Below are 144179 nucleotides of genomic sequence, written 5' to 3' on the forward strand. Positions count from 1 at the left end.
AGGGAGATCCCACATTCCTCTAGTTCTTTCCCCTCGGAAGGGGACCCTCAGCAAGGTGCCCTTGGACCTAGGCACATTGACCAGTTCATTGTAACGTCAAGTTGTCCATTCATACATTTCCAAAAGATGTAAATGTTCCAGTACAATGCAGAATTCCAGGGAAAGATGGAATTTTTTATGGAAAATGCAGCAAATTATTAAAATACGCAAGGAAAGGGGCACTGCTGGGTCATACTTTACACTTTCAAATATACTGCTTATTTCTGTTTCTTAAATCTTGATCTTCCAGTTTCAGTAGAATATATTGTGCTTGCTCCTGAGTTGCTCTGATAGCTAGGCTACAATTAAATATTATTGAAGCTTCCTTTGAAACGCCTTAAACCCCTTACAGACATCAGCCATATATGTATGGCGTGAGCACACCCCATACTCTGCAGATAATGGTTGTGGGTGACAGACAAGAACTGCCCATAACAACTGTGGGCAGCGTGAAGTGCTGCCACAATTGTTAACCTGCTAAACTGACCGCTGCACCTGTGGCGTGATCCTGGGTCTCCCATGGGTTGAGATGATAGTCGAGGATCTGATGAAGACGTCAGTGATTGTCAATAAGGAGCTCCCTTGAAATCCAGCCTGTGGTCAGGCTTCAAATGAGACCGTAATTTCCAACTATAATCATCAACACAATATGCTGCATATAGCACAAGCGATCAGACGATCCCAGGTTCAAGTCCACTTAGGGGACTAACATGAAAAAAAAACCCCACAAGAAGCACACTAAAATTATTGCCTAAACCTGTGTAAATGCAGTAATATACACAGATTGCAGACTACCGCATTTACAATACATAGACATTTAAAAAAGGTTTAGGCAAGAAAAGTTTTTGTGCAAGTCCTTCTTTAAAAGGTAAAAATTGGCTCAGTCATTAAGCGTTTAATATATTAAAATGATCATAGACAACATAGCTTTGTGGACCATAACAAGCAATCAGTACATATGTTTCCACTACAATTTAGAAATTGAACTCCAATTGGCCCCCCCTCCCCTCCCAAGTTTTTGTTTATCTTCTACGTGAATGGAAAATCCTTGGCTTAACAAAAAAAAAAAAAAATCAAGACCAAAGTCAAAATTTGAAAACTTTATTACATAGATCATTCCATATAAAACATCTATAGTTACCTGAAAGAGGATTTACAAAAAAAAAGCATTGTACAGCAATGAAAAAGCAACAGTATTTAAATGGCCCTAAGTTGATAAATATATACATCTTCCACCTAAAATGCACCACTGGAAAAGCTGCTATCACTTCACTGCAATTTTATTTAATACATCACTCAGTGATAAAACTGAAGATAGGATTCCTTTTTGAAATCACTATTTTAATGAGGTTCTTCACTGTTCTCCAGAGACAAAATGTAACACCAAACCTTGATATTCTGGAGGTCCGAGAATTCATAATATATTTGATCAATGGTCTCCAAAAATCCACAATATGTTCACTCCGGATAAGCCAAGATTGACTCTCCTACAAAAGAACAAAATTAAAATAGGTGACTACACAGTATTAGATCCACATAGTAGATACAAGGACATAACATTCGATTTATGGCCAATCTTGATGGTACATAGGGCATTAGGGGATATGAATGCATCACATCATATAAAAGTTCTCCATACCAAAGTTATATTTTTGTCCCCCTCTTGGCAACCTATACAATTTAAAGACAAATAATAGAACTCACAACTATAGAAGATCCCAGGAGTGTTCCCCCCTGTCTGCATTAGCAGTGTGCCTATATGTGCCAATAGGTCCCCTGAAGATTCACAGAATGATGAAACACGTTGGGATACAAAGGGAAAGTACAGGGCCTTTATTGTAAGAGTTAGATGTGGACTGCACTTGTTAGGGCGGAAATACTGGGGTTCAGGTTATTCATGCAAGCCTTTACAGGGTCTTTAACCCCTTTACCCCCCAAGGGTGGTTTGCACGTTAATGACCGGGCAAATTTTTACAATTCTGACCACTGTCCGGTTATGAGGTTATAACTCTGGAACGCTTCAACGGATCCTGATGATTCTGACATTGTTTTCTTGTGACATTGTACTTCATGATAGTGGTAAAATTTCTTTGATATTACTTGCGTTTGTTTGTGAAAAAAACAGAAATTTGGTGAAAATTTTGTAATTTTCCAACTTGAATTTTTATGACCTTAAATCACAGAGATACAGTATGTCACACAAAATACTTAATAAGTAACATTTCCCACGTCTACTTTACATCAGAACAATTTTGGAACAAAATTTTTTTTTCTTAGTGAGTTATAAGGGTTAAAGGGAACCTGTCACCCCCCTCAGGCGTTTGTAACTAAGGTTATGTGCACACTTTGCGGGGTCCTCTGCGGGTTCTCCCGCAGCGGATTTGATAAATCTGCAGGGCAAAACCGCTGCGGTTATCCCTGCAGATTTATCGCGGTTTGTTTTGCGGTTTCCGCTGCGGGTTTACTCCTATACTATTGATGCTGCATATGCAGCAATATGCAGCATCAATAGTAATGTTAAAAATAATTTAAAAAAATGGTTATACTCACCCTCTGACGTCCCGATCTCCTCGGCGCTGCACGCGGCGGTCCGGTTCCAAAGATGCTGTGCGAGAAGGACCTTCGTGACGTCACGGTCATGTGACCGCGACGTCATCGCAGGCCCTGCTCGAACAGCAACCCTGAGACCGGACGGCCGCGTGCAGCGCCGAGAGGTGAGTATATCATTATTTTATTTTAATTCTTTTTTTTTTTTTTTACACAAATATGGTTCCCAGGGCCTGGAGGAGAGTCTCCTCTCCTCCACCCCGGGTACCATCCACACATGATCCGCTTACTTCCCGCATCGTGGGCACAGCCCCATGCGGGAGGTAAGCGGATCAACGCATTCCTATGTGTGCAGAATCGCTGCGATTCTGCACAAAAGAAGTGACATGCTGCGGAATGTAAACCGCTGCGTTTCTGCACGGTTTTTCCTGCAGCATGTGCACAGCGGATTGCGGTTTCCATAGGTTTACATGTAATTGTAAACGCAATGGAAACTGCTGCGGACCCGCAGCTGCAGAAACGCTGCGGTTCCGCGATAAAAACCGCAACGTGTGCACATAGAGTTAGGCTAACGGAAATAAATATTTTTTTTATTTCATTATTTTTTCCTATCTAAAGGGGTGATAAAGAATCATGTTCTCTGGGGTCTCGGCTACCCCCAGCAGCCGAGATGCTGGAGAAAATCGGACTCTGGGGGCTCTATACACTTTTTCCACAGCGCCGATAGCTGTGGTAAGTACCCCTAACTACCGCTGTTAAAGGGCGTATCAGCGGTCGTTAAGGTGAGTATGTAAATGAGCTGTTAAGATCTATGTCCCATATACTGTAAACATCTCCAAGAGAATCTTCCTCCAGAGCTTATTTTAGAAGAAAGAGGTGTTACCAATGTGAGTCATGTAATAACTGACATTCCATGCTGCTGATCTACATGTCTCACACTGGTAACGCCTTTCATTTAAAATAAACCCTACTGCATTACAGTATCTTCTGAGCCGCTGCTTCCATCTATGTGTTACAGAGAAACAAGAGCAGGAATCTATCTTGCTCTGTGCACTGTGTATGAGGCCTCTTTCACATGTCAGTGTCTCAGGTACATGTGGTGAGTTTTCACACATGCCAGAATGAGCATTAAAATGAATGAGTCTGCGCATATGCCAGTGTGTTTCCACGGACCATGTGTCCGTGGAGAAAACACACTGACATGTCTTTTTTTTAAATCAGCAGCCAGGGCTACAAAACGTCCAGCACACTGATGACACATGGATGACATCCGTGTGTCATCAGTGTGACACGTAGCGGTGCCTGGGAAAAAGCAATACAGTTCGTGTATTCAGCACCCGATGGGTATATCGCATGTAAAATACATAATTAAAAAAAAAAAACGGTGTGGGCTCCCACTTAATGTTCATAACCAACAGAGGGAAAGTCAACTGCTGGGAAATGATGTTAATTATCTGAGAAAGGGGACAATATTGCAAAAGGTTCCCAGGATATTAATAGCTCACAGGTGAACTGAATTTCGCTCCCTCCTTATTCAGCTATTCCCACGCTCAGTTCAGTGAAAGCCAGCCGATGAACTGCGCTAACCATCAGGTTGTTACCAGTGACTAGAGATGAGTGAATTTGTTCAGCTCCCTCCTTATTTGGCAAGCTATAGCGCTTACCGAATAAGCTGCAGAGGAAACCCAGCCACCTGGATCGCTCCTGCTTATCAGCTGTCCGGCGACGGAGCCCAACAAACAGGCTTTCCATGCATGTGTTGTGACAGTGAAACAGCCGTGACACATGCAGCTGCGGCATCGGACAGCTGATCAGCAGGAGCAATCCAGGTTAGTCAGGTTCCCTCGGCAGCTTATTTGGTAAGCGCTATAGCTTGCTGAATAAGGAGGGAGCCGAACAAATTCACTCATCTCTAGTCATCGGTAACAACCTGATGGCTACCGCAGTTCATCGGCTGGCTTATACTGAACTGAGCGTGGGAACAGCTGGTAGTGACTGGCGGTAACCTCTATTATGTTACCACTCGTCACTGAAGCTGCTCCCTAAACTCAGCGTCTCATGGATTCATGGCTGAGCAGTCGCATCATATCATTGCTTAGCCATTCAATCCAGATGTATCAGAGCTGCAGTTCTTCATGGGACAAACGGATTGTCGTCAGACATGTGAGAAATATGTTTTATTATTTTAATTTTTACAATAATAATTGGGAAAAAGAGGGTGAGGTGTATTTCAAATAAAGGAGTCTGTCTTTCTTTAAAGAACTTTATTCTTGCTGTGTATTTTTTACAAAATAACTATAGGGTTAGTAATGGTAATGTCTTATAGACACCTCTCCATTACTAACCGCTGAGTTGATGTTAGCGGCCACAACAGCTGACATCAACCCTAACCCCATTACCCCACTTGCCACCGCACCAATGACAAGTGGGAAGGGCGAGGCCAGCAACAGATTTTATGGATCTTATGGATGCGCCATTTCTGCAGAGGCTGAGGGCTGATGTTCTTAGCCTGGGAAGAGGCCCAATATACATGGCTATTAATATCAGCCCACAGCTGTCTATTTAGCCTTTGCTGGTTAGAATTTATAGGGGGACCCTACGTCATTTTATTTCTGTGGTTCCCCTGTAAACTAACCAGTATAGGTTAAGCAAACAGCTGTGAGCGATTAATAGCCTGAGAACCTTTTGGGATATTGTCCCCTTTCCCAAATTAACATCAGCCCCCAGTGGTCAGCTTTCCCTCTGCTGGTTATGAAAATTACACGGGAGCCCACACCATTTTTTTTTTTTATTATTTATTCTACACACAATATACACAGTGGGTGCTGAATACAACGTGCATCAATGTCACCTGCTCGCACTGATCTCATGGAGACCGGGCGACAATGATCCCGAGCTACCTTCAGCACCTAAGAGCAGCACGGGTCACACTAATGCAGCACACTGCCGCCACACGTATCTAACAGACGGGCACGGATAGCTCCGGTACTGGTTTTTGCAGGACGTGTGAAAGGGGCCCGAGAGACAACATAGCAGCAAGTTTCCATCCACTATGTCACAGACAACTGAAAACTAGACAGAGCATGAAGAGGAGAAAGCTAGTAAATCATGCAGGATGTATGTCATATCTTCCAGCAATAGTATTATACCTCAACGACCTGTGACGTATATTTACTAGTGATGATCTTTCCCCCCTAATCAGACGCAGCACAGCCGTCACTCTGGGCCTGTGCGAGCCGGGCGCCGCCTCCTCTTGCTTCATTAGCATTCCCGGCGCCTGCGCTGTAAGTATTTTTTTCCTGGGCATGCGCAGTTGCGCTGCCCTTTTAACTTACAGAGCAGGCACGCTAATGAAGCAAGAGGAGGTGGCGCCCGGCGCGCACAGGCCCAGAGTGACGGCTATGAGGCGTCTGATTAGGGGGGAAAGACGAGCCCCCGGGACGATTTCACAGTATGAGGGGGCACATTTTATAAGCTTTTATTTCAGTGTGTGCAGGGAGCATAACTAAAAGAGCCACCTTGTCAGAATGCAGCATTAGTGCTGCACAAGGTGGCTCTTTTAGTTACAAATGCCTGAGGGGGGTGACAGGTTCCTTTTAAAAGCGGACCAGCAATTTCTCGTTTTTACAACACCATTTTTTTTAGGGACCACATCACATTTGAAGTTACTTTGAGGGGTTTATATGATAGAAAATACCCAAGTGTGACACCATTCTAAAAACTGCACATCTCAAGGTGCTCGAAACCACATTCAAGAAGTTTATTAAGCCTTCAGGTGTTTGAAATGTTAAAAAATGAACATTTAACTTTTTTTCACAAAAATTTACTTCAGCTCCAATTTGTTTTATTTTACCAAGGGTAACAGGAGAAATTGGACCCCAAAAGCTGTAAAATTTGTCCTGAGTACGCGGATACCCGATATGTGGGGGTAAACCACTGTTTGGGCGCATGGCAGAGCTCGGAAGGGAAGGAGCGCCATTTGACTTTTCAATGCACAATTGACTGGAATTGAGATGGGACGCCATGTTGCGTTTGGAGAGCCCCTGATGTGCCTAAACATTGAAACCCCCCACAAGTGACACCATTTTGGAAAGTAGACCCCCTAAGGAACTTATCTAGATGTGTGGTGAGCACTTTGACCCACCAAGTGCTTCACAGAAGTTGATAATGTAGAGCCGTAAAAATAAAAAATCATTTTTTCACAAAAATGATATTTTCGCCCCCAATTTTTTATTTTCTCAAGGGTAACAGAAGAAACTGGACCCCAAAAGTTGTTGTGCAATTTGTCTTGAGTACGCCGATACCCCATATGTGGGGGTAAACCACTGTTTGGGCACATGGCAGAGCTCGGAAGGGAAGGAGCGCAGTTTGACTTTTCAGTTCAAAATTTACTGGAATTGAGATAGGACATCATGTTGCGTTTGGAGAGCCACTGATGTGCCTAAATATTGGAACACCCCAAAAGTGACACCATTTTGGAAAGAACACCCCCTAAGGAACTTATCTAAATGTGTTGTGAACTTTGAACCCCAAGTGTTTCACTACAGTTTATAACGCAGAGCCGTGAAAATAAATAAAAAAAAATTTCCACAAAAATTATTTTTTAGCCTCCAGTTTTCTATTTTCCCAAGGGTAACAAGAGAAATTGGACCCCAAAAGTTGTTGTCCAATTTGTCCTGAGTACGCTGATACCCCATATGTGGGAGGAACCCCTGTTTGGGCGCACGGGAGATCTTGTAAGGAAAGGAGCGCCGTTTGGAATGCAGACTTAGATGGATTGGTCTGCAGGCGTCACGTTGCATTTGCAGAGCCCCTGATGTACCTAAACAGTAGAAACCCCCCACAAGTGACCCCATATTGGAAACTAGACCCAAGGAACGTATCTAGATGTGTTGTGAGAACTTTGAACCCCGAAGTGTTTCACTACAGTTTATAACACAGAGCCGTGAAAATAAAAAATCATTTTTTAGATTGTGAGCCCTCGCGGGCAGGGTCCTCTCTCCTCCTGGACCAGTTGTGACTTGTATTGTTCAAGATTATTGTACCTGTTTTTATTATGTATACCCCTCCTCACATGTACAGTGCCATGGAATAAATGGCGCTATAATAATAAATAATAATAATCTTGTTTCCCACATAAATGATATTTTAGCCCCCAAATTTTTATTTTTCCAAAGGTAACAGTTGTTGTCCAATTTGTCCCGAGTACGCCGATACCCCATATGTTGGGGTAAACCCCTGGTTGGGCGCATGGGAGAGCTCGGAAGGGAAGGAGCACTGTTTTACTTTTTCAACGCAGAATTGGCTGGAATTGAGATCGGACGCCATGTCGCGTTTGGAGAACCCCTGATATGGCTAAACAGTGGAAACCCCCCAATTCTAACTGAAACCCTAACCCAAACACACCCCTAACCCTAATCCCAACCATAACCCTAACCACACCTTTAACCCTAATCCCAACCGTAAATGTAATCCAAACCCTAACTGTAGCCCCAACCCTAACGGGAAAATGGAAATAAATATTTTTTAAAATTTTATTCTTTTTCCCTAACTAAGGGGGTGATGAAGGGGGGTTTGATTTACTTTTATAGCGGGTTTTTTAGCGGATTTTTATGATTGACAGCCATCACACACTAAAAGACGCTTTTTATTGCAAAAAATAGTTTTTGCGTCTCCACATTTTGAGAGCTATAATTTTTCCATATTTTGGTCCACAGAGTCATGTGAGTTCTTGTGTTTTGCGGGACGAGTTGACGTTTTTATTGTTACCATTTTCGGGCACGTGACATTTTTTGATCGCTTTTTATTCCGATTTTTGTGCAATGGAACGAACAAAAACCAGCTATTCATGAATTTCTTTTGGGGGGGCGCTTATACCGTTCCACGTTTGGTAAAATTGATAAAGCAGTTTTATTCTTTGGGTCAGTATGATTACAGCAATACCTCATTTATATCTTTTATGTTTTGGCGCTTTTATATGATAAAGACTATTTTATATAAAAAAAATTACTATTTTTGCATCGCTTTATTCTGAGGACAAACTTTTTTATTTTTTCGTTGATGACGCTGTATTTTTTTGCGGGACAAGATGACGTTTTCAGCGGTGCCATGGTTATTTAGATCCGTCTTTTTGATCGCGTGTTATTCCACTTTTTGTTTGGCGGTATGATAAAGCATTGTTTTTTGCCTCTTTTACGGTGTTCACTGAAGGGGTTAACTAGTGGGACAGCTTTATAGGTCGGGTCGTTACAGACGCGACAATACTAAATATGTGTACTTTTATTTTTTTTTATTTAGATAAAGAAATGTATTTATTGGAACCATTTTTTTATTTATTTTTTTACACATGTAAATATTTTATTTACTTTTTTACATTGCCACAGGGAGGGGGACATCACAGTATAGTGACAGATCACTGATCTGACACTTTGCAATGCACTGTGTCAGATCAGCGATCTGACAGGCACTGCAGGGAGGCTTCCTGGCGCCTGCTCTGAGCAGGAGGAGGAGGTAGGAGACCCTCGGAGCAACGCAATCACATCACGTTGCTCCGAGGGTCTCAGGGAATCATGCAGGGAGCCCCCTCCCTGCGCAATGCTTCTTTATGCCGCCGGAACGCTGCGATCATCTTTGATTGCAGTGTTCCGGGGGTTAATGTGCCAGGAGCGGTCTGTGACCGCTCCTGGCACATAGTACTGGATGTCAGGTGCGATAGTCAGCTGACACCTGGCCGCGCTCCCCCCGTGAGCGTAGCTGATCGCGTTAGACGTACTATCCCATCGGTGGTCATACGGGCCCATACCCCCTCGACGGGATAGTACGTCTAATGTCAAAGGAGTTCAATTATAGAATCACTGCACACATAATATGGAGAGGTTTTTTTTGCTTTAGGTGAATGTTTTTATTATTTAAACGGTAAAGTGTATAGCGACAGCTGACGTTTCGGCCAGAACATGGCCTTTATCACATAGTCGCCTTTTTCCTTTATTTCAGTGGTGGATCACAGATTGGGTAAAATCACTGCTTATGCAAAGAAAAGGGTAGTGCAATGTCCCGTTTAGCTACAGCTGGCTGTTCAATGTGTGCATTGGTTTCCCAGGAAATTCATGTCCTGGTGTTATGTCCAAGAGTCATTGGTGACGCAATGTAGAATGCAGGCACAGCGGCACCAAATCTGCATCTGCGGTCACTGGCAGCTCACCTGTGTTATTGATGCATTTTTTACATGCATTTTTCTGCATGATTTTTGATGACTTTTTTCATTGCATGAGTTTTTTTGTCACTTGAAATAAAGCCAATAGAAAGTTGGCTTCTGGGAAGGAAAAATAAAGTGATTTCCTATATGCAGACATATTGGGGTATGTTCCCACGGTCAGTAAATGCTGCGGGTTGGACACTGCATACATCAGCAGCGTCCACATGTTACAGCATAGTGGATGGGATTTCAAGAAATCTCACGCCCACTATGCGTGCACAGATGCCCGCGGCTCACCTGCAGAGACGGACATGTGGCACGTCTTTCCAGACTGCAGCATGTCAATAATTTATGTAGTGGAGACGCTCAGTCTCCGCTGCGTAAATTACCCATTCTCTATCATTAGATGTGGTAAAACCACATTATCCTCCTAATTACATGCATTTTAAGTGCGGGAACGCAGCTTAGTACGCATGTGTACTAATTTAAATAATGGTGAATCTTGTGAGACAGCTAGAAGTACATGACACAGGAAGTGGAGGAAAGCACGCAGGCCCCCCTTTCTGACATTGGACGTACTGTTCCGTCCATGTGACCTGGGAGTTCATTCCCATGGACAGAATAGTACGTCAGGTGCGATCAGCCACGTTCCTGGGGGGAGCGCCGCCGATAACGGCCAGGTGTTAGCTGATTCTCACAGCTGACACCCGGCACTATGTGCCAGGAGCGGCCATGGACCGCTCCTGACACGTTAACCCCCGGAACACTGCAATCAAACAAGGTCGCAGCATTCCGGTGGCATAGGGAAGCATCGTGCAGGGAGAGGGCTCCCTGCATGCTTCCCTGAGACCCTCAGAACAATGCGATGTGATTGTGTTGTTCCAAGGGCCTCCTCCCTGCAGGCCCCCGGATCCAAGATGGCCGCAGAGTCCTTCCAGGTCCTGCAGGGAGGTGGCTTCTCAGTGCCTGCTGAGAGCAGGCACCGGCAAGCCTCCTTCACTGCCTGTCAGATCGCTGATCTGATACAGTGCTGTGCAAAGTGTCAGATCAGTGAGTGATCTGATTTTATACAGTGATGTCCCACCTTGGGAGAATGTAAAAAAGTAAAAAAAAACTTAAAAAAAAAAAAACTATTAACATGTGTAAAATTTATTTTTTTTTAATTCCTAAATAAAGAAAAAAAAAATATTGTTCCAATAAATAAATTTCTTTATGTAAAAAAAAAATATAAAAGTACACATATTTAGTATCGGCGCCTCTAACGTCCCGACCTATAAAACTGTCCCACCAGTTAACCCCTTTAGTGAATACCGTAAAAAATATAAATAAAAAACGAGGCAAAAAACAATGCTTTATCATCATACAGCCAAACAAAAAGTGGAATAACACGCGATCAAAAAGACGGATATAAATAAACATGGTATCGCTGAAAACGTCATCTTGTCCCACAAAAAAAGAGCTGCCATACAGCGTCATCAGCGAAAAAATAAAAAGTTATAACTCTCTGAATAAAGCGATGCAAAAACTTTTTTTTATATATATATATATAAAAGTTTTTATTGTATAAAAGCACCAAACATTAAAAAATGATATAAATGAGGTATCGCTGTAATCGTACTGACCCGAATAATAAAACTGCCTTAATTTTACCACACGCGGAATGGCATAAACGCCCCACCCAAAAGAAATTCATGAATTGCTGGTTTTTGTTCATTCTGCCTCCCAAAAATCGTAATAAAAAGCGATCAAAAAGTGTCATGTGCCCAAAAATGGTACCAATAAAAACGTCAACTTGTCCTGCAAAATCAAGACCTCACATGACATCGTGGGCCAAAATATGGAAAAATTATAGCTCTCAAAATGTGGGTGATGCAAAAACTATTTTTTGCAATAAAAAGCAAAAAACCACCCATGTGGGTTAATAAATAATTTTTTTTTTAAATGGCGTGGTGTCCCCCTATATTTGCTAACCAGCCAGATTAACCCCTTTCTGCCAGCTGAAGGAATAGTACGATCAGATCCCCTGCTTTAAGGTGGGCTCCGGCGGCGAGCCCACCTTAAAGCCGCGACATATCAGCTGTTTTGTACAGCTGACTGACATGTGCGCGCAATGAGCGCAAGCGGAATTGCGATCCACCCGCGCCCATTAACTAGTTAAAAGCCGCAGTCAAGCGCTGACAGCGGCATTTAACTAGCGCTCCCGGCCGTGCGGCCGGAAGTGCTCGCACCGCTGACCCCCGTCACATGATCGGGGGTCAGCGGTGCATTGCCATAACAACCAGAGGTCTCCTTGAGACCTCTATGGTTGTTGATGGCCGATTGCTTCGAGCGCCACCCATTGGTCGGCGCTCAAAGTACACCTGGATTTCTGCTACATAGAGGTGATCTGTGCTTCACCTCTGTGTAGCAGAGCCGATCGAGTTGTGCATGCTTCTAGCCTCCTATGGAGGCTATTGAAGCATGCCAAAAAAAAAAAAAAAGTGGTTAAAAATATAAAAAAAATAAAAAATATATAAACGTTCAAATCACCCCCCTTTCGCCCCAATCAAAATAAAACAATTGAAAAAAAAAAATTAAACATACACATATTTGGTATCGCCATGTTCAGAATCGCCCGATCTATCAATAAAAACAAAGGATTAACCTGACCGCTAAAAGGCGTAGCGAGAAAAAAAATCGAAACGCCAAAATTACGTTTTTTTGGTCGCCGCGACATTGCATTAAAATGCAATAATGGGCGACCAAAATAATGTATCTACACCAAAATGGTATCATTAAAAACGCCAGCTCGGCATGCAAAAAATAAGCCCTCACCCGACCCCAGATCATGAAAATTGGAGACGCTACGGGTATTGGAAAATCGCGCAATTGTTTTTTTTTAGCAAACTTTGGAATTTTTTTTCACCACGTAGATAAAAAATAACCTACACATGTTAGGTGTCTAAGAACTCGTAATGACCTGGAGAATCATAATGGCAGGTTAGTTTTAGCATTTGGTGAACCTAGCAAAAAAGCCAAACAAAAAACAAGTGTGAGATTGCACTTTTTTTGCAATTTCATCACACTTGGAATTTTTTTCCCGTTTTCTGTTACACGGCATGGTAAAACCAATGGTATCGTTCAAAAGTACATCTCATCCCGCAAAAAATAAGCCCTCACATGGCCATATTGACGGAAAAATGAAAAAGGTTATGGCTCTGGGAAGGAGGGGAGCGAAAAACGAAAACGAAAAAAAAAAAAAAACACGGAAAAAGCTCCGGGGGTGAAGGGGTTAAAGCAGACTACTGGGACTGGTATTTCAGGCTGGCAAGGATCCAATACCCATGAACCATACCAGCCTGATAATACCAGGCCACAGCAGTCTACTTACCTTGGATGGTTAGAAAAAATAGTGGGATCCCCTCGAAAAAAAAATAGCGTTTGAGTCCCCCCTTTATTTGTTAACCAGCCAAGGAAAAAGCAGACAGCTGCGGCCCGGTATGCTCAGGCCCTCAGACTAAATAGCAGCCTGCAGCTGCCCCACAATTGGCACATCCAAAGATGCACCAATTGTGGCACTTTACCCGGCTTTTTCCACTTGCCCTGTAGCGGTGGCAAGCGGGGTAATATTTGTAAAAAAAAAGTAAAATAAAAAAGCAACAATATACCATACCTGTCCGCCGACAAGATAATCCATAATGTCCCACGACGAGTCCAGCTCTGCTACATCTGGATGCCTTTGCCTGAACGGTGGCATTATGCAACCATCCAGCCTGACATCCAGACCCAGCAGAGCTTGTAGATGCCCACCTGAGATAACTGTCTCCGACGGTCACCTGCACTGCAGTTCTCACAATCAGCTGACCGTGAGAACTTGGCAAGTGACCGGAGATAACCCCATGCCCGACGGTCTCGTGCACGGCAGTTCTCGCGGTCAGCTGAGCTCATTGCGAGAACTACAGTGGATGCGAAGTTCCGGCTGTGGCACAAGGTAAGGCATTATTTACGGTAAATTAGTTCACATGCATAGTAAGTGGTGTTCCCACTCTTAATACGCATGTGACTATAAAGATAATGCGATTTTACCGCATGTAATGATAGTGAATGGGTAATTTACACTGCAGAGACTGAGCGCGCAACATAAATAGACATGCTGCGGTCTGGAAAGACGAGCTGCATGTCCGTTTACGCAGGGATGCCGCGGGCGTCTCTGAACGAATAGTGGAAATGGGATTTCTTAAATTCCCATCCACTATGCTGTAACATCTGGAAGCTGCGGGTTTGACGCTGCGGATGTACGCAGCGTCCAACCTGCAGCGTTTAATAACCGTGGGAACATACCCTTCTAGCTAAACGTTTATCTTTGATCACTGAAACGTCTTGCTCTCAAAATATTTATCAGGAACTAATTTTTGTGATTGTATCTACTATGTGGTTTAATTAGGATACAATCCAGTCATTTTGTAGTTAGGACTGTAATTTGTTGTATGTACTATACATACATTGGAGTCTATACACTATTTCATATAGACACCTTTGTGCTTAGCCAACAACAAATAGGTTAAGAGTGAGTTTTAATTATTGCACTAGAGCCTCAACTTCCCTTTAAGGGTAGCGCTAATTTTATGGTTATTCATGGTTATTCATTAAAAGTTATATTTTATTATTTTTCTCTATTGCCGTTACCCGGCTGCTGCGGCTAACCCCTGTGGCCGCTGTTAAAGGGAACCTGTCACACACCCCCCCCCAGGGTGAGGTGCATCTGTGTTAGGGGGAAAAAGACCTGCCCCCAGGTCTAATTCGAGGTATGAGGGCCAGATTACAAAAGCGATTATTGCAGCGTTGGCAGGGACAAGAACTAAAAGAGCCACCTTGACAGAATGCAGCATTACTGCTGCACAAGGTGGCTCTTTTAGTTAAAAACAACTGGGGGATGACAGGTTCCCTTTAAAGAGAAATGAATATTCACTGTTCCCCACACCCATAATCCCTCCCACCTCCATGCACTGAAGCCTGCATCGAGAGATGGGAGGGACTACGGGCATAGGGAGCAGTGAGTATTAATTCTCTTTAGAAAAGGACACGTGATCGTCCAGCCGATGCAGGAAGCCAGCAGCTGCGGCTAACAGGGTGCTTACTATTACGAAGATGAATTCATTGCTCCACACACCCAAAGTCCCAGGCGTGGGGAACAACAAGTATTCTGGCAGCTGTCCTCTGCTTGTAAGCAGCGCATGATGTCCTTGCTATGCGCTGCTTACAAGCATAAAATTAACTGATGTCATCAGAACAGGACCCAGCAAGGGAGCGGAGGGAAGGTAAGTAGAATGGTTTTTTTTTTCCATGTTTTTCTGATGGGGGCCATGCGTACCAGGATGGGGACGAAGGGGGGCCATGCGTACCAGGATGGGGACGAAGGGGGGCCATGCGTACCAGGATGGGGACGAAGGGGGGCCATGCGTACCAGGATGGGGACGAAGGGGGGCCATGCGTACCAGGATGGGGACGAAGGGGGGCCATGCGTACCAGGATGGGGACGAAGGGGGGCCATGCGTACCAGGATGGGGACAAAGGGGGGCCATGCGTACCAGGATGGGGACAAAGGGGGGCCATGCTTACCAGGATGGGGACGAAGGGGGGCCATGCTTACCAGGATGGGGACGAAGGGGGGCCATGCGTACCAGGATGGGGACGAGGGGGAAATGCGTACCAGGATGGCGGCAATTAGTACAGAATTGGGGGAAATTACCCCTTTAGCAAAGTCAGCAGCAGATCCCCACTCCCATACCAGTGCATCATGACTACATTTTTTGCTTCTATTTTTTTCTTTTCCATTCTCCTCCTCTAGATGCATTCTTATGGTCCCCAAAAAAATGGTATAATATAGATATATATATGTGTCTGAAGTATGTATGTACGTGTGTGTGTGTGTGTGTGTGTGTGTGTATGTATATGTATATATATGTGTGTGTGTGTGTGTGTGTGTGTGTGTGTGTGTGTGTGTGTGTGTGTGTGTGTGTGTGTGTGTATGTATGTATGTATGTATGTATGTATGTATGTATATATATATATATATATATATATATATATATATATATATATATATATATATATATATATATATATATATATATAGCGACCTTATGTATAGGTATTGTGTGACTAGGAACAGCTGTCCTGAAGGCTGCAGGTTCGCACCGGGGTGTTAACATGTATTTTCCTGGGACAAGTAGAATTCTGTCTCCAATCTCACCAGGGGGTCCTGCTGGAAGCCAAGAAGAAAGGTAACATTTGTCACCTCCTAGCTCTTGGAAGAGAGATGTAAATTACGGCCTGATAGTATCTCTGTAAGAGCTGTTACACAAAACATCTCAAGAGAAAATAATATATTCATTGGGGTGGCGCGGCCGTGGTCCAATCAAAAACCAAGCAATTATGATATTAACCTGAGGGGCTGGTCTAGAAACCTGACCTCCAGACCAAAGCTATAAATTAGATCTGTATACAGAGAAACATGTTCACATAATGGGGGCGGCCGAGCTGGTGTGATCCAATCTACATTCATCCTACCCTCAGGGAGCAGAGAGAAAACTACCAGTTAGAGGATTTCTGTAAGTTTTCTCCTGTTTTTTTATACTGTTTTGCATAAGTTGTATGTCTTTTTATTATCATATTTTTATAACATTTTCTTACTGTAAACACTGAACCTTTTTGTATTAAAGTATAAAACTTTAACAAGTTGAACCTTGAGGAGTGACATCACATCCATGTCACCAGACTCCGCCTATAATTACTGCAGTGCAGTAATGTCAGCTAGTTGTACACTAGGTTTTTGTCAAATTTCAGTAGCTGCTCCCCCTAGTGTTCAAAAGTGGAAATGCCAAACTTTTTAAAATGATTTTTCATATTTTACTAAATTATAAACAAATGATAATATTTTTTTAAGAAAATGTAAACATTAATTCTTTACATTTTTCAATTGCTGGAATTTTTTTTTGCACCTTCCCTTTAAGTAAACTCTGCTCCCTAAAAATCACATGGAGCACTTGCTCTCTTTCTGAGCCCTGCCGCATGTCCAAACAGAAGTGTATGACCATATATAGAGTCTTGCTGTATCTGAGAGGAATAGTATGGGTATTACAGGGTACGATTCACTTTAGCCAAGGTAGAGATTAAACAAGTTGGTCTAAATCTAATTATTATATCAAATGTAATTTTTCATTTTCTCACATCCTAATGGTAAAAAAATTGGTAATACTTATATTTGCCTAAAATTGAAGCATAAATAAGCCTGCGAAAGAAAAATGCGTTCACTAGTCCATCCATTTGCAATGGATCTGGAAGAAATCAAATATCTTACTAAGACAAGAAATAGTGCATTTTTTTTTTCTTGGACAAAAAAGTAAGTTTGCAACTGGATCATGGTTTTTTTTTTTAAACAATTAAGTCTATGGAAAACACATCCGTTAGGCAGATGGCTATTTTTCTCAGATCCTTTTTTCTTTTGCTTACTGGTTCGATTTCAAATGGATGATTACTGGACATGTGAACTTACCCTGAGGGTGAGTTCAGATGTCCAAATATCACTATCCGAGTATGGACCAGGATTTCTTGACCTGAACTAAAGAGCCTCTTATGCAAATAATGAAGTTACTGAATTGGTGTCAGGACACCTGCAACTGGTCCAGAAATCACAATAATTATTATCAAAGAACATCTGGAAAAAGGGAAGACTAAAGAGTATAATCTGTGCATGCAATAATTTACTTATGGGAAAAATTAAGTGACTGACTTTCAGAATATTGTATCCACCAAAAGTAGTAGTAAATTCAGGGATTAGCATTTGAAAAAACAAAATTCAAAATTACACTTACCCAAGCATTCCAGATTCTTTAGTCTTTATGATGTACAGAAACATTAGCAACGTATGGAACAAATTGTTTCTCCCCTAGAAATATACAAAATCACAATACTATATTGAAATGTAAGCAAAAAAATAAATAAAAAAAATTATACATACACATATTGTGTGTATATAATATATATATATATATATATATATATATATATATATATATATATATATATATATACATACACATGCACACACACACACATTATATATATATATATATATATATATATATATATATATATATATATATATATATATATATATATATATATATATATATATATATATATATATACACATACACACACAGTGGGGCAAAAAAGTATTTAGTCAGTCAGCAATAGTGCAGGTTCCACCACTTAAAAAGATGAGAGGCGTCTGTAATTTACATCATAGGTAGACCTCAACTATGGGAGACAAACTGAGAAAAAAAAATCCAGAAAATCACATTGTCTGTTTTTTTTATCATTTTATTTGCATATTATGGTGGAAAATAAGTATTTGGTCAGAAACAAAATTTCATCTCAATACTTTGTAATATATCCTTTGTTGGCAATGACAGAGGTCAAACGTTTTCTGTAAGTCTTCACAAGGTTGCTACACACTGTTGTTGGTATGTTGGCCCATTCCTCCATGCAGATCTCCTCTAGAGCAGTGATGTTTTTGGCTTTTCACTTGGCAACACGGACTTTCAACTCCCTCCAAAGGTTTTCTATAGGGTTGAGATCTGGAGACTGGCTAGGCCACTCCAGGACCTTGAAATGCTTCTTACGAAGCCACTCCTTCGTTGCCCTGGCGGTGTGCTTTGGATCATTGTCATGTTGAAAGACCCAGCCACGTTTCATCTTCAATTCCCTTGCTGATGGAAGGAGGTTTGCACTCAAAATCTCACGATACATGGCCCCATTCATTCTTTCATGTACCCGGATCAGTCGTCCTGGCCCCTTTGCAGAGAAACAGCCCCAAAGCATGATGTTTCCACCACCATGCTTTACAGTAGGTATGGTGTTTGATGGATGCAACTCAGTATTCTTTTTCCTCCAAACACGACAAGTTGTGTTTCTAACAAACAGTTCCAGTTTGGTTTCATCAGACCATAGGACATTCTCCCAAAACTCCTCTGGATCATCCAAATGCTCTCTAGCAAACTTCAGACGGGCCCGGACATGTACTGGCTTAAGCAGTGGGACACGTCTGGCACTGCAGGATCTGAGTCCATGGTGGCGTAGTGTGTTACTTATGGTAGGCCTTGTTACATTGGTCCCAGCTCTCTGCAATTCATTCACTAGGTCCCCCCGCGTGGTTCTGGGATTTTTGCTCACCGTTCTTGTGATCATTCTGACCCCACGGGGTGGGATTTTGCGTGGAGCCCCAGATCGAGGGAGATTATCAGTGGTCTTGAATGTCTTCCATTTTCTAATTATTGCTCCCACTGTTGATTTCTTCACTCCAAGCTGGTTGGCTATTGCAGATTCAGTCTTCCCAGCCTGGTGCAGGCCTACAATTTTGTTTCTGGTGTCCTTTGACAGCTCTTTGGTCTTCACCATAGTGGAGTTTGGAGTCAGACTGTTTGAGGGTGTGCACAGGTGTCTTTTTATACTGATAACAAGTTTAAACAGGTGCCATTACTACAGGTAATGAGTGGAGGAAAGAGGAGACTCTTAAAGAAGAAGTTACAGGTCTGTGAGAGCCAGAAATCTTGATTGTTTGTTTCTGACCAAATACTTATTTTCCACCATAATATGCAAATAAAATGATAAAAAAACAGACAATGTGATTTTCTGGATTTTTTTTTCTCAGTTTGTCTCCCATAGTTGAGGTCTACCTATGATGTAAATTACAGACGCCTCTCATCTTTTTAAGTGGTGGAACTTGCACTATTGCTGAATGACTAAATACTTTTTTGCCCCAATATTATATATATATATATATATATATATATATATATATATATATATATATATATATATAAAATATATATATATATATATATATATATATATATAGATAGATAGATAGATAGATAGATATACACATACATACATACACACACAGGTACGGACTGGGGCTGAAATTCTGCCCTGGCATTTGAAATCACATAGGCCCATGTTGTTCCCGTCCCCATGAACCAGATGGGATTTATTACTAATATTACCCTGGATGGAGGAAAGGAAGATTTTCTACAAGACCAATATTTCTAATGATACTGATGTAGCCTGCTGGGGTAAGTGACGGAGTCAGCAACTTTGTGCTCCATCACAACTCAACAGTATGGGTATCTTGAGAACACCGATTCTGTAAACAACATAGCAGACAAGGCAGCCCATGACCAGAGAGGCCCTTCTGGCATTTGCCTGAATTGCCAGTCCGGCCCTGCACACACACATACAAACTACTGTTCAAAACTTTAGGGTCACCTAGACAATTTTGTGTTTTCCATGAAAACTCATACTTTTATTAATCAAATGAGTTGCCAAATGAATTTAAAATCTAGGCCAGACATTGACAAGGTTCGAAAAAATTTTTTTATTTGAAATAATTTTCTCCTTAAAACTTTGCTTTCGTCAAGGAATGCTCCCTTTGCAGCAATTACAGCATTGCAGACCTTTGGCATTCTAGCAGTTAATTTGCTGAGGTAATCTGGAGAAATTTCACCACATGCTTCCAGAAGCCTCTCCCACAAGTTGGTTTGGCTTGATGGGCACTTTTTCATACCATATGGTCAAGCTGCTCCCACAACAGCTCAATGGGGTTGAGATCTGGTGACTGCGCTGGCCACTCCATTACAGACAGACCAGCTGCCTGCTTCTTCCCTAAATAGTTCTTGCATAATTTGGAGGTGTGCTTTGGGTCATTGTTCTGTTTTAGGATGACATTGGCTCCAATCAAGCGCTGTCCACAGGGTATGGCATGGCATTGCAAAATGGAGTGATAGCTTTCCTTATTCAAAATCCCTTTTAACTTGTACAACTCTCCCACTTTACCAGCACCAAAATAACCCGAGACCATCACATTACCTCCACCATGCTTGACAGATGGCGTCAGACACTCTTCCAGCATCTTTTCAGTTGTTCTGCATCTCACAAATGTTCTTCTGTGTGATCCAAACACCTCAAACTTGGATTCATCGGTCCATACCACTTTTTTCCAATCTTCCTCTGTCCAATGTCTGTGTTCTTTTGCCCATATTAATCTTTTCCTTTTATTAGCCAGTCTCAGATATGGCTTTTTCTTTGCCACTCTGCCCTGAAGGCCAGCATCCCGGGGTCGCCTCTTCACTGAAGACGTTGACACTGGCGTTTTCCGTGTACTATTTAATGAAGCTGCCAGTTGAGGACCTGTGAGGCATCGATTTCTCAAACTACAGACTCTAATGTACTTGTCTTGTTGCTCAGTTGTGCAGCGGGACCTCCCACTTCTCTTTCTACATTGGTTAGAGCCTGTTTGTGCTCACCTCTGAAGGGAGTAGTACACACCGCTGTAGGAAATCTTCAGTTTCTTTGCAATTTCTTGCATGGAATAGCCTTCATTTCTAAGAATAAGAATAGACTGTCGAGTTTTCTTTTTTTCTTCTGGCCATTTTGAGAGTTTAATAGAACCAACAATTGCAATGCTCCAGATTCTCAACTAGCTCAAAGGAAGGTCAGGTTTATATGTTCTCTAATCAGCCAAACTGTTTTCAGCTGTGCTAACATACTTGCACAAGGGTTTTCAAGGGTATTCTAACCATCCATTAGTCTTCTTACACAGTTAACAAACACAAAGTACTATAAGAACACTGGAGTGATGGTTGTTGGAAATGGGCCTTTATACACCTATGAAGATATTGCATTACAAACCACTTGTCACTTCCGTCTGTCTGTCTTTCTTTCTTTCTGTCACGGATATTCATTGGTCACGGCCTCTGTCTGTCATGGAATCCAAGTCGCTGATTGGTCGTGGCAAGTCCGGAAGAAAATGGCCGCTCCTCACTCCCCGCACTCAGTGCCCGGCGCCCGCATACTCCCCTCCGGTCACCACTCACACAGGGTTAATGCCGGCGGTAACGGAGAACGTTATGCCGCGAGTAACGCACTCCGAAACCGCTATTAACCCTGTGTGTCCCCAATTTTTTACTATTGAGGCTGCCTATGCGGCATCAATAGTTAAAAAAATTTAATGTTAAAAATAATAAAAAAACAAAAAACCTGCTATACTCACACTCTGTAGTCCGCCGAGACGCTCGCGCCGGCCGCCATCTTCCGTTCCTGGTGATGCATTGAGAAATTACCCAGAAATTGGGCTGCGCAACGTACTACGTGGGCTGCGCAACGTACTACGTGGGCTGCGCAACGTACTACGTGGGCTGCGCAACGTACTACGTGGGCTGCGCAACGTACTACGTGGGCTGCGCAACGTACTACGTGGGCTGCGCAACGTACTACGTGGGCTGCGCAACGTACTACGTGGGCTGCGCAACGTACTACGTGGGCTGCGCAACGTACTACGTGGGCTGCGCAACGTACTACGTGGGCTGCGCAACGTACTACGTGGGCTGCGCAACGTACTACGTGGGCTGCGCAACGTACTACGTGGGCTGCGCAACGTACTACGTGGGCTGCGCAACGTACTACGTGGGCTGCGCAACGTACTACGTGGGCTGCGCAACGTACTACGTGGGCTGCGCAACGTACTACGTGGGCTGCGCAACGTACTACGTGGGCTGCGCAACGTACTACGTGGGCTGCGCAACGTACTACGTGGGCTGCGCAACGTACTACGTGGGCTGCGCAACGTACTACGTGGGCTGCGCAACGTACTACGTGGGCTGCGCAACGTACTACGTGGGCTGCGCAACGTACTACGTGGGCTGCGCAACGTACTACGTGGGCTGCGCAACGTACTACGTGGGCTGCGCAACGTACTACGTGGGCTGCGCAACGTACTACGTGGGCTGCGCAACGTACTACGTGGGCTGCGCAACGTACTACGTGGGCTGCGCAACGTACTACGTGGGCTGCGCAACGTACTACGTGGGCTGCGCAACGTACTACGTGGGCTGCGCAACGTACTACGTGGGCTGCGCAACGTACTACGTGGGCTGCGCAACGTACTACGTGGGCTGCGCAACGTACTACGTGGGCTGCGCAACGTACTACGTGGGCTGCGCAACGTACTACGTGGGCTGCGCAACGTACTACGTGGGCTGCGCAACGTACTACGTGGGCTGCGCAACGTACTACGTGGGCTGCGCAACGTACTACGTGGGCTGCGCAACGTACTACGTGGGCTGCGCAACGTACTACGTGGGCTGCGCAACGTACTACGTGGGCTGCGCAACGTACTACGTGGGCTGCGCAACGTACTACGTGGGCTGCGCAACGTACTACGTGGGCTGCGCAACGTACTACGTGGGCTGCGCAACGTACTACGTGGGCTGCGCAACGTACTACGTGGGCTGCGCAACGTACTACGTGGGCTGCGCAACGTACTACGTGGGCTGCGCAACGTACTACGTGGGCTGCGCAACGTACTACGTGGGCTGCGCTATACACTACGCATACATATTCTAGAATACCCGATGCGTTAGAATCGGGCCACCATCTAACATACATTATATATATATATATATACACACACACATACGATATTATATATATAGAAATATAGAGAGCGCGAGCGAGAGAGAGATATAGAGAAATAGATATATATATACACAAACAAAAATATCAATGATGCAGAATATATTATATATAAAATGGAGTATCAGTCTAAGCATTATTGTGGCTACAAAAAGGCACTTGGACGCCAACAAAAAGCCATCACCTCGTGTACTAAACTCTGCAATCACTTTAGAATTGCAGAATCAAATTATGCATAAGCTAGCCAACATGGAGCTCCAAAATGTAGCAGTAATCTACGGCTGCACTTATGTAACGTATGTTAGCTATAAAGTGGTATATAATAAAGATGAGACTACTTTAAACATTTATTTTTTCAAAGATGATCCAATGTCTGATTGAAAGTATAAAAATGTAAAAGACACTTTCTTTTATCAGAAATCACTTTTGAGGTTAGGGTTTTTTTGTTTTTTTTTTTAAACTTTTTAGCGTGAACAAGCTATGTATTGCATCACACAGCAGAATATCCTATATCACCAACGGCATTCCATGGGTGAAATTTGCGAATCAATGACATCATAGGAAACTTTTCCTTTGACACGTCATGCCACCGGAATGGCCAAAAGTGATGCGCACATGGCGTGAATGCCACTACGCATGCACCATTCTAGGCCTTATTTTCAATCACTTGTGGGGCGTCATATCAGGCACACCACTCCCCAAGAAAGCCCTACGAAATGCGTTTTGGGATTGTGTAGGTTACACCGAGACATTCCAAGTCATGGGCAAGCTCCTCTTTATTTACATTTGCTCGGTGTTTGCTACTTGTTAATTCTATTAGTGCCGATACAACTTGGCAAACTTATGATTTGCTTTGCATTTGCATACAATTATGCGACTAGGATGCTTCTGTATGGTTATCTTGTTTTGTGACACAAGTTGCTACCCTCTATACAATGATCCTAAGTGTACCCTATAGCCTAAAGGTACCTTCACACTAAACGACTTTGCAACGATAACGATAGCGATCCGTGACGTTGCAGCGTCCTGGATAGCGATATCGTTGTGTTTGACACGCAGCAGCGATCTGGATCCCGCTGTGATATGGCTGGTCGTTGCTGAAAGTCCAGAACTTTATTTGGTCGTCAGATCGGCGTGTATCGTCGTGTTTGACAGCAAAAGCAACGATGCCAGCAATGTTTTACAATGGTAACCAGGGTAAATATCGGGTTACTAAGCGCAGGGCCGCGCTTAGTAACCCGATATTTACCCTGGTTACCATTGTAAAAGTAAAAGAAAAAACACTACATACTCACCCTCTGATGTCTGTCACGTCCCCCGGCGTCCGCGCTGCTGCTCAGAGCTTCCTGCACTGAATGTGTCAGTGCCGGCCGTAAAGCAAAGCACAGCGGTGACGTCACCACTGTGCTTTAGGGCCGGCGCTTACACAGTGCAGGGAAGCTGAAGGCGAGGGACGCGACAGACACGGCAATGTAAGTATGTAGTGTTTGTTTTTTTTTACATTTACACTGGTAACCAGGGTAAACATCAGGTTACTAAGCGCGGCACTGCGCTTAGTAACCCGATGTTTACCCTGGTTACCCGGGGACTTCGGCATCGTTGTCGATATCGCTGCAGCGTCGCTTAATGTGACGGTACCTTAAGTCACACTAAACGACTTACCAACGATCACGACCTGGCCGTGATCGTTGGTAAGTCATTGTGTGGTCGCTGGGGAGCTGTCACACAGACAGCTCTCTCCAGCGACCAACGATCAGGGGAACGTCTTCGGCATCGTTGAAACTGTCTTCAACGATGCCGAAGTCCCCCTGCAGCACCCGGGTAACCAGGGTAAACGTCGGGTTACTAAGTGCAGGGCCGCGCTTAGTAACCCGATATTTACCCTGGTTACCATTGTAAAAGTAAAAAAAAAAACAAAAAAAAACACTACTTACTCACATTCTAATGTCTGTCACGTCCCCCGCCGGCGTCCACAGGGTTAAAACTGCTTTCGGCAAGAGCGCTGCTAATGCACGCGCTGCTGCCGAGAGCTTCCCTGCACTGAATGTGTCAGCGCCGGCAGTAACAGAGGTGACATCACCGCTGTGCTCTGCTTTACGGCCGGTGCTGACACAGTCAGTGCAGGGAAGTTCTCGGCAGCAGCGCGTGCATTAGCAGCGCTCCTGCCGAAAGCAGTTTTAACCCTGTGGATGTCGGGGGACGTGACAGACTTCAGAATGAGTATGTACTGTTTTGTTTTTTGTTTTTAACTTTTACAATGGTAACCAGGGTAAATATCGGGTTACTAAGCGCGGCCCTGCGCTTAGTAACCCGATATTTACCCTGGTTACAAGTGAACACATCGCTGGATCGGCGTCATCCAGCGATGACAGCGGGTGATCAGCGACCAAAAAATGGTCCTGATCATTCCCAAACGACCAACGATCTCCCAGCAGGAGCCTGATCGTTGGTCGCTGTCGTTAGCGGGATCGTTGCTACATCACCAAAAGCGTGACGTTGCAACGATATCGTTAACGATATCGTTATGTGTGACTCAGCCTTATGTCTCTGTGCTTTCACCATTCTGATGATAAACGTTTATTGTAATTTGCTTCAACAACGTTAAAAAAAAAATAAATTGTTAAGTTACATTTTTTAAGTACAAGGATGTGGGACTGTCTTTTTGCAGTAATGAAACAGTCTTGGAATTTTTTCTTATTTTATTGAGTATTAATTTCTAGGAGGCCCATGGCCTCTTATCTGTTGGATGTTACATTTTTTGTTCGGATGATTGTATCAATTTTTTTTTTTTTTATAAATCTGGCATTAAAAAGATGTCTAGACTTTGTTTTGTAGGATTTGATAAAAATGGTACCTTTGGCAAGTTGTACATGTGCTTTTGGTAGACAAGCTCATAGTGGGGAGGATTGATGTTGCTCTGGTGGATACAAAAGACATTTTCATTTGCTGTATCTAGGAAGAGAAAAAATAAAAACCAATAGAGAAATTACAATTAAATTGAATTAAAATTACATGAAAATTTCTCCCACGTACAATAGTATCTGTCACTTAAGCTATTAACATCTGTTCCATAACTTCCCCTGAAGGTTCAATGTTAATATACTGTATATTGCACTATGTATAGTATTCCTGAACTATCTAGAAACTTCCTTGCTCTATGGATTGTCAAAACCATCTAATTCCCTATGCCATCCTGTCATGGTGGTAGGGACCAGGAACTACACGTGGAATTACAAAAAGATCTTTTATGGCAAAAAACAGGGATTTTTGTGTACTCTCTGTAAAATCTTTTTCTCCGAGCCACTCATTGGGGAACACAGGACCGTTGTGTATGCTGTTGCCACTAGGAGGCTGACACTAGATTAACACAAAGAAAGTTAGCTCCTTCCCTGCAGTATACACCCCCCGACTGGCTCCTAGAGAACCAGTTCAGTGCAAAAGCAGTAGGAGAACATTAACAACATAAGAGTACAACATGCCAAACTAATGAAAAACACCAGCCATTAGGCTAGAAGGGTGGGTGCTGTGTTCCCCAATGAGTGGCTCGGAGAAAAGGATTTTACGGTGAGTACACAAAAATCGCTGTTTCTCCTTCGACTCATTGAGGGACACAGGACCGTGGGACGTCCCAAAGCAGTCCTTGGCTGGGATAACAGAAAACATCAGGCTTCAAGTAACAACTGCCTAGATATGCGCTACTGCAGCCTGCAGAATTCTTCTGCCCAGCCCCGCATCAGCCGAAGCTTGAGTATGAACATTATAGTGCTTCGAGAAAGTACCGTATTTTTCACTTTATAAGACACTCTGGATTAAAAGACGCACCAAAAATTTTCAGGAGAAAAATAGGAAAAAAAATACTTTTTTTTTTTTGTTAAATAAAATGGTGGTGCTCTTTATAATCCATGCTTCGTATTGCTTACCGGGGGTAGTGGCTGCGGTGAAGGCAGGAGTGGAACGTTGCTGCAGGACGCAGGCTGGGATGAAGGGGTGTGCCACGCTCTGTGCCGTGCAGAGTGAGGGCTCTGCCGTTCTATCCATGCTTTCCTGTGTGTGCGGTGGATTTCTTCCAGGAAAATGCCTGTCGGGAGGCGGCGCATGCGCAGATGGAGATCTCGGCACTGAAATCTCGTTAAACAGAAGGCTGCTGAGTTCTGCTGGTAAATCGGACCCTGGGAGAGCACATCTGGACGATGCGGCAGTAGCCAGGGTACATCGGCGACAAGGCTCACCAACTCTGCGAACCACGCCTGACGTGGCCAATCCGGAGCGACCAGGATCACTGGAACCCCTTCTGCCTTGATCTTTCTGATGTCACTCGGAAGCAGCAGAAGCGAGGGAAAATGTACGAAGATGGAACTGTCACCACGAAAGAACCAGAGCATCCACTCCCATGGCACTTGGATCTCGCGACCGAGTTACGAACCTGGAGAGTTTGGCGTTCAGTCTGGACGCCATCAGATCCATATACGGGGTCCCCCAACGAAGACAGAGCTCTTGGAAAACATCCGGATGAAGTTCCCATTCCCCCGAGGCGAGACCCTGGTGGCTGAGGAAGTCTGCCACCCAGTTTTCCACACCTGGTATGTGCACTGCTGATATCACCGAGTGGTTCCTCTCTGCCCATCGAAGAATGCGAGATACCTCGCACATGGCCGACCCTGCTGCGGGTATCCCCTTGATGGTTGATGTATGCCACAGCCGTGGCTTTGTCCGATTGAGTTCAGATGGGGTGACCCGCCAGGAGATAATGAAACTGCAGTAGCGCAAGCCATATCGCTCGGATTTCTAAGACATTGATTGGAAGCTTCGATTACTGAGATGACTAGCGGCCCTGAGCGGTGTGGTGACGAAAAGCTGCTCCCCAGAAGACTAGCATCGGTAGTCACCACTAGCTATTGAACTGAGAGGAAGGACTTTCCCTGGTTGAGGGAAGAACTCAATGTCCACCATCTGAGAGTCTGACTGCCCCGCAGGGATAGGCGGCACCGGCAGTCGAGGGAGAATGGGTTCCTGTCTCAAGCCGCTGGAAGAGAATGTTGTAGGGGTCGGAGGTGCATCTGTGCGAAAGGAACCGCTTCCATTGCTGCCACCATTTTGCCCAGTACCCTCATCGCAAAGCGGATGGAATGAGGGTATGACTGAGAAACTGCGCGGGCTCCTTGCTGAAGGGCAAGGGCCTTGTCTAGAGGGAGAATCACCAACCCTCGGGAGGAGTCCAGAGTCATGCCTAGAAAGGATATCTGCTGGGCTGGAACGGGGGAAGACTTGGCTAAGTTTATCAACCAACCCAGACGAGAGAGTATCGCAAGTGATATGAACGGACTCTGCGCAGTCGTGGAAAGACAGACCTTTGACTAGGCGGTCGTCCAGATAGGGCAGGACGATCACGCCCCGAGAGTGCAAGATGGACATGATGGCCGCCATGACCTTTGTGAACACCCTGGGAATGGTAGCAAGGGCGTATGGCAAAGCCGTGAATTGAAAATGCTGTTCGCGAATGGCGAAACACAGAAACTTTTTTTTTTTTTTTTTGGGGGGGGGGGGGGAAATCGGGATGTGCAGGTAAGCATTTCGAAAATCGATGGATGCTAGAAACGCCCCTTTTTGCATTGAGGTAATGACCGAATGCAGAGACTCCATGCGGAAATAACGGACCTTGACAAACCTGTTTAGACGTTTGAGGTCTACACTGTGTTCAAAATTATTATGCACAAAGAGTTTAGGAGTGATAAGGTTAGAATTTTTTTGTTTGTCATTTAAACTCATTGATGGTGATGTGTGTCATGGCTCTTTATATCACTGAAAGCAATTAAGAAGGCTGTTCCACATTATTAAGCAGCCTACATTTTTTGCCAAAATGGGAAAGAAAAATGATGTGTCGGCTGCTGAGAAGCAACACATTGTGGAGTATTTAGGTCAAGGCATGACTACAATCAACATTGCCAAGACACTTCATCGTGATCATCGCACAATCAAGATGTAGCGGATTCCCAGCACACACGTGTGCGTGCTGATAAGGAAAAATTGAGGACTCTTTCCAACAGGCAATTGCATAAGGTTAAAAGAGCAGCTGCAAAAATGCCTTGTTATAGCAGCAGACAAGTTTTTGAAGCTGCTGGTGCCTCCAACGTCCCCAGGACAACAAGATGCAGGGTCCTTCAGAGGTTTGCAGCTGTGCGTAAGCCATCCCGTCGACCACCTCTATCCACTGCACACAAGCAGAAATGGCTCCAGTGGGCCAAACGATACATGAAGACTGACTTCCAAACTGTTTTGTTCACCGATGAGTGCCGTGCAACGCTCGATGGTCCAGATGGATGGAGTGGAGGATGGCTGGTTGATGGACACCCCATGAAAACACGGCTAAGGCGCCAACAAGGAGGAGGTGGAGTAATGTTTTGGGCTGGAATCATGGGGAGAGAGATTGACGGCCCCTTTATGATCCCTGAAGGGGTAAGGATGAACTCCATAATCTATGTGGAGTTTCTAAAACAACACTTCCTGCCATGGTTCAAAGAGGAAGAACTGTGCTTTCCGCAGCAAGATCATTTTCATGCATGATAATGCACCGTCTCATGCTGCAAAAAACACATCTGCATCTCTGGCTGCTATGGGCATAAAAGAGGACAAACTTATGGTGTGGCCACCATCTTCCCCTGACCTCAACCCCACTGAGAACCTCTGGAGCATCATCAAAAGGAGTGTCTATGATGGCGGGAGGCAGTTCACATCTAAGCAACAGCTCTGAGAGGGTATTCTGTCCACATGCAAAACAATTGAAGCAGAAACCATGCAAAAACTGACAAATTCAATGGACGAGAGAGTTCAGAAGCTTCTTTCGAACAATGGGGTCCTATGTGCAAATGTAACATCACCTAGAATAAAGTTTTCACTTGAAAACTGTTTGATTTCATTTTCTTATAAGCTGATAATGCTTATAACTTCACAACTGACCATTTTTTTGTTCAAAATAATAAAAAAAAAAAGGTTGAAAACTCTGCTGTGCATAATAATTTGGAACATGCATTTTGAGTGTTTATTTATTTTTTTTTTTTAAAAGATACTGTTTTCATAGGCAGTTTGTACCAAAACATTGCAATTATACTAGAATAGTAGATGACTGGAAAATAACAATGACTGCAATTCAGATAGGTAATATAGAAAATATGAGGAAATATTATTTGCATAATAATTTGGAACACATTGTAGTATGGGTCTCACTTTTCCATCCTTTTTGGGACAACAAATAGTTTGGAGAAGAAACCCTCGAACCTTTAGTTTTCCGGAACCGGGGCAATGACGCCATCGTGGCGCAAAGTCTATGGCTCGGGAAAGAGCTTTTGCCCTTGATGCTGGAAGTCGGGAAGGAAAGAAATGAGCCAGGGGACGCGAAGAAAAATCGATTTTGTATCCGGAAGACACCAGGTCTCTGACCCATTCGTCGTGAACGACAGAGCCAGACCTGCTGGTGTCGACCGGATAACCCCACGAGTCATTGGGCGGAAAATCTCTGGAACCTAGATCCCTTAGATCTAGACTGTTTGGGCCGGTTATTCCATTGCTGATTGGACCTATAGGATGCCTGAGGTCCTCTGTTCGTGCGAGGAGAGCGTCCTGATCCTGAAGAGGTAGTTGTAGTGGACCAACCCGGGTTGGCGCAAAAGGATCGGAAACGGTTTTGTTGTTGACGCCGAAAAGGACGCCTAAGCCTCTGCTGGGGAAGAAATTTGCCCTTTCCTCCCGTAGCATCTGAGATAAGCTGATCCAGCTTTTCTCCAAACAAACCCACACTCTGGTAAGGAAGAGATGTCAGACACTTTTTTGATGCAGAATCCGCTTTCCATTCTCTGAACCATAAAGACCTTCTGATCGTGACAGCAGTTGCCGCTGATAGAGCAGCACAGTTAGGCGCATCCAAAGAAGCGTGTACCAGGTAATCTCCTGACTGAGAAATCTGACTAGCCAACTGTGCTGCCTCCGGAGGAAGATTACTGCTCTGAATGGAATTAGCCCAGGTCTCCGACCAGGAAACCATTGCTTTAGCTACCTACGCTGCAGCAAAGGAATCATATAGAGCCGCACACCTGAGACCTCAAAGACAGATCGAGACAAATTCTCTATCTGGCGGTCTGTGGGATTTTTAATAGATGATCCGTTCGGCAGGGATAGAAGGGTTTTGGATGCCAGGTGAGAGACTGGCGGGTCTACTACAGGGAATTCGGCCCAATCTTCTCTCAGATCGACTGAGAAAGGGTACTTCGCCTCAAGGTGTTTCTGTCATGTAAAACGCTTATCCGGTCGCTCCCTGTGCTGATCAACTATATCCCGAAAATCCAGATGAATGGCGAATGTCCTATGAGGGCGCTTAGCCTTTTTGAAGCACACAGCGTGATCCAGCAGGGAGCTGGAGTCTTCGTCAACCTTCAGAGTCTGGTTGACGGCCACAATCAGGGAATCAACCGTTCACTGAAAATCTGGTGAATCCGGATCTAAGAAGACGTCCGATTCACACTCAGAACCGAGTTCGTTACCAACATCTGGAGAGGGAGAACGAGAAACGGAGCTCACGGACGCCAGGGCACGTGATTGTACAGGAGACGTACTAAGGATCAGTTTCCTAGACGCTTGTATATTTCTAGATTGTGTGAGGCCCCTGCTAGCCGACTGTTCCCGTGTAGGGGAGGATCCCTCTGCATCAGACGTGCGAACGCCACGATCCCCAGAAGGTACACTGAAGGATTCAAGCGCTTTGGCCAGAGAAGTCATTGATTGCAACAGAGACGAGACCCACTCAGGGGGACTAAGAACACTGGGCTCAGTGTCAGCAGGGGGCTCCTGAGTGCATTTGGGGTCACAGGCTTTGCAGAGCGGCGAGCTCTGAGCTTTTGGAAACGCAAACTGGCAGGAGTTACATGAAGTGAAAAAGACTAAGAGTCTTATGGGACTTTTTAGGTGCCTGAGGCTGGGACATGATGTACTCCTATGTGCCCCCTTAAGGGTTTCCACGGAGGATAGCATGCTGAAAGGGAGAGAGAGAGAGATAGAGCTATTAGCAGCGCTCCTTACCCAGGTCCTGTGTCCCAGCCACGAGTATCACACTCCGCGTCGCTATCCAACCAAGCAGTAGGCTTCCTGAGCAACCGGAGGCCCTGTCAGCGTGCGACAGGGTGTAGGAAGATGGCCGCCGAGATTACATGGGCGCCTCTCTTTCACAACAAGAAGCACCGAAAAAGAAAAAGTGGGCAGAGCCGCCAGATCGCATCATAGCGGGGGGCGGAGCGGGGCCGGAGCTTCGGCTTGTACAAGGACAAAGCCGGGGACTAAATTTTTACTTAGGCCCGAAAAATGGAAACCCCCCCCCCCACCAGGAAAAGGGAAAAGTCTGCTGCCCGAGTGCCTGGACTGTTCAGAGCCCCCTCTGTTCAGCGCTTACACGCTGGTGATTTTTGGACAGTGCAGGGATAAAGGGGTAAAAACCCTTAATCCACTCTCCCTTTGATAGTGAGATAGAGTAATTGTCTGCCTCCTTGCTTCATCCGCTCAACAGTGGTGGAGCAGTGGGGGCTGCACGGACGCAAAAATGGAGGGTGCCTCTGTGCATCCAAGGGGTTCAATCCCCCTGGGTGGACAGGGCTGATTGTCCGGCATTAGGCCTGGCTGCAGAAGAGGATACATGAAGGCGACACTCCATGTGCTCGTCTGTTGATGGTGTGGGGAGATCAGTGCCCTTTAAAGGGACCTGTCGCCCCTAAAAATCAGCCCAGGCTTGGCATCCCACGTCACAGGAGAGGATACATGGAGGCGACACTCCATATGCTCGCCTGTTGTTGGTTCAGGGAGATCGGACCCTTGAAAGGATCCGTCGCCCCTTCAGCCAGGTAAAAAATGTTAAGAATTAAAAATTAAATTAACAAAGATATTGGTCCAAAACCGGACTCGTGTGCCTCCTACGGACACTAAGCATGAACTGGTTCTCTTGGAGCCAGCAGGAGGTTGTATTCTGCAGGGGAGGAGCTTTCTTTGTATTACTTAGTGTCAGCCTCCCAGTGGCAACAGCATACACCCACGGTTCTGTGTCCCTCAATGAGGCAAAGAAGAAAATAAAATATGGTAAGTACAGATGAAAATGTGATAATCTAAAAACACATGTATGCATGAATTATGAGGGAGCTAAGAAACAGGTCTCGTTTTACAATTACATACCAGGTTTATCAGGAGTCTGAACAAAGTGTTGAGAGGTGAAGGTTTTGCCATCGGGATACTTGGGATGAGGAGGCAGTCGAGAGTCAAGGTATGTACAGAACACATGCATAAGTATCTTTAAAAAATAAGAAGTGGAAAAAAGATTTACTAGACTTTACCATGAAGATAACAATTGTTTTCATATTGTCAAATGAGTAGTACACATGAGATTCTTTTTTTTTTTTTTTTTTTAATTATTTTTCCCCACATGCAAATCTGTATGAAAAATAAAATTAGAGAAGTCTTACAAGGAGTCTATGGAAGACAAGGTCTGAAGTAGAGGTTGTGTGAAAGGGAGGAAAACACTATTTTGTATCCGGGACATGACCTCTGAGGCGTTGTCAACTGCAGAGGGTCAAGTGTCCTGGAAGAGGAGATGGCTCAGCCAACCAGGGAGAGTTGAACTGGTCACACTGAATAACATTTGCTGGAACTCGTTTTCATGATCTCGTGTATGCCAGGAAGAAGCCAGCTTGAAAAAAGTTCTCTTTGTAAGGTACGAGTGTCAGCCTCCTTTTGACTGCAGGATATACCATGGTCTCCTGTATTCCCAAATGGAGCGCCTGAGAAGAACCACTTTTGTATTTTTTTTTATAAAAGGGTTAACCCTTTAAGCCCAGGAGCTTTTTTCGGTTTTGCATTTTCGTTTTTTGCTCCCCTCCTTCCCAGAGCCATAACTTTTGTATTTATCTGTCAATATGGCCATGTGAGGGCTTATTTTTTGCGGGACAAGCTGCACTTTTGAACGACACCATTGGTTTTACAATGTAATGTACTAGAAAACGGGAAAAAAATTCCAAGTGCGGTGAAATTGCAAAAAAAAGTGCAATCCCACACTTGTTTTCTGTTTGACTCATTAAACGCTAAAACTGACCAGCCAATATGATTCTCCAGGTCATTACAAGGTCATAGACACCAAACATGTCTAGGTTCTTTATTTTATTTTATTTTTTTTTATCTAAGTGGTGAAAAAAATTCCAAACTTTATAAAAAAAAAAATAAAAAAAAAATAGGGATTTTTGTGTACTCACCGTAAAATCCTTTTCTCCGAGCCATTCATTGGAGGACACAGACCTTGGGTGTTATGCTGCAGCCACCAGGAGGCTGACACTAAGTAATACAAGCAAAGTTAGCTCCTTCCCTGCAGTATACACCATCCTGCTGGCTCTCAGAGAACCAGTTAAGTGCAAAAGCAGTAGGAGATCAATAACAGAGTATAACATGTCAAATTATAGAACAAGCACAAGCTAATAACAGGGTGGGAGCTGTGTTCCCCAATGAATGGCTCAGAGAAAAGGATTTTACGGTGAGTACACAAAAATCCCTATTTCTCCTTCGCCTCATTGGGGGACACAGACCATGGGACGTCCCAAAGCAGTCCCTGGGTGGGGACAACATTAGATCAGGCCTTGTGTAACCACTACCTAAAAGTGAACTAACGCGGCCTGCAGAGTCCGCCTGTCCAGAATCATCTGCAGAAGTCTGGGTGTGAAAATTATAGTGCTTCAAGAATGCATGCGGACTGGACGAACCCGCAACCATCCCTGGAGAGCAGATCTGGACGATCCGACAACCGCCAGAAAAAGACGGCGACGAATTGTACTCCGCAAACAACGTCTGACGTGGTCAGACCGGATCGCACAGGAGCACTGGGACTCCTTCTGTTCCTAAGACTCTCGGAAGTAGCAAAAGAGGGGAAACGGAAGAACCAGTGTATGCACCGTGATAGCTTTTGGATCTCGAGACTGAGCTATAAACTCGAGTACTTTAGCATCAAGTCCGGACGCCATCCAGTGAAGGCAGATCTGTTGGCAGACTTCCGGATGAAGTACGCTCTAACCGGAGGCGAGACTCTGGTGGCTAAGGGAGTCTGCCGCCCAGTTTTCTTGCACCACCGAGATCACCAAATGATTGATCTGCCCATCGGAGAATGTGAGCGACCTCGTCCATGGCCGCTCGGCTGCGGGTACCCTTCTGATGTTTGATGTACGCTGTGGCACTATCTGAATGAATTCGGATAGGGTGACCCTGCCAGAAGACAGTGGAACTGCTGTAGGACTAGCCTTATCACTTGGATCTCCGGAAGCATTGATCAGGAGGTCCCTGAGTTGACCAGTGGCTTTGAGCAGTATGATGAAGTCTCCCCAGCCCAGCAGGCTGGAATCGATAGTCACTACTAACCCTTAAACCGGAAGAAAGGATCTCCCCTGGTTGAGGGAGGAGTTCAGAGTCCCCCATCTGAAAACCTGTGTGATCCGCAGAGATAAGCGGAACGAAGGGGACTGCTTCCATTTCCGCCACCATTTTTCCCAGAACCCTCATAGCCAATCGGATGGAATGAGGGAACGAGAGAAAAAGAACGCAAGCTCTCTGTTGGAGGGCCATGGCCTAGTATCACGAATCATCTGGAGGTGTCCAGGATCATCCGCAAAGGGAATGTGCTGGGCTGGAAATGGGGAAGACTTGGTTAAGTTTATCAGCCAGCCCAGGCAACAAAGGTGTCGCAAGTAATAAAGACGGACTCAGCACAGTCCAGGAAGGACGGTCCCTTCATTACAGAGTCATCCAGATAGGGCAGGATGACCACGTCCCCAGAGTGAAAGATGGACACGACAGCGACCATGACCCTTGAGAATCACTCAGAGCGGTAAGAAGGCCTAAAGGCAAAGCTATTCCTGAATGGCTAAGTGCCGGAATTGTTGACGAGGAGAAGAAAAAAAAAAAAAAAGAGTCAGAATGTGGATGTAAGCAGCCCGAAAATCGATGGATGCCAGAAACTCCACCGTTTTCCACTGAGGTAACGACCAAATGGAGGGACTCCATCCGAAAATGGCGGGCCTCGACAAACTTGTTTAAAGTTTGAGGTCCAGGATAGGTCTTACTTTTCCCGTCCTTTCATTTGGAACCTAGATCCCTGAGATACAGCCTGTCTAGGAAAACTCTTCCACTGCTGGTTGAGTCTGTAAAAAACTTGTGAGCCTTGTTGCAGCATGGGGAACGCGCTGATCGAAGTAGAAGTGGGCCAGCCTGGCTTGGTTCCAACTTCTCACTGAATAACCGACCACTCTTGTAAGAGAGTGATGTCCAAGATTTTTAGACACAGAGTCCGCTTTCTATCTTCTGAGCCACAATGCCCTTCTAAATGTAATGGCATTTGCCGCTAACAGACACTAGCCGCGTCCAAAGAGGCGTGGACCACAATCTCCCCTCGAGAGATTTGATTGGCCAGCTGACTTCCTCCAGGAGGTTACTGTTCTGAATCAAAGTAGTTAAGGTCTCTGATCGGGAGCCCATTGCTTTAGCAACCCATGTGGCGGCCAAGGAAGGGTAGAGCGTTTACCTGGAGAAACTGCATTGTGGTAAAATGCGCAGCTGTATCCAGCAGGTCAGGATAAACCATCTCTTGCTGTCACTGCAGTCTTTGGACGGTGTAGCTTGAAGTGATGAAGCCTCGATCCACCGTCCCTTAAAACAGGGAAGTGGAGAGGGACCGCCCGCCTCCTTGCATCATTCGCTAAATAGTGGTGATGCAGTGGGGGCTGCTCGAACGCCAAAAAGGGCCTGCACATCCTGGAGTTCCAGTCCTGGGGGACAGGACTGGAAGTCCGGCATTAGGCCTGGCTGTACGAGAGGAGGATACATGGAGGCGACACTCCATGTGCTCGTCTGTTGTGGTGTGGGGAGATCGGTGCCCTTAAGGGACAAGTCGCCTCTAAAAATCAGCCCAGGCCTGGCATCCTATGTAGTGCATCGCTTATCTGGACTCCTCTGTCTGGGTGACTGGCAAACGCAGATCCGGGAAACCTCCGAATCATACTCACAACAATGTTCGCTACACACTTCCGGTGACAGGGAGAGAGAGCGAGAAGCAGTGCTTGCAGATGCCAAGGCACCTGATAGTTCGGTAGGCGTACCATGGATCCGTTTTCTAGTCACCTGAATGTTTCTAGAATGCATGCGGCCCCTGTAAGCCGACATCCCCCTGGTAGGAGAGGATCCATCTACCTCAGTCATGATGTGAAGGAACAAATTAAGAAAGATTCTCCATTTTGTGCTTTTCGACTCCATTTTGCTGTTTTGATATCAATTTTGTTACTAGGCTAAAGTTCACAGCTGTTATGAGACCTTGATTGTTTCAACCTGGACAGGACATGAGACTGAGGGTGTATTGCTCTACGAGACTGACGTACAGACTGTTCCTGCATTCTTATAGGTTAAAAACTGTGAGCGTGTTCTTATGCTGATTGGTTGAAGTATAATTTCTATGATTATGAAAAGTGATACACAATAAACGAGGGCCAGAGATCTGCTCGATCCCCCCAAACAGAGACACACGTCTCCGTCTGGTCAATTTCAGTTGCCGGCAACGCCCTATTAATCAATTTAAAAATCACTAGGTCAACCGTGAAGGGTCACTTTAGATCCTCCCTCAACAGCTTGGCGCCTGAACATGGGGCCCCAAACAGGAACTCCTCTGCCCCCCGGAGGACAAAAAGACAAAGGACCTCGGACTGGACACAGGCACTGGAAAATTGGGACTGATCATGCCCCACAACAACCACGGTAAGTTGGCAGTTATACTGTCCAGACTGACCGTTTGGTGTGGTTTTCCTGTGCTTGTGCCGCAAAGAGGATCTGAGGTTTGTCCCTGATGGTGGGGTGATTTTTGGGTGGAATCATATAGAGGTGTAGTTCCATTGGGAGCCCAGTGCTTGAACCGTACCTCATAAGGGACAGACACCCCGGATTGACCAGTCATGTAACTCTCTTTATAGTCAAAATATCCTGAAATCCTGATCACCGTTAGAATCAGGCGCGGTGAGGTGATCGAAGATGGGTAGGATGCGTAACTCAGGAATATAGATATATATATGTATGTATATGTCCAGGGGTATCCGGAGGGAAAGTCTAAGACGCCCTCCTCCTTTCACTGAGTACCGCGTTTTTGGGTTGTCCCAGTGGGGGACAGAGAGACCCAGTGGAACAAACTATACAGCCGCTCTAGTATTGTGCACGACTAAAGTAAGCTCTAAAGTTAGCTCTAAAGGAGAATCAGTTTCCGTGGAAGAAAAAGAAGACTTTGAATTTGTGTGATGATCTGATACTGTTAGCCCAAAGACGGGGGAAAAAAATCTGTCAGTGCAGGAAAAATATTCTCTATCATGGGTTTTTCTAAGGTGGTTTGGCACATGAATTGTGTGATGAAGGTTTTGTAGAAATTAATTAAGTCTGAGAACTGCTGTATTCTGTTTGTGTGAAATTTCTAAAATACCTGATGGGAGGGGTGAATCAAACAGCTGCGCGATTGCTTTCTCCTTTCTGTGTTGAGGAATGCTGTGAATTCTTATCTCCGCTCAAGTCTCGGATGGGAGGGGGCACATAGCTGCGTTCAAGTTTCTCTGTATTTTCTGTCCTTGGTGTAGTACGCGTTGGGAGATCTGTGTTTTGTTTAAAGCAACAGTATTGTATTGCAGTAGAAAGAAATATTGTAAGTTGAAGTTGCAAGTTGAAAGTGAAATATGGTGCCTCGTTTTAGAAGGAAACTTGTAAGTGATTGTTTGTTATCAGTGTGATTGAAAGATTGGTAAAAGATTCACCTGCTTCAAGTAGAATGGTTGATATATAGCTAATTGAGGATTAACAGAGGAAGTGAATTCTGATTGTTTTTGTTATGTTGAAAAAGGAAAGTTGTCTATTACTATGACAAAAAACGATGTTTTGTGGTGCAAGAAGGAACTGAGAAAGTGACTGACATTAATGTGTCGGGAAAGCAAACAATTAAAAATTTGGTCCTTTAAAAGGGTAACATTTTATTGAACAAATTTTTAAAAGACATAAAAAGCAGAACAATTCACAGAAAGGGAAGCTGCTGAAATCCAGACCCCAAGTAAACAATTATAATGACAACAGTATCAAAAAAAATACCTAAACAATGCCCATATCAAAAGATGGATAACAGTCTAGTAAAAATAACATCAGTAGGAAAAGGTAATTCCAATAAGTGTTATCTAATCATGCTCTAGTATTATTTATGATAAATTAATAAACATATATAGGGATATAAAGAAAAAATAGGATATAGAAAGGAACATCATATCCAGGTTGTAATTAATATATCAAAAATGTTGTTTTTAGTATATCACTGTATCCATGTTGTGATATAGACACTGATACAAATGGCAGTATGCTGTTTTTAATGTCCCAATAATAGCAACTAGCCTAAATAAATATCCTAATGGTTTATAGGCAAGTTCATGATATAATATCTATGTCACTGGCGGGTATAGATGGGATGAAAAATCCTAACATTCAATGTACATATCTCACTAGTGGAGCAAAAAATATATATTTGACAAAGGAAAAAAGGGAAGGTACCCAATTTCCACCGCCCTATATGCATACCACAATGAACTTGCCCATAGAAGGTAAATATGGTGCTATTGCAAATAAGATATCAAATAAAGGAAGGTATATACCTATATTTCGGGACTTTGTAGATCTGGATCCAAAGAGCAGCGTCCCCTCACCCCGACGCGCGTTTCGCCGCCAGCTTCTTCACGCCCCCGGAAGAAGCTGGCGGCAAAACGCGCGTCGGGGTGAGGGGACGCTGCTCTTTGGATCCAGATCTACAAAGTCCCGAAATATAGGTATATACCTTCCTTTATTTGATATCTTATTTGCAATAGCACCATATTTACTTTCTACGGGCAAGTTCATTGTGGTATGCATATAGGGCGGTGGAAATTGGGTACCTTCCCTTTTTTCCTTTGTCAAATATATATTTTTTGCTCCACTAGTGAGATATGTACATTGAATGTTAGGATTTTTCATCCCATCTATACCCGCCAGTGACATAGATATTATATCATGAACTTGCCTATAAACCATTAGGATATTTAATTTAGGCTAGTTGCTTTTATTGGGACATTAAAAACAGCATACTGCCATTTGTATCAGTGTCTATATCACAACATGGATACAGTGATATACTAAAAACAACATTTTTGATATATTAATTACAACCTGGATATGATGTTCCTTTCTATATCCTATTTTTTCTTTATATCCCTATATATGTTTATTAATTTATCATAAATAATTCTAGAGCATGATTAGATAACACTTATTGGAATTACCTTTTCCTACTGATGTTATTTTTACTAGACTGTTATCCATCTTTTGATATGGGCATTGTTTAGGTATTTTTTTGATACTGTTGTCATTATAATTGTTTACTTGGGGTCTGGATTTCAGCAGCTTCCCTTTCTGTGAATTGTTCTGCTTTTTATGTCTTTTAAAGATTTGTTCAATAAAATGTTACCCTTTTTTTCGACCTTTATTGGATCGAAATGGTTGTATGAGTTTAATAGGTTGAAGTGCCTTTATACTTAATATGGTGGACCTTTTGATGTAAATTAAAAATTTGGGACAGGGGGTCTCCCTGCTAGATAATGTGGTCCCTCCCCAGGAAATTAAGCCTCTCCTCCCGACTGTAAGCCCTATGCCCCTTAACTCCAAGACACCAATATATCCTGGACTGCCATGAAGTTCTGTGGGCGTCTTATGGTAGTATTTAAAGATCTGGGATTCTCATTGTAAAATAAAGCCCATTCACACCTTTTTGTGGCAGCTTTAATGTCCGGCCTCAAACCTGAATTGAAAGAGGCAATAATGTCAGTCAGACCCGATATTGAGACTTCCATTCTGGATGATGCATTAAAAGTAGTACAAAGTTTTTAGAAGAATTTAACCCGCTCTGCATCAACAGGGAAATTAACCCCTTCACCCCCGGGGCTTTTTCCGTTTTTTCGTTTTCGGTCCCCTCCTTCCCAGAGCCATAACTTTTTATTTTTCCGTCGATATGGCCATGTGAGGGCTTATTTTTAGCGGGACGAGATGTACTTTTGAATGATACCATTGGTTTTACCATGCCGTGTAACAGAAAACGGGAAAAAAATTCCAAGTGTGATGAAATTGCAAAAAAAGTGCAATCTCACTTGTTTTTTGTTTGGCTTTTTTGCTAGGTTCACCAAATGCTAAAACTAACCTGCCATTATGATTCTCCAGGTCATTACGAGTTCATAGACACCGCAACAGCCATGGCTGGTAACATGGCACCAGTCATGTGAAGACCGTACCACTCGAGCTTATAGCTCGGGAAAGCACCTCTGACGCTGAACATTAACAAAATTTATCTAGGGGGGAATGTGAAGGAACAAACTAAGAAAGATTCTTTATTTTGTGCTTTTCGACTCCACTTTGCGGTTTTGATATAAATTTTGTTACTAAAGTTCACAGCTGTTATGAGACCTTGATTGTTTCAACCTGGACAGGACATGAGACTGAGGGTGTATTGTTCTACGAGATTTGACCTACAGACTGTTCCTGCATTCTTATAGGTTAAGAACTGTGAGCGTGTTCTTATGCTGATTGGTTGAAGTATAATTTCTATGATTATGAAAAGTGATACACAAAAGGGGGCCAGAGATCTGCTCGATCCCCCCAAAAAGAGACATCTCCGTCTGGTCATTTTCAGTTGCCAGCAGCGCCCTGTTAATTAATTTGAAAATCACTGTGTCAACTGTGAAGGGTCACTTTAGATCCTCCCTCAACAATGGGAGCTGCGATCCACGGAGGGATTCAATCCCTTTGGAGAAGCCATGGAGTGTGACAGTGACAAAGCCCACTTAGGGGGACTAGGTACACTGGACTCTTGACAGTGGGGGACTCCTGAGCATATTTAGTGTCGCAGGCTCTGCAGAGGCGAGATCTGCGATTTGGGAAACCCAGACTAGCAGGATATACATGCGGTAAAACAAAAAGGACTGATGCCTAAGGAAACCTTCTATCAGCCCTTTTACAGGGCTTCTTACAGAAATGGTAGAGAAATACTTCCGTGGAGAGGGGGGATTGCGGTTCCTTACCATGAGCCGATGATGTTCCAGATCCTGCCCTGTGGTCCGGGTCCTGATGCCGGTTAGCGCTGGTCTCAGGGCTCAAAATCAGGATCCATAAACAAGGCCACTTCCGGATGCACGTGTCTGGAAGCGGAAGGAGAGGGGCAGGAAGATGGCCCCCGAGAACACAACAGGTGCTTCTCGACCTGAACGAGAAGCGCCAGGATCGTAGGAGGGGCCGCCGGAACGCATCATCGCATGGGCGGCGCATCCAGGTTGCGGCCTACACCCGGACGCAAGCTGGAACAAAATTTTTCCAGGGCCGGAACAGAAAGATGGGTGACCACGAGGGCCTCAACATGAAAAAGATCCCGAGGGTTGCGACACGTTGCAGGAGCCCCCCCGTATCCTGAACTCAGTGCCGGACCTGGAAGGAAGGCAGAGCCGGCACTCTGAGGGTTGCGATGAGGATCGTGCAGTAACCCTCCATCCACCATCCCCTTTTAGAGGGGAGGTGGAGAGGGACCGTCCAGATCCTTGCAGCACCGCTGTTCAATCAGTGGCGGTGCATAGGGAGCAGCACAGACGCCATAGGGGCCTCTGTGAATCCTAAGGGTTCATTCTCCTAGGATGGATGGAACAGGAGGCTGTGACCGGCTGTAGCCTGGCTCACAAGGGGGTACATGGATGCGACACGTCATGTTCCCATCTGTTGCTGGTGCAGGGAGATCGGCGCCCTGAAGGGAACAGTCAACCCTAGGATAGCTCAGGCATGGCATCCCACGTCGCAGGAGAGGATACGGGGAGGCGACACTCGAATTCTCTCCTATTGTTGGTAGGGGGAGATCAGCCCCTTGAAAGGGTCCGTCGCCCCAGTCTTCCTCGTGAAAAGGTTTAAAAAGTAAAAAATTGAAAAATAAAATAAAGTATGGTCTGAATAGCAGATCCCAGTGTGCCTCCTACGGACACTAAGAATGAACCGGTTCTCAGAGCCAGCAGGAGGGTGTATACTGCAGGGGAGGAGCTAACTTTCTTTGCATTACTTAGCGTCAGCAGCATACACCAACGGTCTGTGTCCCCCCAATGAGATGAAAAACGTAATTCTGAGGTTCTGACTTTTTTTTCTAACTATGTCGTTTAGCGATCAGGTTAATCCTTTTTTTTTTATTTATAGATCAGGCAATTCTGAGCGCGGCAATACCAAATATGTGTAGGTTTGATTTTTTTTTGTTTGTTTTCTCTCGAATGGGGTGAAAGGGGGGTGATTTTAACTTTCATGTTTATTTTTTTTTTAGTTTTTTTCATATATTTAAAAACTTTTTTTTTCTTTATTTTGGCATGCTTCAATAGCCTCCATGGGAGGCCAGAAGCTGCCACAACCCGATCGCCTCTGCTACAGAGAGGCGATAGCCCCTATGTAGTAGAATTACAGCATTGCAATGAGCGCCAACCACAGGGTGATGCTCATAGCAATCTGGCATCAACAACCAGAGGTCTCAAGGAGACCTCTGGTTGTAATGCCGACGCACCGATGACCCCCAATCATGTGACAGGGGTAACCTGGTGCGAGCATTTCCGGCCGAATGCGCTTGTTAAATGCTGCTGTCAGAGTTTGACAGCGGCATTTAACTAGATAATAGGAGTGGGCGGATCACGATTCCACCTGCGCCTATTGCGGGCATATGTCAGCTGTTCAAAACAGCTGACATGTCCCGGCTTTGATAAAGGCTCACCGCCGGAGACCACATCAAAGCGGGGGTTCAGCCATCGGACATACTATTACGTCCACTGGCAGAAAGGGGTTAAAGAGGTACCCATCAAATATTTTATCCTCTTAACCCCTTTCTGCCAGCTGACGGAATAGTACGTCAGCTGGCAGATCCCCTGCTTTGAGGTGGGCTCCGGCGGTGAGCCCACCTCAAAGTTGCGACATGTCAGCTGTTTTGTACAGCTGACATGTGCGCGCTATGAGCGCGAGCGGAATCGCGATCCGCCCGCGCCCATTAACTAGTTAAATGCCGCCGTCAAGCGCTGACAGTGGCATTTAACTAGCGCTCCCGGCCGCGCGGCCGGAAGTGCTCGCACTGCTGACCCCCGTCACATGATCGGGGGTCAGCGGTGCATTGCCATAACAACCAGAGGTCTCCTTGAGACCTCTATGGTTGTTGATGGCCGATTGCTTTGAGCGCCACCCTGTGGTCAAAGTACACCAGGATTTCTGCTACATAGAGGTGATCTGTACTTCACCTCTATGTAGCAGAGCCGATCGAGTTGTGCATGCTTCTAGCCTCCTATGGAGGCTATTGAAGCATGCCAAAATGTAAAAAAAAAGTGTTTAAAAATATATAAAAAAAAAAAATATATAACAGTTTAAATCACCCCCCTTTCGCCCCAATCAAAATAAAACAATAAAAAAAAAAAAAAATCAAACATACACATATTTGGTATTGCCGCGTTCAGAATCACCCGATCTATCAATAAAAACAAAGGATTAACCTGACAGCTAAAAGGCGTAGCAAGAAAAAAAATCAAAACGCCAAAATTACGTTTTTTTGGTCGCCGCGACATTGCATTAAAATGCAATAACAGGCGATCAAAAGAACGTATCTACACCAAAATGATGTCATTAAAAACGCCAGCTTGGCACGCAAAAAATAAGCCCTCACCTGACCCCAGATCACGAAAATTGGAGACACTACGGGTATCGGAAAATCGCGCAATTTTTTATTTTTGTTTTTAAAACTTTGGAATTTTTTTCCACCACTTAGATAAAAAATAACCCAGTCATGTTAGCTGTCTATGAACTCGTAATGACCTGGAGAATCATAATGGCAGGCTAGTTTTAGCATTTGGTGAACCTAGCCAAAAAGCCAAACAAAAAACCAGCGTGAGATTGCACTTTTTTTGCAATTTCATCACACTTGGAATTTTTTTCCCGTTTTCTGTTACACGGCATGGTAAAACCAATGGTATCGTTCAAAAGTACATCTCGTCCTGCAAAAAATAAGCCCTCACATGGCCATATTGACGGAAAAATAAAAAAGTTATGACTCTGGGAAGGAGGGGAGCGAAAAACGAAAATGAAAAAACGGAAAAAGCTTCGGGGGTGAAGGGGTTAATATATTGCAGTCATCATATTATATAGCACTGTGAACTTACAAATGCTCAATTTGCCTTTCTACCCAGCTAATTCTCTTTCCTCTGCTCTATGTAAAAACAGGAAATCTCTTGTCCCTACATTTATCATCTCCCTCTTCAAATCCTGACCCAGCTGCTCCGCTCCTCCGCCTACCAGGGACTTTTGCAGTGACTTATCACTCAAAGGGAAAATTAATCTCCTGTTTCTACATAGAGCTTAGAAGGATTCAGCTAGTTAGTTGTTAATCACGTGATCTCAGACCCAATAGAAAACAAAAAAATTAGCTGGGTAGAAAGGCAAAATGATCAATTGTAAGTACACAACGCCGTATAATCTTATGACTAATATATTAACCCCTTCATGACCCAGCCTATTTTGGCCTTAATGACCTTGCCATTTTTTGCAATTCTGACCAGTGTCCCTTTATGAGGTAATAACTCAGGAACGCTTCAACGGATCCTTGCGGTTCTGAGATTGTTTTTTCGTGACATATTGGGCTTCATGTTAGTGGTAAATTTAGGTCGATAATTTCTGAGTTTATTTGTGAAAAAAATGGAAATTTGGCGAAAAATTTGAAAATTTTGCAATTTTCACATTTTGAATTTTTATTCTGTTAAACCAGAGTTATGTGACACAAAATAGTTAATAAATAACATTTCCCACATGTCTACTTTACATCAGCACAATTTTGGAAACAAATTTTTTTTTTGCTAGGAAGTTATAAGGGTTAAAATTTGACCAGTGATTTCTCATTTTTACAACAAAATTTACAAAACCATTTTTTTTAGGGACCACCTCACATTTGAAGTCAGTTTGAGGGTTCTATATGGCTGAAAATACCCAAAAGTGACACCATTCTAAAAACTGCACCCCTCAAGGTGCTCAAAACCACATTCAAGAAGTTTATTAACCCTTCAGGTGTTTCACAGCAGCAGAAGCAACATGGAGGGGAAAAATTAACATTTAACTTTTTAGTCACAAAAATGATCTTTTCGCAACAATTTTTTTATTTTCCCAAGGGTAAAAGGAGAAACTGGACCACGAATGTTGTTGTCCAATTTGTCCTGAGTACGCTGATACCTCATATGTGGGGGTAAACCACTGTTTGGGCGCACGGCAGGGCTCGGAAGGGAAGGAGCGCCATTTGACTTTTTGAATGAAAAATTGGCTCCAATCTTTAGCGGACACCATGTCGCGTTTGGAGAGCCCCCGTGTGCCTAAACATTGGAGCTCCCCCACAAGTGACCCCATTTTGGAAACTAGACCCCCCAAGGAACTTATCTAGATGCATAGTGAGCACTTTAAACCCTCAGGTGCTTCACAAATTGAGCCGTAAAAATGAAAAAGTACTTTTTTTTCACACAAAATTTCGTTTAGCCTCAATTTTTTCATTTTCACATGGGCAACAGGATAAAATGGATCCTAAAATTTGTTGGGCAATTTCTCCTGAGTACGCCGATACCTCATATGTGGGGGTAAACCACTGTTTGGGTGCACGGCAAGGCTCGGAAGGGAAGGCGCGCCATTTGACTTTTTGAATGGAAAATTAGCTCCAATCGTTAGTGGACACCATGTCGCGTTTGGAGAGCCCCTGTGTGCCTAAACATTGGAGCTCCCCTACAATTGACCCCATTTTGGAAACTAGACCCCCCAAGAAACTAATCTAGACGCATAGTGAGCACTTAAAACCCCCAGGTGCTTCACAGAAGTTTATAACGCAGAGCCATGAAAATAAAAAAATTATTTTTCTTTCCTCAAAAATGATTTTTAGCCCGGAGTTTTTTATTTTCCCAAGGATAATAGGAGAAATTGGACCCCAAATGTTGTTGTCCAGTTTGTCCTGAGTACGATGATACCCCATATGTGGGGGTAAACCACTGTTTGGGCGCACGGCAGGGCTCGGAAGGGAAGGCACGCCATTTGGCTTTTTGAATGGAAAATTAGCTTCAATCATTAGCAGACACCATGTCGCGTTTGGAGAGCCCCTGTGTGCCTAAACATTGGAGCTCCCGCACAAGTGACCCCATTTTGGAAACTAGACCTCCCAAGGAACTAATCTAGATGTGTGGTGAGCACTTTGAACCCCCAAGTGCTTCACAGAAGTTTATAACGCAGAGCCATGAAAATAAAAAATTATTTTTCTTTCCTCAAAAATGATTTTTTAACCCACAATTTTTATTTTCCCAAGGGTAACAGGAGAAATTGGACCCCAAAAGTTGTTGTGCAGTTTCTCCTGAGTACGCTGATACCCCATATGTGGGGGTAAACCACTGTTTGGGCACATGCCGGGGCTCGGAAGGGAAGTAGTGACGATTTGGAATGCAGACTTTGATGGAATGGTCTGCGGGAATCATGTTACGTTTGCAGAGCCCCTGATGTGCCTAAACAGTAGAAACCCCCCACAAGTGACCCCATTTTGGAAACTAGACCCCCCAAGGAACTTATCTAGATGTGTGGTGAGCACGTTCAACCCCCAAGTGCTTCACAGAAGTTTACAACGCAGAGCCGTGAAAATAAAAAAAATCATTTTTCTTTCCTCAAAAAAGATGTTTTAGCAAGCAATTGTTTATTTTCACAAGGGTAACAGGATAAATTGGACCCCAATATTTGTTGCCCAGTTTGCTGTGAGTACGCTGATACCTCATATGTGGGGGTAAACCACTGTTTGGGCGCACGTCAGGGCTCGGAAGGGAAGTAGTGACATTTGAAATGCAGACTTTGATGGAATGGTCTGCGGGCATCACGTTGCATTTGCAGAGCCCCTGATGTGCCTAAACAGTAGAAACCCCCCCTAAGTGACCCCATATTGGAAACTAGACCCCCCAAAGAACTTATCTAGATGTGTGGTGAGCACGTTCAACCCCCAAGTGCTTCACAGAAGTTTACAACGCAGAGCCGTGAAAATTAAAAATCATTTTTCTGTCCTCAAAAAAGATGTTTTAGCAAGCAATTTTTTTTTCACAAGGGTAGCAGGAGAAATTGGACCCCAATATTTGTTGCCCAGTTTGTTGTGAGTATGCTGGTACCCCATATGTGGGGGTAAACCACTGTTTGGGCGCACGTCAGGGCTTGGAAGGGAAGTAGTGACATTTGAAATGCAGACTTTGATGGAATGGTCTGCGGGCGTCACGTTGCATTTGCAGAGCCCCTGATGTGCCTAAACAGTAGAAACACCCCATAAGTGACCCCATTTTGGAAACTAGACCCCAAAAGGATCTTATCTAGATGTGTGGTGAGCACTTTCAACCCCCAAGTGCTTCACATAAGTTTATAACGTAGAGCCATGAAAATAAAAAATAATTGTTCTTTCCTCAAAAATTATGTTCTAGCAAGTAATTTTTTATTTTTGCAAGGGTAACAGGAGAAATTGGACCCCAATAGTTGTTGCCCAGTTTGTCCTGAGTACGCTGGTATCCCATATGTGGGGGTAAACCACTGTTTGGGCGCACGTCGGGGCTTGGAAGGGAGGGCGCACCATTTGACTTTTTGAACGCAAGATTGGCTGGAATCAATGGTGGCGCCATGTTGCGTTTAGAGACCCCTGATGTGCCTAAACAGTGGAAACCCCTCAATTCTAACTTCAACACTAACCCCAACACACCCCTAACCCTAATCCCAACTGTAGCCATAACCCTAATCACAACCCTAACCCCAACACACCCCTAACCACAACCCTAACCCCAACACACCCGTAACCCTAAATCCAACCCTAACCCTAATCCTAACCCTAATCCCAACCCTACCCACAACTGTAACCCCAACACAACCCTAACCCTATCCTTAACCCTAACCACAAGCCTAATCTTAACCCTATTTCCAACCCTAGCCCTAATTCCAACCCTAAGGGTACCGTCTCACATAACGATTTACCAACGATCACGACCAGCGATACGACCTGGCCGTGATCGTTGGAAAGTCGTTGTGTGGTCGCTGGGGAGCTGTCACACAGACCGCTCTCCAGCGACCAACGATGCCAAGGTCCCGGGTAACCAGGGTAAACATCGGGTTACTAAGCGCAGGGCCGCGCTTAGTAACCCGATGTTTACCGTGGTTACCAGCGTAAAAGTAAAAAAAAAAAAAACCGTACATACTCACATTTCGGTGTCCTTCAGGTCCCTTGCCGTCTGCTTCCCGCTCTGACTGAGTGCCGCCGTACAGTGAGAGCAGAGCGCAGCGGTGATGTCACTGCTGTGCTGTGCTCTCACTTTCCGGCCAGCAGACAGTCAGAGCGGGAAGCAGACGGCAAGGGACCTGAAGGACACCGAAATGTGAGTATGTACGGTTTTTTTTTTTTTTACTTTTACGCTGGTAACCACGGTAAACATCGGGTTACTAAGCGCGGCCCTGCGCTTAGTAACCCGATGTTTACCCTGGTTACAAGCGAACGCATCGCTGGATCGCTGTCACAACGATCCAGCGATGACAGCAGGAGATCCAGCGACGAAAGAAAGTTCCAAACGATCTGCTACGACGTACGATTCTCAGCAGGGTCCCTGATCGCTGCTGCGTGTCAGACACAGCGAAATCGTATGGATATCGCTGGAACGTCACAGATCGTACCGTCGTAGCGATCAAAGTGCCACTGTGAGACGGTACCCTAACTCTAATTCCAACCCTAACCCTAAGGCTATGTGCCCACGTTGCGGATTCGTGTGAGATTTTTCCGCACGATTTTTTAAAAATCTGCAGGTAAAAGGCACTGCGTTTTACCTGCAGATTTACAGCAGATTTCCAGTGTTTTTTTGTGCGGATTTCACCTGCGGATTCCTATTGAGGAACAGGTGTAAAACGCTGCGGAATCCGCACAAAAAATTGACATGCTGCAGAAAATAAAACGCAGCGTTTCTGCACGGAATTTTCCGCACCATGGGCACAGTGGATTTGGTTTTCCATAGGTGTACATGGTACTGTAAACCTGATGGAAAACTGCAACGAATTCGCAGCGGCCAATCCGCTGCGGATCCGCAGCCAAATCCGCTGCGGATCCGCGGCCAAATCCGCTGCGGATCCGCGGCCAAATCCGCTGCGGATCCGCGGCCAAATCCGCTGCGGATCCGCGGCCAATCCGCTGCGGATCCGCGGCCAATCCGCTGCGGATCCGCGGCCAATCCGCTGCGGATCCGCGGCCAATCCGCTGCGGATCCGCAGCCAAATCCGCACATGCCATAACCCTAACCCTACCCCTACCCGTAACCCTACCCCTACCCGTAACCCTACCCCTACCCCTAACCCTACCCCCAGTTCTAACCCTAACCCTAGTTCTAACCCTAACCCTAGTGGAAAACGGAAAAAAAAAATATATATATATTTTCTTTATTTTATTATTGTCCCTACCTATGGGAGTGATAAAGGGGGGGGGTATTTATTATTTTTTTTATTTTGATCGCTGTGATAGAACCTACCACAGCGATCAAAATGTACTTGTAAGGAATCTGCCGGCTGGCAGATTCGGCGGGCGCACGGAGCATGCGCCTGCCATTTTCCAAGATGGCGGCACCCAGCGAGGAGACGTACGGACACCGGGAGGATCGGTAAGTATGAAGGGGTGGTGGGGGGGTGGATTGGAGCACAGGGGGGGTGATCGGACCACAGGGGGGGTTTATTCAAACAAGGAGGGAGCGGGCAGGAGGACGGGGGAGCCGGCAGGCGGACGGAGGGGACCGGACCCCATAACGGAGCACTGGGGGGGCGATCGGTGGGTGTGGGGGGGGTACATATTAGGTTTTCCAGCCATGGCCGATGTTATTGCAGCATCGGCCATGGCTGGATTGTAATATTTCACCAGTTTTTTAGGTGAAATATTACAAATCGCTCTGATTGGCAGTTTCACTTTCAACAGCCAATCAGAGCGATCGTAGCCACGGGGGGGTGAAGCCACCCCCCCCTGGGCTGAAGCACCACTACCCCTGTCTCTGCAGATCGGGTAAAATGGGAGTTAACCCCTTCACCCGATCTGCAGGGACGCGATCCCTCCATGACGCATACGCTGCGTCATAGGTCGGGAAGGCACAGACTTTCATGACGCAGCGTATGCGTCAAAGGTCGGGAAGGGGTTAAGAAAATAAAATTTTTGATGGGAGCAGTTATTCTTTAAATAGTGCAACATTTTTATAGAGCAGGTCACTGCAGATGCAGTCTGATACCAAATGTGTTTTTTTTTTCTATATGGGGAAAAAAAAACAAAACAGAAAAGTTTTAATGACCAAAACATTTACCGCGTCTGATGTAGAGATAGCATTTTGAAATCTGGTGATAGATCCGCTTTTAGAGGCTATCCAGGGAGTATAAATTAGATGACCAATCCTTAGGCTTGGTCGACAGAGGGAATTTGACAGCAAGCACCACAAAATAGCCAATAGTCCCTGTGATAACCAGATATAAACAATGTCCAAGGCAAAATAGCACCAAATCTGTTCAATGTGTAGCTGCTGCTGCCTGGTACTGCAGATCACTTTATTTTAAGAGAATTGGAGCTGATCTCTGTTTTCGTCAGCAGCCTCAACACATTGAATGCAGATGAATAGCAATGGTCTGTTAAGTGTGTGTGTGTGTGTGTGTGTGTGTGTGTGTGTGTGTGTGTGTGTGTGTGTGTGTGTGTGTATGTGTGTATATATATATATATATATATATATATATATATATATATATATATATATATATATATATATATATATATATATATATACATATATATATACATACATACATACACACACACATATATATACATATACATGCACACGGTTTCCTCCAGAGCTAATAACCGCTGATCAATAGGGATGTCATTCACTCAGGCCATGATAATGGAATGCGTGTGTCACATGCAAATATGGCTGCAGATTTTATCCTCTGCACAGCTATGCATGAAATCCATGGTAAATTCAGGAAATTGCTGGCAGAATACAGCAAGCTGTGAATTGCATAACTGGCAACACACCATGAAATCTGTGAGACTTTTTTCAAACTTGTTTTATAAACCATATTTTTTGCTGCAGATTTTAGGGGAAAAAATGACCAACAAACAAACATGTGAATGCTGTCTTATTCTCCTCAAAATGACAACTGTTAGGCTACTTTCACACTAGCGTTTTTGGCTGCACGTCGCAATGCGTCGTTTAGGAGAAAAACAGCATCCTGCAAAGTTGTCTGCAGGATGCGGTTTTTCCCCATAGACTAACATTACCGACGCATTGCGACGTATTGCCACACGTCGCAACCGTCGTGCGACGGTTGCGTCGTGTTTTGGTGGACCGCCACCACAAAAAGTTACATGTAACGTTTTTTTTGCGCGTCGAGACCGCCATTTTCGACCGCGCATGCGCGGCTTAAACTCCGCCCCCTCCTCCCTGGACCTTGCAATGGGGCAGTCTTAAGACTGCTTCCGCTGCCCACGTTGGGCATTTTTTTCACAGTATGCGTCGGTATGTCGGGCCGACGCAGCGCGACGGCCCCGTACCGACGCTATTGTGAAAGCAGCCTTAAATTCAAGGAACCTGTGTTTATGAAGACTACCATACCGCAGAGTCTGTAGGAAGGTCAGTATCCCATTTCCGGCCTTTAAAATCTCCACCTCCATTCCACCGGTAAGAGCTCATGCATCCACCATGGGACAGTTCTAGAAGAAAAAAGAAACATAAGCAGGAACCAAACTGCCTTAAATCACTAATTCCTTCCCGCCATATATGGGAGCAGATGAATGTAGCCAGACCCTGGATGTGACATGCAGCCACAAACAGCTGTTGGTGGAGCAGAGTTCTGCCTGTGATTTCTAACATGTTAAATGCTGCTGTCAGTCTCTGAAGTATGGTCTGAATAGCAGACCCCAGTGTGCCTCCTACGGACAACTAAGGATGAACTGGTTCTGTCTGGAGCCAGTGGGTGGTGTATACTGCAGAGGAGGAGCTATCTTTTCTTATATCCACTTAGTGTCAGCCAGGGTTGGACTGGGCCACCAGAGAACCGGTGGATTCTCCGGTGGGCCCAGGCCCTGACACCTGCTGGCATACAGGGCCAGTAGCTGCCTAGGGCCCCCAGCCAGTGGGGTGTCGCTAATAGCGGCACACCACACAGTTGCTATGGGGCCTCCAGTGCCAGCGGAACAGCAGCGGGTGACATGAAGTCTAAGCCTGTTCCTGCTGCTAAAGTGAAATTAATATTTAGTCTTTCCCATGCCTCTTTGGGCGTGGAAAGGAGTGACTTCACTTTAAAAGCGGGCAGTGTTTGCCGCAGGCTGCAGCTAACTCTGCCCGCTATCAGTGCCCCCGCACCTCCAGGGACACCCCAGTGCGTGCCGCATTCTAATGGAAGAGAGAGCGTCAGATGACGCTCCTTCTCCCATCATTCCCCTCGCCTCTGACACACAGCGGGTGCGCGATGACGTCACTTCATTGCGTACCTGCTGTGTGCCGGGCAGACTGCAGAGCAGCTCCTGACATATGAGCAGAGCCGCCGCCAGAATCAGCGTGGGAGCGAGGAGAGGCGAGTAATGTTTTTGGTATATGTATGTGAGCTGCGTGATACCCTAAGGGGGGGGGGAGGGAGCTGCGTGATACCCTATGGGGAAGGAGCTGCGTGATACCCTATGGGGAGGGAGCTGTGTGATACCCTATGGGGAGGGAGCTGCGTGACACCCTATGGGGATGAAGCTGTGTGATACCCTATGGGGAGGGAGCTGCGTGATACCCTATGGGGAGGGAGCTGCGTGATACACTATGCCCTACCGCCGCGGATGACTGAGTTTCAGTGCCGAGGAAAGCGCGCCCACTCTATTGTTCTGCTGCAGGTCAGGTATTGCAGCGTGGACGGTGCAGGGATAGAGTGATAAACCTCAATCCACCATCCCTTTGTTAGGGAGGTGGAGAGGAACCGTCCGCCTCCTTGTGCCATCCGCTTTAACAGTGGTGGGACAGTGAGGGATGCTCGGACGCCAAAGAGAGGGGCCTCTGTAAATCCACGGAGTTCAAGCCCCCGGGTAGACAGGGCCAGTTGTCCGGCAATAGGCCTGGCTGGGAAAGAGGGTACGTGGAGGCGACACTCCATGTGCTCGTCCGTTGAAGGTGTGGGGAAATTGGTGCCCTTGAAGGGCCCCGTCGCCCCTAAGAATTAGCCCAGGCTTGGCATCCCACGTCGCAGGAGAGGCGACACTCTCCGTGCTCGCCTGTTGATGGTTCGGGGAGATCAGAACCTTGAAAGGATCCGTCGCCCCATTCGTCCGTGGAATAAAATAAAATCAAAAATGTAAAAATAAAATAATAAAGAGTGTTCGGTCTGAATAGCAGACCCGTCCGTGTGCCTCCTATGGACACTAAGCAAGAACTGGTTAGCTGAGAGCCAGCAGGAGGGTGTATACTGCAGGGGAGGAGCTAACTTTCTTTTTATCACTTAGTGTCAGCCTCCTAGTGGCAGCAGCATACACCCACGGTCTGTGTCCCCCAATGAGGCGAAGGAGAAATATGAAATTGTTGAGGATAGACAACCTCTAAGGTATGCTTTTAATGTATCCCAGACTAGACTGATATTACGAAGCTCGGGGTGTGTCGCTATAAAGCAGTCAAGCTGATTTGTTATTCTGTCATATGGGCCAATTAGCTTAAGCCAAAGAGAGTTTAATTTCCATAGAGGTTAGTGCACCGTCTGATCAGATTTAAGCTTGAGCACCACCAGGCTATGATCCAAAATACCCCTATTCCAATGGTCCACACTTTCTAACCAAAGCAATTCCACCTTTTTATTCACCATGCTCCCTACATGGTAAAACTGACTTTTGAGCCCTGAACTGACGTTTTTATTGACAAATTTGTGGTTTTGATTGCCTCTTATTGCAATGTTGGGGTGGCCCAAAAACAATTCTGGCCATTTATTTTTTATTATGTCGTTTGCCGTTTTGATTAATTTATTTTAGATTTGATAAATCGTACATTTTCTGAGAGCGGCAATACCAAAATGTGTATTTTTTTGCTTTATTTTTACTCTCACTGCTTTCTATGAGCGAAAAATTATGCAAAACGCAGAAAGAATTGACTTGCTGCAGTTTTTTTTAAATGAGCAGTTTTCCTATTTAATCAGAAAAAAAAGCAATCATGTGCATGAGATTTTTTCAAATCTATATCTTTTGGTGGTAATGTAAAATTCAGCATTTAATTTGCATAAATAGTATAAAAATGTGTCAAATCTGTGTCTCTGTCTCTTCAGCACATTATATCCCTTAAGTCCTTACCTTTAATTCTTTCAAAGAGGTATTCTTGATTTGGAGTGATGTCCAGGTACTGAACAATAACATTGAGTGAAGGGATTAGCGGTGCCTTTACAATAGCGGCTTGCTTCAAACTGCTAATACTGGACTCTAGATATAAACACAAACATTCAGCGTCTTACAGGGTGTACTACAAGTCAGGTATATATTTCACATTGCTCTCTTGCTCCACATTCAACATGATGAATTTAAACTACAAACCAATTATCTAGAAGGCACAATACTACATAAACAGTCATGAGAAACAAAGTACCTAGACTTTGAATTCATTAGTATTACGTATCAGGACAAGACAACACATCCAACCACAGATTAACCCCTTAAGCCCCGAGTGTGGTTTGCACGTTAATGACCGGGCCAATTTTTACAATTCTGACCACTGTCCCTTTATGAGGCTATAACTCTGGAACGCTTTGACAGATCTTGGCGATTCTGACATTGTTTTCTCGTGACATATTGTACTTCATGTTAGTGGTAAAATTTATTCTATATAACTTGCGTTTATTTGTGAAAAAAACGGAAATTTGGTGAAAATTTTGAAAATTTCGCAATTTTCCAACTTTGAATTTTTATGCCCTTAAATCACAGACATATGTCACGCAAAATACTTAATAAGTAACATTTCCCACATGTCTACTTTACATCAGCACAATTTTGGAACCAACATTTTTTTTGTTAGGGAGTTATAAGGGTTAAAATTTGACCAGAAATTTCTAATTTTTACAACACCATTTTTTTTTTAGGGACCACATCTCATTTGAAGTCATTTTGAGGGGTCTATATGATAGAAAATAACCAAGTGTGACACCATTCTAAAAACTGCACCCCTCAAGGTGCTCAAAACCACATTCAAGAAGTTTATTAACCCTTCAGGTGTTTCACATGAATTTTTGGAATGTTTAAATAAAAATGAACATTCAACTTTTTTTCACACAAAATTTATTTCAGCTCCAATTTGTTTTATTTTACCAAGGGTAACAGGAGAAAATGGACCCCAAAAATTGTTGTACAATTTGTCCTGAGTACGCTGATACCCCATATGTGGGTGTAAACCATTGTTTGGGCGCATGGCAGAGCTTGGAAGGGAAGGAGCGCCATTTGACTTTTCAATGCAAAATTGACTGGAATTGAGATGGGACGCCATGTTGCGTTTGGAGAGCCCCTGATGTGCCTAAACACTGAAACCCCCTACAAGTGACACCATTTTGGAAAGTAGACCCCCTAAGGAACTTATCTAGATGTGTGGTGAGCACTTTGACCCACCAAGTGCTTCACAGAAGTTAATAATGCAGAGTCGTAAAAATAAAAAATCATATTTTTTCACAAAAATGATCTTTTCGCCCCCAATTTTTTATTTTCCCAAGGGTAAGAGAAGAAATTGGACCCCAAAAAATGTTGTGCAATTTGTCCTGAGTACGATGATACCCCATATGTGGGTGTAAACCATTGTTTGGGCGCATGGCAGAGCTTGGAAGGGAAGGAGCACCATTTGACTTTTCAATGCAAAATTGACTGGAATTGAGATGGGACGCCATGTTGCATTTGGAGAGCCCCTGATGTGCCTAAACATTGAAACCCCCCACAAGTGACACCATTTTGGAAAGTAGACCCCCTAAGGAACTTATCTAGATGTGTTTTGAGAGCTTTGAACCCCCAAATGTTTCACTACAGATTATAACGCAGAGCCGTGAAAATAATTTTATTTTTTTTTCTCAAAAATGATTTTTTAGCCCCCAGTTTTGTATTTTCACAAGGGGAACAGGATAAATTAGACCCCAAAAGTTGTTGTCCAATTTGTCCTGAGTACGCTGATACCCCATATGTGGGGGGGAACCACTGTTTGGGTGCATGACAGAGCTCGGAAGGGAAGGAGCGCCATTTGGAATGCAGCCTTAAATGGATTGGTTTGCAGGCGTCACGTTGCATTTGCAGAGCCCCTGATGTACCCAAACAGTACAAACCCCCCACAAGTGACCCCATATTGGAAACTAGACCTCCCAAGGAACTTATCTAGATGTGTTGTGAGAACTTTGAACCCCCAAGTGTTTCACTAGTTTATAACGCAGAGCCGTGAAAATAAAACATCTTTTTTTTCCCCACAAAAATTATTTTTAGCCCCCCCAATTTTTATTTTCCCAAGGATAACAAGAGAACTTGGACCCCAGAAGTTGTTGTTCAATTTGTCCCGAGTACGCTGATAACCCATATGTTGGGGTAAACCCCTTTTTGGGCGCACGGGAGAGCTCGGAAGGGAAGGAGCACTGTTTTACTTTTTCAACGCAGAATTGGCTGGAATTGAGATTGGACGCCATGTCGCGTTTGGAGAGCCCCTGATGTGCCTGGACAGTGGAAACTCCCCAATTCTACCTGAAACCCTAACCCAAACACACCCCTAGCCCTGACACACCCATAATTCTAATCCCAACCCTAATCCAAACCGTAAATGTAATCCAAACCCTAACCCTAACTTTAGCCCCAACCCTAACTTTAGCCCCAACCCTAACCCTAACTTTACCTCCAACCCTAGCCCTAACCATAACTTTAGCCCCAACCCTAACCCTATTGGTAAAATGGAAATAAATACATTTTTTTAATTTTATTATTTTTCCCTAACTAAGGGGGTGATGAAGGGGGATTTGATTTACTTTTATAGCGTTTTTTATATCGGATTTTTATGATTGGCAGCTGTCACACACTAAGGCTTGTTTCACACTTGCGTTTTTATCTGCATGCATGCGTGAAAAAACGCATGTAAACGCGGTAAAACGCATGCGTTTTTTAGACGCATGCGCTTTTATAGAAAAACACAAGAAAACACAAAACACAAGAAAACACAAGAAAAAACAAGTAAACCCTAACCGTGACTGAAATACGTGGCACTGAAATACGTGGCACTGAAATACGTGGCACTGAAATACGTGGCACTGAAATACGTGGCACTGAAATATGTGGCACTGAAATACATGATACGTGGCACTTAAATACGTGGCACTGAAATACGTGATACGTGGCACTGAAATACGTGGCACTGAAATACGTGGCACTGAAATACGTGGCACTGAAATACGTGGCACTGAAATACGTGGCACTGAAATACGTGGCACTGAAATACGTGGCACTTAAATACGTGGCACTATGACTGTCAGAAAATGTTCATTAAACGGTTAGGGGTGAGGTTAGGGGTAGAGTTAGGGTTAGGATCCCTTTATCACCTTGATGGTGGTGGGTGGCTTTTCAGTGTGTTTTCTGTTTTTTTTCGATAAAAACGCATGCGTTTTTAACGCAAACAAACGCATGTGCTTAAAAACGCATGCGTTTACATAGACCGCAATGCATTTTTTTGCAGCGAAAAAACGCATGCGTTTTTTTGCGGCAAAAAAACGCCGCAAGAAAATACTGCAGGTTGTATTTCTGAAAATGAACGCATGAATTTGAAAACGCAACCAAACGCGTACAAAAAAACAAATGCGTTTTCAATGTTAAATATAGGGAAAAAATGCATGCTTTTTTTGTGCAAAAAACGCTGCAGACAAAAACGCAAGTGTGAAACCAGCGACGCTTTTTATAGCAAAAAAGTTTTTGCGTCTCCACATTTTGAGAGCTATAATTTTTCCATATTTTGGTCCACAGTCATGTGAGGTCTTGTTTTTTGCGGGACGAGTTGATGTTTTTATTGGTAACATTTTCGGACACGTGATCACTTTTTATTCCGATTTTTGTGAGGCAGAATGACGAAAAACCTGCTATTCATGAATTTCTTTTGGGGGAGGCGTTTATACCGTTCCGCGTTTGGTAAAATTGATAAAGCAGTTTTATTCTTCGGGTCAGTACGATTACAGTGATACCTCATTTATATCATTTTTTTATGTTTTGGCGCTTTTATACGATAAAAAACTATTTTATGGAAAAAATAATTATTTTGGTATCGCTTTATTCTCAGGACTATAACTTTTTTATTTTTTTGCTAATGATGCTGTATGGCGGCTTGTTTTTTGCGGGACAAGATGACGTTTTCAGCGGTACCATGATTATTTATATCCATCTTTTTGATCGCGTGTTATTCCACTTTTTATTCGGCGGTATGGTAATAAAGCGTTGTTTTTTTGCATCGTTTTTTTTGCCGCGGCCATCTTGGATCCGGGACCTGCAGCGAGGAAGGAGGTAGGAGACCCTCGCAGCAACGCGATCACATTGCGTTGCTCCGGGGGTCTCAGGGAAGCCCGCAGGGAGCCCCCTCCCTGCGCGATGCTTCCCTATACCGCCGGTACACTGCGATCATGTTTGATCGCGGTGTGCCGGGGGTTGATGTGCCGGGGGCGGTCCGTGACCGCTCCTGGCACATAGTGCCGGATGTCAGCTGCGATATGCAGCCGACACCCGGCCGCGCTCCCCCCGTGAGCGCGGCCGATCGCGTATGATGTACTATCCCGTCACTGGGAATTAAGTCCCAGGTCACCTTGACGGGATAGTACGTCAGATGGGATTAAGGGGTTAACACCACGTGACAAAACAGGATTGTTGGTTGCTTACCGTAAAATCTGTTTCTCGAAGCCTCCATTGGGGACACAAGAACCATGGGTTTAAACTGCTGCCACTAGGAGGCTGACACTATGCACAAAAAAAGTTAGCTCCTCCTCTGCAGTGTACACCCCACCGACTGGCATTATACACTTCAGTTAGTGAGAAAGCAGTAGGAGATAAATAACAAGGTTGAAAACCATAACCACAAACATGAGAACTGTAAACGTGAGAACAGTCAGAGCATAGAACAAGAGAAACTGAATAACATGGGAGGGTGCTGTGTCCCCCAATGGAGGCTCCGAGAAACAGATTTTACGGTAAGCAACCAAAAATCCTGTTTTCTCTATCGCCTCTCATTGGGGGACACAGGAACCATGGGACGTCCAAAAGCAGTCCCTGGGGTGGGAAAAACAGACTTTCATCAGGTCAGAGGACTCACCACTGCCACCTGCAAAATCCTTCTGCCTAGGCTGGCGTCCGCTGAAGCGTAGGTATGGACCTTGTAAAATTTGGCGAACGTGTGGGATGGAAGACCAGGTTGCCGCTTTGCAAAAGTGTAGGGCGGAAGCCATGTGGTGTACCGCACAGGAGGCGCCGACTACGCCCGGGTAGAGGGAGGAGGCACTCTGTTCTTGACCCGGTAAGCCTCCAAAATTGCCGATCTGATCCAGCGAGCAATAGTCGCCTTGGAAGCCAGCAAGCCTCTGCGCGTGCCATCAGAAATTACGAAAACAGAATCCGTCTTCCGGAAAGAGGACGTTCTATCCAGGTAGATCCTCACTGCCCTGACGAGGTCCAGCTTGTTCAACGATCGCTCCAGAGGATGAGTCGGAGCTGGACAAAAGGAAGGTAGAACAATGTCCTCCTTGAGGTGGAATGTGGAAACCACCTTAGGAAGAAAGGAAGGCGGAGACCTGAGGACCACCTTGTCCTGGTGGATGACCAAGAAAGGAGGTCGGCAAGAGAGCCGCCAACTCGGAAACGCGGCGGATAGAAGTGATGGCCGCAAGAAAGGCCACCTTCCAAGACAGAACTGATAGGGGAACCTCCCTGAGAGGCTCAAAGGGGGAAACCCTCAGAACGTCCAGTACCAGATTTAAATCCCATGAATCCACAGGGGCCCTGTACAGAGGGACAGCATGGGCCACTCCTGGAAGGAAGGAAGGTCTTAACCTGTGGCCGAGAAGATAAAGTCTTCTGAAAAAGGTTGGAGAGCGCAGAAACCTGGCCCTTCAGGGAACTAAGAGCAAGGCCCGAATCCAATCCTGCCTGAAGGAAGGCCAAAACGGAAGGCAGGGAAAAGGACATAGGTGAAACGCATTTGGACTCGCACCAACGGAAATAAGCCTTCCAGGTACGATAGTAAATCCTGGAAGACTAAGGCTTTCTAGCCTGGATCATGGTGTGAATCACTCGGTCCGAGAGGCCGGATGCTCTTAGAACTGCGGTTTCAACAGCCACGCCGTTAAACTGAGCAACCGAGAATTCGGGTGGCAGATAGGACCCTGAGACAGCAGATCGGGCCTGTCCAAGGGGCGTCCGTGAGAAGATTGACGATGTCCGCAAACCAAGCTCTCCTGGGCCAATCCGGGGCAATCAGAATGACAGGCACTCCTTCCGCTTTGATCTTTTTCAACAGCTTGGGAAGTAAGGGCAGGGGTGGGAACAGATAGAGCAGCACGAACTGCGACCAAGGAATGGCTAGAGCGTCGATGCCCACCGCGAGGGGGTCGCGAGACCTGGAGACGAACCGAGGAACCTTCCTGTTCATTCGGGACTCCGTGAGGTCCACGTCCGGAGTCCCCCATCGAAGACAAATCTGATGGAAAACCTCCGGATGCAAGGACCCATTCCCCTGCCGAGGAAGTCGGCAGCCCAATTGTCCACGCCGGGGATATGCACCGCGGATATCACCGGAATCGTTGCCTCTGCCCAGAGGAGGATCTTGGATACCTCAGCCAGGCGCTCCGAGTCCCCCCCTGATGGTTGACATATGCCACCGCCGTGGCATTATCCGTCTGGATTCGGACTGGTAGACCCCTGAGAATCCTTTCCCAGTGACGAAGGGACAGAAAGATGGCCCGAATCTCGAGGACATTGATTGGCAGAGTTGACTCCTGCGCCGACCAACGACCCTGAACAGTCAGGTGGCGAAACACCGCACCCCAGCCGAGCAGGCGTCAGTCGTCACCACTTGCCAGTGAACTGGAAGGAAGGACCTGTCCTGGGAGATGAGAGGGGACGTCAGCCACCAGTTGAGAGACCGTTTGACCCGGGGAGAGAGTCGAATTGGACGATCCAGGGAAAAGACAGACCTGTCCCACTGAGACAGGATGGCTTCCTGAAGAGGCCGCGAGTGAAATTGGGCGAAGGGAATCGCTTCCAATGTTGCTACCATCCTCCCCAGAACCTTCATGGCCGATCGGAAGGAAGGAAACCGAGGACCCTGGAGCAAGTGTACGTTCCGACGAAGGATGGATCTCTTGTCTTCGGGAAGGAAGACCTTGGCCTGACAAGTGTCGAAGAGCATGCCCAGAAAAACGATGCGCTGAGAAGGAATAAATCAGGACTTTTTCCAGTTGACCAGCCACCCGAAGCGGGCTAGGGTGTCGAGGACAATGGACAGACTTCCGTGAGCTTGAGAAAAGGACGGGGCCTTGATGAGAATGTCGTCGAGGTACGGAAACAGAACCAGGCCTCTGACCCTCAGGATGGCTATCAGCGCTGCCGTAATCTTCGTGAAAACCCTGGGAGCGGTTGCAAGACCGAACGGCAAGGCGACGAACTGAAAATGGTCCTGGAGCACCGCAAAGCACAGGAATCGGTTATGTCCCGGGAATATCGGGACATGGAGGTAGGCATCCTGAATATCTATGGAACACAAATTCATGAGCCTCCATGGAAGCAATTACTTTGAGATCCAGAATGGGACGAACCTTGCCGTTTTTTTTCGGTACCACAAAAAGATTTGAATAGAAACCTGTGAACCGTTCTTTTTCTGGGACGGGAACGATTATCCCGGATTTGAGGAGAGAAGCGATGGCTGCGAAGAAACCTGGAACTAGAGCAGGATCTCTTGGAGGTCGTGATTCAAAGAAACGACACCAGGGCCGTGAAAAGGAACTCTATTTTGTATCCTGAGGATACAACTTGACTGACCAAAGCATCCTCCACTGAGGAGATCCAGACGTCTCTGAAGAAGAGAAGACGGCCACCCAGCTTGGGATGTGGGCTAAGGTCTTGTCGTGAGTCATGCCGAGGTGGGTCTTCCAGGCCCAGACCTGGAGGATCTACCTTGGGAGTAGCGAGAACGCCAGGAAGCCGTGGGTCTAAAGCAGAGGTGTCAAACTGCATTCCTCGAGGGCCGCCAACAGGTCATGTTTTCAGGATTTCCTTGTATTGCACAGGTGATAATTTAATCACCTGCACAGAATGATTCCAGCACCTTGTGGAATGCTAAGGAAATCCTGAAAACATGACCTGTTGGCGGCCCTCGAGGAATGCAGTTTGACACCTCTGGTCTAAAGGATACCTTCTTCTCTTGACGTGCCTGTGGCCTCTGCTGTTGGGAAAAGGAATCGAAACGACGAAAGGACCGAAATTGCCGCCTAGGAGGAGGACGGCGAGGTTTAGACTGGGGAAGAAGGGAGCTTGTGCCCCCTGTGGCGTCCTTAATAATTTGGTCCAGCTTGGAACCTAAAATATGTGATCCTTGAAAAGGCAGGCAGGCTGGTAAGGGACTTTTTTGAGGATAGATCCGCTTGCCAGGCCTTGAGCCAAACGGTGCGACGTATGGCAACATTACTGGACGCCTGAGCAGCACAAGACGCGGCGTCCAGGGAAGCGGAAACCAAATATTCCCCCGTATGAGAAATCTGGGTGGTAAGTTCCACCAGCTGCTCTGGTGGAGCTCCAGCCAGAATGCCAAGACGGAGTTGATTGGTCCATTCGGATACAGACTTCGAAACCCAGGTGGAAGCAAAGGCCGGGCATAGGGAAGACACGGCCGCTTCGAAAGCCGACTTCGCAAAGGATTCAATAATCCTGTCGTTGGAATCTTTCAGAGACGCGCCTCCAGACAGCGGAAGGACTGTGTTGGTGTAAAGTCTAGAGACTTGAAGATCCACAGAGGGCAAAGTAGTTCAGTTGGCGATGACATCCGGAGTAAAGGGATATAAGACGCCATGGCGCTTTCCTCTTTGAAAACGTCTGATCGGATTCTCCCATTCTCTGGCCATAAGCACATCAAATTCACCTTGTTTGGACCGTCTAAACGAAACTGCCTGCTCCGCGAGTTCCGTAGAGGAATCTTTGGTGCCACAGGTCTGATTGATCTCTCCAATGAGATTCTGAACCGAATCCCTCATGCTAGCGATTTGGTTCGAGTCCAGCTCCACATTATCCTCCGAAGGAGCGTCAGAGAACGCCTCGCCTGACTCGGGGGAGGAGGACCGGGGGGAAGTCGACGGCAGAGAAGGACCGTGAGGCGAGATGGAACGGGAAGAGGACTCAGACCAGCCTTCCTGTCTGGATCTTTTGCGGCCCATAGTGGAAGGCTCGGACGGGGCTTCCTGCGACCTGCTGGCTACTGCGGGAGCCTGTAGGGGTAACCTATCAAGCACGGACACAAGGGCCTGTGACACCCGTGTTAGGTCCGCTACCGATTGTGACAGAAGAAGCCCAAACTGGAGTGGGGGCGTCACTCTCAAGCGGGGGCAGCCGGGGGATCCTGGACGGTGGGCATAGTGGGGTTGCTGCAGGCCTGACAGAGGGGAGAGGACTGACCTGAGGGAAGTTTGCAGTTACAGCCAGGACTGGTTTTCTGAGCACGCTGGTGTGCTTGGGGTCTTGGTCCTGCTGTCAGATTTATGAGGATACGGGGTGGCAGTACACGCCGAACTCCTAGTCCGTAATGTGGGATTACAGTTGTGACTTCACACTGTATCCCTCCGGAATACCTGAAAAAAAAAAAAAAAAAAAAACCACGACGCACATTGAGGTAGATAAGGGTCTACTGAAAGACCCGTGTCCACCTCCTACTGACACTAAGCTAAACTGAAGCTCATAATGCCAGTCGGTGGGGTGTACACTGCAGAGGAGAAGCTAAATTATTATGTGCATAGTGTCAGCCTCCTAGTGGCAGCAGCATACACCCATGGTTGCTGTGTCCCCCAATGAGGCGATAGAGAAAGTCAAAAGGCGCTCCTTCCCTTCCGAGCTCTGCCATGCGCCCAAACAGTGTTTTACCCCCACATATGGGGTATCGTCGTACTCAGGACAAATTGTACAACCACTTTTGGGGCCCAATTTCTCCTATTTTTTTTTGTGAAAAAAAGTTAAATGTTCATTTTTTAAAACATTCCAAAAATTCCTGTAAAGCACCTAAAGGGTTAATAAACTTAAATGTGGTTTTGAGCACCTTGAGGGGTGCAGCTTTTAGAATGGTGTCACTTTTTGTTATTTTCTATCATATAGACCCCTCAAAGTGACTTCAAATGAGATGTGGTCCCTAAAAAAAAAAAAAAAATGGTGTTGTAAAAATGAGAAATCGCTGGTCAATTTTTAACCCTTAGGGTATGTTCACACGATCCTGATTTCAATCCTTTTTTTTCAGGACAAAAACCGCAGCTCTTGGCAGAAAACGCAGGTGCGTTTTTGGTGCGTTTTTGGTGCGTTTTTGATGCGGTTTTTGATGCGGTTTTTAGTGCGGTTTTTTATGCAGTTTTCTCTGCAGATTGTCTGTGTTTGACACAAATAAAGCTTTAACTGCAGTGGGGGAAAAAAAAAAAAGAAATGATGTCATTTCCTTGTCCAACCCTTTTCTTCTTCCATCCTCCATTTTGGGACTAAACACCAAAATGAGTGGACGTGTTTTGAATGACAGCGCTCCGCAGAGTGCTGAGCGTAGGCCAGATCACAGCCCGCGGATCCAGCTCTATCCAGCTATTTAAGTCTACGTTCACATTTGCGGTCTGCGCCGCAGCGTCGCCGCATGCGTCATGTGCCCCTATATCTAACATGGGGGCGCATGGACATGCGTCGCACTTGCGTTTTGCGCCGCATGCGTCACTGCAGCGCACGCATCCGGGCGCAGAAAGTTGCATTTTTGCTGCGTCCAATATCAATCAAAAAAAGGACGCATGCGGCGCAAAACGCAGCGTTGTGCATGCGTTTTGCTGCGTTTTGGTTTGCGTTGTGTGTTGCGGCGCCGACGCTGCGGCGCACAACGCAAATGTGAACATAGCCTAAGTGCCACGTATTTAAGTGCCACGTATCACGTATTTAAGTGCCACGTATTTCAGTGCCACATATTTACGTGCCACGTATTTCAGTGCCACATATTTCAGTGCCACGTATCACGTATTTAAGTGCCACGTATGTCAGTGCCACATATTTCAGTGCCACGTATCACGTATTTCAGTGCCACGTATTTCAGTGCCACGTATTTCAGTGCCACGTATTTCAGTGCCACGTATTTCAGTGCCACGTATTTCAGTGCCACGTATTTCAGTGCCACGTATTTCAGTGCCACGTATTTCAGTGCCACGTATTTCAGTGCCACGTATTTCAGTGCCACGTATTTCAGTGCCACGTATTTCAGTGCCACGTATTTCAGTGCCACGTATTTCAGTGCCACGTATTTCAGTGCCACGTATTTCAGTGCCACGTATTTCAGTGCCACGTGCCACGTATTTAAGTGCCACGTATTTAAGTGCCACATATCACGTATTTCAGTGCCACATATCACGTATTTCAGTGCCACGTATTTAAGTGCCACGTGCCACGTATTTAAGTGACGTGCCACGTATCAAAGTGCCACGTATCACGTAGTTCAGTGCCACGTGCCACGTATTTAAGTGACACGTGCCACGTATTTAAGTGACACGTGCCACGTATCAAAGTGCCACGTATCACGTATTTCAGTGCCACGTATCAAAGTGCCACGTATCACGTATTTAAGTGACACGTGCCACGTATTTAAGTGACACGTGCCACGTATCAAAGTGCCACGTATCACGTATTTCAGTGCCACGTGCCACGTATCAAAGTGCCACGTATCACGTATTTAAGTGACACGTGCCACGTATCAAAGTGCCACGTATCACGTATTTCAGTGCCACGTATTTAAGTGACACGTATCACGTATAAGTGCCACGTGTCACGTATTTAATTGCCACGTATTTAAGTGCCACGTATCCCACGAAGATTTTCCATGGAGAACAGACACATCCAGAGATATGTCTGCTCTCCACGGCTGCAGCAACACACTGACAGGAGCCATAGTTCCTGTCGGTGTGTCACTGCGCATGCGCGAGCGAGTTTACCGGCGGTCGTTGACCCCGGCACTCTCGCTTAACGGCAGTGCTGCGTGGGAAAGTTCAACGCAGCTGTACTGCTGTTAACCGAGACGCCGGAGTCATTGAACTCCGGTACGCGATACACTGCTAGGAGCTTCGCTCCTGGCAGTGTATCGCCGGAGAGCAGCCGATCGGCGTGGGACACTTGTTTTATGGATTCTGCGGACAGGGAGTATGAATTTGATTTTTTATTTTGTGATTTTTTCCTGGAGGATCGAGGGCTTCGCCTACAAGTGTGCTGTTGGTGAGTATATACTCTATGTTATGTGTTGTATGTACTGTACTGTGTGTCATGTATGTGTATTGTGTGTAGGTGTTTTGTGTAACTTTACAATTGTGCTAAGTCGCCGGACACAGGGACAACTCTCCCATCCTAATACCGGATGGGAGTAGTAGTCCCATACGGCGACTTAGCACAATGGTGGCACTAGCGTCGCATGGGGACACACACGCACGCACACACACACACACACACACACACACACACATATACCAAATCAATCACGATCCCCATGCGACGGTATGCCTCCATGTCTCTCCGCCCAAGCACTTCCGCCCACGCACTTCCGGCCGCTTCCCCGCACTTCCGGCTGCAGCGGTTCTGCACCACAAACCGCAATAAAACCCGCAGATATATTTTTGATCTGCGGGTTTTACTGCGGGTTTGACCTCACAATGGAGGTCTATGGGTGCAGAACCGCTGCAGTTTCGGGCAAAGAAGTGACATGCTCCTTCTTTTTTCCCGCACCGATTCATCGCGGCTTTTTAAGGGAAATTCAGGACCGTGTGCACAGTGGTTCCTGTTTTCCATAGGGGTACATTGTAATGTACCCTGCATGGAAAACAGCTGCGGAACCGCAGCGGCAGAACCGCTGCGGTTCTGCAGTAAAAAACGCAGTGTGAACATGGCCTTACAATTCCCTAACAAAAAAAAAAATTTTGGTTCCAAAATTGTGCTGATGTAAAGTAGACATATGGGAAATGTTACATATTAAGTATTTTATGTAAGATATCTCTGTGATTTAAGGGCATGAAAATTCAAAGTTGGAAAATTGCAAAATTTTCTACATTTTCGCCAAATTTCCATTTTTTTCACAAATAAACGCAAGTAATATCAAAGAAATTTTACCACTATCATGAAGTACAATATGTCACGAGAAAACAATGTCAGAATCACCGGGATCCATTCAAGCGTTCCAGAGTTCTAACCTAAAATGGACTGTGGTCAGAAAGGTAAAAATTAGCCCGGTCATTAACGTGCAAACCACCCTTGGGGTAAAGGAGTTAATGAGCGGTAACAGTGAAAGCTGAACGCAGGAACAAGCTGCCAGCGTCAGACCATCTCATCGGAGAAGTAGGGAACGCGCCGGGAGGGTGAGTATAACAGGGGAGGGTGAGAACTGCGATATTCACCTGTCCTCGTTCCATCGCAGCGCACCGCTGTGTCTTCCGCGTCATCTGCCTGTGACGTTCAGGTCGTAGGGCGCGAAGATGTGTTAAGTGTGCTCGCCGCCCTCTGCCTGAACAGTCACTGCAGAGAGACGGAAGACAGAGCGGCCCACGGTGGTGGAACGGGGACAGGTGAATATCACAAGAGCCGATGTCCCCGCCTGCTCAGGACAAGTGGTGAGTATGTCTTTTTTTTTTTTTTAATCACAGCAGCAGCATATGGGGCAAATGTTTCTATGGAGCATCTTATGGGACCACAATCAACCTTTATGCAGCATTATATGGGGACATTTTCTATGAGGCATCTTATGGAGCCATAATCAACCTTTATGCAGCATTATATAGGGCATATTTTTGTATGGAGCATCTTATGGGGCCCATCAAACTTTAAGCATTATATGGGGCATATTTTATTATGGAGCATCTTATGGGGCCCATCATGAACTTTATGGAGCATTATATGGGGCGTATTTTGTATGGAGCATTATATGGGGCTTCTGATACAATATGGATATTCAAAAACACAACCTACGGATGTCTCAATTTTACTTTTCTTGGTATCTATTTTTATTTTTGAAATTTACCAGTAGCTGCTGCATTTCCCACCCTAGGCTTATACTCGGGTCATTAAGTTTTCCCAGTTTTTTGTGGCAACATTACGGGTCTCAGCTTATACTCGGGTTGGCTTATACTCAAATATACGGTATATTTCTAATATTATTGCACCTACTATTATTTTGGGATATGATCTTGGAACTGGGAATATCCCTTTAATCCCGGGCCATTTTCCATTAATGCGTTTTCGTTTTTTGCTCCTCTTCTTCCCAGAGCTATAACTATTATTTTTTGGTTAAAATGGCCATGTGAGGGCTTGTTTTTTGAGGGACAAGTTGTACTTTTGAACACCACCAATGGTTTTAACATATCGTGTACTGGAAAACGGGAAAAAAATCCAAGTGCAGTAAAATTGCAAAAAAAGTGCAATTCCACCGTTTGTTTTTTTTTTTTTACTATACCATGTTCACTAAATGCTAAAACTGACCAGCCATTATGATTCTCCAAGTAATTACGAGTTCACAGACAACAAACATGTCTAAGTTCTTTTTAATTTAAGTGGTGAAAAGGTGTATATATATAAAAAAATAAAAACCCCATTTTCCGAGACCTGTTGCGTCTCCACTTTTCGTGATCTGGGGTTGGGTGAGAGCTTATCTTTTGTGCGCTGAGAGGACGTTTTTATTGATACCATTTTGGTGCAGATATTATCTTTTCATCGCCAGTTATTGCATTTTATTGCAATGCAGCAGGGACCAAAAATGTAATTCTGGCGTTTTAACTTTTTTTCTCGTTATGCTGCTTAGCGATCAGGTGAATTCTTTTTTTATATTAATAAATCGGGCGATTCTGAATGCGTCAATACCAATTATGTGTATGTTTGATTTTTTTGTTTTATTTTGATTGGGGGGGGGGGTTGATTTGAACTTATATTTTTCTGTTATTAATATTTTTACAAACATTTAGTTTTTTACTTTTTGCATGCTTCAATAGTCTCCATAGGAGACTATAAGCTGCCATAATCCGATGTGGGTGGGTTTTCCAGCATGCTTCACTGAAGCGCGGAGTTAAGTGCTGCTGTCAGAGACTGATTGCAGCATTTAATGGATTAACAGCCGTGGGTGGACCGCGATTCCACCTGCAGCTGTTAGAGGTACAAAACAGCTGACATGTGCCAGGAAAGGTGTGGGCTCAGTGTCGGAGCCCACATCAAAGGGAGGGATTCCGACGTGGGCATATTACGTTCAACGTCGGAAAGGGGTTAAATCTTTTTTTTTAATCATGATACATGGAGCTTCATTTTTATGTCACTGTCTTATGCTTCTTTTTTATGATATCGGGTCATACTGGTGTAGAAATAATGGAAACAAGCATATCTCCATTTTTTTGTTATTTTTATGACCACACATTATTAGTAATATACCGTATATACTCGAGTATAAGCCAACCCGAGTATAAGCCGACCCCCCTAATTTTGCCACAAAAATCTGGGAAAACGTATTGACTCGAGTATAAGCCTAGGGTGGAAAATGCAGCAGCTACCGGTAAATATCAAAAATAAAAATAGATACCAATAAAAGTAAAATTAATTGAGACATCAGTAGGTTAAGTGTTTTTGAATATCCATATTGAATCAGGAGCCCCATATAATGCTCCATACAGTTCATGATGAGCCCCATAAGATGCTCCATATTAAAATATACCCCATATAATGCTGCACAAAGGTTAATAATGGCCCCATAAGATGCTCCATAGAAACATTTTCCCCGTACAATGGTGCATAAAGGTTGATGGCCCCATAAGATGCTCCACACATTATGGCCCCAATAAGATGCTCCACACATTATGGCCCCATAAGATGCTCCACACATTATGGCCCCTTAAGATGCTCCACACAATATGGCCCCATGAGATGCTCCACACATTATGGCCCCATGAGATGCTCCACACATTATGGCCCCATGAGATGCTCCACACATTATGGCCCCATGAGATGCTCCACACATTATGGCCCCATGAGATGCTCCACACATTATGGCCCCATAAGATGCTCCACACATTATGGCCCCATGAGATGCTCCATACATTATGGCCCCATGAAATGCTCCACACACTGTGGCCCCATAAGATGCTCCACACATTATGGCCCCATAAGATGCTCCACACATTATGGCCCCATGAGATGCTCCACACATTATGGCCCCATGAGATGCTCCACACATTATGGCCCCATGAGATGCTCCACACATTGTGGCCCCATGAGATGCTCCACACATTATGGCACCATAAGATGCTCCACACATTATGGCACCATAAGATGCTCCACACATTATGGCACCATAAGATGCTCCATACATTATGGCCCCATAAGATGCTATACACATTATGGCCCCATAAGATGCTCCACACATTATGGCCCCATACAATGCTCCATACATTGTGGCCCCATGAGACGCTCCACACATTATGGCCCCATACAATGCTCCATACATTGTGGCCCCATAAGATGCTCCACACATTTTCCCCATTAGCTGTTGCTGCGATTAAAATAAAAAATAAAAAAATCACATACTCCCCTCTCTTCGCTCAGGCCCCCGCCACTTGCGATAATCACCTTCCTCGTTCCATCGCTGCGCGCTGCTCTGTCTTCCATCCTCTGCACAGACTGTTCAGGCAGAGGGCGGCGCTCAGTAATCGCGTCATCACGCCCTCAGACCTGAACAGTCACAGCCAGAGGACGGAAGATAGAGCAGCGCACAGCGGTGGAACGAGGAAGGTGACTATCGTGCAATGCTCACCTCCCCTCATATACTCATCTGCTCCCGGCACGGTCCCTGGCAGCGTCTCACTGTCAGATGGTCTCCGGGAGCCGGCGGCATCTTCCTGTGTTCAGCGGTTACGTACCGCTCATTACAGTAATGAATATGCGTGCATATTCATTACTGTAATGAGCGGTACCACGTAACCACTGAACACAGGAAGAGCTGCCCGGAGACCATGGGACATGCAGGGACCACGCCAGAAGCAGGCGAGTATGTGACAGACGCTGCTCCCCCTCACCCGCCGACCCCACGACGACACTGACTCGAGTATACGCCGAGAGGGTCACTTTTAGCTCAAAAAAGTGGGCTGAAAATCTCGGCTTATAAGAGAGTATATACGGTACATTTAAAAAGGTACTCCCAATTCTCTAAGCTCTGAGCTACTGCCACATTTCAGAAAACATACATCTAAAAGTCGCGGGAGGCCAATAGTGTGACTAGCTTCAGTGGCTGGTCCACAGCAGCTTCTATGTTTTCTCTGCAACACTGCAGCATACACACCTGTTTGAAATGAAAGGGCCAGTGGCCGATTCATGCTTGCAGTGGCTTGGGCACCATTAACCAGCTGTCCAGTCACTTTTAAATAATCTCTATTTCAAAAGCACTGGAGAATACTTATACCATTCTTCTATAATATACATATATTAACAGCACTCAATGATTCAAATTATTTACCTCCTATTTGCAGCTCAGGACACCCAAGCCTTCTCATCTGCATGTTAACCGTTTCCATCTCTTCAACCAATGGAACCAAAATAGTTTCATTTATCCACTAAAAGAAAAAAAAAAAAAAATAGGAAAATGAACAGATATTTTTTTTCTTGTAGAAATGGCAGATTTCAAATAAAGTATGACATACATTGCGGAGCTTTTCAGTCCATGAATCCATGTGATCCAAAATTTGACGGTTCATTGTTACTCTTGCCCAGATCTACAAAGAAAAATGAAAGTTATTTATTCTACTAAATAGGTTTATTACTATTATTGATTGCCTCCTATACTTAGGAAGTTTTTGTATGTTGCAGAAAAAGCAGCTGTCAAAACTATAGTTGTCATGGCCAGGTATTGCAGATACAGCCCTATTCCAATACCCAATTCCCAACACCAATAAAAGCTGATTGGAGGAGGTGATGGGTGTCAAACGCCCATCAATCAAATTTTGCTAACCAATCAATAAAATAAGTAGTGGCCAACCCCTTTAACCCCTTCACCCCGAAGCCTGTTTTCACCCAAGTGACAGGGCCAATTTTTACAATTCTGACCACTGTCACTTTATGAGGTCATAACTCTGAAACGCTTCAACGGATCCTGGTGATTCTGACATTGTTTTCTCGTGACATATTGTACTTCATGATAGTGGTAAAACTTCTTCGATAAGACTTGCATTTATTTGTGAAAAAAACTAAAATTTGTAGAAAATTATGAAAATTTAGCAATTTTCAAACTTTTAGTTTTTATGCCCTTAAATTAGAGAGTTATATCACATAATATAGTTAATAAACAACATTTCCCACATGTCTGCTTTACATCAGCACAATTTTGGAAACACAATTTTTTTTTTTTGTTAGGGAGTTATAAGGGTTAAAAGTTGACCAGCGATTTCTCATTTTTGCAACAAAATTTTCAAAACCATTTTTTTTACGGACCACCTCACACTTGAAGTGACTTTGAGGGGTCTATATGACAGAAAATGCCCAAAAGTGACACCATTCTAAAAACTGCACCCCTCAAGGTACTCAAAACCACATTCAAAAAGTTTATTAACCCCTCAGGTGCTTCACAGGAATTTTTGGAATGTTTAAAAAAAATTGAACATTTAACTTTTTTTTCACAAAATTTTTACTTCAGATCCAATTTGTTTTATTTTACCAAGGGTAACAGGAGAAATTGGACCACAAAAGTCGTTGTACAATTTGTCCTGAGTACGCCGATACCCCACATGTTTGGGTAAACCATTGATTGGGCACATGGCAGAGCTCGGAAGGGAAGGAGCGCCATTTGACTTTTCAATGCAAGATTTGCTGGAATTGAGATCGGAACCCATGGCTCGATTGGAGAGCCCCTGACGTGCCTAAACAGTGGAAACCCCCACAAGTGACACCATTTAGGAAAGTAGACCCTCTAAGGAACTAATCTAGATGTGTGTTGAGCACTTTGAACCTCCAAGTGCTTCACAGAAGTTTATAATGTAAAAAAAAATGTCATATTAATTTTCACAAAAAATGATCTTTTTGCCCCCAATTTTTTATTTTCCCAAGGGTAACAGGATAAATTGGACCTCAAAAGTTGTTGTGCAATTTGTCCTGAGTACGCTGATACTTCATATATGGGGATAAACCACTGTTTGAGCGCATGGCAGAGCTCGGAAGGGAAGGAGCACAGTTTGACTTTTCAATGCAAAATTGGCTGGAATTGAGATCGGAACCCATGTCGCCTTTGGAGAGCCGCTGACATGCCTAAACAGTGGAAACCCCCCACAATGGACCCCATTTTGGAAAGAAGACCCCCTAAGTAACTTATCTAGATGTGTGGTGAGCACTTTTAACCCCCAATTGTTTCACTAAAGCTTAGAATGTAGCGCTGTGAAAATTTCTTTCCACAAAATGATGTTTCAGCCCGCAATTTTTTTTTCCCCAAGGGTAACAGGAGAAATTGGACCACAAAAGTTATTGTCCAATTTGTCCTGAGTATGCTGATATCCCACACATGGGGGGGGAACCACTGTTTGGGCGCACGGCAGAGCTCGGAAGGGAAGGAGCGCCGTTTGAAATGCAGACTTAGATGGATTGGTCTGCAGGTGTCATGTTGCATTTGCAGAGCCCCTGATGTACCTAAACAATAGAAACCCCCCACAAGTGACCCCATATTGGAAACTAGACCCCCCAAGGAACTTATCTAGATGTGTTGTGAGAACTTTGAACCAACAAGTTTATAACGCAGAGCCGTGAAAATAAAAAAAAAAATTTTTTCCACGAAAATGATATTTTAGCCCCACGTTTTTATTTTCCCCAAAAGTTGTTGTCCAACTTGTCCTGAGAACGCTGATACCCCATATGTTGGGGGGGACCACTGTTTGGGCGCACAGGAGAACTCGGAAGGGAAGGAGCACTGTTTTACTTGTTCAAAGCAGAATTGGCTGGAATTGAGATCTGACGCCATGTCGCGTTTGGAGAGCCCCTGATGTGCCTAAACAGTGGAAACCCCCAATTCTAACTGAAATCCTAACCCCAACCTTAACCCCAGCCCTAACCCCAACCCTAACCCTAGCCCTAACTCTAGCCCTAACCGTAGCCCTAACCCTAATGGGAAAATGGAAATATATACATTTTTTAAAATTGTATTATTTTTCCCTAACTAAGGGAGTGATGAAGGGGGGTTTGATTTACTTTTATAGCGTTTTTTTTGCGGATTTTTATGGTTGGCAGCCATCACACACTAAAAGACGCTTTTTATTACAAAAAATAGTTTTTGCATCACCACATTTTGAGAGCTATAATTTATCCATATTTTGGCCCACAGAGTCATGTGAGATCTTGTTTTTTGCGGGACGAGTTGCCGTTTTTATTGGTACCATTTTCGGGCACATGACATTTTTTGATCGCTTTTTATTCCGATTTTTGGGAGGCGGAATGAACAAAAACCAGCAATTCCTGAAATTCTTTTAGGGGGGGGGGGGCGTTTATACCTTTCCACGTGTGGTAAAATTGATAAAGCAGCTTTATTCTTCAGGTCAGTACGATTACAGCGATACCTCATTTATGTAATTTTTTTATGTTTTGGCGCTTTTACACAATAAAAACTATTTTATATAAAAAAATAGTTTTTGCATCGCTTTATTCTGAGAGCTATAACATTTTTATTTTTCTGTTGATGATGCTGTATGGCGGCTTTTTTTTTGCGGGACAAGATGACGTTTTCAATGGTACCATGGTTATTTACATCTGTCTTTTTGATCGTGTGTTATTCCACTTTTTGTTCGCCTTTATGATAATAAAGCGTTGTTTTTTGCCTTGTTTTTTATTTTTATTTTTTGCGGTGTTCACTGAAGGGGTTAACTAGTGGGATAGTTTTATAGAGCGGGTCGTTACGGACGAGGCGATACCAAATATGTGTACTTTTATTGTTTTGGTTTTTTTATTTACAAAAATAAATGGAATTACTGGGAAATGGTTTTTTTTCTTTATTTGGGGATTTTTTTATTTTATTTTTTATACATTGTACTTTTTTTTTTTACTTTTTACCATTGTCCCAGGGTGGGACATCACTGTTTTAGATCAGATCGTTGATCTGTCAGTGTGCATAGCACTCTGTCAGATCAACGATGTGACAGGCACGTTCCAGAGGCTTGCCGGCGCCTGCTATTAGGAACTCTCAGCAGGCGCCGGCAAGCCAGGTCAGTAAATGACCCGGAAGGAGTCCCGCGGCCATCTTGGATCCGGGACTCCTTCCAGGTCACCGGAGCAGCGCGATCTCATCGCGTTGCTCCGGTGGGAGAGCGCAGGGAGCCCCCGTCCCTGCGCGATCCACCTCTATGCCGCTGTCATTATTAACAGCGGCATCAGAGGGGTTAAATGCCCGCGATCGGCGATAGCGCCGATCGTGGGCATTGCTGCGGGGTGTCAGCTGTCATATACAGCTGACACCCGCACCCGATCACCGCGGCGCTCAGCGCGAGACCGCGGTTATCGGTCCGCCGTACTAGTACTGCGGCTGGCACAAATGCAGTGCCGGCAGCGCCGTATTAGTACAGCGGATGGCGCGAAGGGGTTAAAAGTGAATTTCCACCTCCAAATCCTTTCCCAATATGCAGTAGGTGTAAAAATAATAATATTGGCAAATGCCTCCAATTAGAGATGTAGTATGGTTTTTCTGGTTTTCTAGGTCTCTGTCCACATGAGAAGGCAGTGCTGGACTTTAGGTATCCATGGTTAGTGGTCGTAACCATAGTAAACTGAGGTTCTACAATGCCTGCACAAGAGGAAGGACATAGCGAATCAAAAAAATCCTATACTACATTTCTTATTGGAGGTATTTGCAAATATTATACCTTCTACATATTGGGATAGTATCTTGGAGATACTTGGGAATACCCTTTTAAAGGTTACAAATTGCATGAGTGGTTGTAAATTGCAAGCTACCGTAATTTTTAAGTGTAACAATAGAAATCATGAGTATGAAAGTTTATAAAGAAAGGATAGTTCTTACCTACGAAATCATTTGAGGAAACAAACATTTATTACAGTGTGATTGTTCAGAACATCTCCTCTAGCATAATAAACCATCAAGAATAATATTAAATGAATGTAGTAAAAAAGAAAAAAAACAGCACTATTTATGGAAATGTCTCATTTGTTACTGTACCTCTTCTGCTGCTTGCTTGGAGCCAAGATCTGCCTCATCCTTGTGTGCAGAAGGAGCTGGAGACCTGCATGCCAGCTGGTATTGGTATTTCCTGAGAGTGTGAGCATAATCTCCCATGGAGCGGCTATAATTCCAGAAGGTTGGGCTGCTTGATGTTGAGCTGGATTCTGGACTCCCTAAATTTCCATTCAGAAAGGGTATTGAAGAGAAAATTCCCATAGGACAAACAACAGTTCTGCACTATTCAGATGCAGGGTTCCATATGTATCAGCCAGTAAACATATACAGTGGCATGCTAAGATTTGGGCACCCCTGGTCAAAATTACTCTTATTGTGATCAGTTTAGCAAGTTTAAAATTAAAATGATCTCTAAAAGGCCTAAAGTTAAAGATAATAATTAGGAAAACACAGCAGTTCTGGAATTCCGGTGGTGCACAAGTAAAATAACCAAATTTGTCAGCTGCGATGTAGAAATACTTGGCACTCATATAGGTATATCCAAGAACTTATTTATTGAATGTAGAAATTCCAGAAAAATAAGACGTTTAGGTCAATACCTGACCTTCATCAGTCATCTGGATAGGGGAGATCTGTGTGGAAGAGCGCTGTGTGAGGGTCTGCGGTGTCCATTGCAAAGACAGGAAGAGCGCCTCTACCATTTTCAGATTGTTAGGCAGCTGCTTAGAGGAGCCCATGGCGGCTGTTTTTTGGCACATGGTTAGAGAAGGCTGGGAAATTTGTATCCCCTGGCCTTTCCTAATGAGGATAGTGAACAATCTATAACTAACAGACTAAGGTCTTAAACCTTGGTCAAAGTTATCTGAGCACACACATCTATAAGGGTGCCCAAACTTCTGCATTGGCCCGTTTTCCTATTTTTAATTTTTAAAATGTAAAAAATGAAAAATGGTTTTTTTCCTTAAAATATAAAGGAAATATGTCATCTTTAATTTTAACCCTTTTAGAGATCATTTCATCATCAACATGCTTAACTGTTCACAATAACAGTAATTTTGACCAGGGGCGGCCAGACATACATGCCACTGTACTACTACAAACTAAAGTTGGAGTGTATGTATAAAAAGTGCCCCATAGTACAAGACTATGCTTAATTTTAAATAAACTCTTTATTAGGTCATACTATGTAGACAACAAGGACATTGTTTTGACATAGGGCACAGAATATACACACACTGATCATTCCATGAGATCTTAATTTCTAAGGCTTATACACTACCTGTACTATGGAAAAACGGAAGTTATGCTGAAAACTTTCTATTTCTACAGCAACAATTATATATATTTATTTATTACACACACTTCGCAATTTCAAGGGAACCTGTCAGCAGGATTGTGCACAGTAACCTACAGACAGTGTCAGGTCGGCGCCGTTATACTGATTACAAAGATATCTTGGGTGATAAAATCCATCTTGTGTTTGTTCTTTAATCTTTATGTTCAGTTTTGAGTTAATGATATACCCGTGCTCTGGGGAGGTCTGTGGGGGTCTTCATGTGGTGCTCTGATTAGGTATTCATAATGCAGACTGCTGACAGGTCACTGATCCCTTACAGACCTGAACCCTAGTTTGCATAATGAATATCTGTACATACTGTAATAAAAAAAAATAATAAAACCTTCTGCAGGCAGGCGCCAGCCGTGGCACCTGCGCAGCAGCATACTCATCTATAGGTTACTGTGCGCAATCCTACTGACAGGTTCCCTTTAAGTGCTTCAATAAGCTCATACCCAGCTGAGAACGCTGTTGCTTTTCTTCTTCACTGCGGATGAATGTATCCAGTAATTTTAGATCAGTCATGCAGTCATCCTTTCCAGCTGATGAACTATAAGCAAATGGTGATGAACGATACCGGGATCTCAAGCCACTGTTTTCCAGTGGACCAAGACTACTAGGGTATGCTGGTGACCCTGGTGAAGGGCTAAAGTTTTGCATCTGGAAGGAGACATAAAAATTGAAATATATTATCTATGGAGAGGAGAGAAAAGAAGGATTTTTGGTTCTTACCGTAAAATCTCTTTCTTGGAGCCTTCATTGGGGGACACAGATAACCATGGGTGTATGCTGCTGTCGCTAGGAGGCTGACACTATGCAAATAAAGAAAAAATAGCTCCTCCCCAGCAGTATACACCCTCCGACAGGCACCAGGCAACTCAGTTGGTGCAAAAGCAGTAGTAGGAACCAGTAATATTAAACTCAACCTATGTACCAACCCACAACAACGGCACGTTGGCCAACACGGTACAACTCAAGGGAGGGTGCTGTGTCCCCCAATGAAGGCTACAAGAAAGATTTTACGGTAAAAACCAAAAATCCCTCTTTCTTTCTCGCTTCATTGGGGGACACAGGTAACCATGTGACGTCCAAAAGCAGTCCCTAGGGCGGGATATACTGCAGAAAAAGAGGAGTTAGGTCGGCCGGTGAGAAACCACCGCCTGCAGTATCTTCCTACCCATGCTCGCGTCCGCAGAAGCCTGAGTATGCACCTTGTAGAATTTTACAAAGGTGTGAATGGATGACCACGTTGCGGCCTTGCAAACCTGCGAGGCCGAAGCTTGGTGACGAACTGCCCAGCAAGCTCCCACTGCCTGGGTAGTGAGCCTTCACCCCCGAAGGAGGCCTTTTGTCGTGGACACGGTATGCCTCCAGAACCGCCGAACGGATCCAACGAGCAATTGTGGACTTGGAGGCGGGGAGCCCCTTTCGACGACCTTCCGAGACGATGAACAGAGGATCGGCCTGACGAAAGGAAGCAGTTCTGGAAAGATAAATCCGGATAGCCCTGACCACATCCAACTTGTGAAGGGATTTCTCCAAGGGATGAACCGGGGAAGGGCACAAGGAAGGGAGGACAATGTCCTCATTGATGTGAAAGGCTGAGACGACCTTCGGTAAGAAGGAAGGAACCGGTCTAAGAACCACCTTGTCCTGGTGCAGGACTAGAAAGGGAGAACGACAGGATAATGCCGCCAGCTCCGACACTCTTCTAATGGAGGTGATGGCGACCAAGACAGCTACCTTCCAAGATAGAAGCAAGAAGGAAATGTCCTGAATTGGTTCAAAGGGCGCACGCTGGAGGACGTCTAACACAAGGTTGAGATCCCAAGCCTCGACAGGAGGATGATAAAGGGGAGCTATATGAGTGACCCCCTGAATAAAGGTCTCTTTAGGGAGGCTAGGTCTCTTTGAAAAAGGATGGACAGAGCGGAAATCTGACCCTTCAAAGTGCTAAGGGAAAGTCCTGAATCGAGACCCGCTTGAAGGAAACTGAGAAGGGATGGAAGGGAAAAAGTCATAGGAAACAGACTGTTGTCCTCGCACCATTGGAAAAAGGCCTTCCAACATCTGTGATAGATACGCGAGGAAGCCGGTTTTCTCGCTCTTATCATAGTCTGGATGACGCTGTGAGAAAAGCCTGCATCCTTCAGGACCGTGGCCTCAACAGCCATACCATTAAATTCAGAGACCGAGAATTCGGGTGGAAGAGGGGCCCCTGCGAAAGAAGATCCGGTAGTCTCCATGGAACGTCCGATAGCATGTTCACTAGTTCCGCATACCAGGCCCTGCGAGGCCAATCTGGAGCTACCAAGAGCACGGGGCCCCTTCCGACTTGATCTTTTTGACGACCCTCGGGATCAAGGGGAGGGGTGGGAACAGATAGGGCATCTGGAACTGGGCCCACGAGATCACGAGAGCGTCGCATCTGACGGCGATCGGGTCCCGAGATCTGGAAACGTACTGGGGAACCTTGTGGTTTGCTCGGGAGGCCATTAAGTCGACGTCTGGAAAGACACACCGCTGACAAACCTGGCTGAAGACTTGAGGGAAGGAGAGACCACTCACCCGCGATGATGCCTTGGCGACTTAGAAAGTCGGCTTCCCAATTGTCCACCCCTGGGATGTGGACGGCTGATAGAGAGGGGACGTGGCTCTCCGCCCAACGCAGAATCTTTGCCACTTCCGTCATAACCTGCCTGCTGCGAGTCCCTCCCTGATGGTTTATGTAAGCCACGGCTGTGGCGTTGTCCGACAATGCAGACAGGCTTTCCCGAGAGGAGAGATTCCCAGCGGATGAGGGCTAAGAAGATGGCTCTGATCTCCAAGAGGTTGATAGGAAGACGCTCCTCGAGCAGTCCAGCGGCCCTGGGCCATGAGGTGAAGAAAGACCGCTCCCCAACCCTGGAGGCTGGCGTCGGTGGTGATCACCTGCCAGCGGGGAGGGAGATATGACCTCCTGCGCAGAATGGAGGTGGACAGCGTCCACCAAGAGAGAGACTGCTTCACCTCGGAAGAAAGGCGAAACGGACGGTCCAGAGAAAGCGGGTTCCTGTCCCAGGCAGTCAGAAGGGCCAGCTGGAGGGGACGAGAGTGGAACTGAGCTTAGGGAACAGCTTCCATAGAAGTGACCATTTTCCCCAGAACCCTCATGGCGAGGCGGAGGGGCAGAGGGTTCGGGCCCTTTAGCGCTCTGACACCCCGACGAAGAGAAAGTAACTTCTCCTTGGGGAGGAAGACCTGAGCCCGAGAGGTGTCGAATTCCATGCCCAGGAACTCCAGACGTTGGGTTGGAATCAAGGAGGACTTCTGGTAGTTGATTATCCAGCCGAGGTGAATAAGAATGTCCAGTGTAAGCTGGAGGCTCTGGCTGCAATCCCGACGGGACAAACCCTTGATCAAGAGGTCGTCGAGGTATGGGATTACCAGAATCCCCTTTGAACGTAGAATGGCCATGACCGTTGCCATGACCTTCGTAAAGACCCTGGGAGCAGATGCCAGTCCGAAGGGGAGAGCCGTGAACTGGTAATGATGTTCTTGGATCGCGAACCGAAGAAACCTCTGATGCTGTACACAAATCGGAACGTGTAGGTACGCATCCCGAATGTCCACGGAACACAGAAACTCTCCGGGTTCCATGGACGCGACCACCGAGCGCAGTGATACCATTCTGAAGTGTCGAATCCGGAGATGGCGGTTTAACCTCTTGAGATCTAAAATTGGACGGAGAGAGCCGTCCTTAATTGGAACCACGAACAGGTTCGAGTAAAAGCCTGAAAACCGCTCATGACAAGGAACCGGAACTACGACTCCTGAGGCGAGGAGTGAATCGACGGCCTGGAGAAACCCTGGGAGATGGGAGGACTGTTTGGGAGGACGAGAGAGCAGAAAAAGACTTCCTGGGGAGCGAAGAAAATTCTATCTTGTAGCCTGAAGTGACGATCTCCCTGACCCAGGCGTCGTCGACTACCGATAGCAACACCTCTGAGAACAGAAGAAGCCGGCCTCCCACCCTGGAAGGATTTCCAGGTGGGGGCGACCCATCATTTATTAGCAAATCTGTGGCCCCGAGATCCGGATGGTTTTGAGGGGTGGCTCTTAGCTCTCCAGCGCGGGGGAGGCCTGAAAGAAGGCTTCCTCCGGTCTCCTTGTGAGGAAGAGCGGTCCTGATTGGGGTTTCCTGAGGAGGTAAAGGACCGAAAGGGACGAAAGGACTGGGAGCCCCTCCTGTTGAAGGAACGTTTAGGCTTGGACTGGGGTAAGGAGGTACTCTTACCACCCATAGCGTCCGAGATCATTTGATACAGCTGCGTGCCGAAGAGTCTAGAACCCTGGAAGGGCAGACCAGTGAGGGATTTTTTAGAAGCAGGATCTGCATTCCACGCTTTGAGCCAAAGGACACGGCGAATGGCCACAATGTTACTGTTAGCCCTAGCCGAGCAGGCCGCCGCATCAAGGGAGGCATTCATGAGATATTTACCTGCAAGAGCAATCTGAACCGCTAAATCAGACAGTTCCTCAGCAGGAGCAGAGGTCAAAATGCCTCTGCGCAGGGTTTTGGCCCAGGTTGACACAGCTTTCGCTACCCATGAAGAGGCGAAACTAGGACAGAAGGAGGCCCCAGAAGCGTCAAACGCCGATTTGGCTAAAGCTTCGATTTGTCTGTCCGTGAGGTCTTTAAGAGAAGCCGCGTCCAGAATAGACAAAACCGTCTGAGAAGATAGTCTGGACACAGGCGGGTCGACTTTAGGAGACTCGGACCATTTACTGACAAGGTCGGAGTGAAAAGGGTATAAAACGTCTAGCCGTTTCCTGCCAGGGAAACGCTTACCAGGGTTTTCCCAGTGTGTAGAGCTAGTGTTGTCAAACTCCTTGTAATTAGGAAAAACCCTACAGGGACGTTTAATCCGTTTAAATGCAACGGAGACGTCCTGAGAGCTTGCCTCGTCCTCCTTAAGATCAAGCATCTGAATAATAGCCGAAATAAGGCTATCGACCATATCCTGTGTTCCGGAAGTCTGATCTTCATCCGAGTCAGATTCCGACTGAGAGGTTACGTCAGACCCGAGGTCCGCCTGCGAGGAAGGGAAACGGGCAGATAGGGGTATCCCGGTGTGGTCCGGGGAACTGGAAGTGGATCTAGATAGGGTCCTTTTTCTGTCTCTTTTCTCAGGTCTGTCTCTGTGAGGGTCTTGGACAGGTGCGAGGGAATCGCCGTGAGGCGTTCGTGGCCCTGGTGGCATTAGAGAGAAGTGGGATACGTTCAAGTGCCTGGACCAGAGACAGACACCTTAGTCAGGTCTGACACTGATTGAGACATTGCAACAGCCCACTCCGGGGGAGGGGGGGGTGCACTCATCCTGAGACCTAGGAGCTTCCTGAGGGCCGGTCATGATAGGAGGAACGCAGGACGGGCAGAAAGGAGAAGGCTGACCTGAGGCCCACTTTTTCTTACAGTGAGCGCAGGCGTAGTGGATGACCGTAGTGGAAAAGGCTGGTGCGGGGTCGGACATAGGTAGAGGTATTACCTCGTACTGCAGGAGCGGGGAAGTACTACAGGGAGGAGTAGAGCCCGAGAGGGCAGTAACGCCAAGCCTACCGACAAAAAAGCAGCGACAGCGGCAGCCGCAGGAGTCTGTGTCCCCCAGGGATCCTCGTGTCCCACGCAATGCTACGGAGAAGGCAGCAGGAAGCGGAAGTCGGCCTGTGGAGCGCGGGAACAACGCGACGGAGGTGGGCGTGTCAAAGAGCAGAAGGGAGGAGAAACTCCCAAGAGAAAAAGACGCCCCCGAGAGTGCTGGACTCCGGAGAAAACATGCCCGCAGGGACACGGGGCAGGACAAAGACGCAGGGGGGCGTGGCAAGCCGGGCGCCGAAAGGCCGCCGGAGAAAGAGAATGGCGCGCGCACGCCTGAAAAATGGGCGCAAGTTTTGAAAGAAGAGAATGGGGGATAATGAAGGATGCCTGCCGCACTAGTGGCCGAAAGGATAAGATCGGCACTGATTGGTGCGGCGCGGGTTAACAGGTGCCACAATCCTGTTCACTAAATGACACCGCAGCAGAAGTGAGTCCTCCTGAGGCCAGTCTCACACGTCCAGACTGAGTACCACACAGACCGTGCAGGAGACAGCGCTACAGTAAGCGCTGTCCCCTGCTTTGGGTGCTGAAGCCGGAATTCATTCCTTCTTCCCAGCAGCGTTCGCTGGAGAGAAGGAATGAAAAATCATTGTTTTTTTTTTTGTGGTTAAAATAAAGTTCCCGGTAACCTCCCCCCTCCCACCCCCTGTGCGCCCGCCCGCTGGAAATAAAATACTCACCCAGCTCCCATAGGGGTGGAGCCGCATATTCATCACTGTAATGAGTGGTACCACGTGACCGCTCATACAGGACAAGCTGCGACGCTGAGAGGAAGCATCGAGGGAGCTGGGTGAGTATTTTAATGCCAGCAGGTGGGAGCACAGGGGGTGGGAGGCGGCAGGTGACAAAGATCTTTATTTTAAAACACAAAAATAATAAAAAAAAAAAAACTGATTTTTCATTCCTTCTTTCCAGCGAACGCTGCTGGGGAGAAGAAATGAATGGCGGCTTCAGCACCACACGCTGGGGGGACAGCGCTTACTGTAGCGCTGTCTCCTGCACGGCACACGGACAGCATCCGTGTGCGGTACGTGTTTACACGGACCCATTAAAGTCAATGATCCGTGCGCTCCCACGAACACTGACATGTCTCCGTGTTTTTCAAACGGACACACGGTCCATGAACACACGCTGACATGTGCAGAGACACATTGATTTTAATGTGTCTACGCGAGTCAGTGTCTCTGGTACGTGAGAAAACTGTCACCACACGTACCGGAGCCACTGACGTGTGAAATAGGCCTGAAAGATCGGGGGGCCGGTGCGTTGATTGAAGATCCCCTACCTGAGGACAAGGAATGCGTCAGGAGCCCTTGTTCGAGGAGAGGGTCCTGGGAATGAAGTCCTCCTTCCCGCGCCATGAGCTCCGGCGCAGAAGACGGCGTCAACCCCTAAACAGGGGGAGAGGGTCACTGGAAGTGACCGCCGTCTTCCTCTCAGCCCACTCCGAGGAGAGGGATGAGGAGGGGAAAAGGGCAAGGACTGGCCACCGAGATAAAGAGGTCACCCTGAACACCCGAAGGGGTGACAAGGGACGAAGTCCTGCCCAGCGGGTCCAAGAGGGTGCGATGAGGGTGAAACCACACTGCTCTCTCAGTCGCTCAAAGTGGGGTAAACAGGGTGAGAAAAACTGCACCCTGTTACCCTGAAGAAAGTATCTGAAAAAGAAAGGGGGAAATGATTAATAACACACAAATCCCTGTAAAAGAAATGCGGATCTGGTGTTAGATCCAGGTCCTCCTCCTACAGACACCAAGCAAAAATTGGGTTGCCTGGTGCCTGTCGGAGGGTGTATACTGCCAGGGAGGAGTTACTACTTCTTTATTTGCATAGTGTCAGCCTCCTAGCGACAGCAGCATACACCCATGGTTACCTGTGTCCCCCAATGAAGCGAGAAAGAAAAAAAAATAATGGAAAGAACTCTATTTTTTGACATTTCATGTAGCATCAACTTTGCAAGGCTATAAGTATAGAACAAAGTCCATTGCAGTTGACAACTATGTGGTGAGAACTTTTAACATTAAATGGCAGCACGGTGGTGCAGTGGTTAGCACTGCAGCCTTGCAGCGCTGTAGTCCTGGGTTCTAATCCCACCCAGGACAACATCTGCAAAGAGTTTGTATGTTCTCTCCGTATTTGCGTGGGTTTCCTCCGGGTACTCCGGTTTCCACCCACATTCCAAAGACATACTGATAGGGAATTTAGATTGTGAGCCCCATCGGGGACAGCGCTGCGCTGCGGAATATGTTAGCGCTATATAAAAAGATTATTATTATTATTATTATTAATAGCTTTCTTTGATCAAAGTTGTCAGGGTGTGAATGTGAATCACAGCCATACGCCAAATGGGAACTGGCATCAAAAGCTTATGGCAAAAGGCAAGAGGAAGTTATTACCATTATACTTTATATTTGAACCAAGCTTTACTATATCAGCTGACAAACCACCAGAGAGGTCAATTGCCAAATCAGATTTTTCTTGTACACTGTGGGTTGGATCAACATATTTATGGCATGTGCAAAAAGAAAAAAAAAAAAAAAAGAGCATGAACCGCACATCCCAAAATCATACGTTGATCTAAAGCTGGTTTAAGCTGGAGGAAGGTGAGTTGAAATGCTCCCTTCATTTTGGTGCTGGTGCTGTGTGGCGGCCATTGTTGCTGTGGCTTTGTGCTGGTGGGGGGCACGGTCTGGAGTCTTGGGGACTCAGTCTCGCAGTATGGGTGCTGTGGGGCAACAGGCCGTCCGCCCTGCTGGTGCATGGCCGCTGCGGCGGTGGTCGCCGCACGGCTCCGCTCCGTTAGGGCGTTAGGACCCACTACGAGGTTTGCCGTGAAGGGGCAGTGGGCTTCATACAGTCTGATCAGAATGTTAAACTGAAAACCTCATGTTCAGTATTTAAATTTTTGCTTAGCGGCTTCAGATCAACGTATGATTTTGGGATGTGCGGTTCATGCTCTTTTTTTTCTTTTTGCACATAGCATGTACTTGTCTCTTTTTTTGGACCAGCACGCCTCCCATTTGGCTCAGGTGATTTTAATTAGCAGGAGACTGCAAAGTAAGGGGTCTAGCCCATTTTGGCTCTCACTGAAGAGCTGGAGGAAGGTGAGTTGAAATGCTCCCTTCATTTTGGTGCTGGTGCTGTGTGGCGGCCATTGTTGCTGTGGCTTTGTGCTGGTGGGGGGCGCGGTCTGGAGTCTTGGGGACTCAGTCTCGCAGTATAGGTGCTGTGGGGCAACAGGCCGTCCGCCCTGCTGGTGCATGGCCGCTGCGGCGGTGGTCGCCGCACGGCTCCGCTCCGTTAGGGCGTTAGGACCCACTACGAGGTTTGCCGTGAAGGGGCAGTGGGCTTCATACAGTCTGATCAGAATGTTAAACTGAAAACCTCATGTTCAGTATTTAAATTTTTGCTTAGCGGCTTTAGATCAACGTATGATTTTGGGATGTGCGGTTCATGCTCTTTTTTTTCTTTTTGCACATATTTATGGCATGATTATGTGATTACAGCTGATCATTTTGCAAGCCCATGCTGAAGGTTATTTTTTACAGAATTCCAAAAGGTTTAGTGTTGCATTCCAGCACTCCATAAAAAAAATAACATAAATGTATTCTATTTTCATCAATTTTAAAAAACATTGTGCAAAGATAATAGTTTTCTTTCTTTCTCATGGCTAAAAACTGAGGATTCTTCAGCCAGGAATTGGAACTGTATTTGAAATGCATTGAAAGAACAACGAGCTCCCTAAATTTACATCTGCGTTGTTGAAAAATGTGAAGAATAAAGACAATTTATGAAAAGTGCTGGAATCTGACCGTGGAATCTTTTAGAATTATTGCAAGCATCGGCGTGGCCAGTGGGTTCTTGTGTATACAAGCAGTGAGCAGCATGGACAGGAGGTGGCAAGACTGTTTTATTTCTCTTTTCAAACTCTTTGACCTGCTGGTTAGGTATGCTGAGGGACTGTACAGCTACATTTAAGGTTAGCTGAACTTTGTTGCTACTTTACTATTTATTTCGTAGCAAAGTCAGGCCCCTTGTGTGTCACAACTGATGTGGAGAAATTATGTTAGCTACAAAAATGAGCCATCAGCCAGCCTCGACGCACACACCACTTACGTAGTATATGGTCACAGGCCAAAAAAAAAAAAAAAAAAAAATCTAAAAAAGAGGACCTGTTGTATTTGGGAAAAGCGCTTGTACATATCAGTGCATATTTCAGATCTGAATTGTAATAGGCTGCACATCCTTCTTTCACACGGGTTTTTGTACTTAGAAAGTTGCCCAACTTTTAATTTTACATGAAGCTGTGGAAAGGGAAGCATTCATGTACACATCCTAAAGGGAATCTGACAGTAGCATGCATGAACCATCCTAAGCCGTCTATGTGGACATGCAGGTCAATGGAAGCTGAATAAAATGTTACCTTGATATCTGCAATCCAATACCTTATTCCAGAAAAATCCATGGTTTTCTGGACAGCCCCTACTTAATCCCTATGTTTCCCTCCAGTAAAATAACACTTACACTCTCCGCCAAAGCTATTCCAGTGAAGTTTGTACTGGCTATTCCTGCAGCAAATTAGGGCTGCTTCACTGACCCGTTTCGGATGTAATTGACATCTGCAGGGTCAGATCTGTGGTTGCTATCTCACCTCTTCCAGATGTCAATTACGTAACAAGGAGTGTCAATGAAGTGACCAGTGATTAGGGATCAGGCGATCCCTGAGACCAATGTCACCAGTTTCAAGGTAGAGCCTGTGCAGACACCACTGAACGGTGCAGGAGGAGAGTATAGGTATTACTTTACTGGAAATTAACAAGGCAATTGAGAAGGGGTTGACCAAGTAGTGGACATTGCCTTTAAAATGTAAATGAGCTGTTAAGATCAATGGGCGGGACACAGATCTCTTGAGGATCTACTGCTAGAGCTCATTTTTAAATGAAAGGTGGTTGGAGGGGTAGAATAATCAGTGTGACACATAAATCAGGAGAGCAGACAATTAATACATATCTTAGAGCGGTAAAGCCCCCTTTCTATTTATAATAAGCTCTAGGGGCAGACTCAGGAAAAGGTGTCCCACCCATAGATCTTAACAGATCATTTATATATTAAGAAAAGCGCGGATCGCTCTGGAATAAGATAATGAATCGCAGATTTCAAGGAATTACTCAGCTTCCTATGAGGGTTGATCCTACTTACAGATTTCTTTTAAGGCTTGAAACTATTCAGGGTTATATCCAATTCACAAAAGTTCATAGTCTATGTATATAAAGGCTTTCTCTCATAGTGAGGCATGCCAAGTTTTTAGCCTCAGCCTTTTCCCCCCCTACAAACAAAACAACACCACTATTTCTAATCATTGACGGCAACACCACAAAATGGTAAAATGCCATTAGGCTGGATTTATACAGAAAGTTAATGAGAACTGGTCACCATGAAGTCTAATCTTCAGGCATCATGTTATAGAGCAGGGGGAGCAGAGTAGATTGATATAAAGTTTTGGGGGAAAATATTCAGTATAACCTGTTATCTAATCCTCCGCTGTTGCTAAGATTTTCAGTCCAGTGGGAGGCCCTATCAGTGACTGACAGCTTCCTTTCTCTAAATGTGCATACAGAGGTAGCTGTCTATCACGGATTGGAATGAGCCACGGGATCGAGAATTCAAGACAAAGCAGAGGATTAAAACCCAAGTTATACTGAATCTGTTTCCAACAAAACTATAGATGAATCTGCTCAGCTTCCCCTGCTCTATAACATGGTGACCACAGATTTGACATTTTCATAGTGACAGGTTCCTTTAAAGCACCATTTGTAAGCAGCACTATAAATACCCATGTGCTACTTTAAAGTATACTGTATAGTGATATATAATGTATAAAAGTGAGGAGTCGTGGTCATGATGTAGTATACCACTGTTCACGACTCATACTAAGCTTTTCACTAATAAAATATCATAAACTGGATTTAAGATTAAACATTACCTTGGTGTAACTACTGTTTGTAGAGTAGGGTACTGCTGTAGCAAAAGTACTGCCACTGCTTGGTAGCAGACCTTGCATTGGGGGGCTGTATCCGCTGATGAAGCTAGAGGAAAATTTGGGACTGGTGCTAGGTGAACGTGATGGACTGTAGCGCAGCACACTTTGGCCTTGTATACTTGGTGAAGGTGTGGATGCTGGTATTGCACTTTTAGTAATATCCTTTGGTGGAGTATGCACATCTGCAAATAAAATATTATATCAGTAGTGTAACAGAAGAATCTACACACACAAACACTAATTTTAAGCCACATGTAAAGTCTGTAGTGTAAAAAGAAAAAAATCTCACAAATGTTTTGTTCCACCTTAGAGCTGAAAGGTGGAAGTGCATGCTCAGATAACTACTCTACACTCAGTGTGCTGCGTCCCCTCTCTTCCACTTCTCAAACACTGACGGGAAGGGCTTGGATATTCTTAACTCAGAAGGAACTATACAATTACGAAACAAAAGAAACAAATTAAAAATAGCAAACTAGACCCCCAACAGCAATATGGTACCTCCCGAGCCAAAGCTCCCAATCTTTTATGCAAGCTGTGCAAAATTGCCACTGCTGTCCCACCAGGCAGTCATCAAGAACTCCATTCAGCATTTGTGACTGACAGACATAATGCAGCTGAGGGACCTGATGCACAGCTAGCTGCTCAGCACACATATGCAAGTTCACCCAGAGTCCATCATTTGTAAGCCTATCATTTCTGTTTTAAATGATGATAGGTACTACCTAATATGTAAAAGACATGTGGGGATCTAGGTCCTGAGAACAACACCGTTCGATCAAAAAGCTGCACTGCAGTGTGCGATAGAAAGTCTATGAAACTAGAGATGAGCGAACCCGAACTATAAAGTTCTTTGTTCATACCGGATACCCAGTTTCTATTGTTCAACTTCGAAAACGGACATCTCCTGGAAGTCCATTTTAGTCATGAAAAACCGAGCGAGGAGAAACATTTTCCAGCTCTAAAATTCGGGTCCCCATTGATTTCTACGGAGTTAGAGTCCTTCCAACGCAGTCATTTTTGTGGTCTCTGAAAAAAACATTAGGTCTCCAATGAAAGGGCGCTGTTGGTGGTTCACGTGCAGTCATATCTACAAATCATGGTTTCCAAACTGGCAGTCTGCATGCAGTGGGCAGAACATACACAGATTGAGAAGTTTAACCGATGACTTGTAGATGCAACCGCTGCCACTTTAAAATACGCCACAGCAGCTGCGGCCCTTGAATCGGTCGCCCCACCACACACACACCCACCCACCCACCCACCCAAGTTTGCAGAATCAACAGGCAACTCTGACACAAAAGCCTGATTAAAAAACTAAGTCTGGCTTCCAGAGTAGCTGAGCGGAGATAGAAAGGATCCCGCTTCAACAAGCACTTTATCACAGTCCCTCATCATCTACAAGTCCATACTCCAAAACAAGCATACTTATCTCTCATAACCCTAGACATCTATTCACTTGCAATTCTCTCTGCTGTCCCCAAGCAACTCCTCCCTCTCAGCTGAAGACTACGACTCATTCTTTAAGTAGAAGATTAACAAAAGTTATCCACTACTAGACAACTCCTTCTCATTCCCCACACTTGGCCCCCATAAAATAATAAAGCTTATACTCTCCTCCAGTGCCGACGCTGTTCTCACGGTGTCAGCACTTCGTCTCCAGAGCCTTTAGTGCTGTTGTGACATGTGATGCCGGGGGTCCCAATCAGCGCTGGTGTCATTGTCCACGCCTAATTGAGCAGGAAGAGTCTGAAATCAGCTGCAGCCCTCTTCATGTTTGATTTGTCCAAAGGTGGAGACCGTAACAACACCAGGGCCAATTGGACTCTGGTGTCACAACAACCGCACACAAGTCCTGGGAGAATGAGTACCGACATCGGCACGGGAGGTAACAATATGCCTTATTATTTCATAGGAGCCAAACATTTTGATCAAGAAAGGGTTTTCCTAGTAGTGGAAAACCCCCTTAAAAACAAGAGAAAGCTTTAGCCTAGAGTTGCAACAGTCCCTCATAACTACTCAGGCCTCTTCCTCCAAAACCAGATTCTTTTCCATTGCATCAGATAAACTTTTCTCTACTCTCCAGATCACATCTCACCCCTTGTGCATTTGACCGGATCCCATGCCACCTCATCCAAAACCTCACCACAGTCTTCCTTCCAACCCATCTCTTTAACCTATCACTATCAACTGATGTCTTCCCCTCATGCTTCAAACATGTCTTTGTTACATCCATCCTCAAAAAGCCTTCCCTTTACCCATCCTGTGTTTAGCTGCTGTCCCATATCACTTCTCCCCTATGCCTCATAACTACTGGAACAGCATGTCCATGTTGAACTGTCACTTCTCCTGCTCCCTCTCTCTGATCAGTTACAATCCGGCTTCTGACCGCATAATTCGACCGAAACTGCCCTAGCTTAAGTTGTCAATGACCTACTAATTGCAAAGCATCACTTCTCTGTCCTCCTCCTCCTTAACCCATCATCTGCCTTCGACACAGTGGACCCTACCCTCTTACTACAGATTCTCATCTCTTAGCATCACAGACTTGACCCCATCTTGGATCTCTTCATAATTAACAGACCGGAAATTCAGCGTTGTCCACTCACACACGACCTCCACATCTCTTCCCCTATCTGTCGGTGTCTCCTAATGTTCAGTTTTAGGACCCCTGCTCTTCTCCATATACAACTTCAGCTACTGACGGTTCAGAGTCCCACGGCTTTCAATGTCTCCATGCCGACGGCATTTACCTCTCTGGACCCGATATCACATCCTTACTAACCAGAATCGCACAATGTCTGTCTGCTATTTCATTCTTCTCAGTGGATTTCTAAAACTCAACATGGACAAAACAGAACTCATCATCTTTACCCCATCTCACTCAACCAAGCCAACAGACCTATCAGTCAAAGTCAATGGCTGCTCACACTCTCCAGTCTTTCAAGCTCATATCGTCGGGGGTAACCCTTGACTATTTTTTCATTCAAACCACATATCCAAGCTGTTTCCACCTCCTGCTGAAGCAAACTCAAAAAAAATATTCCCCAGTTACGAAAATCCTTAAATCAAGAATCTGCAAAAACACTAGGACATACCCTCATTATCTCCTGCCTTGATTAATGCCACCTCCTCTCTGGTCTCCCTTATATGACTCGCACCCCTCCAGTCTAACCTAAACTCTGGTGTCTGACTAATCCATTTGTCATACCGCTATTCCCCAGTCTCTCTTCTCTGCAATCCATTTACTGGCTCCCCAATGCCCAGAGACTCCAGTTTAAAACCCTGACCATGACATACAAAGCCATCCACAACCTGTCTCCTCCATACATCTGTAATGTCTCTCGGTACTTGCTTACACGCAACCTCCTATATCACAATATCTCCTTCTCTACTCCCCTATTATCTCCTCTTCCCACAATCGCATACAAGATTTCTCCCATGCATCCCCCCTACTCTAGATTTCTGTACCCCAACATATTAGACTCTCACCTACTGTGTAAACCTTCAAAAAGGAACCTGAAGACCTACCTCTTCTAGCAAGCCTACAACCTGCCGCAACCATCGTTCCACTATACCGTTGCATGACCAATTGTACCCTCAACTACTGTATCGTTACCCATCCCTTGTGGACTGAGCCCTCACTGGCAGGGTCCCCTCTCCTCCTGTACCTGTCAATCACTTGTATTGTTTCATGTTTATTGTACTTATTTTTTATGTATATCCCTTCACATGTAAAGTGCCATGGAATAAATAGCGCTACAATAATGTGATGCTATAGATCATGCAATATGCCCAGGTAAGGTTAAGAGGAAATACTTGGATGGGTGTAGACTGCAATATCCTTGTTATGCACCCACCCTGACGTGTGTTTGGGTTTACCTTTGTCAGGGGTGTTTATACGGTATAAGATTAGATCATGAACCTAGATTTATTTATACCAGTAACTTACTGTACTGGGACCTATTGAGCCCCTTTCTTGTATAAATTTATGTATATAACTTATGTTATAAGCCTCCTTGGTGCTATGTTGCAGACTCCCCGCATCTCTAGATCACATTATTTAATAATGGTCTCAATAAAAAGTTATTTTATCCCGGTTGTGACACCACAGTGTACTGTTTAGTAGGTCAAGGGACATGAGCTATTGCTCATACGAGCCTGTACGTTGACACTTGTGGTATGTTACTTTGTGGAATGCCTGATTAGGTACTGTATCAGCTCCGTGTTCCACACACTTTGAAGGACAAAAAAGCAGGTTAATTGAACAATTGAAAAATTAGGGATTACCTCCCCCAATCTTGTGGGAGAATGCCCTGAATGAGACCTGTGAAATATAAAAAGGGCTGTTCCTCTATCTACGGAGAAACTCTACAAGATCAGCGCAAGGGACCATTGCTCCAGCTGATAAAATGAAGATCTGCTACACTGCCCTCACAAAGACGTTTTGAAGAACCCTGGTTGAAACTGTACTATATGTTGTTGCCGGCTGGAGCTGGATACATGTGCTACAATGGTAGTATCCGTAGTCTGGAAGAGCATAGGCTGTGACTACAAACTATACAGACATGCGATACAAAAGCTATGGGCCAACTAAAAGTTTGAGTTAAGTGGGAAGACAGTGGTTATCTGCTGGTACGGGGGCAGTGGAACTACTGGCTCTGGGTTGGGATCTCCAAGACTGGGGGCATTGAATTCTGACCATCTACCCGGAGTTGATGTAACACCGTGAATGTAAGGAATAAAAATAGTTGCATTTTTAACTTGCCTAGGTAATTATTACAACCCGCAACCTCAGATTTTCACACTTTTTTCTTTTTACAACAAAAACAAACAAAACAAAATAAACTTTAAAAAAATACAAATTAAAAAAAGCATAAGGAAACTAAAAACCACACACTGTGGAGTCAATTTATGCACTGTAAATACTTACATGAATGTTGTACTCCAAGAAGTTTTTGTTGGGAAGGGCTTAGACTAAGATTTGGTGATGTCATGGTATATTTGAAATATCTCCAAAAATCAACCAACGCATTCAGACTAAACAATAAAGCAAATGCCAGTTCTGTTGAGAAACAAATTTATACGTAAAAAAAATTCCATATTCCGTTTATACACACTTCTGCAAGCTATCACATTAAAAAGCGGCAGCTATTTTTTAGTTTGTATGCAAATAATATTTTAACCCTATCTGGAAGTATAACTGGAGCAGTGGCTAGAGGGTGTAAATTGAGTTTTATTCTCCCTTCAGCCACTCGCTTCCAGTCATCGGGCAGTGCTGGTAACTGTTACAGTCACCAATCACTATGCATTGAGCATGCCGTAATCACTAATATTAGGACAATTATTCAGCTAATCAGTTACATACAAATTAGTATATCAAGAGTACATCACTAAAGATAAAGCAAAAAGATGTGAGCAAAGGGGAAATTAGTAATGTGCTAAAATATAACTTATTATTTCATTAAAAACCATGAGGTAAACGCATAATCTGGTCACACGAGATAGTCTTTAAATAGTAAGACTATCGACAAATGGCTTGTCACCTTATTAATGAATAGCCATCATAGAATTCATGAACTGCAACACAGGCTCTCCATTCATGTGCTGTGACAGTGACACAGCCTCAACACATGCAGCTGCAGCGCAGGACAGGTTATCAGCCGATGCGCTCCATGTATCCGGGTTCCCTCTGCACTACAGCTTGCCGAATAAGCAGGGACCCGATCAAATTCGCTCAATTCTATTAATAAGTAATATTTCCCAAATGTCTACTTTACATCAGCTTAATTTTTGAAACAACTTTTTTGTTAGGAAATTAGAAGGGTTAAAAGTTGACCAGTGAATTCTCATTTTTCCAACAAAATTCACAAGACCATTTTTTTTTGGGGACCACATCACATTTGAAGATACTTTGTAGGGCCTACAGTGGGTATGGAAAGTATTCATATCCCTTTAAATTTTTCACTGTTTCATTGCAGCCATTTGGCAAATTCAAAAAAGTTCATTTTTTTCTCATTAATGTACACACTGCACCCCATCTTGACCTTAAAAAAAAAAAAAAAAGGTAGTAATTTTTGCAAAATTTATTGAAAAAGAAAAACTGAAAAATCACATGGTCGTAAGTATTCAGACCCTTTGCTCAGTATTGAGTAGAAGCACCCTTTTGAGCTAGTACAGCCATGAGTCTTTATGATGCTACAAGTTTTTCACACCTGGATTTGGGGATCCTCTGCCATTCTCCCTTGCAGATCCTCTCCAGTTCCGTCAGGTTGGATGGAGAAAGTTGGTGGACAGCCAGTTTCAGGTCTCAACAGAGATACTCAATTGGGTTTAGATCATGGCTCTGGCTGGACCAGTCAAGAATGGGCACAGAGTTGTTCTGAAGCCACTCCCTTGTTATTTTAGCTGTGTGCCTAGGGTATCGTCTTGTTGGAAGGTGAACCATCGACAAAGTCTGAGGTCCAGAGCACTCTGGAAGAGGTTTTCATCCAGTATATCTTTGTACTTGGCCGCATTTATGTTTCCTTCAAGGAGAACCAGTCGTCCTGTCCCTGAAAAACACTTCAATAGCATGATGCTGCCATCACTGTTTGGATTGTATTGGGCAGGTGATGAGCATTGCCTGGTATACTCCACACATACCGCTTAGAATTATCACCAAAAAGGTCTATCTTCAGAGCAGAGAATCTTATTTCTCATAGTCTGGGAGTCCTTCATGAGCTTTTTAGCAAACTCTATGCGGGCTTTCATATGTCTTGCACTGAGAAGAGACTTCCATCTGGCCACTCTGCCATAAAGGCCCGACTGGTGGAGGGCTGCAGTGATAGTTGACTTTGTTGAACTTTCTCCCATCTCCCTACTGCATCTCTAGAGCTCAGGCACAGTGATCTTGGGGTTCTTCTTTACCTCTCTCACCAAGGCTCTTCTTCCATGATTGCTCAGTTTGGCTGGATGGCCATGTCTAGGAAGACTTCTGGTGGTCCCAAACTTCTTCCATTTAAGGATTATGGAGGCCACTGTGCTCTTAAGAACCTTGAGTACTGCAGAAATTCTGTTGTAACCTCGGCCAGATCTGTGCCTTGCCACAATTCCGTCTCTGAGCTCTTTGGCCCGTTCCTTTGACCTCATGATTCTCATTTGGTCTGACATGCGCTGTGAGGTCTTATATAGACAGGTGTGTGCCTTTCCAAATCAAATCCTATCAGTTTAATTAAACACAGCTGGACACCAATGAAGGAGTAGAACCACCTCAAGGAGGATCACAAGGAAATGGACAGCATGTGACAAATATGAGTGTCTGAGCAAAGGGTCTGAATACTTAAGACCATGTGATATTTCAGTTTTTCATTTTTATTAAATTTGCAAAAATTTCTACATTTCTGTTTTTTTCCCAGTCAAGATGGGGTGCAGAGTGTACATTAATGTGGAAAAAAATGAACTTACGAATTTACCAAATGGCTGTAATGAAAAAGTGAAAAAATTTAAAGGGGTCTGAATACTTTACATACCCACTGTATATCCCCGATCCACATTTTCCAACCAAAGGGCTCTTCTTGCTGTATTTGATAGCTCTTGCCGCTATTCGAACAGATTCTGCAGAAGCATCTGCTAGGAATTCTGTTGTCTTCTAAAGAGGCAATGAGGCCAGCAGGTCTTCTCTAGGGGTGCCACAACTGATATGAAAACGGAAATTTGGTGAAAATTCTCAAATTTCAAACTTTGAATTTTCATGCCCTTAAATCAGAGATATGTCACACAAAATAGTTAATACATAACATTTCCCACATGTCTACTTTACATCAGCACAATTTTGGAACCAACATTTTTTTGTTAGGACGTTATAAGGGTTAAAAGTTGACCAGTGATTTTTCATTTTCCCAACAAAATGTATAAAACCATTTTGTTTGTTTTTAGGGACCACATCACATTTTAAGTCACTTTGAGGGGTCTATATGATAGAAAATACCCAAAAGTGACACCATTCTAAATACTGCACCCCTCAAGGTGCTCAAAACCACATTCAATAAGTTTACTAACCCTTCATGTGCTTCACATGAATTTTTAGGAAAAATAACTTTTTTCACAAAAAAAGTGATTTCAGATCAAAGTTTTTTTTATTTTTACAAGGTTAACAGGAAAAAACAGACCCCAAAATTTGTTTTGTAATTTCTCCTGAGCATGCCGATACCCCATATGAGGGAGAAAACCAGCGTTTGGGCGCATGGCAGAGCTCGGAAGGGAAGGAGCGCCATTTGACCTTTTGAATGCAAAATTTGCTGGAACAATTGGCGGATGCCATGTCGCATTTGGAGAGTCCCTGATGTGCCTAAACAATGAAAATACCCCACAAGTGACACCATTTTTGAAACTAGACTCCTCAAGGAATGCATTTAGATGTGTTGTGAGAACCTTGAACCCCCAAGGTGCGTCACACAAGTTTATAACATTGAGCAGCAGCATCCCCATGTTGTTGAAACTGTCAGCTCTGCACTGACAGACTTGCTGATCACGCACTGCGCATGATCAGCATGTTTCCTAGCTCTGGTGACCTGGATGTCGTCATGACGACATCCGGTCACCATTGAAAAGATCGGGACCCCGCGTCACTCCACAGGGTCTCCGATCCAATGGCAGAGTGGCTGTCAACCCTCTGCCGGCACCCGGAATGCTGCGATCATGTTAGATCGCAGCATTTGAAGTTAAAGTGCCGGGAGCGGTCTTTGACAGCCCCTGGCACTTAGTGCTGTGTGAGCTGTCAGAATCAGCCGACACCCAGCGGCGATCACCTGCACACCACCCGTGTGCGCAGGCAATTGCGCAGACATAATAATCCGTCCGTGGTCAAATAGGCCCAGGTCACATGGAGAGATTATTAAGTTTGATGTCGGAAAGGGGTTAATGGGAAACACTATCTTCCTTTTTTTATCTTAATCCTCCGAACATTTCATCCTGGAATGAACGGGTCATTTTTTCCCTCTTCTACTCCCTTTGTATGCTTTAGGCCGGTTTCACACTTGCGTTTGGAGCAGCTGCGGACTTCCTCCGTGAAGCCCCGCCCTCCGCCGCTAGCTCCGCCTACTTCTGCATGCAGCCGGCATGCGGCCTGTATACCTACATTTAACATTAGGTACGCAGGTCGTGCGGCTGTATGCGGAAGCTGCCGCATGCGTCGTTTTGACTCTGCGGATAATAAAAAAAAAATGCTACAGGCTGCGTCCTACGCTGGCCGCCGCAGCGTCAAAACGACGCATGCGGCAGCCTCCGCATACAGCCGCACGACCTGCGTACCTAATGTTAAATATAGGTACACAGGCCGCATGCCGGCCGCATGCAGAAGTAGGCGGAGCTAGCGGCGGAGGGCGGGGCTTCACAGAGGAAGTCCGCAGCCCTCCGCAGCTGCTCCGAACGCAAGTGTGAAACCGGCCTTAATGTAAATAAAAGCTTCTTCATGTCTTCTAATAAAAAATAAAACTTTTTAATCATCCTGGTCTCAACCGCAATACAGAGTAAATTCTAACCCTTCCTCAGGGACAGATACCCCTGAATTAGAATCTGAACTATCCTCTGGGTCGCATTTACTTTTTTGTTCCCAATGGAGATCCAGTAATGGATTGAGAGCTAGGGAAGATTGATTCTCCTGACGCACCATTCTTCTTACTTCCATCAGGGAGGGTTGCTCCTCTTCAACAATCTTTTTTGTGCATCAATGGCATAACAGTGTTTTATGGGCAAATGGGAGGTTGTTTTGTTTTTTATTACAAATGGCACATTTGCGATTTGTAGTATTAATTTTAACCTTTGGAGCAGGATCCTTGTCCCCCTAAAAGAAAAAGGGGAGATGCCATAGAGTCGGATCCTGCACAAAAGAGGGACCTACCCATACCAGCAATACTCCCTGGGGCCTGGGTTCACAGGGAAGATACAATCTTCATTATTAGAACCGTAGTCCTACCTTATGGTGTCTTCAGTCAGGGTCAAATATATCACAGAGAACGGGACTCAGCGTGGCCCCATCCAATGGAATGAGACTTCTTAATTAGCAAGGACCTGCAGTGATTAGGCGCCTGGATAAAGTTTATGTGATTCTCATTTAAAGTTTCTCGCCAAAACGATATGCACTTCACCGTGGAACGCAACAAGAAGTGACATAGCGCGCCCCGAGTCCGGCGGTTCGCGTCACTTTCTTAACGTGCAGCAGCACGCCAGAGACAGCAGGGAGGGAAGAGAAAACTGAAGTAGGGCCATGGAGCTACGGGGGACCCCCAGTCCATCACCATCCAGTATTGTTCTGGGGCCTACGAGGATTGTGTTGTCCCACTCCAACAGGAATGGGAGCAGCATGCAGGGAAGGAAATCACCAGTGACCTATCCCAGGCTGCCCGGTTACTGAAAGGTATGAAAAAGGAGTGACTGTTGGCTGGCCACTGCACCCCCGGAAACCTTCATACCTAGGGACAAGGAAAACACTAAAGGCTATGTTCACACATTGCGTGTTTTCTGCAGCAAAACCTGCTAGCTTGGCAGTAAGAAACTTGCTGCGAAAAAGCACGTATTGCTTTGTTGCTTGGTTTTTGCTGCTTTTTGTCATGCTACATTTGTCTCTTGTGCATGCTGATAAAGTTTAGTACAAAATAAAACAAAAAAAACAAACAAACCAAAAACACTGATTCTACTTAATCAGTTTTTGGCACCAAAAATGCAGCAAAACGTTATACCTGCGTTTTTTCAGGGGGTTTTTCCACCACCCATTACATGCAATGGGTGAAAAATGCTGAAAAAAAAAAAAAACACTGAAAGTGACATGCTCCATTCTGCAAAACCTAAGGTTTCGCACAAAATTCTGACAAAAAAAAAACAAGCTGTGAGCGTGAGATTTCTGAAATATCCTCGCCATAGCTGGTACTGCAAATTGCAGCTAAAGTTAGCATTTAAAAACATTGAAGAAAAAAAACAAAAAAAAAAACACATACGTGTGAACATAGCCCTTCCCTCCATACTTGGGGTCTTTAAATCTCTTGGTATTTCCTGTCTCTAATTTAAGTAGGATAGGGAGGCAACCTCATGTGGTGCTGTTGTGCAGGGAATTAGAGACAAATTGATCAAAAACCTTTTTCTATACAAAAGATCTAGCAGTTCACTGAATGCCTAGCTCACCTCGCCCACACTACTGTTTAGCAGATTTCTGTGTACACTGTGCATAGGCATAAAACTGACAATCAGTGGTAGTGGCATGGTTTGACTATAACACTACACAACAGCAGGTTTACTAGTCCTCCAAGTCAGGGGTGGGGAATCTTTTTTTCTGCCAACGGCCATTTGGATATTTATACCATCCTTCAGGGCCGTACAAACTCCACCCACAAAGTAGATCCTGACTCTGGCTTCAGGACATAATCTTTCATTGCATGCCCTTCAGTGCTCAGTAGTGAACATTGCATGTGTGTGCTAACAGAGCAAGAAGAAATTAATGAGCTTGTGGCAATCAAAATACAGCTCCCTGCTCAAGAATGTGGTTCCTGAGAATCTGCTCGTTCGCCTGATAAAAGGTCATCGACGGCCATAAATGGCCCTGGGGCCTGAGGTTCCCCACCCATGTTATAAGCGTTTTTTGTGCGGATTTCACCTGCGGTTTTACACCTGCGGATTCCTATACAGGAACAGGTGTAAAACGCTGCGGAATCCGCACAAATAATTAACATGCTGCGGAAAATACAACGCAGCGTTTCCGCGCGGTATTTTCCGCAGCAGATTTGGTTTACATGGTACTGTACACCGCATGGAAAACTGCTCAAAATCCGCAGGCAAATCCGCAACGTGTGCACATACCCTTACTAACACCAAGTCAGATTACCAATGCACTATCAGGATGCAGAAGACAGGGGCAGCACAGGTGTAAAATACTGATAAAACATTCACAAACCTAACAATTTATGAAGGGGATGGCTGCCTAGTATTTAAATTGCACACAACACCAGTCACACAGATAGGTGTCATGCACAGTGTCTGGCTTACAGCCTATTGATGAGCCCATACTATTGGATCAGGCAGGCTGTCCAACACTATATAAGTGCACCCCACAAGAACAGACAGCCCCCGTACACCCAACCAACACTAAAGGTCCAGGCTTCATCCTGCATAAAGATGGAAAATAACATATAGGATAAAATACTGAGGTACTGGTCGATATTTTGGCCAAAATACGTAAGCTCGCACATCAAGGGTCCTCATACTTGCGAGTTTTAACACTAAAATTAAAGGGCCACTGTCACCCCCTTCCAGCCGTTATAAACTAAAAGAGCCACCTTGTGCAACAGTAATGCTGCATTCTAACAAGGTGGCTCTTTTAGTTTTTGGTTCAAGTATTCCGAAAATAAAGCGTTTTTAAACTTAGTCACAATACCGGTCTTTAGCCAGGGAGGCGGGTCCTCACTTCCCAGCTTCAACCGCTACTCTGCCGTCACTCAAATCTTCAGTGGCTTTCGGCGCCGCCCCCTCAGCGCTGTTTACGCTTCAAAACCGGCGCCGTGTACTACTGTGCTGCGCAGGCGCAGTGAGCTCTGGCCATCTGACGTCCCAGCCAGGCTTGCAGACTGCGCCTGTGCGGCCACCCACCTTTGGAACCCCAGCCCCGCACTGTGTTATGCATTATGCAGAGTGCGGGGCTGGGATTCACAAGCAGGGCGGCCACACAGGCGCAGTCTGCAAGCCTGGCTGTGACGTCAGATGGCCAGAGCTCACTGCGCTGGTTTTGAAGCGTAAACAGCGCTGAGGGGGCGGCGCCGAAAGCCACTGAAGATTGGAGTGACGGCAGAGTAGCGGTTGAAGCTGGGGAGTAGGACCCGCCTCCCTGGCTAAAGACCGGTATTGTGACTAAGTTTAAAAAACGCTTTACTTTCGGAATACTTGAACCAAAAACTAAAAGAGCCACCTTGTTAGAATGCAGCATTACTGCTGCACAAGGTGGCTCTTTTAGTTTATAACGGCTGGAAGGGGGGTGACAGTGGCCCTTTAAAATCAGCAAGAGATTGTATACAGATGACACAATGTAGCCCAGTAAGTGAAGCATCACTGAAACCAGGGTTTCTGCCCCTACATCATGCTGCTCTCATATTAGGTAGCAAAAATCTGGTGACACATTCTCTTTGATTATCAGCATTTGGTAAAGGACATCACCCTGTGAAGGCAAAGAGTGAGAAAGCGAGTAAATCCGCAGAGAATATATGTATATATAGAAGAAGCTTTCCTGCTATGGAACAGATACACATTTTCAAAATTCTGTGTATCAACATCAACGATAAACAAGGCTGAGAATGGGTGGAAACAAGCAATATTGAATGTTCATGAAAATGAGTGAATCACAACTTACCAATGTACCATAAGGGCCAGCAAGAAATGTTATAATATGTACTAAATATTTTCCCAGTCCTGAAAGAAATACATAGTCAAATTAAAATACTAGAATTTTCAATTATAGTGTGCATCAGATAAACAATAATGCTAAAAAAAAAAATCATATCATGCTAAAAACCATTTAATGAAACCTCTGCATTTGTATATATCTAAACATCTTTACATATCCTGTTAGTGGTTTTCTGGGCACACAGATTATTAAAGCATATTAGAAATGTTAATGTATTTGTGGTTACATTTCTGCTGATTCCGAGCGGTCACAAGTGGTGATGAAACCAAGAATGCTGAATGTAATAAGAATCTGAAATAGTCGCACCTGTAATGTAGTGACAGCTAATCCTGCAGGGTGGGCAAATTACAGATAGAATGTCCTAAAATATGAGGCGGGTTCACAGATCGCTGGTAAAAAGTAGTTCTGCAATATGTAGATTAACCACCCTGACAAGGTAAAACAGCATCTTTTCGAAAACTGGTTATTTTTTTGTGGTTCCTTCAGGCCATCATACTTTCTAGTGAGTGACGTCACACGCCATCCTCCAGAATTTCCACAATTGGTTACCAGGGGGTGCTAATAGCAGGAGCCCCCAACTCACACACGGGACTATCCAGCACAGGCTCCCTCAGGATCTTGAAAAGTAATGTGGATTAAAACATTATATAACCACTCTTTTCCAGCCATTTATGAACCTGCCACACACGGTAGGACTTTCTATCTGTAATCTGCCCACCCTGCAGGACTAGCTGACACTACTTTGTATAACATTCAACATTCTTATTTCCATTTTCGGTGTATCAATTGCTTTATTAGCAAGTGCAGTGATAGTCATTTCAAATTCACTTTCTATTTTCCATTTGAGGGGTATTGTATTGGACCTCCAGCAGCTGCTATACATGTTTCTCAACAACTATAAATACATACATGTAAACACACAGTGTATGAAGGTGCCAAGGGTGGTTCGGGGACTCATTACTAAGACAGAAATAAATATATCTTTAAATTTGTTTGTATGGGTTTTTTTTTTACTTTTAAACACTTGGGAACTTGGGTCTAAAAGTGGATTTCCCTTGATGATCATTTGGTGCTTTAAAAACACTGTCTTAGAGATCCAGCAATGTAAATGGGATTTATAGAAATCTCATGTCATGTTGTACATTTTTAGTTTTACTCACATTTCTGTATAAATCATTCCTGCCAGAGACAAATTCAAAAGCCCCCAGGCTAAGACAACATTGCGGGCATTCACCTCTCTTCTCATCTTGATGGCTGAATCAATAAATGATGTAGATGGACTTTGCTGCGCAGTCTTTATTCCTAAGAAATAGTTTGTAAACAATGTTATTACAATCCAATAATGCGGTACATCAAGTGCCCCAGGTATAAGGTGTAAAGTACAGCACTTTAACTGTACTGGTTTAGTGGGTGAACACTGGTTTGGCACATCCTGACATGTGTATGGTCCTATGAAACTCAAGTGGCCCCCTTATACAGTAACCATGCCGCCCCTCTCCCCCCATTTACGCAGTCACCGTGCCGCCCCTCTCCCCCCCTTACGCAGGTGCCGTCCCTCTCCCCTCACTTATGCAGGCACTGGGCTGCCCCTCTCCCTTTATACTTGTAGATTGTGAGCCCTCGCGGGCAGGGTCCTCTCACCTCATGTACCAGTCATGACTTGTATTGATTAAGATTATTTTACTTGTTTTTTTATTATGTATACCCCTCCTCACATGTAAAGCGCCATGGAATAAATGGTGCTATAATAATAATAAATAATAATACAGGCGCCCTGCCGCCCCCTCTCCCCTCCTACAGGCGCCCTGCCGCCCCCTCTCCCCTCCTACAGGCGCCCTGCCGCCCCCCTCCTACAGGCGCCCTGCCGCCCCCTCCCCTCATACAGGCGCCCTGCCGCCCCCTCCCCTCATACAGGCGCCCTGCCGCCCCCTCTCCCCTCATACAGGCGCCCTGCCGCCCCCTCTCCCCTCGTACAGGCGCCCTGCCGCCCCCTCTCCCCTCATACAGGCGCCCTGCTGCCCCCTCTCCCCTCGTACAGGCGCCCTGCCGCCCCCTCTCCCCTCGTACAGGCGCCCTGCCGCCCCCCTCTCCCCTCCTACAGGCGCCCTGCCGCCCCCCTCTCCCCTCCTACAGGCGCCCTGCCGCCCCCCTCTCCCCTCCTACAGGCGCCCTGCCGCCCCCCTCTCCCCTCCTACAGGCGCCCTGCCGCCCCCCTCTCCCCTCCTACAGGCGCCCTGCCGCCCCCTCCCATCATACAGGCGCCCTGCCGCCCCCTCTCCCCTCATACAGGCGCCCTGCCGCCCCCTCTCCCCTCATACAGGCGCCCTGCCGCCCCCTCTCCCCTCATACAGGCGCCCTGCCGCCCCCTCTCCCCTCATACAGGCGCCCTGCCGCCCCCTCTCCCCTCATACAGGCGCCCTGCCGCCCCCTCTCCCCTCATACAGGCGCCCTGCCGCCCCCTCTCCCCTCATACAGGCGCCCTGCCGCCCCCTCTCCCCTCATACAGGCGCCCTGCCGCCCCCTCTCCCCTCATACAGGCGCCCTGCCGCCCCCTCTCCCCTCATACAGGCGCCCTGCCGCCCCCTCTCCCCTCATACAGGCGCCCTGCCGCCCTCTCCCATCATACAGGCGCCCTGCCGCCCCCTCTCCCCTCATACAGGCGCCCTGCCGCCCCCTCTCCCCTCATACAGGCGCCCTGCCGCCCCCTCTCCCCTCATACAGGCGCCCTGCCGCCCCCTCTCCCCTCATACAGGCGCCCTGCCGCCCCCTCTCCCCTCGTACAGGCGCCCTGCCGCCCCCTCTCCCCTCGTACAGGCGCCCTGCCGCCCCCTCTCCCCTCGTACAGGCGCCCTGCCGCCCCCTCTCCCCTCGTACAGGCGCCCTGCCGCCCCCTCTCCCCTCGTACAGGCGCCCTGCCGCCCCCTCTCCCCTCGTACAGGCGCCCTGCCGCCCCCTCTCCCCTCGTACAGGCGCCCTGCCGCCCCCTCTCCCCTCATGCAGGCGCCCTGCCGCCCTCTCTCCCCTCATGCAGGCGCCCTGCCGCCCCCTCTCCCCTCATGCAGGCGCCCTGCCGCCCCCCTCTCCCCTCATGCAGGCGCCCTGCCGCCCCCTCTCCCCTCATACAGGCGCCCTGCCGCCCCCTCTCCCCTCATACAGGCGCCCTGCCGCCCCCTCTCCCCTCCTACAGGCGCCCTGCCGCCCCCTCTCCCCTCATACAGGCGCCCTGCCGCCCCCTCTCCCCTCGTGCAGGCGCCCTGCCGCCCCCTCTCCCCTCGTACAGGCGCCCTGCCGCCCCCTCTCCCCTCGTACAGGCGCCCTGCCGCCCCCTCTCCCCTCATACAGGCGCCCTGCCGCCCCCTCTCCCCTCGTGCAGGCGCCCTGCCGCCCCCTCTCCCCTCATACAGGCGCCCTGCCGCCCCCTCTCCCCTCGTACAGGCGCCCTGCCGCCCCCTCTCCCCTCATACAGGCGCCCTGCCGCCCCCTCTCCCCTCGTACAGGCGCCCTGCCGCCCCCTCTCCCCTCGTGCAGGCGCCCTGCCGCCCCCTCTCCCCTCGTGCAGGCGCCCTGCCGCCCCCTCTCCCCTCATACAGGCGCCCTGCCGCCCCCTCTCCCCTCCTACAGGCGCCCTGCCGCCCCCTCTCCCCTCATGTCATTACTGCCTCCTTATTTGCCCCCTGAACACTCCAGATGGTGTCTCCGCGGCTTTTCTACATGCACTCCAGATACAGGACGCACAGCACACATGTATGATTACCCAGCATGGGATCCAGGAAGGGACTGTTCTTGCTACTGTCAGCCATGACTAGAGGTTAATAAGCGGCTACACGCGTCAGTCACGACTGAGGAAGAGAGGACGTTAAAAAAAAAAGTTTCCTTCACACAGTGAAGTGGTATCACCGATATAAGGGAAGCTCCGGTAAGGTAGCCGTCATGCTGCTGCAACACTGCTCGGTAGTACAGATAGAACCCGTGGACGTTAGAGAACTTCCCGCCGAGCGGTGGCTGCCGGCATGGAGCGCTGCTGTGGGTGACGGTGTGACGTCAGGATCACATGACCGAAGTGAACGGGAAGAGGCGGGGCTTATCGGTGCATGGTGCTGTGTGGGTTGCTGCTGCTGTGGTGGTGAGGAGAAGTGGCTTGTTCGCACGTACATGGCGGGACGTGCCTTGTGTCCCCCACTAATGGGGGCTTTTCTTGGAATGAGTGGCAGTTTATTATCTGTAGGGTCTCGTTGCCTGCGTGATCCAATACAACAAACCGTGCACAAGGGGCTTCAGCAGTTTCTTCTTCTCAAGGCTATTATGGATGTAGTGAGGTGGTGTCAGCTGCAAAAGGTCTACGGCTGGCACCAACTGGGCGTCACAGTGCGCAGCCTAGGGTGGTGTCATGGGCATACTGATGGGCACTGAGCTCAGACAGCGCCAGATAATACTGATGGGCACTGAGCTCAGACAGCGCCAGATAAGGAGGAAGCCTTCATCAACCTCTGTTCGCTCAGTGCTGCCCCAAGTGGCCAGGAAAGCATCATGCCCCGGGCTAGGTAACGGGTCACACTGACCGAGCACTGCAGGCCACTGCTTTCCAGGGTGCCCATGCTGGCACATAGTGTGCCACCAGCGTCGGACTGGGGTGTCTGGGGCCCACCAGAGGAATGGACTCTAGGGGCCCACCCTACAGCTATATGCAAATATCTGTCATTATAGTGGAGCATCGGCTGTAAAACACCGGCGGCTGCTGCACATCTACCGTGTACCCCAATAACTGGGATGTATAATTACGGTAGTTTACATTAATGTGGTTCTAGGTAAAACAAGTTATCACTGATCCATGGGCTCCACAGGATAGGTGATCGCTTAGATCCGACCATTAGAAACTGGGGAAGTTTTATCCCTGACAGGACACTTTTATCACTATTTTAAAATGCAGTGGCAGGTGGGATTTCTGACCGCAGCTCCATTCATTCTCTTTGGGGCTTCCAGAAAAAAACAAGTGCAGCCACTGAGGGAATGAATGGATCAGTGATCTAGTCGGACATGCCACTCCAGTCTAATGGGGATGAAAAGTTCCACATTTTGCGGAGTGGGTCCAAGCAGTCAGACCCCCACCAATCAATATGTTATCACTTATCCTGTGGAGAGGTGATTACTTTTTTTCACAGGAAACCCCTGTAAGTGCATCTCCGCCGCTGTGTACAAAGCATTAAAACTCTAATGGAAATAAAGAATCTTCTCCTAATTAATATCAGAGAGAACAAATGACCGCCATACACAACACAATCCACTATACCAAGACCAATAATACCACATACAGTAAGAAATACCACCACACCATGACCAAACCACATAGTGACCGAATAATACTACATACAAGGGACAAATACCACCGCACCGTGTCAACACCACATATTACCACCACTTGGTGACCAAATAGCACATACAAGGGACAAATACCACAACACCATTTCCAGACCACATATTACCACCACATAGTGACTGAATACTACAATACTGATCAGAAATAAAAAAAACAAAAAAAAACCACAATACTATCACCATAAGGTTGCTGTCACACTAGCAGTATTTGGTCAGTATTTTACATCAGTATTTGTAAGCCAAAACCAGGAGTGGAACAATTTGAGGAAAAGTATAATAGAAACATGTGCACCACTTCTGCATTTATCACCCACTCCTGGTTTTGGCTTACAAATACTGATTTCCACATATAGTGGGATCTATGCAATAAAGCGATCTCCACTATGGTACTAATATAAAATAAATTTTATTGAACATAATGTTAAAAACACAAATAGGATAAAATTACTACATGTAAGAAAGGTACACAATCCAATAAAAGGGACTATACTGCCATGGGAGATTGCAAGATGGCTCAGGCTGAATGCAGTATATATACAATGAGAAATACCTATGCTATGATATGAGAGTCCATGGATGGAAAGCTGCCTCTATCAACGATACCTAGCTTAATAATATGGTGTCCTAAATCAGACCCCTCAAAAATACATGGCATATGCTAGAGGTAGTAAAAGGATATTACCTTACTGTTCGCCTGCTCCAATGACCCCGGCGTCCCTCTAGCATATGCCATGTATTTTTGAGGGGTCTGATTTAGGACACCATATTATTAAGCTAGGTATCGTTGATAGAGGCAGCTTTCCATCCATGGCAAATTTTAGGCCACGCCTCTGACCACACCCATTTCACAACTAGTCACACCCATATCCACGTCCCAACCACAGCCATATTAGCACTGCTGATCACAATGTTTTATATACAATAATTATAAACGAAAAAATATGGCCACACAGTGCTCCATACTGTATAATGGCCACACATGATGCTCAATACTGTATAACGGCCACACATGATGCTCCATATTGTATAACGGCCACACATGATGCTCCATACTGTATAACGGCCACACACAGTTCTCCATACTGTATAACGGCCACACATGATGCTCCATATTGTATAATCGCCATGGGCCACACATGATGCTCCATACTGTATAACGGCCACACATGATGCTCAATACTGTATAATGGCCACACACAGTTCTCCATGATACTGTATAATGACCCCCCTCCTGTATGCATGGCTCACACTCCCCCCCCCTGTATGCATGGCTCACACTCCCCCCTGTATGCATGGCTCATATTCACCCCCCCCCTGTATGCATGGCTCATATTCACCCCCCCCCTGTATGCATGGCTCATATTCACCCCCCCCCCTGTATGCATGGCTCATATTCACCCCCCCCCCTGTATGCATGGCTCATTCACTCCCCCCTGTATGCATGGCTCATATTCACCCCCCCCTGTATGCATGGCTCATATTCACCCCCCCCGTATGCATGGCTCATATTCACCCCCCCCCCCTGTATGCATGGCTCATATTCACCCCCCCCCTGTATGCATGGCTCATATTCACCCCCCCCTGTATGCATGGCTCATATTCACCCCCCCCCTGTATGCATGGCTCATATTCACCCCCCCTGTATGCATGGCTCATATTACACCCCCCCCGTATGCATGGCTGATGCCTGATGGCCCATCAGCCATGTATACGGGGGGGGGGAAGGGGGGTGGAATATGAGCCATGCATATGGCTCATATATTCCCCCGTAGGACCAGGTATGTACCATGCCTGCAGCCCTGGCATACACAGGGGTGCCAGAGCAGGACTTGGATGGCGTGTGGGGAGTTTGCCAGTTAGCCGGACCGGGACCGCTCGGCTCTGCTACATCTGCACAGCACTCACCTTCAGGTGCCCGTTCAAGTCGTGCGGGTCCCGGGCCGGCTGACTGTCATGCCGCTCATGCGATTTCTCCAGCGTCAGCATCGGGGCAGAGGAGCGGCTGAACTCGTCCATGAAGATGCGAGCGTCAGCCTCCTCCTTCTCTAGCCCCATGCCTCCTCCGAGCTGCAGCGCGAGAAGACACTTCCTGGATGGTGCAGCGGCTCTCCACGCCCCTCCCCCCCTCCTATCCGCCCGGTGTGAGTTGTGAGTATTGTCTTCAAGGAGGGCAGGTGGGACTCGGAGGAGGGGGGCGGGAGGCGGGGGGGCGGGGCGGTCGGTCGCTTGTGACCTGGGGCTAAAAAAAAAAAAAAAAACCTTGCTCAGGTGCCGCCCCCCGCAATGTCGCCGCCCTAGGCACGTGCCCTCGAGTGCCTAGTGGCAAATACGGCCCTGCTGCACCACTTCCTCCCCAGCACACATTGGGGCTATGTGCACACGTTTCAGGGTATGTGCACACGTCAGGATTTTTCATCAGGATTTGTAGCCAAAACCAGGAGTGGAACAATTAGAGGAAAAGTATACTAGAAACATATGCACCACTTCTGTATTTATCACTCACTCCTGGTTTTGGCTACAAAGCCTGATGAAAAATCCTGACAAAATCCTGACGTGTGCACATACCCTCAGATTTGCCTGTGGAATTTTCTGCGCAGATTCTGCAGCTTTTGGCTATGTGCACACGTTGCAGATTTTGATGCTTTTACACAGTGTTTTCGGACGTGCGGAATTGCATCAAATCCACAGTGTAGTACAGTAACAATGATAGTCAATGGGAATTTGAGAATTGCTGTGCACAAAAGCACGGATTCGCTTCTTTTTTTTCCGCAGCATGTCAAATTCTTTGTGTGGAATCGTTTCTGCACCCATTGACTATACATTGAAATCCACACATCAAAAAAACGCATGACAGCAAGAAATCCACATCAATTCCGCATTAAATCCACAAGCATTTTTACCTGCATTTTCTGCCAAAAAAATCATGCAGATTCTGTGCGGAAAATTCCGCAGGCCAATACGCAACGTGTGCACATACCCTTTGGCAGAAAACGCAGGTAAAAATCCGTGCGTTTTTGATGCATTTTTATGCGGATTTTAATGCATTTTTTTCATGCGGATTTGTATGCATATTTGAAAGCGCTAAATATATATTATTGAACAGAAAAAAAATAATTGTGATGTCTTTTCTTGTCCAACCTCTTAATACGAGGCTGTAGTTGGTTTCTTATTTGTTCAGTTTCTTATTCGGAGCTGAAGTTGGTTTCTTATTCGTCAGTTTCTTATTCGGCAATTTTTTCTTTTCTGTTTTTTATAGCTTTAACAACAACAAAATAATCACAATAATAAAAGACAATGCAGTGAGGTACCCTGATGTGAATACGCTTACAAACAGCTACAAAAACAATAAAACTGGCACAAAAATGGGCATCAAAGTGGGCACCAAAGAGCGCTGAAGAAAGGGTTAAATGCCTTTGAGCCACTGATCTCACACTGCAGACATATAGAACAGGGCGCCCCACATCCAAACCAGTTATTTCCAGCCTGGCCCAAATGGGTTCTGGGCATCAGAACTGGCATCAAAGTGGGCAGACTGTTGTGAATTCTGTTCTCGAGCTCCCTCCTGTGGTTATGAATGGTACTTCGGCGAGTTCTGTTCATGGATTCCCTCTGGTGGCTGTGAGTGGAGCTGCTGGTTCTGAGATTCCTTGTCCAGCTGATCTCGTTCAGCCCTTGGCTGGCTGCTCTATTTAACTCCACTCAGATCGTTACTTGATGCCAGCTGTCAATGTCCTAGTACTGGTTCAGTTCTCTTGGATCTTTCAGATGACTTGTCTAATTCAGCAAAAGCTAAGTCCCTGCTAGCTTATTTGTTACCATTGTGTTTTTGTCCAGCTTGCTATCATATTTAATCTTGTTAGCTGGAAGCTCTGGGATGCAGAGTGGCACCACCGCGCCGTGAGTCGGTGCGGTGGTTTCTTTTGCACACTCTGCGTGGTTTTTTGTTAGTTTTTGTGCTGACCGCAAAGATACCTTTTCTATCCTCAGTCTGTTTAGTTCAGTCTGGCCTCCTATGCTGAAACCTATTTCATTCCTGTGTTTGTGACTTCCATCTTAACTCACAGTCAATATATGTGGGGGCTGCCTATTTCTTTGGGGAATTTCTCTGAGGCAAGGTAGGCTGTATTTTCTATCTTTAGGGGTAGTTAGCTCTTAGGCTGTGAAGAGGCGTCTAGGCAGAGTCAGGAACGCTCCACGGCTATTTCTAGTTGTTGTTATAGGATTAGGGGTTGCGGTCAGCAGAGCTCCCACTTCCCAGAGCTCGTCCTGTATTGCTAGTTTGCTCATCTGGTAATTTCTAGTGCTCCTAACCACCAGCCCAACATAACAGCAGACACTCAATTTTGGCCATTTGAATAAGTAACTGATGTTTTTAAGGGGGTTAAATGACTTTGGGCCACTCATCTGATACATAAAATACACAGACAGTGATGCCCTGCATCAAACCCAGGTCCCTCCAGCCTGGCCCAAATGGGTTCTGGGCACCAGAACTGGCATCAAAGTGGGCAAACAGCCCATTTTCACACATTTGAATAAGTAACTGATGTTTTTAAGGGGTTAAATGCCTTTGGGCCACTGATCTGACACTTAAAATACACAAATATTGATGCCCTGCATCAAACCCAGGTCCCTCCAGCCGGGCCCAAATGGGTTCTGGGCACCAGAACTGGCATCAAAGTGGGAAAAGAGCCCATTTTCACACATTTGAATAAGTAACTGATGTTTTTAAGGGGTTAAATGCCTTTGGGCCACTAATACCACAGTGCATACACGTAGAACAGGGAGCCCCACATCAAAAACAGGTCCCTCCAGACTGGCCCAAATGGGTTCTGGGCACCAGAACTGGCATCAAAGTGGGCAAACAGCCCATTTTCACACATTTGAATAAGTAACTGATGTTTTTAAGGGGTTAAATGCCTTTGGGCCACTGATCTGACACTTAAAATACACAAATATTGATGCCCTGCATCAAACCCAGGTCCCTCCAGCCGGGCCCAAATGGGTTCTGGGCACCAGAACTGGCATCAAAGTGGGAAAAGAGCCCATTTTCACACATTTGAATAAGTAACTGATGTTTTTAAGGGGTTAAATGCCTTTGGGCCACTAATACCACAGTGCATACACGTAGAACAGGGAGCCCCACATCAAAAACAGGTCCCTCCAGACTGGCCCAAATGGGTTCTGGGCATCAAAACTGGCATCAAAGTGGGCAAACAGACCATTTTCACAGATTTGAATAAGTAACTGATGTTTTTAAGGGGGTTAAATGCCTTTGGGCCACTGATCTGACACTTAAAATACAGACAGTGATGCCTTGCTTCAAACCAAGGTCCCTCCAGCCTGGCCCAAATGGGTTCTGGGTATCAGAATTGGCATTAAAGTGGGCAAACAGCCCATTTTCACAGATTTGAATAAGTAACTGATGTTTTTAAGGGGTTAAATGCCTTTGGGCCACTGATACCACAGTGCATACATATGAACAGGGAGCCCCACATCAAAAACAGGTCCCTCAAGACTGGCCCAAATGGGTTCTGGGCATCAGAACTGGCATCAAAGTGGGCACACAGCCCATTTTCACACATTTGAATAAGTGATGTTTTTAAGGAGTTAAATGCCTTTGGGCCACTGATCTGACAATTAAAATACACAGATATTGATGCCCTGCATCAAGATCAGAGGTTCCTCCAGCCTGGACCAAATGGGTTCTGGGCATCAGAACTGGCATCAAAGTGGGCAAACAGCCCATTTTCACACATTTGAATAAGTAACTGATGCTTTTTGGGGGGTTAAATGCCTTTGGGCCACTGATCTGACACTTAAAATACACAGACAGTGATGCCCTGCATCAAACTCAGGTCCCTCCAGCCTGGCCCAAATGGGTTCTGGGCATCAGAACTGGCATCAAAATGGGCAAACAGCCCATTTTCTGTTGTGAATTCCGCTCTTGGGCTCCCTCCGGTGGTTGTAAGTAGCACTTTTGTGAATTCTGCTCTTGGGCTTCCTGCTGTGGTTTTGAGTGGTATAGCTGCTTCTTGGATTTAGCATCAGCAGCTGCTTCCACTGATCGTCTTTCTGGCTCGGCTATTTTAGTCTGGCCTTATCTCTCAATCAATGCCAGTTGCCAATTGTTCCTGCTTGGAGTCACGGCTCTTTTGGATTTCCCTGACACTCTGACCGTTCAGCAAAGATAAGTCCTTGCTTGTCCTTTTGCAGTCCACTTGTTGTGGACTTATTGTTCAGCACATTTTATGTTTTGTTCATTTGTCCAGCTTATCAGTATGGATCTATTCAGCTAAGCTGGAAGCTCTGGGCTGCAGATTTTGCCCTCCACACCTTTAGTCAGGTGTGGAGATTTTTGCATATCTCTGCGGTGGACTTTTTCTAGTTTTTATTACTGACCGCACAGTGTTCTTTCCTGTACTATCTATCTAGCTAGAAGTGGCCTCCTTTGCTAAATCTTGTTTCATACTACGTATGTCATTTCCTTCTCCTCTCACAGTCATTATTTGTGGGGGGCTGTCCTATCCTTTGGGGATTTTCTCTGAGGCAAGATAGCTTTCCTGTTTCTACCTTTAGGGGTAGCTAGTTCTCCGGCTGTGATGAGGTGTCCAGGGAGTGACAGGAACATCCCACGGCTACTTCTAGTGTTGTGTTGAGATCAGGAACTGCGGTCTGTATAGTTACCACCTGCTCAGAGCTAGTCGCATGTCGCTCCTAAATTACCAGTCCATAACAGTGCAACTGGCCAAAAATGAGTTGAATGCTTCTCAAAAGAAGGAAAAGAAAAAGTTCTGAGCCATTTTTTTTTTCTTTAGTCTGTTTTGTCTTTTTCCTTCCTCTTAATCTCTGGGTGGATTTGGGCGCGGACATGGATGTTCAGGGGTTGTTTTCTCGTGTGGATCAACTTGCTGCAAGAGTTCAGAGTATCCAAGATTATGTTGTTCAGACTCCAGCCTTAGAGCCTAGAATTCCTACTCCAGATATATTTTACGGGGATAGATCTAAGTTTTTGAACTTTAAAAATAACTGCAAATTGTTTTTTGCTCTGAAACCCCGTTCCTCTGGTGACCCCACTCAGCAAGTTAAAATAGTTATTTCTCTGCTGCGTGGTGACCCTCAGGACTGGGCATTCTCCCTTGAGTCAGGGGATCCGGCATTGCTTAATGTAGATGCATTTTTTCAATCGCTCGGATTATTGTATGACGAACCTAACTCTGTGGATCATGCGGAAAAAACCTTGTTGGCCCTGTGTCCGGGTCAGGAAGCGGCAGAATTGTACTGCCAGAAATTTAGAAAATGGTCTGTGCTCACTAAATGGAATGAGGATGCTCTGGCAGCAATTTTCAGAAAGGGTCTTTCAGAAGCCCTTAAAGATGTTATGGTGGGGTTCCCCACGCCTGTTGGTTTGAGTGAATCTATGTCCCTAGCCATTCAGATTGATCGGCGCCTGCGCGAGTGCAAAGTAATGCACCATATGGCAGCGTCCTCTGAACAGAGTCCTGAGCCTATGCAATGTGATAGGATTCTGACTAGAGCGGAACAGAGGGGATACAGACGTCAGAATGGGCTGTGTTTTTACTGTGGTGATTCTGCTCATACTATTTCTGATTGCCCTAAGCGTATTAAGAGGGTCGCTAGATCTGTTACCATTAGTACTGTACAGCCTAAGTTTCTCCTGTCTGTGACCCTGATTTGCTCATTGTCATCTTTCTCTGTCATGGCATTTGTGGATTCAGGCGCTGCCCTGAACTTAATGGACTTGGACTTCGCCAGGCGTTGTGGTTTTTCTTTGCAGCCTTTGCAGAGCCCTTTTCCTTTGAGGGGTATTGATGCTACACCGTTGGCCAAGAATAAACCTCAGTATTGGACTCAGCTGACTATGTGCATGGCTCCAGCACATCAAGAAGATTGTCGTTTTCTGGTGTTGCATAATTTACATGATGTTGTTGTACTGGGTTTTCCATGGTTACAAGTACACAATCCAGTGTTGGATTGGAAATCGATGTCTGTGACTAGTTGGGGTTGTCAAGGGGTACATAGTGACGTTCCTTTAATGTCAATTTCCTCTTCCCCCTCTTCTGATGTTCCTGAATTTTTGTCAGATTTTCAGGATGTATTCGATGAGCCCAAGTCCAGTTCCCTTCCTCCTCATAGGGACTGTGATTGTGCTATCGACTTGGTTCCTGGCTGTAAGTTCCCTAAGGGCCGACTCTTCAATCTGTCTGTGCCAGAGCATGCCGCTATGCGGAGCTATGTTAAGGAGTCTTTAGAGAAGGGGCATATTTTTCCGTCTTCATCACCATTGGGAGCGGGATTCTTTTTTGTTGCCAAGAAGGATGGCTCCTTGAGACACTGTATTGATTATCGCCTTCTTAATAAGATCACGGTCAAATTCCAATACCCTTTACCTTTGCTCTCTGATTTGTTTGCTCGGATTAAGGGGGCTAGTTGGTTTACCAAGATTGACCTTCGAGGGGCGTATAATCTTGTTCGTATTAAACAGGGTGACGAATGGAAAACTGCATTTAATACGCCCGAAGGCCACTTTGAATACCTGGTGATGCCTTTCGGGCTTTCTAATGCTCCTTCTGTATTTCAGTCCTTCATGCATGATATTTTCCGCAATTATCTTGATAAATTCTTGATTGTGTATTTGGATGATATTTTGATTTTTTCCAATGATTGGGAGTCTCACGTGAAGCAGGTCAGGATGGTATTCCAGATCCTTCGTGATAATGCTTTATTTGTGAAGGGGTCTAAGTGCCTATTTGGGGTCCAGAAGGTCTCTTTTTTGGGGTTTATTTTTTCTCCTTCATCTATAGAAATGGATCCTGTTAAGGTCCAAGCCATTCATGACTGGGTTCAACCCACATCTGTGAAGAGCCTTCAGAAATTTTTGGGCTTTGCTAATTTTTATCGCCGTTTCATTGCCAACTTCTCTAGTGTGGTTAAGCCCCTGACCGATTTGACAAAGAAAGGCGCTGATGTGGCAAATTGGTCCTCTGAGGCTGTGGAGGCCTTTCAGGAGCTTAAGCGCCGATTTTCTTCTGCCCCGGTCTTGCGTCAGCCTGATGTGTCTCTTCCTTTTCAGGTTGAGGTTGACGCTTCTGAGATTGGGGCAGGGGCCGTTTTGTCACAGAGGAATTCTGATGGTTCCTTGATGAAACCATGTGCCTTCTTTTCTCAAAAGTTTTCGCCTGCGGAACGCAATTATGATGTCGGCAATCGGGAGTTGTTGGCTATGAAGTGGGCATTTGAGGAGTGGCGACATTGGCTTGAGGGAGCCAAGCACCGCGTTGTGGTCTTGACCGATCATAAGAATCTGATTTACCTCGAGTCGGCCAAGCGGCTGAACCCTAGACAGGCTCGATGGTCCCTGTTTTTCTCCCGTTTCGATTTTGTGGTCTCATATCTTCCGGGATCTAAGAATGTTAAGGCGGATGCCCTCTCTAGGAGTTTTTTGCCTGATTCTCCTGGAGTTCTTGAGCCGGTTGGCATTCTTAGGGAAGGAGTGATTCTTTCTGCTATCTCCCCTGATTTACGGCGGGTGCTTCAGGAATTTCAGGCTGATAAACCAGACCGCTGTCCTGTGGGGAAGCTGTTTGTTCCTGATAGATGGACAAGTAAGGTAATTTCTGAGGTCCATTGTTCTGTGTTGGCCGGTCATCCTGGGATTTTTGGTACCAGAGATTTGGTTGCTAGGTCCTTTTGGTGGCCTTCCTTGTCGCGGGATGTGCGTTCTTTTGTGCAGTCCTGTGGGACCTGTGCCCGGGCTAAGCCTTGCTGTTCCCGCGCTAGTGGGTTGCTTTTGCCTTTGCCTGTCCCTGAGAGGCCCTGGACGCATATTTCCATGGATTTTATTTCGGATCTTCCTGTGTCTCAGAGGATGTCTGTTATCTGGGTGGTTTGTGACAGGTTCTCTAAAATGGTCCATTTGGTACCTTTGCCTAAATTGCCTTCCTCCTCTGATTTGGTTCCATTGTTTTTTCAGCATGTGGTTCGTTTTCATGGCATTCCGGAGAATATTGTTTCTGATAGAGGTTCCCAGTTTGTTTCCAGGTTTTGGCGGTCCTTTTGTGCTAGGATGGGCATTAATTTGTCTTTTTCTTCGGCGTTCCATCCTCAGACAAATGGCCAAACTGAGCGAACTAATCAAACCTTGGAAACCTATTTGAGATGCTTTGTGTCTGCTGATCAGGATGATTGGGTGGCTTTCTTGCCGTTGGCCGAGTTTGCCCTGAATAATCGGGCCAGTTCGGCTACTTTGGTTTCGCCTTTTTTTTGTAATTTTGGTTTCCATCCTCGTTTTTCTTCAGGGCAGGTTGAGCCTTCTGATTGTCCTGGTGTTGATTCCGTGGTGCACAGGTTACAGCAGATTTGGACTCATGTGGTGGACAATTTGACGTTGTCTCAGGAAAAGGCTCAGCGTTTTGCTAACCGCCGTCGGTGTGTTGGTCCTCGGCTTCGTGTGGGGGATTTAGTCTGGTTATCTTCTCGTCATGTTCCTATGAAGGTTTCTTCCCCTAAGTTCAAGCCTCGGTTTATTGGTCCTTATAAGATTTCTGAGATTATCAATCCAGTGTCTTTTCGTTTGGCCCTTCCAGCCTCTTTTGCCATCCACAATGTTTTCCATAGATCGTTGTTGCGGAGATATGTGGTACCCGTGGTTCCCTCTGTTGATCCTCCTGCCCCGGTGTTGGTTGAGGGGGAGTTGGAATATGTGGTTGAAAAAATTTTGGATTCTCGTTTTTTCGAGGCGGAGGCTTCAGTATCTTGTCAAGTGGAAGGGTTATGGCCAGGAGGATAATTCTTGGGTGGTTGCTTCCGATGTCCATGCTGCCGATTTGGTTCGTGCATTTCACTTAGCTCGTCCTGATCGGCCTGGGGGCTCTGGTGAGGGTTCGGTGACTCCTCCTCAAGGGGGGGGGGGGGGGTACTGTTGTGAATTCTGCTCTTGGGCTCCCTCCTGTGGTTTTGAGTGGTATAGCTGCTTCTTGGATTTAGCATCAGCAGCTGCTTCCACTGATCGTCTTTCTGGCTCGGCTATTTTAGTCTGGCCTTATCTCTCAATCAATGCCAGTTGCCAATTGTTCCTGCTTGGAGTCACGGCTCTTTTGGATTTCCCTGACACTCTGACCCGTTCAGCAAAGATAAGTCCTTGCTTGTCCTTTTGCAGTCCACTTGTTGTGGACTTATTGTTCAGCACATTTTATGTTTTGTTCATTTGTCCAGCTTATCAGTATGGATCTATTCAGCTTAGCTGGAAGCTCTGGGCTGCAGATTTTGCCCTCCACACCTTTAGTCAGGTGTGGAGATTTTTGCATATCTCTGCGGTGGACTTTTTCTAGTTTTTATTACTGGCCGCACAGTGTTCTTTCCTGTACTATCTATCTAGCTAGAAGTGGCCTCCTTTGCTAAATCTTGTTTCATACTACGTATGTCATTTCCTTCTCCTCTCACAGTCATTATTTGTGGGGGGCTGTCCTATCCTTTGGGGATTTTCTCTGAGGCAAGATAGCTTTCCTGTTTCTACCTTTAGGGGTAGCTAGTTCTCCGGCTGTGACGAGGTGTCCAGGGAGTGACAGGAACATCCCACGGCTACTTCTAGTGTTGTGTTGAGATCAGGAACTGCGGTCTGTATAGTTACCACCTGCTCAGAGCTAGTCGCATGTCACTCCTAAATTACCAGTCCATAACAATTTTCACAGATTTGAATAAGTAACTGATGTTTTTAAGGGGTTAAATGCCTTTGGGCCACTGATCTGACACTTAAAATACACAGACAGTGATGCCCTGCATCAAACTCAGGTCCCTCCAGCCTGGCCCAAATGGGTTCTTGGCACCAGAATTGGCATCAAAATGGGCAAACAGACCATTTTTACGGGTTTGAATAAGTAACTGATGTTTTTAAGGGGTTAAATGCCTTTGGGCCACTGATCTGACACTTAAAATTCACAAAAAGTGATGCCCTGCATCAAACCCAGGTTCCTCCAGCCTGGCCCAAATGCATTTAACCCCCAAAAAATCAGTTACTTATTCAAATCTGTGAAAATGGGCTGTTTGCCCACTTTGATGCCAGTCCTGATGCCCAGAACCCATTTGGGCCAGTCTGGAGGGACCTGGATTTGATGCAGGGCATCAAAATCTGTGTATTTTAAGTGTCAGATCAGTGGCCCAAAGGCATTTAACCCCCAAAAAACATCAGTTACTTATTCAAATCCGTGAAAATGGGCTGTTTGCCCACTTTGAGGCCAGTTCTGGTGCCCAGAACCCATTTGGGCCAAGCTGAAGAGCATGAATATTCTGCTGTTTGGTACTGGGTGGTTTGTTTTTTTTGCAATTTATGCTTGTTGTTGTCATGTTCAATGTTCAAAGTATTTAGTTATTAATAACTGTAGTCATAATTGTTCAATTCTTAATAATAATTTTTATCTATGTATCTTTTATATAGATTTCATTGTATAAATCTTTTTAATCTGTATAATCATTGGTAATATTTTTGCTTTGTTATATATGTATATTGTTCTAATGGATTACCGTGCTATGAACTTTTTTATATCTGTTTATCTTACGCCCACTTTTCAAATTAGTTATGCTAATCATTTACCCCACAGGTATGTTTTCCGGTTTAGGGCTATTTAAGTGGGACACATGGGTCTTTTGGAATGTCATGATTAAGGGAGCTTAGTCTCCAGAAACGCGTTGAGGTTCTTACCCATATGGCTTGTGCTGAAGTCTGTATCCTCTATGCTTAAAAGTTTGTGAATAAAGAAAATTATTTTTTACGGATTCGGTGAAGCTGGACATTCTTTTCTTTTTCCAAGCTGAAGAGACCTGTTGTTGATGTGGGGCTCCCTGTTCTATATGTATGCACTGTGGTATCAGTGGCCCAAAGGCATTTAACCCCTTAAAAACATCAGTTACTTATTCAAATGTGTGAAAATGGGCTGTTTGCCCACTTTGATGCAAGTTCTGATACCCAGAACCCATTTGGGCCAGGCTGGAGGGACCTGGGTTTGATGAAGAGCATCACTATCTGTGTATTTTAAGTGTCAGATCAGTGGCACAAAGGCATTTAACTCCTTAAAAACATCAGTTACTTATTCAAATCTGTGAAAATGGGCCATTTGCCCATATTAATGCCAATTCTGGTGCCCAGAACCCATTTGGGCCAGGCTGGAGGGACCTGGTTTGATGCAGGGCGTCACTATCTGTGAATTTTAAGTGTCAGATGAGAGGCCCAAAGGCATTTAACCCCTTTAAAACATCAGTTACTTATTCAAATCTGTGAAAATAGCTGTTTGCCAACTTTGATGCCAGTTCTGATGCCCAGAACCCATTTGGGCCAGGCTGGAGGGACCTGGGTTTGTTGCAGGGCTGTTGTGAATTCTGTTCTCGAACTCCCTCCGGTGGTTATGAATGGTACTTCGGCGAGTTTTGTCCATGGACTCCCTCTGGTGGCTGTGAGTGGAGCTGCTGGTTCTGAGGTTCTGTCCTCAGCTGACCTCGTTTAGTCCTAGGCTGGCTGCTCTATTTAACTCCACTTAGATCGTTACCTGATGCCAGCTGTCAATGTCCTAGTACTGGTTCAGTTTGCTCTTGGATCTTTCAGATGACCTGTCTACTCCAGCAAAAGCTAAGTCCCTGCTAGCTTATTTGTTTACCACTGTTTTTTTGTCCAGCTTGCTATCATGATTCTGCCTGGCTAGCTGGAAGCTCTGGGATGCAGAGTGGCACCTCCACGCCGTGAGTCGGTGTGGGGTATCTTTTGCACACTATGCGTGGTTTTTTGGTAGTTTTTTATGCTGACCGCAAAGATACCTTTTCTATCCTCAAGTCTGTTTAGTTAAGTCTGGCCTCCTTTGCTGAAACCTATTTCATTCCTGTGTTTGTGACTTCCATCTTAACTCACAGTCAATACGTTTGGGGGGCTGCCTATTTCTTTGGGGAATTTCTCTGAGGCAAGTTAGGCCTTATTTTCTATCTTTAGGGGTAGTTAGCTCTTAGGCTGTGAAGAGGCGTCTAGGCAGAGTCAGGTACGCTCCACGGCTATTTCTAGTTGTTGTGATAGGTTTAGGGGTTGCGGTCAGCAAAGCTTCCACTTCCCAGAGCATGTCCTGTATTACTAGTTTGCTCATCAGGTCATTCTTAGTGCTCCTAACCACCAGGTCATCATAACATAATAACTCATATAGAGACATCTCATGGTTACATATAATTAATCAGGTATTAATACCATTAGTACCAGGGACTATATGACCTATCATCATATGTTAAATAGCAACACCAGAAAAAGATGACACAAGGTCATGGTTATAACTTTAGAAAAAACTTTATTAAGGATAACAAGCAAGTGTACGGAGGGAAATATGGCTACACAAAAGCAAAAACCTGCTGGACTTAATGACAATCTAAGTTATGCCCCCTTTTTATAATTGACCTGTAGTTTGTATGGTAATAATTTATGAGATCCTTGGCCTTGTCTGTGGTTTGGCTCCACTGGAGGGTTTGTTATATTGTTTTTTAATTGTTTTTAACAGGTTTTTGTTCTTTTTAGTGCATTCGACCCTGTGTTAATCGTATATGGTCTATGAAAGTGCCACCTCGTATGGGGAACATCTTCGAGTCAAGTTTATGTTCATAATCATCTTATGTCAGCAGATATCTGGATTTCTCAATAATTGGCTAAAAACCATTTGTATTGTTTGTTATTTATTTTCTGATCTATTATATATATTTTGATTACATGGTTTTGTTGACAACAATATTATTTTTTTGATGATTTGTGGTTTCTGATTTATTTGTGTATTATACTATGTCTTTCTTATACTAAAATTATGTATAATATCTATAATTTTTATATGTTTAGTGCTGAGTTGGGCTATGTCTTAGTCTAGACATTTATGTCACCTGCTATGTATATATTGCTATATATACTAGTGTCCTTATGCTCTATCTAGACTGTACATATAGTACATACATGATTATTGCAGCTATATAACCATATTGACTTCATAGCGTTTAAAGCCCACTATGATACACACTGTGATTCCCCGTGCGTATGGGTACTTTCATTCATTTATACAAATTACCCTTTTTTTACTCGTCGTGGTTCCTTCTGCGCCTGCACGCCTCTGTGAGGGTGGTTGGACGCTGGTGGTCACATGGGGCCCCTGTGATCTCCGGCGTTCCTCTACTTCTCGCTGGGCGCTGCGGTGTGAAGGTTACCATGGTACCGAGCGACTACTTCCGGTTTGTCCGTGTTCATTTCCGGGGTCGTTCCTTCTTTTTAAACCCTGTGTGCACACTCCATTAATGCCCCCTGACGAAGGTGTGAGCACCGAAACGCGCGTTGGGGCGGGAGGCACGTCCCTTGGATTGTCAGTCTTTTTTTGCGGTAAGGTACTTTGTTAAAGTGGTGTATTTATTATACTATTTCTTTGCTGCTAGCCTTGACTACTATTGTGATCTCATATACCATTATGGCTATTATTGTGCCCTATTGTATTTTGCATATGGAATACCGCATGTAAATACCGCATGGTACTATTCTACCCATCTTTTTTTATGTTTGTTTCTTTTTTAAGGTTACTTTATACACTTTTGATTATTTTTTATGAGTAACGCTACGGTGTAATTATGAAGTACTGCCATTCTCTGCTAGTTAGGACGATTATTATGACTTCATATACCATCATGACCATTATTGTGTCCCACTGCAGTCTGTATATGGAATATTGCAGTTAAATACCGTATAGCATTATTCTGCCTACTTTTCCTTTATGTTTGTTTCTTTTTTAAGGTTACTTTCTTTATTTTTGATTATTTTTTATGGGTAATATTACGGTGTAACTACGAAGTACTGCCATCCTAGGTACGTGCCCCCCTGTCATCTTTATAACACCCTTTTTGTGTAGCCATATTTCCCTCCGTACACTTGCTTGTTATCCTTAATAAAGTTTTTTCTAAAGTTATAACCATGACCTTGTGTCAGGTCATCATAACAGTACAGCTGGCCAGTAAAGTGTTAATGCATCTCAATAGAGGGATAAATGTTATGATCCCAATGGCAGGGGACCTCAAAGATTACAGCAAAGTCTGCAAAACATAAATACCAGCTCATAGGGAAGTGGTAACTAGGCTGACCATATAACTGATCCTAGCGCAAACACTAACAGCAGCCGGGGAACGTGCCTACGTTGGTCCTAGACGTCTCGCGCCAGCCGGAGAACTAACTACCCCTATCAGGGAAAATAAGACCTCTCTTGCCTCCAGAGAAAAGACCCCAAAGTAATACAAGCCCCCAACAAATAATAACGGTGAGGTAAGAAGAAAAGACAAACGTAAGAATGAACTAGATTTAGCAAAGAGAGGCCCACTGACTAATAGCAGAATATAGTAAGAAGACTTATATGGTCAGCAAAAAACCCTGCAAAATATCCACGCTGAATATCCAAGAACCCCCAAACCGACTGACGGTGTGGGGGGAGAATATCAGCCCCCCTAGAGCTTCCAGCAATAACAGGAATCACATATTGTACAAGCTGGACAAAAAATATGAACAATGCAAATGATCAAGAGTACGAAAGCAGAACTTAGCTTATCTTGCAAAGAACCAGGACCTGAAGACAGGAGCAAACAGAAGTGAACTGATTACAACGATGCCAGGCACTGGACTGAGAATCCAGGAAGTTTAAATAGCTACACCCCAGGCCTAACGAAGCAGGTGAGCACCAACCTGGTAAAAGACAATCCAAGTGCCAAATCACTAGTGACCACAAGAGGGAGCCAAAAAGTATAGTTCACAACAGTACCCCCCCTTTAAGGAGGGGTCACCGAACCCTCACCAAGACCACCAGGGCGACCAGGATGAGCAGCGTGGAAGGCACGAACCAAATCGGCCGCATGAACATCAGAGGCGGCCACCCAGGAATTATCCTCCTGACCATAGCCCTTCCATTTGACCAAATACTGGAGCCTCCGTCTAGAGAGACGAGAATCCAAGATCTTCTCCACCACGTACTCCAACTCGCCCTCAACCAACACCGGAGCAGGAGGCTCAACAGCAGGAACCACAGGCACAACGTACCGCCGTAACAAAGACCTATGGAACACGTTGTGAATGGCAAACGACACCGGAAGATCCAAACGAAAAGAAACCGGGTTAAGAACTTCCAAAATTTTATAAGGACCAATAAAGCGAGGCTTAAACTTAGGAGAGGAAACCTTCAGAGGAACATACCGAGAAGACAACCAAACCAAATCCCCAACACGAAGTCGGGGGCCCACACCGCGGCGGCGGTTGGCAAAACGCTGAGCCTTCTCCTGTGACAACTTCAAGTTGTCCACCACATGATTCCAAATCCGCTGCAACCTATCCACCACGGAATCCACCCCAGGACAGTCAGAAGACTCAACATGACCCGAGGAGAAACGAGGATGAAAACCAGAGTTGCAGAAGAATGGCGAAACCAAAGTAGCGGAACTAGCCCGATTATTAAGGGCAAACTCCGCCAATGGCAAGAAGGTCACCCAATCATCCTGGTCCGCAGAAACAAAACATCTCAAATAAACCTCCAGTGTCTGATTAGTTCGCTCCGTTTGACCATTAGTCTGAGGATGGAAGGCAGATGAAAACGACAAATCAATGCCCATCTTAGCACAAAAAGATCGCCAGAATCTGGACACAAACTGGGATCCTCTGTCGGACACGATATTCTCCGGAATGCCATGTAAACGAACCACATTCTGAAAAAACAAAGGAACCAGATCGGAAGAGGAAGGCAACTTAGGCAAGGGTACCAAATGGACCATCTTGGAAAAACGATCACACACCACCCAGATGACAGACATTCCCCGAGACACCGGAAGATCAGAAATGAAATCCATGGAAATGTGCGTCCAAGGCCTCTTCGGGACGGGCAAGGGAAAAAGCAACCCGCTAGCACGAGAACAACAAGGCTTAGCCCGAGCACAAGTCCCACAGGACTGCACAAATGACCGCACATCCCGTGACAAGGAAGGCCACCAAAAGGACCTAGCCACCAAATCTCGGGTACCAAAAATTCCCGGATGCCCTGCCAACACCGAGGAATGAACCTCGGAAATGACTCTGCTGGTCCATTTATCAGGAACAAACAGTCTGTCGGGTGGACACGAGTCAGGTCTACCAGCCTGAAATCTCTGCAACACACGTCGCAAATCCGGAGATATGGCCGACACGATCACTCCCTCTTTAAGAATACCAGCTGGCTCCGAGACTCCAGGAGAGTCAGGCACAAAGCTCCTAGAGAGAGCATCAGCCTTAACATTCTTCGAACCAGGCAGGTATGAGACCACAAAGTCAAAACGAGAGAAAAACAATGACCAACGAGCCTGTCTAGGATTCAGGCGCTTAGCAGACTCGAGATACATCAGATTTTTGTGATCAGTCAAGACCACCACACAATGCTTAGCACCCTCGAGCCAATGACGCCACTCCTCAAATGCCCACTTCATGGCCAACAACTCCCGATTACCAACATCATAGTTCCGCTCAGCAGGCGAAAACTTCCTAGAGAAAAAGGCACATGGTCTCATCACAGAACAACCAGAGCCTCTCTGCGACAAAACAGCCCCAGCACCGATCTCAGAAGCATCCACTTCAACCTGAAAGGGAAGTGAGACATCAGGCTGGCACAAAACAGGCGCCGAAGTAAACCGGCGCTTCAGCTCCTGGAAGGCCTCCACGGCTGCAGGAGCCCAATTAGCCACATCAGAACCTTTCTTGGTCATATCCGTCAAAGGTTTAACAACGCTAGAAAAATTAGCGATAAAGCGACGGTAGAAATTAGCGAACCCCAAGAACTTCTGAAGACTCTTAACAGACGTGGGCTGAGTCCAATCATGAATAGCTCGGACCTTGACTGGGTCCATCTCCACGGCAGAAGGGGAGAAAATAAAACCCAAAAAGGAAACCTTCTGCACTCCAAAGAGACACTTTGAGCCCTTCACAAACAAAGCGTTATCACGCAAAACCTGAAACACCATCCTGACCTGCTTTACATGAGAATCCCAATCATCCGAGAAACTAGAATATCATCAAGATACACAATCAAAAATTTATCCAGATATTTCCGGAAGATATCATGCATAAAGGACTGAAACACTGAAGGGGCATTAGAGAGCCCAAAGGGCATCACCAAGTATTCAAAATGACCTTCGGGCGTATTGAATGCAGTTTTCCATTCATCTCCCTGCCTAATGCGCACAAGGTTGTACGCACCACGAAGATCTATCTTGGTGAACCACTTGGCGCCCTTAATCCGAGCAAACAAGTCTGACAATAGTGGCAAAGGATACTGAAACTTAACAGTGATTTTATGCAGAAGCCGATAGTCTATACAAGGTCTCAAAGACCCGTCTTTCTTGGCCACAAAAAAGAATCCCGCACCGAGAGGGGAAGAGGATGGACGAATATGCCCCTTCTCCAAAGACTCCTTGACATAAGAACGCATCGCGGCATGCTCGGGTACAGACAAATTAAATAATCGTCCCTTAGGAAATTTACTGCCAGGAATCAAATCTATAGCGCAGTCACAGTCCCTATGAGGAGGAAGAGCACTGGACCTGGACTCACTGAATACATCCTGATAGTCACACAAATACTCAGGAACTTCTGAAGGAGTAGAAGTAGCAATAGACACTGGCGGAGAATCGCAATGAATTCCCTGACAACCCCAACTTGAGACAGACATAGCCTTCCAATCCAAAACAGGATTATGGGTCTGTAACCATGGCAGACCTAAAACGACCAAATCATTCATTTTATGCAGAATAAGAAAACGAATCACCTCCCGATGTTCAGGAGTCATGCACATGGTCACTTGTGTCCAATACTGCGGTTTATTTTCCGCCAGTGGCGTAGCATCAATTCCTCTGAGAGGAATCGGAACCTTTAAAGGCTCCAGGACAAAACCGCAGCGCTTGGCATACTGTTATCCCAATGGCAGGGGACCTCAAAGATTACAGCAAAGTCTGCAAAACATAAATACCAGCTCATAGGGAAGTGTTAACTAGGCTGACCATATACCTGATCCTAGCGCAAACACTAACAGCAGCCGGGGAACGTGCCTACGTTGGTCCTAGACGTCTCGCGCCAGCCGGAGAACTAACTACCCCTATCAGGGAAAATAAGACCTCTCTTGCCTCCAGAGAAAAGACCCCAAAGTAATACAAGCCCCCAACAAATAATAATGGTGAGGTAAGAAGAAAAGACAAACGTAAGAATGAACTAGATTTAGCAAAGAGAGGCCCACTGACTAATAGCAGAATATAGTAAGAAGACTTATATGGTCAGCAAAAAACCCTGCAAAATATCCACGCTGAATATCCAAGAACCCCCAAACCGACTGACGGTGTGGGGGGAGAATATCAGCCCCCCTAGAGCTTCCAGCAATAACAGGAATCACATATTGTACAAGCTGGACAAAAAATATGAACAATGCAAATGATCAAGAGTACGAAAGCAGAACTTAGCTTATCTTGCAAAGAACCAGGACCTGAAGACAGGAGCAAACAGAAGTGAACTGATTACAACGATGCCAGGCACTGGACTGAGAATCCAGGAAGTTTAAATAGCAACACCCCAGGCCTAACGAAGCAGGTGAGCACCAACCTGGTAAAAGACAATCCAAGTGCCAAATCACTAGTGACCACAAGAGGGAGCCAAAAAGTATAGTTCACAACAGATAAAGGAAGTTCTGAGACCATTTTTTTTCCCTCTGCAGCGTGTTTTGTTTTTCTTTTCCCCTAAATCTCTGGGTGGTTCAGGACACAGGTGTAGATATGGACATTCAAGGTCTGTCCTCTTGTGTGTATCAACTCACTGCAAGGGTACAAAACATTCAAGATTATGTAGTTCAGAACCCGATGTTAGAACCCAGAATTCCAATTCCTGATTTGTTTTCTGGGGATAGATCTAAGTTCCTGAATTTCAAAAATAATTGTAGACTGTTTTTTGCTTTGAAACCCCGCTCCTCTGGTGACCCCATTCAGCAAGTAAAAATCATTATTTCTTTGCTACGTGGCGACCCTCAAGACTGGGCATTTTCCCTTGCGCCAGGAGATCCTGCATTGCGTAATGTAGATGCGTTTTTTCTGGCGCTTGGGTTGCTTTATGATGAACCAGATTCAGTGGATCAGGCAGAGAAAATCTTGCTGGCTTTGTGTCAGGGTCAGGATGAAGCGGAGGTATATTGTCAGAAGTTTAGAAAGTGGTCTGTACTTACTCAGTGGAATGAGTGTGCCCTGGCGGCAATTTTCAGAAAGGGTCTTTCTGAAGCCCTTAAGGATGTTATGGTGGGATTTCCCACGCCTGCTGGTCTGAATGAGTCTATGTTCTTGGCCATTCAGATCGATCGACGCTTACGTGAGCACAAAACTGTGCACCATTTGGCGGTATCTTCTGAGCAGAGGCCTGAGCCTATGCAATGTGATAGGACCTTGACCAGAGCTGAACGGCAAGAATACAGACATCAGAATGGGCTGTGTTTTTACTGTGGTGACTCCACTCATGCTACCTCTGATTGTCCTAAACGCACTAAGCGGTTCGCTAGGTCCGCCACCATTGGTACGGTACAGCCAAAATTTCTTTTGTCCGTTACTCTGATTTGCTCTTTGTCGTCCTATTCGGTTATGGCATTTGTGGATTCAGGCGCTGCCCTGAATTTGATGGACTTGGAGTTTGCCAGGCGCTGTGGTTTATTCTTGGAGCCCTTACAGTATCCTATTCCATTGAGAGGAATTGATGCTATGCCTTTGGCCAAGAATAAGCCTCAGTACTGGACTCAATTGACCATGTGCATGGCTCCTGCACATCAGGAGGATATTCGCTTTTTGGTGTTGCATAATCTGCATGATGTGGTCGTTTTGGGTTTGCCATGGCTACAGGTCCATAATCCAGTATTGGATTGGAAATCAATGTCTGTATCTAGTTGGGTGTTGTGGATTCTGTTTTTGGGCTCCCTCTGGTGGTTACAACTGGTACTGGGTGACTTTGGTGGGTTGCGGTCTCTGGTTTCCACCTGTCCATCAGAGGCTGGGTGTTTCCTATTTAACCTGGCTTTCCTGTCATTCCCTTGCCGGCTATCAATGTATCAGTGTGTCTCTGTTACCTTTGCTACCTGCTCCTAAAGCCTTCAAGACAAGTTAAGTCTGGATTTCCCTGTTTCATGTTTGCTTTCATGTTTTTAGTCCAGCTTGCAGATATGTAATTCTCTGCTGCTGGTTGCTCTAGTGGTCTGAAATTACCACTCATGTACCATGAGTTGGCACATGAGTTCAAGTAATTTCAGAATGGTATTTTGAAGGGTTTTAAGCTGACCGCGCAGTTCACCTTTTGTATCCTCTGCTATCTAGCTTAAGCGGGCCTCATTTTGCTGAATCTGTTTTCATAACTACGTTTGTGCCTTCCTCTCATTTCACCGTCATTATATGTGGGGGGCTGCTATTTCTGTGGGAATATTTCTCTGGAGGCAAGATAGGTCTGTGATTCTTCTGATAGGGGAAGCTAGATCTCCGGCTGGCGCGAGACGTCTAGGGGCCCCCCAGGAACGTTCCCCGGCTACTGTTAGTTGAGTGTTGAGGTTCAGGATCGCGGTCAGCTCAGGTTCCATCACCCTAGAGCTCGTCCTGTTTTTGCCCGTGTTATGTTGACAAATTCCCTGCCATTGGGATCATGACAGTTGGGGTTGTCAAGGGGTACATGGGGATGTCCCATTGTTGTCAATTTCGTCTTCTCATCCTTCTGAAGTCTCTGAGTTCTTGTCAGATTACCGGGATGTATTTGATGAGCCCAAATCCAGTGCCCTACCTCCTCATAGGGATTGTGATTGTGCTATTAATTTGATTCCTGGTAGTAAGTTTCCGAAGGGCCGACTGTTCAATTTATCTGTGCCAGAACACGCCGCTATATGGAGTTATGTAAAGGAGTCCTTGGAGAAAGGGCATATTCACCCGTCGTCGTCACCGTTGGGAGCAGGGTTCTTTTTTGTGGCCAAGAAGGATGGTTCTCTGAGACCTTGTATAGATTACCGCCTTCTCAATAAAATCACCGTTAAATTTCAGTACCCTTTGCCGCTACTGTCTGATTTGTTTGCTCGGATTAAGGGGGCTAGCTGGTTCACCAAGATAGATCTTCGAGGGGCGTATAATCTTGTGCGTATTAAACAGGGCGACGAATGGAAAACAGCATTTAATACGCCCGAGGGCCATTTTGAGTACCTGGTGATGCCATTCGGGCTTTCTAATGCTCCATCTGTGTTTCAGTCCTTTATGCATGACATCTTCCGAAAGTACCTGGATAGATTCATGATTGTATATTTGGATGATATTTTGGTCTTTTCGGACGATTGGGAGTCTCATGTGAAGCAGGTCAGAATGGTGTTCCAGGTCCTTCGTGCTAATTCCTTGTTTGTGAAGGGGTCTAAATGTCTCTTTGGAGTTCAGAAGGTTTCATTTTTGGGCTTCATTTTTTCCCCTTCTACTATCGAGATGGACCCTGTTAAAGTTCAGGCCATTTATGATTGGACACAGACTACTTCTGTGAAGAGCCTTCAGAAATTCCTGGGCTTTGCTAATTTTTACCGTCGCTTCATCGCTAATTTTTCTAGTGTTGTTAAACCATTGACTGATTTGACCAAGAAAGGTGCGGATGTGGTCAATTGGTCCTCTGCGGCCGTTGAGGCTTTTCAGGAGTTGAAGCGTCGTTTTTCTTCTGCCCCTGTGTTGTGTCAGCCAGATGTTTCGCTCCCGTTTCAGATCGAGGTGGATGCTTCTGAGATTGGAGCAGGGGCTGTTCTATCTCAAAGAAGTTCTGATGGCTCGGTGATGAAACCATGTGCTTTCTTTTCTAGAAAGTTTTCGCCTGCTGAGCGCAATTATGATGTGGGCAATCGAGAGTTGTTGGCTATGAAGTGGGCGTTCGAGGAGTGGCGACATTGGCTTGAAGGAGCCAAGCATCGCGTGGTGGTCTTGACGGATCACAAGAATCTGACTTATCTCGAGTCTGCCAAGCGGTTGAATCCTAGACAGGCTCGATGGTCGCTGTTCTTCTCCCGCTTCGATTTTGTGGTTTCGTACCTTCCGGGTTCTAAAAATGTGAAGGCTGATGCCCTTTCAAGGAGTTTTGTGCCTGATTCTCCGGGAGTTCCTGAGACGGCTGGTATTCTCAAAGAGGGGGTAATTTTGTCTGCCATCTCCCCTGATTTGCGGCGGGTGCTGCAGGAGTTTCAGGCTGATAGACCTGACCGTTGCCCAGCGGAGAAACTGTTTGTCCCTGATAGATGGACTAGTAGAGTTATCTCTGAGGTTCATTGTTCAGTGTTGGCTGGTCATCCTGGAATCTTTGGTACCAGGGATTTGGTGGCTAGATCCTTTTGGTGGCCTTCCTTGTCACGGGATGTGCGTTCTTTTGTGCAGTCCTGTGGGACTTGTGCTCGGGCTAAGCCCTGCTGTTCTCGTGCCAGTGGGTTGCTTTTGCCCTTGCCGGTCCCGAAAAGGCCCTGGACGCATATTTCCATGGATTTTATTTCAGATCTCCCTGTCTCTCAAAGGATGTCGGTTATCTGGGTGGTCTGTGATCGCTTCTCTAAGATGGTCTATTTGGTGCCTTTGCCTAAGTTGCCTTCCTCCTCTGATTTGGTTCCGTTGTTTTTCCAGCACGTGGTTCGTTTACATGGCATTCCGGAGAACATCGTGTCGGACAGAGGTTCCCAGTTTGTTTCGAGGTTTTGGCGGTCCTTTTGTGCTAAGATGGGCATTGATTTGTCTTTTTCTTCGGCTTTCCATCCTCAGACAAATGGCCAAACCGAACGAACCAATCAGACTTTGGAGACATATCTGAGATGCTTTGTTTCTGCTGATCAGGATGATTGGGTGTCCTTCTTGCCTTTGGCTGAGTTCGCCCTTAATAATCGGGCCAGCTCGGCCACTTTGGTTTCGCCTTTTTTCTGTAATTCTGGTTTCCACCCTCGTTTTTCTTCAGGACAGGTTGAGTCTCTGGACTGCCCTGGTGTGGATTCTGTGGTGGACAGGTTGCAGCAGATTTGGACTCACGTGGTGGACAATTTGACATTGTCCCAGGAGAAGGCTCAAAGTTTCGCTAACCGCCGTCGCTGTGTTGGTCCCCGACTTCGTGTTGAGTATTTGGTTTGGTTATCGTCTCGTTATGTTCCTATGAAGGTTTCGTCTCCTAATTTTAAGCCTCGTTTCATTGGTCCTTATAAGATTTCTGAAATTCTTAATCCTGTGTCGTTTCGTTTGGACCTTCCAGCTTCTTTCGCCATCCATAATGTGTTCCATAGGTCGTTATTGCGGAGATATGTGGCTCCTATGGTTCCCTGTTATGATCCCAAGTGGCGGAGGATCACAAATAGATCAGCAAGTGATTAAACTAAGGACGAGCTCTAGGGAGATTGTAACTGGACTGATCGCAAATCTGAACCTATCCAAAACAACTAGAGGTAGCCGGTGAACGTGCCTAAAAAATTCTTAGACGTCTCGAGCCAGCCTGAGGAACTAGCTACCCCTAAAGAGAAAGAAAGACCTCGCTTGCCTCCAGAGAAATAATCCCCAAAGATATAGAAGCCCCCAACAAATATTAACGGTGAAGTAAGAAGAAGGCACATACATAGGGATGAAATCAGATTCAGCAAAAGAGGCCCACTAGTACTAGAAAGCAGAAAATAGAGCAGGGGTCTATGCGATCAATAAAAAACCCTTACAAAATATCCATCCTGAGATTTCAAGAACCCACACACCAACTAACGGTGTGTGGGGAGCAACTCAGCCCACTAGAGCAACCAGCAAGCGAGGGAATTACATGTTAGCAAGCTGGAACAGAAAACATGATAAACACTGCTGATCTAAAAATGAGCAAACAAAACTTAGCTATCCTGGATGGACTGGGAGCAAGGTAGTCAGAATGAATCTGAGTATCACTGGTTACATCGACAGCCGGCAACAAGTGAAAGTAAAACAGAGCTATATAGGAACCTCCCAGAGGATAACGAACCAGCTGATAGCCAGAGACCAGCAGGATAACAAACAAGGCCACCAGGGGGAGCCCAAAGCAAAAGTCACACCATACCACCAGTGACCACAAGAGGGAGCCCGAAAACAGAGTTCACAACAGTTCCCTCCGTCGACCCTCCTGCCCCGGTGTTGGTTGAGGGGGAGTTGGAGTATGTGGTGGAGAAGATTTTGGATTCTCGTATTTCGAGATGGAAACTTCAGTACCTGGTCAAGTGGAAACGTTATGGTCAGGAGGATAATTCTTCGATGGTTGCCTCTGATGTTCATGCTGCCGATCTTGTTCGTGCCTTTCATTTGGCTCGTCCTGATCGGCCTGAGGGCTCTGGTGAGGGTTCGGTGACCCCTCCTCAAGGGGGGGTACTGTTGTGAAGTCTGTTCTCGAACTCCCTCCGGTGGTTATGAATGGTACTTTGGCGAGTTCTGTCCATGGACTCCCTCTGGTGGCTGTGAGTGGAGCTGCTGTGTCATGATCTCCATGGCCAGAGAACTAGCATAAGCCTCAATAGGAACAAGCTCTTGGAAGATGTAACTGTACTGACCATGAACTAAACCTACCGCATCATCTAGAAGTAGCCAGGTAGCATGTCCTACTTTTTATCCCTATATGCCCAGCGCCGGCCGGAGAACTAAATAATGCTAGCAGAGGGAAATATAAGACCTGACTCACCTCTAGAGAAATGCCCAAAAAGGAGACAGAAGCCCCCCACATATATTGGCGGTGATATGAGATGAAACAACAAACGCAGCAGGAAAATAGTTTTAGCAAATTTGAGGTCCGCTTTCTAGATAGCAGAAGACAGAAAGCATACTTTCATGGTCAGTAGAAAACCCTAACAAAACACATCCAGAAATTACTTTAGGACTCTGGCATTAACTCATAATACCAGAGTGGCAATTCCTGATCAACAAGAGCTTTCCAGACACAGTAACGAAACTGCAGCTGTGAACTGGAACCAAAATACAAAAACAAAACATGGACGAATGTCCAACTTATCTAGTAGATGTCTGGGAGCAGGAACAAGCACAGAGAGGCTTCTGATAACATTGTTGACCGGCAAGCATCTAACAGAGAAGCCAGGTTATATAGCGACACCCAGATCTAATCAGAACAGGTGAACAGGGAAGATGATGTCACAAGTTCAATTCCACCAGTAGCCACCGGGGGAGCCCAGAATCCAAATTCACAACAGTACCCCCCCCTCAAGGAGGGGGCACCGAACCCTCACCAGAACCACCAGGGCGATCAGGATGGGCCCTATGAAAGGCACGAACCAGATCAGAGGCATGAACATCAGATGCAGTGACCCAAGAATTATCCTCCTGGCCGTATCCCTTCCACTTGACCAGATACTGGAGTCTCCGTCTGGAAACACGGGAGTCTAGGATTTTTTCCACAACGTACTCCAACTCACCCTCAACCAACACCGGAGCAGGAGGCTCAACGGAAGGCACAACCGGTGCCTCATACCTGCGCAATAACGACCGATGAAAAACGTTATGAATAGAAAAGGATGCAGGGAGGTCCAAACGGAAGGAAACAGGGTTAAGAATCTCCAATATTTTATACGGACCGATGAACCGAGGCTTAAACTTAGGAGATGAGACCCTCATAGGGACAAAACGAGAAGACAACCACACCAAATCTCCAACACAAAGCCGAGGACCAACACGACGGTGACGGTTGGCAAAAAGCTGAGTCTTCTCCTGGGACAACTTTAAATTGTCCATCACCTGCCCCCAGATATGATGCAATCTCTCCACCACCGCATCCACTCCAGGACAATCCGAGGATTCCATCTGACCGGAGGAAAATCGAGGGTGGAACCCCGAATTACAGAAAAACGGGGACACCAAAGTGGCAGAGCTGGCCCGATTATTGAGGGCGAACTCCGCCAATGGCAAAAAAGCAACCCAATCATCCTGGTCAGCAGACACAAAACACCTCAGATATGTCTCCAGGGTCTGATTAGTCCGCTCGGTCTGGCCATTAGTCTGAGGGTGAGAAGCAGACGAAAAAGACAAATCTATGCCCATCCTAGCACAGAATGCCCGCCAAAATCTAGACACAAATTGGGTTCCTCTGTCAGAAACGATATTCTCAGGAATACCATGCAAACGAACAACATTTTGAAAAAACAGGGGCACCAACTCGGAAGAAGAAGGCAATTTGGGCAGGGGAACCAAATGGACCATCTTAGAAAAACGGTCACACACCACCCAGATGACAGACATCTTCTGAGAAACAGGCAGATCTGAAATAAAATCCATCGAGATGTGTGTCCAAGGCCTCTTAGGAATAGGCAAGGGCAACAATAATCCACTAGCCCGAGAACAACAAGGCTTGGCCCGAGCACAAACGTCACAAGACTGCACAAAGCCTCGCACATCTCGTGACAGGGAAGGCCACCAGAAGGATCTTGCCACCAAATCCCTGGTACCAAAAATTCCAGGATGACCTGCCAATGCAGAAGAATGTACCTCAGAGATGACTCTACTGGTCCAATCATCAGGAACAAACAACCTATCAGGCGGACAACGATCCGGTCTATCCGCCTGAAACTCCTGCAAGGCCCGCCGCAGGTCTGGAGAAACGGCTGACAAGATAACTCCCTCCTTAAGAATACCTGTGGGGTCAGAGTTGCCGGGTGAATCAGGCTCAAAACTCCTAGAAAGGGCATCCGCCTTAACATTCTTAGAACCCGGTAGGTACGATACCACAAAATTAAACCGAGAGAAAAATAATGACCAGCGCGCCTGTCTAGGATTCAGGCGCCTGGCGGTCTCAAGATAGATCAAATTTTTGTGGTCAGTCAATACCACCACCTGATGTCTGGCCCCCTCGAGCCAATGGCGCCACTCCTCAAACGCCCACTTCATGGCCAAAAGCTCCCGATTCCCAACATCATAATTCCGCTCAGCGGGCGAAAATTTACGGGAAAAGAAGGCACAAGGCCTCATCACGGCGCAGTCAGAACTTTTCTGCGACAACACTGCCCCAGCCCCGATCTCAGAAGCGTCGACCTCAACCTGAAAAGGAAGAGTCACATCAGGCTGACGCAACACAGGGGCAGAAGAAAAACGGCGCTTAAGCTCCTGAAAGGCCTCCACAGCATCAGGGGACCAATTAGCAACATCAGCACCCTGTCTAGTCAAATCGGTCAATGGCTTAACGACATCCGAAAAACCAGAAATAAATCGATGATAAAAGTTGGCAAAGCCCAAAAATTTCTGAAGACTTTTAAGAGAAGAGGGCTGCGTCCAATCACAAATAGCTTGAACCTTGACAGGATCCATCTCAATGGAAGAGGGAGAAAAAATATATCCCAAAAAGGAAATTCTCTGAACCCCAAAAACGCACTTAGAACCCTTGACACACAGAGAATTAGACCGCAAAACCTGAAAAACCCTCTTAACTTGCCGGACATGAGAGTCCCAATCATCCGAAAAAATCAGAATATCATCCAGATACACTATCATAAATTTATCCAAAAAATCGCGGAAAATATCATGCATAAAGGACTGGAAGACTGAAGGGGCATTAGAAAGACCAAAAGGCATCACCAAATACTCAAAGTGGCCCTCGGGCGTATTAAATGCGGTTTTCCACTCATCCCCCTGCCTGATCCGCACCAAATTATACGCCCCACGGAGATCAATCTTAGAGAACCACTTGGCCCCCTTTATGCGAGCAAACAAATCAGTCAGCAACGGCAATGGGTATTGATATTTAACCGTGATTTTATTCAAAAGCCGATAATCAATACATGGTCTCAAAGAGCCGTCTTTTTTTGACACAAAGAAAAAACCGGCTCCTAAGGGAGATGACGATGGACGAATATGTCCCTTTTCCAAGGACTCCTTTATATATTCTCGCATAGCAGTATGTTCAGGCACAGACAGATTAAATAAACGACCCTTTGGGTATTTACTACCCGGAATTAAATCTATAGCACAATCGCACTCACGGTGCGGAGGTAGCGAACCCAGCTTGGGTTCTTCAAAGACGTCACGATAATCAGACAGGAACTCAGGGATTTCAGAGGGAATAGATGATGAAATGGACACCAAAGGTACGTCCCCATGAGTCCCCTTACATCCCCAGCTCAACACAGACATAGCTCTCCAGTCAAGGACTGGGTTGTGAGACTGCAGCCATGGCAATCCTAGCACCAAATCATCATGTAGATTATACAGCACCAGAAAACGAATAGTCTCCTGGTGATCCGGATTAATACACATAGTCACTTGTGTCCAGTATTGTGGTTTATTATTAGCCAATGGGGTGGAGTCAATCCCCTTCAGAGGAATAAGAGTCTCCAAAGGCTCTAAATCATACCCACAACGATTGGCAAAGGACCAATCCATAAGACTCAAAGCGGCGCCAGAGTCGATATAGGCGTCCGTAGTAATAGATGACAAAGAGCAAATCAGGGTCACAGACAAAATAAATTTAGACTGAAAAGTGCCAATGGGAACGGATTTATCAAGCTTTTTAGTACGCTTAGAGCATGCTGATATAACATGAGTAGAATCCCCACAATAGAAACACAACCCATTTTTCCGTCTAAAATTCTGCCGCTCGCTTCTGGACAGAATTCTATCACACTGCATGTTTTCTGGCGTCTTCTCAGTGGACACCGCCAGATGGTGCACTGGTTTGCGCTCCCGCAGACGCCTATCGATCTGAATGGCCATTGTCATGGACTCATTCAGACTTGCAGGCACAGGGAACCCCACCATAACATCCTTAATGGCATCAGAAAGACCCTCTCTGAAAGTAGCCGCCAAGGCACACTCATTCCACTGAGTAAGCACAGACCATTTACGGAATCTTTGGCAGTAAATTTCAGCTTCATCTTGCCCCTGCGATAGGGACATCAAAGTTTTTTCTGCCTGAAGTTCCAAATGAGGTTCCTCATAAAGCAAGCCCAAGGCCAGAAAAAACGCATCCACATTGCGCAACGCAGGATCCCCTGGTGCCAATGCAAAAGCCCAATCTTGAGGGTCGCCGCGGAGCAAGGAAATCACAATCCCAACCTGCTGTGCAGGGTCTCCAGCAGAACGAGATTTCAGGGACAAAAATAACTTACAATTATTTCTAAAATTCTGAAAGCTAGATCTATTCCCTGAGAAGAATTCCGGCAAAGGAATTCTCGGCTCTGATACCGGAGCATGAACAACAAAATCTTGCAAACTTTGTACTTTCGTGGCGAGATTATTCAAACCTGCAGTTACACTCTGTAGATCCATTATAGACAGGTGAACATAGAGCCATTCAAAGATTAGAAGGAGAGAGAAAAAAAAGAAAGACTGCAGCATAGACAGACTGGCAAGTGATCCAATTAAGAGCACACTAACTACTAGAGAAAAAAAAAAAAAAAAAAAAAAAAAAAATTTTCAGCAGACTTCTTATTTCTTTCCTTTCTCAGCCAAGGATTTTAACCCTTTAGTGGGCCGGTCAAACTGTCATGATCTCCATGGCCAGAGAACTAGCATAAGCCTCAATAGGAACAAGCTCTTGGAAGATGTAACTGTACTGACCATGAACTAAACCTACCGCATCATCTAGAAGTAGCCAGGTAGCATGTCCTACTTTTTATCCCTATATGCCCAGCGCCGGCCGGAGAACTAAATAATGCTAGCAGAGGGAAATATAAGACCTGACTCACCTCTAGAGAAATGCCCAAAAAGGAGACAGAAGCCCCCCACATATATTGGCGGTGATATGAGATGAAACAACAAACGCAGCAGGAAAATAGTTTTAGCAAATTTGAGGTCCGCTTTCTAGATAGCAGAAGACAGAAAGCATACTTTCATGGTCAGTAGAAAACCCTAACAAAACACATCCAGAAATTACTTTAGGACTCTGGCATTAACTCATAATACCAGAGTGGCAATTCCTGATCAACAAGAGCTTTCCAGACACAGTAACGAAACTGCAGCTGTGAACTGGAACCAAAATACAAAAACAAAACATGGACGAATGTCCAACTTATCTAGTAGATGTCTGGGAGCAGGAACAAGCACAGAGAGGCTTCTGATAACATTGTTGACCGGCAAGCATCTAACAGAGAAGCCAGGTTATATAGCGACACCCAGATCTAATCAGAACAGGTGAACAGGGAAGATGATGTCACAAGTTCAATTCCACCAGTAGCCACCGGGGGAGCCCAGAATCCAAATTCACAACACTGCTGGTTCTGAGGTTCCGTCCTCTGCTGACCTCGTTTAGTCCTAGGCTGGCTGCTCTATTTAACTCCACTTACATCGTTACCTGATGCCAGCTGTCAATGTCCTAGTACTGGTTCAGTTTGCTCATGGATCTTTCTGATGACCTGTCTACTCCAGCAAAAGCTAAGTCCGTGCTAGCTTATTTGTTTAACACTGTTTTCTTGTCCAGCTTGCTATCATGATTCTGCCTTGCTAGCTGGAAGCTCTGGGATGCAGAGTGGCACCTCCATGCCGTGAGTCGGTGCGGGGTCTCTTTTGCACACTCTGCGTGGTTTTTGGTAGTTTTTTATGCTGACCGCAAAGATACCTTTTCCATCAAGTCTGTTTAGTTAAGTCTGGCCTCCTTTGCTGAAACCTATTTCATTCCTGTGTTTGTGACTTCCATCTTAACTCACAGTCAATACGTGTGGGGGGCTGCCTATTTCTTTGGGGAATTTCTCTGAGGCAAGTTAGGCCTTATTTTCTATCTTTAGGGGTAGTTAGCTCTTAGGCTGTGAAGAGGCGTCTAGGCAGAGTCAGGTACGCTCCACGGCTATTTCTAGTTGTTGTGATAGGTTTAGGGGTTGCGGTCAGCAAAGCTCCCACTTCCCAGAGCTTGTCCTGTATTACTAGTTTGCTCATCAGGTCATTGCTAGTGCTCCTAACCACCAGGTCATCATAACACAGGGCATCACTATCTGTGTATTTTAAGTGTCAGATCAGTGGCCTAAAGGCATTTAACCCATTAACCCCTTCCTGACATCGGACGTACTATCCCGTCGAGGTGGGGTGGGCCCCCATGACCACGGACGGGATAGTACGTCCAGCGCGATCGGCGGCGCTCACGTGGGGAGCGCGGCCGATCGCGGCCGGGTGTCAGCTGCCTATCGCAGCTGACATCCGGCACTATGTGCCAGGAGCGGTCACGGACCGCTCCCGGCACATTAACCCCCGGAACACCGCGATCAAACATGATCGCGATGTGCCGGCGGTGCAGGGAAGCATCGCGCAGGGAGGGGGCTCCCTGCGGGCTTCCCTGAGCCCCCCGCAGCAACGCGATGTGATCGCGTTGCTGCGAGGGTCTTACCTCCCTCCCTGCCTGCTCCAGACCCGGATCTAAGATGGCCGCGGATCCGGGTCCTGCAGGGAGGGAGGTGGCTTCACAGAAGCCTGCTCAGAGCAGGCACTGTGAAGCAGCCTGCACTTCTCTCAGATCGGTGATCTGTCAGAGTGCTATGCAAACTGGCAGATCACCGATCTGTATTGTCCCCCCCTGGGGCAAAGTAAAAAAGTTAAAAAAAATTTTTCCAAATGTGTAAAAAAAAAATAAATAAAAAATATTCCAAAATAATGAAAAAAAAAATAAAATATTATTCCCATAAATACATTTCTTTATCTAAATAAAATAAAAAAAACAATAAAAGTACACGTATTTAGTATCGCCCCGTCCGTAACGACCCGACCTATAAAACTGGCCCACTAGTTAACCCCTTCAGTAAACACCGTAAGAAAAAAAAAAAAAAAAAACGAGGCAAAAAACAACGTTTTATTATCATACCGCCGAACAAAAAGTAGAATAACACGCGATCAAAAAGACAGATATAAATATCCATGGTACCGCTGAAAGCGTCATCTTGTCCCGCAAATAACGAGCTGCCATACAGCATGATCAGCAAAAAAATAAAAAAGTTATAGTCCTGAGAATAAAGCGATGCAAAAATAATTATTTTTTCCATAAAATAGTTTTTATCATATAAAAGCGCCAAAACATAAAAAAATAATATAAATGAGGTATCACTGTAATCGTACTGACCCGAAGAATAAAACTGCTTATCAATTTTACCAAACGCGGAACGGTATAAACGCCTCCCCCAAAAGAAATTCATGAATAGCTGGTTTTTGGTCATTCTGCCTCACAAAAATCGGAATAAAAAGCGATCAAAAACTGTCACATGTCCGAAAATGTTACCAATAAAAACGTCAACTCGTCCCGCAAAAAACAAGACCTCACATGACTCTGTGGACCAAAATATGGAAAATTTATAGCTCTCAAAATGTGGTAACGCAAAAAATATTTTTTGCAATGAAAAGCGTCTTTCAGTGTGTGACGGCTGCCAATCATAAAAATCCGCTAAAAAACTCGCTATAAAAGTAAATCAAACCCCCCTTCATCACCCCCTTAGTTAGGGAAAAAAAAAATGTATTTATTTCCATTTTCCCATTAGGGCTAGGGTTGGAG

At 45.6% G+C, this 144179-nt stretch overlaps 1 protein-coding gene across 4 annotated transcripts; it reads right to left on the reverse strand.

Annotated features, from left to right (window-relative positions):
* Positions 1-1124: 1124 nt before the first annotated feature.
* On the reverse strand, positions 1125-108409 carry TMEM209 (transmembrane protein 209). 4 transcript variants are annotated; one of them, XM_077264431.1, is made up of 15 exons: positions 108039-108409; positions 105445-105586; positions 104231-104289; positions 95795-95926; positions 90808-91046; positions 79642-79846; positions 77893-78068; positions 73391-73462; positions 73207-73303; positions 55791-55916; positions 53092-53189; positions 33500-33614; positions 26151-26248; positions 17635-17708; positions 1125-1526 (listed from the first exon to the last, which is right to left on the reverse strand). In XM_077264431.1, exons 1-15 carry the CDS (start codon positions 108082-108084, stop codon positions 1469-1471), a joined length of 1737 nt encoding a protein of 578 aa, XP_077120546.1. In that variant the 5' UTR covers positions 108085-108409; the 3' UTR covers positions 1125-1468. The 4 variants fall into 4 exon arrangements, with proteins under 4 accessions (XP_077120546.1, XP_077120548.1, XP_077120549.1 ...); XM_077264433.1 differs by lacking the exon at positions 95795-95926 and having other exon boundaries at positions 108039-108398; XM_077264434.1 differs by lacking the exon at positions 33500-33614 and having other exon boundaries at positions 108039-108398.
* Positions 108410-144179: the final 35770 nt, after the last annotated feature.

Source organism: Ranitomeya variabilis, chromosome 5 (assembly GCF_051348905.1).
Source record: "Ranitomeya variabilis isolate aRanVar5 chromosome 5, aRanVar5.hap1, whole genome shotgun sequence".
Classification (NCBI taxonomy): Eukaryota; Metazoa; Chordata; class Amphibia; order Anura; family Dendrobatidae; genus Ranitomeya; species Ranitomeya variabilis.

What these genes read in the sequence shown, in the direction of transcription:
- TMEM209 (XM_077264431.1), bottom strand. Translation starts at nt 108,084, where the DNA reads ATGGCTGACAGTAGCAAGAACAGTCCCTTCCTGGATCCCATGCTGG. An exon ending in GCAACAGCGTTCTCAGCTGG is followed by an intron (nt 78,069 to 79,641) that starts GTATGAGCTTAT and finishes ATGGAAATTTAG; the next exon opens with GGAGTCCAGAATCCAGCTCA. An exon ending in ACCTTCCTACAGACTCTGCG is followed by an intron (nt 33,615 to 53,091) that starts GTATGGTAGTCT and finishes TATTTTTTAAAG; the next exon opens with ATACTTATGCATGTGTTCTG.